Source organism: Cajanus cajan, chromosome 6 (assembly GCF_000230855.2).
Source record: "Cajanus cajan strain Asha chromosome 6, NIPB_CcT2T_4, whole genome shotgun sequence".
NCBI lineage: Eukaryota > Viridiplantae > Streptophyta > Magnoliopsida > Fabales > Fabaceae > Cajanus > Cajanus cajan.
Genome location: NC_138522.1, coordinates 39,768,139 through 39,890,034, shown reverse-complemented (window position 1 = coordinate 39,890,034; position 121,896 = coordinate 39,768,139). Strand labels below are relative to the sequence as shown.

At 32.3% G+C, this 121,896-nt stretch overlaps 10 protein-coding genes and 1 long non-coding RNA gene across 13 annotated transcripts in view; 5 read left to right on the top strand and 6 right to left on the bottom strand.

Annotated features, from left to right (window-relative positions):
- The first annotated feature begins 217 nt into the window (after window positions 1-217).
- LOC145958864 (uncharacterized) lies at window positions 218-8,898 on the top strand. The gene is made up of 3 exons (XR_014434410.1): window positions 218-1,565; window positions 2,063-2,194; window positions 7,988-8,898. It is a non-coding gene; the product is annotated as an uncharacterized LOC145958864 (long non-coding RNA).
- A 555-nt stretch (window positions 8,899-9,453) lies between these two features.
- Window positions 9,454-13,470, top strand: LOC109809597 (uncharacterized). Of its 3 annotated transcripts, XM_083077047.1 has the most exons (5): window positions 9,454-9,852; window positions 11,278-11,567; window positions 12,420-12,534; window positions 12,631-12,731; window positions 12,858-13,470. In XM_083077047.1, the coding sequence occupies exons 3-5, from the start codon at window positions 12,437-12,439 to the stop codon at window positions 13,367-13,369; spliced, it is 711 nt and encodes a 236-aa protein (XP_082933173.1). In that variant the 5' UTR covers window positions 9,454-9,852; window positions 11,278-11,567; window positions 12,420-12,436; the 3' UTR covers window positions 13,370-13,470. The 3 variants fall into 3 exon arrangements, with proteins under 3 accessions (XP_082933173.1, XP_020228532.1, XP_082933175.1); XM_020372943.3 differs by lacking the exon at window positions 11,278-11,567 and having other exon boundaries at window positions 9,455-9,852; XM_083077049.1 differs by lacking the exons at window positions 9,454-9,852; window positions 11,278-11,567 and adding an exon at window positions 11,597-11,711.
- A 246-nt stretch (window positions 13,471-13,716) lies between these two features.
- Window positions 13,717-14,762, top strand: LOC109809768 (uncharacterized). The gene has a single exon (XM_020373165.3). The coding sequence runs from the start codon at window positions 13,963-13,965 to the stop codon at window positions 14,653-14,655; it is 693 nt and encodes a 230-aa protein (XP_020228754.1). The 5' UTR covers window positions 13,717-13,962; the 3' UTR covers window positions 14,656-14,762.
- An 11,400-nt stretch (window positions 14,763-26,162) lies between these two features.
- LOC109808530 (NAC domain-containing protein 2) lies at window positions 26,163-27,767 on the top strand. Its single transcript, XM_020371567.3, has 3 exons — window positions 26,163-26,398; window positions 26,465-26,739; window positions 27,131-27,767. Exons 1-3 carry the CDS (start codon window positions 26,239-26,241, stop codon window positions 27,509-27,511), a joined length of 816 nt encoding a protein of 271 aa, XP_020227156.1. The 5' UTR covers window positions 26,163-26,238; the 3' UTR covers window positions 27,512-27,767.
- Window positions 27,768-38,301: 10,534 nt separating this feature from the next.
- Window positions 38,302-45,701, bottom strand: RFC3 (replication factor C subunit 3). The gene is made up of 9 exons (XM_020371658.3): window positions 45,348-45,701; window positions 44,817-45,033; window positions 43,840-43,919; window positions 43,591-43,750; window positions 42,223-42,304; window positions 40,274-40,403; window positions 40,125-40,188; window positions 39,973-40,041; window positions 38,302-38,708 (listed from the first exon to the last, which is right to left on the bottom strand). The coding sequence occupies exons 1-9, from the start codon at window positions 45,517-45,519 to the stop codon at window positions 38,609-38,611; spliced, it is 1,074 nt and encodes a 357-aa protein (XP_020227247.1). The 5' UTR covers window positions 45,520-45,701; the 3' UTR covers window positions 38,302-38,608.
- Window positions 45,702-45,959: 258 nt separating this feature from the next.
- On the bottom strand, window positions 45,960-48,542 carry LOC109809544 (aspartic proteinase Asp1). Its single transcript, XM_029273663.2, has 8 exons — window positions 48,350-48,542; window positions 48,142-48,259; window positions 47,832-48,031; window positions 47,431-47,670; window positions 47,091-47,229; window positions 46,798-46,992; window positions 46,644-46,716; window positions 45,960-46,544 (listed from the first exon to the last, which is right to left on the bottom strand). Exons 1-8 carry the CDS (start codon window positions 48,472-48,474, stop codon window positions 46,447-46,449), a joined length of 1,188 nt encoding a protein of 395 aa, XP_029129496.1. The 5' UTR covers window positions 48,475-48,542; the 3' UTR covers window positions 45,960-46,446.
- A 35,970-nt stretch (window positions 48,543-84,512) lies between these two features.
- On the bottom strand, window positions 84,513-90,046 carry LOC145958692 (uncharacterized). Its single transcript, XM_083076200.1, has 5 exons — window positions 89,823-90,046; window positions 88,279-89,562; window positions 88,008-88,195; window positions 87,691-87,914; window positions 84,513-87,571 (listed from the first exon to the last, which is right to left on the bottom strand). Exons 1-5 carry the CDS (start codon window positions 90,044-90,046, stop codon window positions 87,554-87,556), a joined length of 1,938 nt encoding a protein of 645 aa, XP_082932326.1. The 3' UTR covers window positions 84,513-87,553.
- On the bottom strand, window positions 88,947-93,340 carry LOC109807823 (aspartic proteinase Asp1). Its single transcript, XM_020370472.3, has 8 exons — window positions 92,433-93,340; window positions 92,221-92,338; window positions 91,872-92,098; window positions 91,406-91,645; window positions 91,177-91,315; window positions 90,869-91,060; window positions 90,712-90,784; window positions 88,947-90,611 (listed from the first exon to the last, which is right to left on the bottom strand). The coding sequence occupies exons 1-8, from the start codon at window positions 92,561-92,563 to the stop codon at window positions 90,526-90,528; spliced, it is 1,206 nt and encodes a 401-aa protein (XP_020226061.1). The 5' UTR covers window positions 92,564-93,340; the 3' UTR covers window positions 88,947-90,525.
- Window positions 93,341-103,423: 10,083 nt separating this feature from the next.
- On the bottom strand, window positions 103,424-106,741 carry LOC109807821 (aspartic proteinase Asp1). Its single transcript, XM_020370470.3, has 8 exons — window positions 106,410-106,741; window positions 105,558-105,675; window positions 105,207-105,433; window positions 104,593-104,829; window positions 104,364-104,502; window positions 104,065-104,259; window positions 103,885-103,957; window positions 103,424-103,778 (listed from the first exon to the last, which is right to left on the bottom strand). Exons 1-8 carry the CDS (start codon window positions 106,577-106,579, stop codon window positions 103,696-103,698), a joined length of 1,242 nt encoding a protein of 413 aa, XP_020226059.1. The 5' UTR covers window positions 106,580-106,741; the 3' UTR covers window positions 103,424-103,695.
- Window positions 106,742-114,367: 7,626 nt separating this feature from the next.
- On the top strand, window positions 114,368-116,647 carry LOC109808065 (uncharacterized). Its single transcript, XM_029273107.2, has 3 exons — window positions 114,368-114,643; window positions 114,962-115,392; window positions 116,135-116,647. The coding sequence occupies exons 1-3, from the start codon at window positions 114,455-114,457 to the stop codon at window positions 116,577-116,579; spliced, it is 1,065 nt and encodes a 354-aa protein (XP_029128940.2). The 5' UTR covers window positions 114,368-114,454; the 3' UTR covers window positions 116,580-116,647.
- A 187-nt stretch (window positions 116,648-116,834) lies between these two features.
- LOC109808064 (aldehyde dehydrogenase family 3 member H1) overlaps window positions 116,835-121,896 on the bottom strand; it is a 6,202-nt gene continuing 1,140 nt past the window's right edge. Inside the window, exons 2-10 of the mRNA XM_083077045.1 lie at window positions 119,915-119,983; window positions 119,709-119,805; window positions 119,380-119,586; window positions 119,008-119,123; window positions 118,825-118,929; window positions 118,575-118,747; window positions 118,387-118,477; window positions 117,730-117,879; window positions 116,835-117,289 (exon numbers count right to left, since the gene is read on the bottom strand). Coding sequence (XP_082933171.1) covers window positions 117,056-117,289; window positions 117,730-117,879; window positions 118,387-118,477; window positions 118,575-118,747; window positions 118,825-118,929; window positions 119,008-119,123; window positions 119,380-119,586; window positions 119,709-119,805; window positions 119,915-119,983 — 1,242 coding nt within the window. The 3' untranslated portion in view covers window positions 116,835-117,055. The remainder of the gene's footprint in view (window positions 117,290-117,729; window positions 117,880-118,386; window positions 118,478-118,574; window positions 118,748-118,824; window positions 118,930-119,007; window positions 119,124-119,379; window positions 119,587-119,708; window positions 119,806-119,914; window positions 119,984-121,896) is intronic.

Sequence of the window (121,896 nt, the reverse complement as noted above, 5' to 3'; positions counted from 1 at the left end):
ATGTTTTGTAGGTCGGTGGCATGTTGCTGCCACATCTGTTCGATCTGATCGATTAGTCTCCTCAACGCTGCTTCATTATCCATGGTGGTTGAGTGGTTTGTGTCGTCTGTTGTGCGTCTACTATGGCTTCTGGTGAAAACCATAAGCGTGGCCGATAAGAGCTATCTTGATCGGCCCCACAGTGGGCGCCAAATGTTCTTACCGGAAATCTGCTGTAGAGCTGATCCGCCAGGTAAGATCGGTGAGCCTCATTCACTGGTACGCTGGTGCTCCAAGATGGGGGTGGTACCTGCAAAAGAGACTCTGATGCTAAAGTTAGGGTTTGTATGAGTATATGTCTCGTATAAGTAATGCACGTACCTTGGTATGATTTTGGGTTGCCTTGGACCTTGGGCCTGAGATAAGATATAACATAATTAGCTAACGGATCTTGTCCGGGGCGAGATCCTCGGGAATCAGTTGTGATTCACTTAAATGCCGAGCTGACGGCACGCGGTGCACGTCCGAGGTCAGTTTGTGTTGTGGTGCCGAGCTTGGAGCTCGGCTTCGCAGTACGGATAGTACATATAAAAATATAGTTGTATTATTACCTAATTTAAATAAATTTTAACTCATATTTTTAACAATAATAGGACACTTGAAAATGCAAGATCGAGTAATATCTGTCATATTAACAACTTTCATGCAAAACAAGATATCTCCATTTTTGAGGTTGTGGTAATTTTTTTCATAACCTATAAAAATTTACATCAAATATTAAATCTCTCATATTGATACCTGACACTCTATTATTTGTTTATGCAGTTTTTTAAAGTTAAAGAAATTATGGATGATATATTTTATAATTAATTAAAATTTATTCTCGAAAGGTATGACATTATGCAATTTAATTATTAATTATTTAAAATGTTGTTTATTATTTATTGACATTTAATTTCGTTAATTTCGTTCATAATTTGCAGTGAAGCTAAAAATCGTCCTTAAGCGAAATCATTATTTGATCTTCCTATTAAAAAAAATTTATGATGGAAAAATTGCATGTGATTATTATATATATTATTTTAATCCATCATTGCAAATATAACTATGTAGAACATAAATTTTTCTTTTATATGAATTTGCCTTCTATTATGTTTTGATTATTATGCACTTCATCAATGAACAATGATTGAATTAATCAGATTATATTGTGTAAAATTATTTATACAATTATATGTCAAGAATGAATTTATTCAATTAATACGTTATTTTAAAGTTAGAGATAAAATTCATATAGAGGCACGAAGTGCCTCGGCCCCGCTAGTAGTTATAATAGTTATAGAGTATTATAGATAGTAAATGTGGTCATGCAGATATTTTGGGCCTTTAACAGTAGACACTTTTGGGCTGAGCCCAAGAGAAAACTTATACTAACACAATCCAACGGCTAGCTCAAGTTAAACATTTGTGATTAAAAAAGCGGTTACGGTCTATTTAAGTATTTATGATTAACCACCTTCCATTTCGCTCTTCTTTCCATTTTCCTTTCATCTTTTTCACCCAACACTTTGCTCCTCCAAACTCAGGTCAATTTCTAGGTTTCACTTCTTTATTTATTTTTTCATTTTAAAGTGTTTCGTTAACATGTTCAAACATTTAGCCCTTGCTATCCAATTTTTTAAAAATTAGTTTCACCTTCTCTCCTAAAAAAGCAAAGTAACGGCCTATTTCCATAAGTTTTAAGTACTTTTTTTTTTCTCTTTTGCCATTTGATTTTCACTACATGTATCACACTCTTTAAAGTTTCAAACTTGGTCATTCAATTTTTTCATTTTTACTAACATGGATTAATTAGGTTTATAATTGTTACTATGCATCCAACTACTTCCTTTTTTTTTATTTATGTTTTCTAGCTTACATTCTCTTCTATCTTTTTCTCTTTTCCTAAATTTCTTGGTAATGGTTGTGGTTATTAATATAAATTTTGATTCTAATTATTTATCAAGTGGTTCATTGTACCTTTTCTGGATTACTTTTTTTTTATTTTTATGATAAACACAAAAAGGACATGTTTATGTCGCAGAGAGCGTGGTGAAGTTGGCCTCTACGCTGAACAAGAGCATAGATCGAGCGTAACCAGATCGGATTTAGATTTGGAGGGGAAAGGTGTCGTTGTTGAGAATGGAGGCAACTTGGATCGCCATCTCATGTTTTGGTATGTCATGAGATTTTAGATTTTAGGTTTTAATGTTAATTTCTTAGGTCTATAACTGTTGTCACGCAAGTGTTTTTACTTTTTTTTTCTTCCAAATTGTTATAGATAATGTTTTTTTTTTACATTATAATAATATTTTTTTCAAATTCAAAAACTCTTTCAAATATAATAGTGGACACATGTCACAACATGGGGCTTGAATTTTGTTTTTAAATGTTCAAATCAAAAGTGGTTACCAATTGTCCAACTGCTACGGATATTATATCACTTTTCATCCCTGGATTCAAAGCCTCCTCTTGTCCTCCTATATTATGCCTTTCTTACTTTTATTTGTTCCTTCTCTTAATTACATTTTCAATTTTTATAACATTTTGTATCCTTATCCTTTAATTTATTTTCATGTTGGCATTATGGCCAAGTTTCTTTATGTAGGACACATTGTTGATGGTTCAAAATTGTTTGATGCATTCGTAATTTTGAAAGTTTTCATCTAAACTCTTACACATTTCTTTAATTTTATATTCTTTTATTTATTAATAGTTACTGTTTTAATTCAGCAAGTTTAGGAAAAAAAAATCATGGAGCATGAGTATGATGTATTTCTTTTTTATTATGTTTGAAGTATGAAGTATTTAAAAAGTTGAAATTCTTGGCTACTTCTCCTTTTCTTCTCATAATATTTCTTGCCTTTTATTGGTTCTATTTTTTTTTTTAATTATTAGATCTTTCTCTATGTGATCTATTTTAGCAAGTTTTTCCTCTCATTTTGGTCACAAAAATATGATAATTAATTAAGCAAATTATTGTGAGAGATAATGACAATTTTTTTTATCTTTCTAGCATTTGTTTCTTAAATCTTATACAAAGAGTCACTCAACTATTTTATGTTTTCTTAACAAATTTTTGTTGTTTCTTATTATTGATAAATATCTTCACCAAATACCAACTCTTTGACAGACTTTAACGGGATAAACAATTGTATCCTCATCTATACATTTCTTTAACCATATTTCACAATTCATTTTTTTTCCGTGTAAGATATGTTTATTTCTCTATAGTAATATAATTATAAACTATATATGACATTTTACTTTTAATATGAAATATTATCAATGAATTAGTATAATAATTAAGCTAATTTTTATTTAAATAAAATATATATAGACATAAAGTGTTTTGACCTTGCTAGTTTATATTAAAATAAATAATTATGACACATCTATACATATACATATACATATATAGATATGAAAAAGTATAACCGTTTTTGTCTCCAATTTTAATGAATTATTATAACCTAAAAAAAGTTTTTATACTTCATGAATAATCACTCACGACTATTCTTAATTTTTTAATTTGTAAAAAGTTAAGAGATATAGAATGTCTCTTTTCTCTACTAGTATATTTAATATAAAAATAATTAAATAAAACTATTTTATATAATTAATAATATTTTAAATATTTTTAAAGTATGAATATACTCGAGATGAAGGTTTAATATAAACAGTGCAGCATTGGAAACTTATGCAGAGGAGATAAATGGCATCGCATATTGTTTTCAATGTGACAGTAAATCTTGCTAGCTTGCAAAATGATTTGTGGTTGAAATAAGGCAGATAAAAAAAGAAAGGATCACAAGCTATAGAAAAAATACATAAAATCTCAAAAATCTTATTCCAATATAGAAGGTTCATATCTTGAGGGTTAAATACTTTTTTTTTTCTGACACTTTGAAATCTTTTGGGAACACTATCCAAGTAGTGACTATCTTTCAAATGTCTTTAGTCCATCTGAACTCTTTTTCACTCCAAGTCTAATGGTGTGTTTAGATGAGAAATTTTACAAATTCAAGAAATTTTAAATTTTTTGTATTTGAATTACTTTAATTTTAATTTATATCATTCTTAAAATATTTTGTTTGGATAAGTCAATTCAAATTTATCAAATTTTAAATTGTTAGGTTGGATATGATAATTTGATTCCACCATGATAAAATTGATTTTAAAAATATATTTATATGTTGAGATTTTTAAATTAAATTTTATAAAAATAAATATTAGCTAATTTTTAAATATTTAATAATTTTAAAAAATAATATTAGATAATATTTAATAATTTTAAAAATATTTTTGAATATTCAATAATTAAAAACATGAAGAGATAAGAGATAAGATAAAATATATAAGTGAAATAAGAAGAAAAAAATATGAAAAATTTCAAATTCTTACTATTTTGGAAGAATTTGAAATTCTACTATTTCAAGAAATTTCACAAATACTTGAATTTCAAATTCCTTATAAATTCCTCATCTAAACAAAGTATTTCACCTCAAAGAATTTAAAATTCTTCAAATAAATGAATTATTCCGTTTAAATTTTCCATCCAAATACATTATAAAGGATTTCGATGCCCTTTTTCTTCCACGGCCAGGAAGAGAAATAGGTAGAGAATCTAAAATTGATTTTCAATTTTTTCTCAAATAAAATTGTCTAAAAATATGTGCTTAATTTCAAGATTTGAATCTTAATTTTAGATATATAATAGATTATATTAAAAAAAAAATACTTTATTAACATTAACCACACTTCGTATCAATGTTATAATTATATTAATGAAATTAAAGTATTTTGTATCTCTATATATATTTTATTTAATAAAAACATTTAAAAGTTATTGATGTTTGTTAGATGAATTGTGTTGTGATTAGTTTCCAAACTTCAAGATTTTAAAAGTAATTATTTTTTAATATTAATTTTTATTATATAAAAATAAAATCATTAAATAATATGTATATCAAATCAAATTATCATTTTATATATGCTTTAAAGGTAAAATCGTCAATATATATATATATATATATATTTATATATATATATATATATTTATATTTATATTAATTAATATATGAAAAGAATATCATTTTTAATAACTGTCTTGATTTCTAGATTATTATATTCTTTTATTTTTAAAAAATTAAAATATAATAATTTTTTATTAAATTCAAAATCTTAAAATTAATAAATTAATCATAATAGTAGATAAATTATTATATTTTTATTATTATATTATTTTTAATGGAAAAGTAAAAGATATGTGACTCTTTAATTTATTTTCAAAACTAAAGTCAGCCCAACATAAACAACAATAATATTAAAAAAAATACACAACACGCAGAACCCTGGTCGCTGCACCGTCTTCCACGAGATCCCACCGCTGCAACACAACGCTGCCACGTGCCCACCCGGCGACGATGCAACGCCGGTGACGCTTAAGGCGGCCGCGGTAGCCGCTATTTTAGAAAATCCCATTGTTTTGGTTTGAGGTTGGTGTTCGTGCTCACTGATATGTTTCTGCACACTCCTTCCTCTATCTCTCCCTGTGTTTGTTTCCACATCTATTTCAGAATGTGCAACTGAAGGTCATGGAATTTTCTTGTATATATATATATATAGAGAATAGAGTGCATACATTTGGCGGGTACCCTTGTAACTGTCGTAACGGTTTAAACTTCCTAAATCTACTCTGAAAACTCTTCACTTTTTCCCTCAATATTCATCTCTTCTCATTCCTTTCCACACCCCAATAATACCACAATTTTTTACAATCAAAGCCTTAGGGGTGTATTGAATTAGGATTTTAAAGCACTTTTTTAGTTAAAAAAAATCCTGCGGATTTTAAAAGACTTTGCAGGATTTTCATGACTTTTAAGATTTTGCAGGATTCTACAAGACTTAAAATCAGGATTTTAATGTATTCTGCAAGACTTTTAAATCAGGATTTTAATGGATTCTGTGGAATTTTGTAGAATTTTCGTGGATTTTTGACATTTGATAAGATTTCAAAAAAAATTTCATACATTCAAATTTAAAAAGAGTCAAAGACAAAAATAATAAAAAATAATAATATCTAGATAAATAATAATAATAATAATTCTCCATAATATCTTATCCTCTTAAATAGCATTCACCCACATATATATTTATAGCTATACTATTCCTCCAAGCATTAGCGTCTTTTCGCTCTTGCTTCTGTGTTTGAATAATAGGTTCAAAAGTATGATCTTCATTAACTGGTAACGTTGAAGATGAAGGTTTATCCACCACTTCAATTAGAAATTCATCAGAACGACATTCTTTACGTAAAAAATTATGTAGTGTTGCACATACTAACACAAGTTCTACTTGTGTCTTAAATAAAAATGGAGGTGCTGACTTAAAAATTGTGAACCTTGATTTAAAAATACCAAATATTTTCTCGATCACATTCCTTAAAGATGCATGACGAAGATTGAACAATTTTTTCTCATTTTCAGGGTCATTACCCTGACCTGCAAAATATTGTAGATGATATCTTACACCTCGAAATGGAGCTAAAAATTGACGTCGATTAGGAAATCTACAATCCACCAAAAAAATATTTACTTAATTACATATGCAATATATATAATATTAGTATAATAATAATAATTATTATATATAATTATTATTATTATTTAAAGAATAAGCATTTAGATATATAGAATATATATATATATATATATATATATATTATTTTAGTTATATATTATATGATAATTTTTAACAATATTTATAAATGTAAATTATTCTAACAAATATTTTAACAATATTTCCTCTTTTAAAAAATAAGCCTAAACCCTAAAAAATTAGATACTGCAATATCTTATGTTAATTTTTTTTTAAAATATAAAAAGTCCCAATTTTACAATATAAAAATAAAAAGAAAAATTCATAGTAAAAAAAATAAAATAATTGTTGAGTCGTAAAAGAAGGGGGATAAGAGTAACAAACTTAAGCGAAGGAGAGAAATTGCAGTTTTTATGCTGAGAGGGTTCTTCCCCCAACTAAGATCCATTTTCATCTCATTCTACTCACAGAAACCCTAACAAATTCATCTTATATATTATATATTGTAGAGATTATGATATCAATTTTATCTTTCACCTTTTTTTTTTCTTGACGTGTGTTATAAAAAAATTATCACTTAAAAGTTAAAATTTCAAGCATTTTTTTTTTGTGTTATATAAAGGAACAAATTCAACTACATAGAATAAAATAAAATAAAGCAAGTCAATTAAAGAGAATGAACAGAAAAATAGAGCAAATCAATGACACTATCATTTACATATCGGAGTTTCACAAAATAGGGGAATGAGATGAGAACAATACTACAATATTATATATGAGCAATGAATAATAGTGCAGTATTATTACCAGAGAAAAAATGGAGAAGATAAGAGCATAGAAAAAAAAAAGATGAAAAACTCACTTGAAAATTCTTGAAAAGTCACTTCAAACAATCCTTCAAAATCCGATGGGTTTGGATGGGATTGTTTTATGAATTTGGTATTTATAGATAACACTAGAAAGTCCTTCAAAATCCCCTTCACACAACAATCCTTTAAAATCCTTATATTTTTGAATACCAATGGATTGTTTTTAAGTTGTAAAAAATCTCAAATGAATACCAATGGATTTTAATGGACTCTTTAAAAAATCTTGAAAATCCAGATTGAATACCACTGAATTGTTTTTAAGTGACATAAAATCTTGATTGAATACCAATGGATTTTTTTACTCCAAAAAAGTCTTTTAAAATCCTATGAAATCCTAAACCAATACACCCCCCTTAAACATTGTCAATGTAAGTGCATACCCTTTATTTATTTTTATGTTACCTCTACTGTGGAATTTATTTATAATTACAAAATAATAATTTTAATGTTTTAAATCATTGACGGGTACATTTAACGGTTTATACATTGGGTACTTTCAGTTAAATAATTTCAAAATTATAAAAATGCTCGGAGGAAGGAGAAGACGAGAAATCCCAAAACGCTCTGTTTGGAAGACAAAGAAGACGAGAGGTTAGCTATACTTGCATTTGCATCATCTCACCCTCACTTCAACTTCACCAACCCTCGCTTAGGCACCAAAAGATTTTCAGATAATTAGTTTGCTACATATCAATAGAATTACTAATCTTTTCAGCTATGTTTCCATGTTCCTCATTTACAAAGTTGGCCTCTAGAATAAACTTCCATAACCCAATTTCAAAATTCTGCTAAGAGGACTAACCAAAATATATGAGAATTTTATATTGTAAAGCTTCCTAGGATAATAACCAGAATAAATAAACTGTAGAATTGTGGGGTAGTTGCCCCATTAACTTTCCAACTTTTTTTTACCGGTATGCATATATCTTTCTATATTTTAATATTGCTTCAACTTGGTGTACCAAATAAATATTGCCCTCGATTTTTTTTATTTATTGTTTAAAGCATAGTATTTAAATATTATGAAAAGATAGTTCGTTAACTCTCGTTTACCCATAATAACTCAATTTTTATAAAATTTATTATCCATATTAAAGACAATTCATGTCTCTATTAAAAATAAAAATAAAAATAAAAATAAAAATTAATATAATAAAAGTATATTGATCTAATTAATATTATGATTAATTTATTAATTTCAAGTTTTTAAATTTGATTAAAAAATATTTTTTTAATTTTTTAAAATAAAAAAATATAATGGTCAAAAAAAGTGGAGACCTCTTTATAATATTATTATATATTAGTATATATTAGTATAGATGTAATACTATACTAATACTATACTAATCTATAAAGGGGATACATTTTTCAGTAACTACCTTGGTCTCCATTTTTTTGGACCATTATATTCTTTTATTTTAAAATTTTTTAAAAATATTTTTTAATTTATACTAATCTATACTAATATATAAAGGAGATACCTTTTTCAGTAACCATCTTGGTCTACATTTTTTTAGACTATTATACCCTTTTATTTTTAAAAAATTTTAAAAAAAATTTAATCAAATTTAAGAACTTGAAACCAATAGATTAATTATAATACCAATTAGATCAATATATTTTTATTATTTTATTTTTAATAAAGGCACGAAGTGCCTTAACTTCACTAAATCTTAAATTACTTTTTCTTTTTCCACCATTATTTATTTAGCTTTTCATTATTTCACTTTTCAAAATCACTTAAAACTACTCTTACAACTATAATTACAACTATTTAAAAATTATTCATATCTTTAACAAATTACTTTCATTTTATTTTTTACATAGTTAATGATTCACTTTTATTTTACATTTGAAATATAAACTGAGTGTTTTTTTTTCCGTTAGTTATTAAATAATAAAAATAAATAATAATAATCTATAATAATATTCAATGCTGCACTGCAAATTTTATTTTCTATTTAATTAAAACGCTCCAAAGATACAAACAGGGGATGCAGTGAGTCACAGTCAGAGACACAATTTCCATCCAACAACCTCTTCCCTAACGCCGTCATAACGTTTCGTCTTTCCTTCCGCCAACTCTGAAACGGACGCCAACTTCATATTGCGCCTTCTCTTCTTAAATTTCAGATTCAATTCTGTCTTTTCTTATTTGATTAGGGCTATTTTATTTTCATTATTATAGTTTTGAATTGTTCGATGATCTTAAGATAATGCTGAGGGTTCTTGATACTTCTATTACAAATCTCTGTCTCAGTTTAATTTTTTCTTGATACAGATTGTTGGACTTGCACCTCCTCGATTTCTTTCAATCCCTTGGGCTCAAGATAATGATAGTACAAGGAAGTTTTATAATTGTGAGGTTAGTATCTTTTCTGACTAAATTAAGATTTGACCCATAAACTTTGTTATAAAATTTTTGAAATGTTTCCCCTGTTTCAAAGCAGCAACTTATTGTACTTACTCATTTTTAAATCTTGAGTGTTACAAATCCTCTAAGGTAGGTTGGTGGTGCTGTTGAAACATAATATTTATTTGTATATATAATTATTTTATATTATATATTTTTTTATGTAAGTAATCTCATCCGAAATTCTCATAGGGGTTAGTAAATGAGACATGTACTATTCTTTACCTTAATTTAAACTTTATTAAAAAATAATAATTATATATATAAAAAAAAAAAAAAAGCAATAACAACGACCAGCATCCTATAACGAAACTGGGCGCACGAAGAAGACCCACTCCGCACTAACCAAACCCGCCGCCGCTGCTAAGCCTCGCCACCGTCACACAAACCCTCCGCTGCTCCGTTGGTGTTGGCGCAACCGCAAACACCTCCGCTGCTCCGCTCTTCGCTGTCCATTAGAACACGTCTTAGAAAGTTCTTATTTTGCTGATTTCCTTATAATATTTATATATTAGTATTTATATATTAGTATAGATCTCTTTATATATTAGTATATATTAGTATAGATGTAATACTATAAAATAAAAACTGTAACTTGTAATGCATATAAAAAGAAAACCCTCTAATTTGTTGCACATTTCACTTTCCCTCTCAATTTTTCTACTTTTCACAATTCTATCTTAATACTCCTCCATTTCTAATATTTTAAGAAAGTGTAAAAGAGGAACAAACTACTTCTTTCATCTTTATTCTTTCGATCTTCAGCAGTTTAGCTATATATTTAAAGTGATTTTATTATTATTTTTTTAGGTTAGTATATTTAAAGTTTTAATTTTTATATTATTTATTTTATTTTGATTGTCAAATAAAAAATGTGTTTTTATTTTTATTTATCCATTCTTTTGTATGTTTAGGAGAAATATTATATGTGAAGATTATTATATTAATTATAATTATATTGATTTCAGTCGATATTATTAATAATTGAATCAGTTGAAAGAATTTTTTTTGCTACAAATATTATCAAGAATCGAGTATGTGAAATTATGACAAATTAATGGTTAAATGATAGTTTAATTATTTATATATAAAAATATTTTTAATAGTGTTGAAAATAAAAAAGAATGATGTAAAACATAGTATTAAAAAAAATCATCCAATACTTTGAAAATATAAAAACTCATAAAGAAGAATTATGATCTATATTTATATTTATAAAAATGTTATATTATATTTGAAATGTTTTAAATTTATGTATATAAATATTGTTTTCATGATTACATAAAATTTCTGAATTCATCATTGTATTTATATCGAGTTCATCTATTCTATATTTTTTTTGATATTATTGTATCCTTGTTTTCATTTCGTGTGGAGGTATTATGTCTAAATCCGTGCTGCTGCATAGTGAAAGAAGGAAACGAAGACTCAATAGACACGTAAATCAATGGTGTCCGTGGCGATAAAATATTGGATTTCTTTGTAAATGAACTACTAAATGCACCCTTAAAGATTTGGGGTCAACTCGGAAGCCTGCTGAAACCAACCCATAAATAATGGATGGGTTTGGATTTTCTCCTTCCGTCCTTGTGCGGAATGGGCCAGGCCTTTTCACTCGGCAGTTTCTGTTTTCAAAAAATTGTAATATTACGCATAGCAGTTACGAGGTTAAGTTCTCTCTTATGTAAACATTGCTAAATTTTCCTTTTTGAATCAATGCTCGCCAATAGCACCCTTCTCTTTCACATTTTCCTTTCTTCTATCATTCTTTGCTTACTTAACTTATCTTTATCCTCTCCATTCGCATACAGGTATTTTTTGTATCCTCTTTAACATCAGTGTCCTCTTTTCTTTTTTTAAATCCAAGAGGAACAACATTAACTTCGTTTAGTTTCAAAGTTATAGTGGACCAAGTTAGAGTTAAAGTAGAAGCAGAAGTGCAAAAGTATGTAAAATTTACCACCAAAAATAACTGTGTCCACAATTTTCTTAACACCAATTGATTTGCATTCACCCATACAGCGTTGCAAGAAGGAAGGCACCAGAACAATTAACAAAACCCAGATGATTCTATGCACCATTCTCTTTTAATGTGATCTCTATGTTATACTTATAACTCCAAACACATGTAGGTGTTTCCACTTTTGGTATGAAATACAAAGGTATTGCAAGTTGTAACCGTGCAAATATATTGTGGCAAAGTTAGATGCTTTGGTTATAATTTCTTTAAGGAGTTAAACTTTTTCTCCATTTTTTTTGTGTTCTCAAAAGGCCAGGGATCCGAATGATCCTGTAGGTAATTTGACAAAATATGGGAAATACAAAATGATATAAAATGAAACAAAAGGAAGGAAGAATCCCTTAAAGTAGTATTCCATTTTTGTAGAATTTTCCTTAAGTTTTAGAAAGAAATAAGAATACTGAATGCATTGCATTGAAATATACATCTTCTCTTTCTCTTATTTCTCCAAAGTTAAAGGAAAGGGGTTAGTAATACTTGTTCCTTGATATCTCTACAGCTCTGTGATTCTTGAAAATGGGCAACGTCCTTGAATCGTTTGCTTCTGGCTTAGGAAATGCTGTTGGCAAACTATTCAATTCTCCAATTGAGTTTCTTTCTGGAAAGTCTTGCAGGTAAGAGCATGCAGGGTTATCAATACTCTCATTACCATTGATATATGTATTTCTCAACTTTCCACTTCATGCTTGATATATGAATGTCTGTTTCAGCTCAGCATGTGGACCGACATGGGATCTCATGTGCTACATAGAACATTTTTGTGTTGCCAATCTTCTCAAGCTAGCAATGGTATTTATGCTATTGTACATTGGTGAGTTCAACTCTTTTGGTAGATGGCAACATGGTCTTATTTAGTGCTTTACTTGAACATACTCAACTTAGTCATATTTAATTTGGCACATATGAAATGGGTTACGTATGTTTTGTTTCCTTGCAGTTCTGTTATTCTTATATCTGGTGCACAAATTGGGCATATGTGGATGTCTTTGCCGGTCTTCTTGCAAAATGATTTGGGCATGTTTCTCTTCTTGTTTCCATGTTTGGGAGTATTCTTGCACTTTCTTGTGTGTTAAGCTACACCAGTTGAGGAGAAGAAGAAGAAGATTCAAAAGGGGCATGAATCAAAAGTTCTACTTAAAAAGTGGAGAAGATTACACAGATGAAAGTCTTTCATACCATTATTTTCCAACATCTATAAGACCAAGCAGGTCAATTTCGCGTAGAAGAGACTATAAAGGCTCTCACTTAAAAAGGTCTTTGCAGCCTAGACAACATCTTGCTCGAGTTGAAATTAGTAGAGATCTTAGATATAAAAATAAAAGGAATCATATTAGTGGAGATTCCAATTCCACAAGCACAGTCCATGACATCAAGGTAATCCGTACATCTAAGTTTGCAAGAAAAGGTATAAATAAAAGGAAAAGAGTTCTTCCAAGGCATAGAAGGTAGAATATTTTAGTCCTGGGTATATACACAAACCACTTTGTATTAATTCATGTTTCTGATTTGTAAGATGAAAAAGAAAAACATATTTTTGTTTTCCTTCTCAAGTTCTTATTCTTTCATAACGGGGAAAAAGGCATGTAGTAGTAAAGAAAATGACTTTGACTGCTAGCTGCACATCCAAAACACTTCTTATTGAAGTTTTCTTTTATCTACAAAGCACTTTTATTTCTTTGATCTTGATTTCCGTATCAAGAAATTGACAAATACTAATAATGTAATACATACATGTTTTGCTAAAGGATAGCTTTTATTTCTTGAAGTGATAAAGGTTAATTAAGAAGTGATAATGTTAAAGGATAGCTTCTTCTGTGAAACAAGGTATATTGCAACTTAAGGAGAATGTTTTGCTATTGCTTTGCATAAAGGTTACCTTATCTAAAAAGAAAGTCCGAAGTTTATGATCGTTATAGGCAATGCCACAGTGGGATACCTTGGAATAGACAAGAATCTTGAATGTCAGGAATCCATGACAAAGGGTTACCAGGCCATTACTTTACATTGAAGTTTGTTCATCCCCCAAAGTAATCTAAAAAACTATGGTTCTATATTTCATCAGTTCAAATACCCCAATTGCATTGTTTTGTTCTCAATCCACCAACTTCATTGGAAAACTCCTTTGTCCTTCAATGGAAGGTGAGGAGGGGAAACAGCCTTCCCAAAAAAATCCTTACGTTGAACTCGAGGAGGTTGACTTTGATTATATTCTAGCACTGAGCATGCAAGAACATGAGAAAGAGTTCACAATGCTTACAACCATTGAAAGTGCAAGTGATGAATATGCAAGTGACTCCTCTTCTGATAATGATGATGATGATCCTAACTTTTTAGAGAGCCTAGAACTTCAGTATCTTGAAGGTGAAGGAACCAATGATGATGATGATGATGATGATGAAATGGAAATGGAAGAAGATGAGATTGATCCAGACGAATTATCCTATGAAGAGTTGATGGAGTTGGGAGAGTTTGTAGGAGAAGAAACAAGAGGGTTATCAGCAAATGAAATCTCTTTGTGCTTGCACCCGTACACTTGTCAATGTGTTGAAAGCAAAAATGGCGTCGATCGTTGTGTGATTTGTCAAGTTGAATATGAAGAAGGTGAACCATTGGTGGCACTTCAATGTGAACACCCTTATCATGCAGATTGCATAAGCAAGTGGCTCCAGATTAAGAAGGTTTGTCCAATTTGTAGCAATGAAGTTTCAACTCCCAACATGGTTTCGAACCCATAGGTATTTAATTTGGATTGTAAAATTAAATATGCACATACAAATTAATGTAATCTGGATTTGCATGAAACTGTAGTTGAAAAATAAACAAAGCTAGGAAGTTTTAATTAGATCATTGCAAAGAATATCACAAAATTGTATTCCTTTGTTACCAATTCCTCTGGCTTATAGCTTTCGTCCCTGGATAGAACTTCCTATAAAATTAATCTGGCAATTCTGGAAAGCATATTATTATAGCTTGGTAGAGTAGAAATGTTTTCAATTGTAAATCCATTTAAAGAGTTTCCCCTAAAATGAAACGAAAGTATTAGTGCATACATATATTGGAACTACTTATTTGCGATTTTTTCCCCCTAAATTTCCTCGACAAGGGTCATTATTTTTTATATAAATATTCAATTTGGTTAAAAAAATAATCATTCACCTCAATTTAGTCTTTTAAAAGAAATCATCATCAAATAATCCATCAATATCACTAATGTTAAACATTTTATTCCTTCATTGATTTGAAATTTGAATTAAGATTTCCAGAGACAAATTTTGGTTCATAATTTTGTCAAGAACTAAATTAGTATAATTTTTGTGCGGGGGGGAAGTAACTGAAGAATTAAAGTTCTCATATGAATAATCTTTAGAGACTATTTGGTAACTTTCGTTTTTCAAAGATTAAATTGGAGTATTTTTATTCAGAGACCAACAGATTAAGTGTTCACTCTTATTTTTTCTAACATAAATAACTCTTATTTTGTGTGGAGTTTCCATGTGATTCATTGCACCAATTCAGGATTTTTAAAAAATAAAATAAAGAAAAGCACCGATGCTCCTTTAAGTTCAATGAAATATGAATTCGTTGTTGACAAGTAGTAAAAATGACAACTCAAAGAGATCGTAATCTGTTATTTTTCTGGATCAAGCGATCTCAAAGATTTGAAGCAGTGTCTCAATCTACAGTCAGAGTACTATCATCACTAGAATCCAAAAAAAATTGTTAAAAAAATATTGGTTTTCCATTATTATGCAACATGCATGTTCGACGGAACATGTCATGAAGAAGGAAAAGGGTTCTCTCTGTTCTTTTGGCGTCTGTCGGGCTGCAACTAGCAAAAGGCCACATATCATCACACCATGTTATCCACTCAACAATAATCAGCTTCCAATGTGAAAATGAAAAGAGATAATAATAAGATAATATTGAAAATTCTAAGCACAAGAAAGAATGAAAGAAACAGACAAAAACATAAAATAAGGTTACCCCTCAAATAATATAGTTGAAAAATGAAAAAGAAATAATAACCGCTAAAGTCGCTTCAAAGGTTACCTTAATAGGCAAATTGTAATAAACAACCAACTAACAAAGTTATCCAAGCGTGGAATAAGTGCAAGTAGTAATTACTCTGTAACAAATTGTCAATTTCTAATCACAAACGACAAAAACATAGTATTTAATATGTTAACTAGAAAACTTAAGGCGTAAGCATTGAGCATGCATGTATCATAATAGACGACTGAAATTTATAGAATAATAATTAAAAATAACCCTGTCGCTGTTAGTAATTAAACAAAAGTTTAAATTTTAGTGTTTTTTTCTGAATTTGAATTGTTCACACCATACATAGTGAGTTATTTTTGTTCGTGTATTACATGTAGGTTGGATCTAACTCATGCGATAGTGACAAATAAAACGAGTGTGGAATGGAGTGAGAAATTGAGGCTTTTTGTGACGGCTAGCATAAAATTTAGTGTGTTGTGTTTATGAAGATAATAGTAGTGGCGGCAAATAAAAGTCCAAAATTTGCCGACCCTAGCTCTTTTTCAAGTGTCAAAAAGTTTCTCATTAAATATGGAAGAAAAAGAGAAAGAAAACGTGTACAATTCATGTAGACGATACCTGTTACTGTTTTACAACTGTATCACTCTCATCAGGCCCGACCTTAGTCCTATTTCACCGTGGGCTTTTGTTGAAGAACATAAAATGTTATTTCATTCAACATTCTAGCATAGCACACTTGATTCAACCTAAGTATGTTGCATTTTCTTGCTTCCAATATATAATGTTAAGTGTGTGTTTAAATGAAATCACTAATTTTGATTCTTCTAACATAAAATTACTTATTTTGATCCTTATAAACTGAGTTAATTTTCATTTTTCTAAAATTGAAAATTCTCTACTTTTTGGTTTCAAATATTTATGTTAAAATAGATGGATAAAATTTAATTTGAGAACCTAGACTCTTTTTTTTAAAGATATCACATGTTGATATTCTTTAATTGGTGAATGTTACTTGAGATGTTCACTTAATTTTCTAAACGATTAAAGAGTATTACATAATAGTAAGGAAAAAAAATAATGATTAACCTTTAAAGGAATGAAACTAATTCTTTTATAACAACTAAAAGAAAAATTTGTTCATAAGTATTAAATACAATTTAAAAATACAATATTAAACATGTAAACAACAAGAAAGTTGTAATTAATATTTTCTTTTAGACATGTAAAATTACTCCAAATGTGTGATAAGTTAATCACGTGTCATTGGTCTAAGTGATACATAGTCCAATTCTTTTATGTAAAATCTTGAATTCGTTTTTTATGTAAAAAAAAATGATTTAGAGAAATCATCCTCATTAAAATTGAGTTGACAAATTAAAAGTGACAAAATTTGATTCAACTTATATATATTGTTTAACAAATCTTTTTCAACGATTTTATAATTTTTAATAAATTTTAATTAATATATTTTAGATACGTTACTACATTTTTATGATTTAATAAGGATCTAATGGTGATGCGTGATGAATATAAAAGTTTTATATTATCACTTGTACTGTGGTGGTTTCTCATTGGCCGACCCGAGGCACATCGGCAAAATACTGAGCTCACTGGCCAAGATGTCTCTTGGATAAATGAGAAGTATTGTATATCGACAAGGCTCAAAATTATACGTATAGAGACCTAAATGTGGGGAGATTCGCTTGCTCACTCAGACAATCAATAAGATCTAACGATCCTGGGAACGGTAATAAATACCGGGAATTACGAGTCCATAAGAGGGTGTGATTTATGTATCATAAAGAGGGGTGTGCGATTCATGTCTGTAACGCCACACCATTATATATAGCAATGATTAGATCTAAGAGAAAGGTTACTCTCATCGAATGTTCTAGGTCAAGACTGCTGTCGAGTTCTTTTAGCTCGGGATCGCTAAGGATTCTTCGACGGAAGTCTCCAACACCGGAACATCACTCGATAAAAATTACTATTTATATAATTTTTAAAATAATTATTATATTTATCCACATCAATAACTTATAACAAATGATAATTATGATTAAATAATTTTATAAAATAATTTTATAATTTGAGAACAGAATCCTTTTCTCATTTAATAATGTTATATATAACGAAGCCAATTACAATGTTTATTTAAAAACTCTTAATCATCTATTTATTGTTAGTGTAAAGTTTTTTTACATCGACAACTAATTATATCTTTTAATTATGCTATATTGCTATAAATACATTTATTCTTAACAATGATATAACATAACTAAAAGATATAATTAGTTACTAGTATAAATTTTTTTTTACACCAACAGTATATAAGTGATTAACTCTTAAAATATTCTCCACTAATATGGAGGCGAAGGTGAAAAAGCATGCAAATGTAGTTGCTATAAAAGTAAAAGAGAAAAGTTTGGCTCAGCAAAAAGTAGAAGTGAATGCCTTCAACTCCGAGTCACCTACCTTGCTAATTCTCTTCTGCCATGCATTGTTTTTCAATGTTCTTCATACTGTCCTTGTCGTCACTTTGTTCATTTGCGTTGAAATCTTGTGATTGTGATCTCGACTCATTCCTCAGATATCACGTTTTTTTAATACTAAACTATAAGAGAGTTGAATATATTAAAACAATTCCAGTTATCATTTATTATAATACTCTGCAAAACATCATCTGCATATTTAAATTTCTCAATGTTTGTTGTTGAACTCATCATTGAAGTTTTTAATTTCATTTGGATGCATTCTGATTTTATCTTGTTATGAAATAATACGTTGTTAGTTGTGACATTATTAAATGAGATAATACACCCAAAAAAGAAAATTAGATAGATTTTTTTTTCTTTAATAAAATTGATTATTCTATATAAAATACAAATTATTATTTTAGGCAAAAATATATATTTTTATGGTAAAAAAGAAGTAGTAAATTGGAAAGGCAGAATGGTAGCGAGCAAGATCTAGTGACATGCAATTATTTCATGAAAGGAGAAAAATAACATCAAGGATTGAGTAGCAGTCGCATGAAAAAAGTGAAAGTGTTCGATCCGAGTTGTTATATCAACCAAAGAATCATTAATATAATATTCAATAATTGCTAAAAGAAAATAATAATGTCGATATACCAAAATTATTCCTTCACTGAAATGATAATGCACCGGAATTAATAGCTGCAACTACTTTTTATTTTAGGCCAAAATTATCAGATGATTGTAATATTTCCACGGGTATCTGAATCATCTCTCATCCTTATCCCAATGTCTCTTTGGATTTTCATTTATCCATTTAAATATATAAATTATATTTAGATAAATACTTTAAATTATAATATAACATTATTTTAAATGATAAAAATATAATTTATTTTAGGTAACCAGCTAGACTCTTGAATAAAAATTAGTTATCAACAAAATTTATAATATTTTGTACTATTAATATAATTATCAAAAAATTAAATACTTAAATATATTTGTAATCTCTTAGATTTAAAATTAAATTTTTTAATTTCCATGTTTCAAAAAAAAAATTATTTTAGTCTTTATACTTCAATTTTATCAGAGAATATGTTAAATATTCATTATTATCAAAATTACTGTTAATCACTATTATCTCAATGAAATAAGTAATGTTAGATAAATATATGAATATTTTTTCTACATTAATTTATGTTAATGTCCTTTGTCGATTTACAACTTACAAGTTGTAAAAAAACACTAATTCTGAGTACAAGAAGAAAAAAGAAATAGATGGCAAAAAGAAAAAAAGAGTGTGTGAATGAATGTTTTGCCTTTTGCATCAACATTCAAGATTGGTAACTGATTCAATGTGTTGTTAGTTTGACCCAAAACGTCATTGCAATGTCATCTGCTTCTCCAAATGATCATAAATTCCTTCACCAAAAAGATAATAACAAAAAATCACACATTTACTTTAAATCATATTGTGGATGTTATGTATGAGTCACATGTGTGAAAGGCATCATTTGGTCTTGGAATGTTTAAATATGACCGCTACCAAAGCAGTTTAATTCATCGGAATCCATAATACAGTAAAAAGGTGTGTGTTGTCCAGAACTACATTACCATCGAAATCCAATAACAATCATTGTTGGCCCAGAAATTCCTCTTTAAATTTAAAAGAAATTAAATTAATCAAACTTTTTCTTTCAGTAATTGAGATAAAGATTCATCTAATGCTTCTAATTTTAATTCCTGTATATATGTAATTGGTTTTTAACGCCCCTGGCCAAAAAGTATAACAAATAGTACTAGCTAATACGATATTAATGGCATCATCTAAAGAATGATGCCAAATCCTTTATTGTAGTGCGATATGTTTAACAAACACAACTAGTGCATAAGATTAGAGAAATGTTTCTTTCATAATTTCTTGGATTATTCGATAAATAAAAAAAAATTAATAAAAATGATTGTTTTTTTTTTTTGAAGCAGCAAAAGATATTTTCTTTATTTAATGGTACCAGAAGTACAATTCATATTACAAAAAATGTGACTTGGTTAACCGTAATATAGAAATATCATATTCCAGATTACTAGACAACCAAGATTTGTGTTGTACCCCTCAAGTCTAATAGAGTCCACCAGTACATGTACATATTTCAAATCCTCTTTTAGCCCCTTCATGTTTTCCGTAACTCTCAATGTCACACATAGGCCGTTGGATTTCCTCCCTTTTATCCATGACTTCCCCCATCCATTATACAACCACCTGGGTCTGCTTGCCATTGTGTATAGCTGTATGTGAATTGTTTGTTCAATGATAGCCACCTCCAAGTATCATTTTTTATATCCTGTATACATTTTTGGATTTGTAGTCTTCGGCCGTTAAATCTGATATTGTTCCGCATCATCCACACGTTGTAGACCACAGCACTCCACAACACTTTCCACCTATCTGAAATTTTTTTAGAAGATATTGAGATGGGCATTTGCTGAAAATGGTTTGAAGGATTTGCTGGTAGTACAGTTGCTAAGTCTATCCAGTTGTAGCACGTTTTCCAGACACAGTCAGTAATTCCGCATTCAAAAAACATGTGAGATGTAGATTCCTCTGCTCGTGAACATAGACTACATAGTCTCTCCGACTCTCCTAGTTCAATATTCCTGCTCTTAAGATTCATTGTTGTAGGCAATCCTTCCCTAAGTAGTCTCCAAATCATTATAGACACCCTTGGTGGTAGATTTAGCGACCATAGTTCTTTATATACTCCACCTTCTTCTCCACCATTCTTCCATGAACTGAGTTGATCATAAGTAGCCTTAACAGTATATTCCATGTTATTTCCTACCATCCAGATCCAATGGTCTTCACTATTTTTGTCCAACACAACTTCTTGTAATCGGCCCATCATTTCTTCCCACTGAATTTCGTCCCTTCCCAACCATCTTCTTCTCCACCTAAAGCTCCACTCCCAACCTCCCTCTAGCCAGTGTCCCATATTGTGGATAGTTGTTTGTTGTTGTCCTGAATTGATATATAATCTAGGATAGTCTTCAGCCAATGTTTGTTGACCTATCCACTTGTCTTCCCAAAATCTTGTCCTTTTCCCATTTTTCACTTTCCAATTCATACATTTATCAAACCATTGTTCACTACAGTCTCCACCACACACTCTCCTCAAGTCTCTCCACCACATTGAATAATCTTTTTTGTTATCCCCTTCTATCAATTTTACCCATCCTCCATATTTAGATTCTAAGACCCTCACCCACAGATTGCTCGTATCATGATACATGTTCCACCTCCATTTTGCTAACAACGAATCATTGAACAAGGATAAATCTTTTATTCCCAACCCACCCTGACTCTTTTTGCGGCAAATTTTATCCCAACTCACCCATGCAACTTTCCTTTGATCTTGCTCCTCCCCCCACAAGAATTTACGCTGAATACTTTCCACTTCTTTTTGTACTGTTCTTGGCATCTTGTAGAAGGAAAAGTAGAATAGAGGCAGTGAGGATAAGACTGAGTTAATGAGACAGACCCTACCAGCCATAGATAACAGTTTATTTTTCCACCTAGCCAGTCTTTTCTGCAATTTGTGTATTACATGCTTCCACATAACCTTCCTCCTAGGATTATCCCCAATAGGAAGTCCTAGATATGTAAATGGGATATCCAAAATCTTGCAATTGAGGATAGCAGCGAATCTGACCATGTTTGTGGATGAAGTTTCAATCGCTCCACATCTACTTTTAAAAAAATTTACCTTGAGTCCTGATACAAGTTCATAGCATCTAAGAATGCTTTTCACAGTAATCACGTTATTAAGTGTAGCTTCCCCAAAAAAGATTGTGTCGTCTGCAAATTGTAGGAGGCTAACATCCACCCTTTCTTTACCTACTTTGTAACCTTTGAACATTCCTTTTTGAGTTGCTTCTCTCATTAAACCAGCCAACCCCTCCGCTACAATTACAAACAGAAATGGAGCAAGTGGGAATTAGAAGTATTTAATATCATTAATTATACAAAGGGAATTAGAAGAATGTTACAAAAAAATTTAAATTATTCATATCATTAAAATAAACCGCAATTAAATCCGAAAAGAATAATTCTAAATATTTTTAACGTTTTTTTTATTACTTTATTTATTTATTATTATAAGAAGTAATGAATGATTTTATATTTTGAAAATTTAAAATATATTTACTTTTTCACTTAATATTTTCCTTATAAAGTTTTATTGAAAAAATTCGTAAAACTAAAACATTACTCATCTAAAAAAAAATTACAAGTTTTTCGCCCACAATGAAACGTTAAATTTGTCTATCATTATGGATAAATCTTCCTGAAAAGCATTTACATAAGTAACACATGACCCTGAGTTTGATTTATTTTACGTTCTCTGAGGAAAGAGTTTTAAATTCTTTAGCAACCCTAAAAGTTGGTTAATTTATGCTTTTAGTTACGTACTTTAAGAATTATATATTTTTATTTACTCCTTCTTTTTTAAAAATATTTTTATTTATTCTTTAGAAAATGTTTATTTTTTGTAACCCCTTTATCAGCCTTCCAGTTATTTTGTTAAGTGTTTACACAAATTTAAAAATATATATATAAAAAAAAAGATTAATAGAAAAATTATGTAAAAATGAAAAAAAAATGTAATAACATGTGAATTATCTCTATCAAGAAGTTACTCAAAAAAAAAAAGCAGTAGTCTTTTATTATTCTTTTTTCTGCTTCTGATTAATTATGAAAATATATTTACTTAAGCATCTCTAAAATTTGAATAAGTATTAATTTATTTTTAAACAAAGTTTTTTTTTTTTTTTTTTAAGAAATCAATTTAAACAAAGATGTTGAATATTTGATAGTAAAAATGAGTGAAATGTGATCCTGGAGTGTGGACCCTAGCAATGGCATGGGTTGAGCGAGGACGCAGACGCACCGAACACCGAAAGTGAATTAAGCGGCATCAGATGATCCACCACACACCACACACCACACACCACTCACCCTACTCTCATGCTTATCTCTCTCTCACTTTCCGCTTTCAACACTAAATTAAATTCTCTTTAAAATCACGCTAAATGTTTACATAAATGTGCTGCGTCCAATACTATCCATCCAAATAATAAACCCTTCCACTCGCCTACTTCCCAGGTAACTTCCTCTAACCCTCTCTAATCTAACCACACGTGTAATCAATTTTCTAAATTCAACCTTCAAACTTGTACCATATCCTTTTCTACCATTTAATGCTACATAAATTTATCCCTGTGAGAGCTGCAAATTAATAGTAACTGGAAACTACTAGGAAAATAGATATAATAGAATAGTACTCATCATAGGACTTTGATTCAAGTGTACTTCCTTTTTATAAAACCCTAATTAAACTAATTCATGCATAATTGTAACAACATTCCATAATTAATTGAGTAAATACTAGTATATGTATGTACCGTGAATTTTTGTGTGTCATCTAATTAGAGATTTGAGTTTTTTATTAGACATGATCATTTTGCCTTTGTAGATTTTATCGGTGTTTCTGTATTAGGATACATACTTTGTTTGTCCTTGTCGTAGCGGGTCTGGTCTTGGGTCTAGGTCTTCTCGTTCCTTTTCGAGCAGTCCGAAGTGAGGGGATGCCTGCAAAGATACTCTAACGTTCAAGTAAGTGTTCGACGTAATAAATGCGGTAGTTGAAAATTAGTTACATACCTCGTTGGAGTTCTATTTATAGTGATTCTTGTTGGGTCGTGATTAGGGATTTGACCCCGGGAAATTAGGGGACTAACCCGACATATTACGTAAATTAACTTTTCCTTAATTATCTTGGCATAAATCCATAACTTGATTGAGCACGCCGACGTGTTCGGATCAGGTAAGGGGTGATCGGTGTTCTCGGCGAGGTTGATTGGGTTGGTCAGGTCGGGTACTAGGGTATTCGGTCTAGTCGGCCACCTACGGTATACTCAGTTAAAGATATATTCTCAGGATGATGTGATGTTAATGAGATTAATGGTTATAGCAGTAGTGATTTAAGAAAGGTTTATCTTATTCATGACATATTTTATAAGAAGAAATATGTAATTACTTCATATATAACTGGAAAATTTTCATAAAATTACTTTATTTAATAATTTATATTATATATTAAATTTTAATAATTTAATTAATAAATTAAAAAAATTAATTTTTAATTTAAATTTATAAAATTTTAAAATTATATAATATTTGATTATATAAATTCAAATCAACTTTTAAAATATTTATCAATTTAAATTAATAAAATATAATATCAAATGATTTTTAAAATTTTAAAATTTATAAACTTATTAATATATTAAAAAATTTTAATTTAATAATTAAATTGTTAAAATTTAATATAAAATATAAATTATTAAGTAAAATAAATTTATTATATCTTTGTTTTAAAATAAGTAAATTTATCCTTATTTTATAAATTTTGACGTGATGCTTTTATTTCAACTTCATTAGGTATTGCTTGCTATATATACTAAACACATAAATTAAGTATGACTTTTACTTATCTTTGAATTGCTGTATGTTGAAAAATCTAATCAATCATATACATCATTGTAAGAATCTTGTTTTTCGCGTTTTTGCATGCTAAGAGCAACGTGGTACAAGATTTGACACTTAATTATGTGTTTTTGTAATGTTATGTTGATAGCAATTAATTAATATTAGTGGTGAGATTTTAGAGAAATATGCCCTTCGTCGTAAATTTGAATTTTATTATTTTCCTTATAATTACTACAAATTAAAAAAATATATATTCATCAAAGCATAGCCCGTCATTCATCAAAGTATGTTGATCCAATTTCTTGCATTAGCAGTCATTACAATAACCAATCTTCTCCATCTCTAATCCTAATTAACAACGACACAATCTCTTTACCGAAAACCTTTTACGAGAGTATGATTGAAAAATAATTTTAAAAAAGTGTAAAATTTTTTCAAAAGTCTTGAAATTAATTGAAGAACAGGAAGATAGAAGAGAAGCGAAAGATATAATTTAAATATGTATAAAGTATTATTATAAGTTAATATTACAGTATGTGAAAGGAATCCAAAAAGTTTTTACGACGAGGTAAAAGCAAAAACAAAAAAAAAGGATAAAAGAAGAAGAAGAATGTAGAGGAACAGGAGGCGCTAGAGATTACGCGGTGAAGTGGGGCCCATGTGGTAGAAGAAAAGGTGCAAAGCTACAAATCAGAAATCACGCGAGATGATGATCCAACGCAGGTGCACATTGGTAACCCACGTGTATGCTCCATCCACTGTTCAACTTCTGCAACAAAAGTCAAATCAACGCGCCGATTCCATGCGCTGTGGGCCCCAACCGACTCGCCCACACTTGCCTCCAAAACCAGTGTCGTAAGCAGTGACAAAATCACCTCGTGTGGGCTCGCCACACGCGCAATCCCAACTTCAAACCACGCCACGTGTCCGCTTACCTATCACCCATTTCCTTTTCTGCCACAAAATTAAAGGAATCATCATTTTTTTATAAATATTAATCGCCCATTTATCTCTCTAAATTCTACCTAACCCTCCATTATTATTAATTTAAACATTACACAAATAATGAAAAGAAATAAAAACAACGAAAGGGTTATTTTCTTTGGCTCCACGAGGCATGGGATGAGGTGAGAAATAAAGGGTATCGGGCATGTGTATTCTAGAAACTGGTGGGTAATAGTGCCACGTGTCGGTTGGTTGGCCTATAAATAAAGGTGTCTCCCTTATGTTCTAAGTTTCAAGCGCCGCCACCATAGTTGGTCTTAGTCTTGTAAATTGTGATTGATCTTAGAAAGATGGCATCAGAGCTTCAGCTTCCCCCTGGATTCAGATTCCATCCGACGGACGAGGAGCTGGTGAAGGACTATCTCTGCCGCAAATGCACGTCGCAGCCCATCGCCGTTCCCATCATCGCCGAAATCGACCTCTACAAATACGACCCTTGGGACCTACCAGGTATATATTATAATCTTCTTCAATCTTCATTTTCAGATCACTTTTATTTATGAATTTATTTTACAGGATTGGCTTCTTACGGAGAGAAGGAGTGGTACTTCTTCTCACCCCGGGACCGGAAGTACCCGAACGGTTCCAGGCCCAACCGGGCCGCTGGAACCGGGTACTGGAAGGCAACCGGGGCGGATAAGCCCATTGGTCAGCCCAAACCGGTTGGGATCAAGAAAGCCTTGGTGTTTTACGCAGGGAAAGCCCCGAAAGGAGACAAAACCAATTGGATCATGCACGAGTATCGTCTGGCCGATGTGGATCGCTCCGTTCGCCGAAAGAACAGTTTAAGGGTATACCATCCTTCACGCCTTTCTAGGATGGATGATAATGATATAATCAATAATTGTCATAATAATTCCATTTCCACGGTCCAGGGTTTTGTTTTGGTGGAAACCATGCAAAACGTATGGTTCAAATGTGTTTTATTTTATCATGTGATGTGATGATATTATGATAATGATAACAACACCGCCAAACCTTCCCTAGTTGAAGACTTGCTCGCATGTGCTGGTGGGCTTTTTTTTTTTTTTTTTTTGGGCCCATAACATCAAACAATAATTGATGTGTCTAGTCTGTCTACCCAATACCCATCGCAATTATCACTTTCTATTTACGGAAATTATTCCTTCTTATCTCTCTCACCTGCGTCCATTATAATAAATAAAAATTGTGATTTTGCAGTTGGATGATTGGGTGCTATGCCGAATTTACAACAAGAAGGGGACGATCGAAAAACAAGAAGCAAAGCGCGAGGCGGTTGGCGTTAGGCAGAAAATGGAATCGTCGGAGATGGAAGAGAAGAAGCCGGTGATTGTGAGCGGCGGAGGGCGTGTAGCGGCGATGACGGACTACATGTACTTCGACCCGTCGGATTCAGTCCCGAAGCTGCACACGGAGTCGAGCTGTTCGGAGCAGGTGGTGTCGCCGGAATTCGCGAGCGAGGTGCAGAGCGAGCCCAAGTGGGTGGAGTTTGATTATAATTACGTGGATGGGCTGGGGGCCCAATTCGAGAGCAGTAATAATGAAATGTCGGATATGTTCTGGTACTGGGCCAAGCCCTAGTGAGCCGATTGGCATTGCAGGGCAGCACGAGACTGAGGCAAGGTCCATGAGTGTGCCTGTGCGTTAGACAGTGTTAGATAGAAGATGAAGATGAAGATGTAGATTTATGTGTCCCGTGCTTCATGTGTACAGCTATTGTAGAATGTAGATAGCAATTAGCAAGCTACACCTTCTTCTTATGTCGTACTTCCCTCCCACCTTCTAATTAATATTTCCTCCATTATAAATTAACTAGCTCTATTTTTCTCTTTTTAAATTCACTATCGCCATATCCTACTCTCTCTATTCACTTTGGACTATCTAAAATATATAAACCATTTTATTCAAGGGATAACTAGCTAGAATCATCTTCACTTCGTCACCTTCTTAATTTTTATTTGTTTTCATATTCAACCTGAACCTCACCATTATATTACTCATATTTTTCACCATCATCGCCCCTTGAGAAAAATTATCCTTGTATTAATTTAAGATCCACTGCCCTCACCTAATACCTACTACCACAACTACACTCTTCACCTTTATTTAATTCGGATAAACAAATTTTAACATTTAACTTACAATTACCTTTTTTTTCCTTTTACACTCAATTACCTAGCTTTTACTTACTAAAACTTATAAGGGAATAATGTTAATTATCTATAGTATGTTGATTACTTATTTAATAAAATAAAAATAAAATAAAATAATTTAAATTTTTTGATTTATACAGTATATGGATAATTAATTTCACATTTTAACAGTTAATAAAAATTACGAGTCAGATTTATCTGTTATTAAATAATAAACAACTGGTAAATATCTAATATTTATTATATACACATATATAAATACACACAAATTATAAATTATTTATTAGGAGAATAACACAATTGATTAAATTTAAATTTAATTTTTCTCATATTTTATATCTTTTTATACGAATTTATTATTAACATAATGTAAATAATATATAATCTCACTAAAAAGTTTAGTGATTGTGGAATGTGATTTGTTCAAATCTAAATTTTCATAAAAAAAAAAAAAAAGTTATGACTTATTTATTGCGTTGACAAAATTTGATTTTTTTTTGAGTTTAGGAAATTAAAAATATTAAATTTCTTTAGTAAGATCTGAATTCTGAGGCATGATTATCAATTTCCGGTGATAGTTTTTTTTGTTTATTGACTTGATGTCGAAACCTGTCCCTTCCACCTTGTTACATCAGTGTTTAATAATTTAAAATTCGTTGTTCCGTACAAATTTATTTTAATATATTTTAATTTGGAAGCCTGAGGCGTGATGAATGATGACCATTAAGAACCAAGAGTATTCATCAAGTTGAATAATCATTAAATTAATTTCTTTGATTTTTAAATGTCAATTTTTAATTAAAAACAATATATTATTTCAGTAATTACTCTTGATTTTAGTTATACGTGAAAAAAAATAACCAATGAAATGCGATTTCAATTTTTAATTAGAGGATAATATTTATAATTTTTATATACGATAGAGTTTCACAATTAATTAATTCATTTTATTCAACAATCAATTTTAATATTTTTCACTCTCTTTATATAGAATCATAATTTATATCAAAAAAATATTTAAAATTTATACTCATGCGTGAGTTTTGATACGATAAAGAATTCATTCATTGCATTAAAGTTTAAAATGAAATTATGCAATAATTTTGATTTGAAAATTAGGGGTAAATAAAAATTTTATTCTTTTTTTTTTTATGTATCTATTATTTAAAAATGAATTAAAGCATGTATTAAGTAACAAGGTAGTAATAGATTAAAATATAAAGAAACAAAATTTTAAATAGCTTAAATATGTTTTTAGCCTCTTTAATTTAAGGTAAATTTTTTTAATCTCTTAAATTTAAAATTGATTTTGTTGGTCCAATAATTTCAAAAAAAAGAAAAAAAAATTAATCCTTATATTCAAAATTTTTAAAGCAATTTGTCAAATATTGTCGTATAAAATCTACTTATTTGCGCGTGGTTTTGATACGATAAAGAATTCATTCATTGCATTAAAGTTTAAAATGAAATTCTGCAATAATTTTGATTTGAAAATTAGGGGTAAATAATTTTTTTTTTATGTATCTATTATTTAAAAATGAATTAAAATATGTATTAAGTAACAAGGTAGTAGTAGATTAAAATATAAAGAAACAAAATTTTAAATAGCTTAAATATGTTTTTAGCCTCTTTGAATTTTTTTTAGTCTCCTAAATTTAAAATTAATTTTGTTGGTTCAATAATTTCAAAAAAAAATATTTTTTTTAGTCCTTATATTCAAAAATTTTAAAGTAATTTGTCAAATATTGTCGTATTTATATTAAACTTAACTAATGTTGCATATCTATCTTAATTTGTCATTCTTTATATATACTATTAGTGACTTGAAGAACTAAAATAAGATTTTTAAAAATTATAAGGACTAGAAAATTATTTTTAAATTTGAGGGATTAAAAATAAATTTATCATAAATTTAAAGGATTAAAAATATATTTAAATTATAAATTGTATAATACATGTGATAAAATAAAATGTCTTTAGGTCGATCCACAAATTAATGATTCTTAAATTTAAATCTCAAATAATCAAGTATGAAAACTCAAACGAAATTTTTTGTCATTTATAATGATCGTGTCTTTAATCACGATAAAATATAAACTGTCTTTAATATATGAATGATCATGATTTATTGTTTTCATATGTGACACTCTCTACCCCATACACCATAATATGTGAATAAATATAATTGAATAAAAAATTCTATAAAAATTTCAAATATTCAACATAGAGAGTATCACATTTTAATAAGACAAAATCAAATGAAATCTAATACATTAAAATAAAAATCGCTCTAAAACATAACTTAAAGAAAAAACAAATCCTATCTAAATCTCAATGTTACACCCTATCAAAGAATAAACTCAACTACTAGGACTACATCTCATTGCCAACATCCTCAACCTAATGATATAAATCACTGTAAAAACCATAATAACATCAAACAAAAAAGGAAGTGAGAAACATGGCTCATAGTGCAAGAATGCCACCAGATAGTCAAACACAAACAAGCATACAACAATACATAGCATACACAGATAAATGTCATCATCGCACTTGGTTCACTCATAACAAAATAAATAATAACAAATAACATTATAAAGCATTATGCAATGGACACAAATTACATATTATCATGCATGTGGTGCAAGTAAAAACATCACACATCACACTTGTGTATTGTCGCTAGCAGTACGCGTAGAATAGCCTAATAGTATATGTTGGGTCACACCTTCAACTCACTCTCACTAAGAGGACATACTATTAGAGTCTGCTCGAGATAGCTAAATTGTGTAAGATATATTCCATGTACACAAAAGAAGAGATTAAAACTTGCAAATCAAGCTAGTTCCAAGGACTACTTCCCAAGTTTTTACACAAGGGGACTTTTCTTGATAGTGTATTCCATTTCATACACTTAAAAATACTTTTATGCATATGATGCATGTCAACAAACTCTATGCATAGTAATTCTTATGACCTCATTAATTCACATATCACATATCTTATTGTGAGGACCCCTTTTTCTTTTCCTTCCCGACTCATTCCAGCTCTCATTTTTTTTCTCATTTTCCCTTTTACTCACTCTCACTCTCTCCTTCATCTTGCTACTGACTTTCTCTCCCTGTGGTGACCTCAAATTGAAGGTTCTAATCAAGCTTAGGCAAGAGTTAGTTGCGGATTTCCTCATTTCTCCGTTCGCTTTCAAGTTCTCTTTTTCTTCAATCTCCGTGGACCCGAAGCTCGGATTTTCTTCAGTCCGAGGTAAGGGAAGCTAGTTTTTCTTAGTAGATTTTGTGGGAAATGAGTTCTTCAACTCATGATGTGGTTGATCCCTTGAAGATTGATGGCTGTATGTGATGAAAATGGTTTTTTTTGGGTTTTGATGAAAAATTTGGGGTTTTTGGTGATTCTTGGTTGCATGTTGGAAACAAATTGGTTTTTATGTTGTTGGATGAGAATAGGGTGGTTTGGGTGGAATGCATGTGCTTGGATTTCTTGTTTTTGCAGGATGGTTATTCAACAATGGTGGGAGGGATTGGGTTTACTGTTGTAGGCGCTGAGCGCTTTGGGGGTAGAGAGCCCTTGGAACCAATCCGCTGAGCGGTTTTAAAGCGCTGAGCGCTTTGGGGGCAGAGAGCCCCCTGGAACCAATCCGCTGAGCGGTTTTAAACCGCTGAGCGCTTTGGGGGCAGAGAGCTAGAGGAGCACTTCTGGAGGCAAAGCGCTGAGCGCCTTGGTACTTTCAGAATTGGACGTTGCAGTCTTCATGAAAGTTGTAGCCTTGGATGTTAGCTTTCCAATGGCGCTGGAATGACTCAAAAATGAGTTTTAGAACTCTAGATATGGCTGTTTTAGTGAAGAAAGGTTGAGCTGTCAACTTTGTTTATAGCTGCTGCGGTTTTTATCATTTTTAACAAGGTAGATGAAGGAATTTGGACTTGGTGTCTTAATGAGAGTTGTAGGAAATTTGATTATATTTCATATGAGATAAGGATGAACATGGTAGGAGTAGTATAACTCCCGATGCGCTGTTTGTTGTGATGGTTGCCATTTCACATTTAGTGATTTGGTTAAGTTAAAAGTTGTTTTAGGTGCTTAGGTGTACTCTTGTTGTTTGGGTGAGTAATTGGACAAGATAGATGAGTTGTAAATAAGATGGTTGGGTCGTGTTAGGTTTATGTTGCTATAAGATGCTTAGATGTGCTGTAAGACGATAGGTTGTGCTGATTAATGTTGCCAATGCTGTGTGATGAAAAGTTGTGTTGTGCGGTATGTTGTTAATGATGTAACGCTGAGTTGTGCTATGTGATGCTAATGCTAAACTTTATTATTTGAGTCGAGCTGAATTATAGGCTGATCATTGTTGAATTTTGCTGTGATTGCTGAGCTGAGATGTAATTGATAAATAAGTTGTGCTGACTAGTTGTAAATGTTGAAAGATGATGTTAAGCTGTAATAGATGTGTCTTGCTATGCTGAGCTGGGCTGTTATTGATAATTTTAAATGCTGATTTATAATATGGCTATGCTCAAGAATGATGAGCTGAGTTATGAGTAGTAAGCTGTGTTGAGTACTACTTGGCTGTGCTGTATGCTGATTTTGCTGTGCTGTTTATTGCTGAGCTATATGCTGTGTTTAGCCACTATTGTGGTGCTGTTATAGCCGCTATGTCGGTGCTGTTAGCCACTATTGTGGTGCTGTAATAACCGCTAGCTGGTGCTGATGTGTGCCTATTTGAGAGGCCATTATAACCACTTGAGGTGGTGCTGTTGCTGCTGCTGAGCAGTGCTGATGTTGCCGCTAAGCGGTGCTGTTATAACCACTTGGGGTGGTGTTGTTGTTGCTGTTCTACAGCGTTGATGTAGCCACATCATGGTGCTGGTATTGATGCGTGATATAAGCTGTGCAGATAAGCTGATACTCATAATGATGAAATCTAATTACATTGCTATGTATCTATTTGTATGATGATTTTTAATTACACTAGCTTACCCTTTTGCTGTTTTCCATGGTGTTTGGACTGCGATGATCATACTGTGTATGGGAGCAGAACAGGAATAGGTGAGCGTCTAGTGGTGAGTCTCCGGCGGACCGTGGAGCTGTTTTGCTTATGGGGATATTTTGCTGGTAGCTACTTGGGATAGTAGCATTTGGTTGTAATTTTCTTTGGTACACTTTAACCCTAGTCAGACTAGAACTTTGTATATTTATATATTCTAGATCCTATATTTATATACTTGTTCTATCTGTCTGGAGTTTCTAGTGTGCGATGCCGTGTGTAGTGACTAGCCGGGTCGTTACACTTATCATATCACATTATCACATCATTTCATTGTCAACTAATATCATATCATATAATCATTAATTGTTCTCAATAAAACAATCAATGACATAAGGGATCACATCACTATACTCATACATAGCTCACAATCATATCAATAGCATATTCACATAATACAACTAATTATCAATATTAATGAGTACAATGATTACACGTGTTTGCAATTTAAACACAACAATTACACAACATTATCCAATACACCTCAAGATAAAATCATTATGAGATCGTCTAATTATATGTTAACACCTCGATCATAGTTATTAAGAGATCAATCTCACTAAGCATTTCAATTAATAGCTTAACTAGCCTAACAACCTTATCAATTTCACATGTTAAAATCCTTAGTCAGTGTTATCAATAAAACACCTCAAACCATTAATAATCAACTTATATCATAAATTATTAACAATTAATTTCTCTCATGATTTATCTTTCCTAGAGATTGATATAAATACCTAAAACCATTTATAAGGTCAAAAACTTAAATGGTAAATTATTCATCATCACCATTACACAAACTGCATTTCTATAACTTAATCTTCTAAGACATCAGGTGGTTCAAACCCCTTATCTAGAGTTATATATATAATATTAAGTTGATCTTAATTTTATTAGAAAGTTAAGACAATTATCTCTAACTTCTATGTTGATCTTGAGAGCTAATTATGCCATCTACTATTTTTAAAAAATACAAAATTGTAATGCTTTAGCTTAAATCTAATAACTTGACTTTCACTCACTAATTTGATCAATGGCAAAAATTCATATGAAAATCACAATTTGATTCTAACAGTATCACCCCCAATGCAAAGTTTATTGTGCCCGATGCAAAAAGGACAACACCCTCTCGAGAGTACTTATGCTCGACGTGACTAAAGCCACGATTGCTGCAAAAACTTGCAATAATGACATCAAATGGCGTCCAACGCAACCCATTTGACACTTGACATGATATCAATTCGTGAAAGACTTGTAGGATGTGAAAAAATTGCACATTACGAATCCCAAACTTAAACTCCAATCCAATTGGTAAAAATCATAACTAAAGCTTAATATTACTCTATTATATCATCAATTACTCAAATCCAATATCAATTTCATATTCTAATTATATACCTCCATTAACTACTCACACAATAACCATCTAGGGTTTCCACGGGAATTGACAAGCAATCCAAACTTCATAATTACATGTTCAATTACAAAATTGGAGACATATACAACTACACAACATCAAATAGAACAATAAGGAATCATATAGAAGACCAAAAACACATAATGCAATCAATTGAAAAAAACCCCTTTTATACAATACAAGTAATAGTGAAGGAATTGGGAGTCAATCTCACTGCTTAACATGCATTTTACGCCTAAAGCGAGACTACTCACTTTCCCTTACTTTAATGAGCAAAAGAAGATAGTCTTACAACTCGAGGGTAGTTTCCTTCGTTCTCCAATATGTGAAAAGAATGTGTAAAAAGAATTTAATTAGAAACTTCTCCTTTTAAAAACCTAACCCCTGTCTAACTCTATAGTTAAAAATCCTAAACCATAGTTACAATTTTTTCCCCATAATTTATTCAATTAAAATATCTCATCATATAACCTTGGATTATATGAATATCTATATCAAATAATTGAAACAAATATTAGAACAACTCCATTAATTATAATAATTAACAAATATAATATATATATAATAAATATATTTCTCCTAACAAAAATTATAAATAAATAAAATATATATAAAAAATAAATCTTATAATAAAAATACATATATTTTTTCTAAATATTTATTATAACAAAATATTATAAAAATACATATTTTACTAATAAATATTATACAAAAATAAATTTTACAAATATTTATTATTTAATTAAAATATTCATAATTATTAAAAATTTCTAAAATATTTTTTAATAATTTTAAAAAACTTAGGTGTTACATCATACAGTAATAAATTTAATATAGATTTGGTTCAACCTCAATTCTTTAAGTGGAAGACATTTTGTTTTGATTGGACTAGCTGAGAATTCAAATGGGTTACTAAGCCCATTGTTTTCAATTCTGTGAAAATATGGAATTTATTGTCTCCACTCTTCACATACAAACAATGGACCAAACACTCAGTACTGTTTATGATCGTGGGTGGGGAGGGAATTATAAATTAACAATGTAATTTTGACCATATGATGATGATGATGATGTTGTGGTTCATTTAGAGAAGAAAATAGTTTAACCAATTCAATTTTTAAACAGCGAATAAAATTAAGTTTTAAATAAAAGAAATTAACAATGTCCACAGAACTTAGAGACTCAATTTACACGCGAAATAAACTAATCTTTCATAATGTTTGGCGAACTAAGGTCTGAACATGTCAAAAAAAGGTGTGTATTTTATATTGAATGTTCGATTGTGACTTGAATAAAAATCATCTTAAAAAGATGTGTGCAAAAAACAATACAAAAAAAATAAAATAAATGAATAAATAATTTTTTTTTCTTATTGAGTTGATTTATTTCGCTGTCACATGGGTTCTATTCTGCATATTTTTAGAATTTACATAACTCATTATATTATAATGCAGTAAGAGTGCACTAGTTGTACTTTCTTTTTATTATATTAGATTGGGTAGAATTGTTATTGGCAGGTCGACTTTTTTATAATCTTAATTGTTGTATTTTCTTGTAATAGGTTAAAGTATCTCTTGTACATTTTTTAATTAATTTTTTTTACTTATAAAAAAAAATCGTACGTAATCTAAACTAGGAGTAATAATACAATAAAAACTATCTTTTAATTCATATATGTATTATCGTATTGTTGAAATATGTATACCTTACAAAAGAACTATCACAATCACTCGGGATGTGTAATAACAAAAAAAAAAAAACTACGGATGTGTAAGTATTTGACTAAATTAAACTTTAAAATATTGTGACTGACAAGTGACCAGCTACTGGTATCATATTAAAAAATCAAACTTCATTTTCTTATAACATACTACGAAAGTTTTAATTTTGAAAGTACCCTTAGCGTGCGTATTTGAATCAAATTATAGTAAGTTTTAATTTCGCCCCTATAGTTTGACATGTAAAACTAATATTGAGCTTTCACTTAATAATTTAAACTTTTAAAATAGTTCTTAACGTACTCTCAGTTATTGTTTAGTAATTGATAGGTATGCAGTTTTATGTAAAAAAAGAAAAAGAAAAAAAAAGAAAGAAGAATACAGTTATATTAAATATTTAGAAGAAGTGTTTTATAAATGATCTCAATTAAAGATACACGTGATTTATAAAATAAAAAAGTTATTGTTTATCTATATTTTTTTATCCATATATAATTATTTATTCAAATTGATTAACGATTAATCGCATGGTTTCTTCCCCCAAGTGGCATTGCGTTCCATTTGTTGGCAGATAGCTTTGCTCTTTCCACCCTTTATGTTTAGATTCATAGTTTTAATTCTTATCCACCAAAAACAATATTTGACTATTTAAGACACTTTGCAGTAGTTAATTTTCTAAGTAAACAAAAAACGTAAAAACACGTGGAAATTGACCAATCCTAATCCATTAAACAACTTGAAGATAAGTGATGGAAAAGCAACAATCTTGCGTAGATACCTATTCAGCCGAATCAAATGGATAAACGATAACTAATTTATCTGAGACGGATTAGTAATAGCAAAAGTAATAAAAAATAATTTGGTTACAAGAAAAATTAATTAAGTTGAAATGGACTATAGAAGTAAAATATACATATTGATTGGCTTTTTTTGGTGGCAACATATTGAGTAGCTTATTAGATATTAAGATTGTTTTACGCAATATAATAAAGCAATAATTCTTTACAATATAGAAAAATCGTTATCTCTGTTCTAAAACCAAATCAATATTACCTACACATTTTGTGTGTTGAAAAAATAAAAAAAATTTAAGTTAGCACTTTATCATATGTTTATAATACATTACATGTCACTATAAATTAGAAATTTATTTAACATGAATTTGTAAATAAAATGTATCCGGAAAAGTAACTAATAAAGTAGTACTTTGTAATCACATTATATTTTAATATAGATATAGAAAGTAAGATGTGATATGAGATAATGATTTCAATCTATTTATAAAAACAATAAAACAGTATAGAAAAAATTTACCACACAAATGTTGTCCCCCTCTTGCCTACCCTACCCCCAGAGCCACCTTAAACATACCATATTAATTACCATTTGTGTTCCCTCCATGTTTAAACTTTTTAAGACAGAATAACATAATATTAAAAATCAAATGCCTAAATAAAAAATCATAAAAAAAAATAGATGTCTCAAATAAAAATAAACTAAATTTCAGCACAAGGCAGTATACCTGTACAATGTTACACTTGATGTCCAATTAAGTCTGTAGCCTTTAATTTACTAGAGTAAGATTGTATTATGTAATGTGGAATAACATATATAAAACTTGAACAGTGTACTACCGGTTACATTCATTATAATTCCTTCCAATCCGTAAAGAATACCAAAAATCTTAAAAACTAAATCATCTTCGGACTGTTTTAAAGAACCTAACTATTTTTTACGGATTAATAGAATTTAGGACTTTTATTATTAAATCGTTAGTTGTATTCGGCTTACAATTGTTAAACCATGCTTCGGGTTACTAAGCGCTTGCTATTGCTGGCACTGGAAACAGGTTGAAATATAATAAAACTTCACCAAAGACAAGCAAAGATAATGAGATGTACTCTACTAAGTGGCTTTTATGGTACTTTTAAGCCATAACGATGACAATCTCTAGTTTCTCAGAACTGGATGAAATCTTGGCCATTGTTGATTTTGAAAATTTAATAATCTTAATCTAGAAAAGATTAAAAAAAATTGCGTGAACGGCTAATTGATCTTAACTTTCAAACCTTACATTGTCATCTAAAATAGCAGTAAATATGAAGTAAATTTTTTTTAAAAAATGTCCTACTTCAGAATTTTGTGAAGGTATTTGAAAGTTTAAAACTCATCTTAAGTTAAAAAGGGGGACATACGACAGTTACTTTACTTTCTTTACACAAATTGAGATCCTCTCAATCCCATTCTCAATAGTGACATCGCCAGGGAAATGAAACAGGTTAAGCCTAATAGAATGTGAAAGCAATTTCATCCAACAAATTCGGAAGTAGGTTAAGTAGCAGCTGCAACCAGTGCAGATCTAGCACGTGTAAAAGAAGCAATAACCGATCCAAGCTGAAGCTTATCGTTGCACCCAAAACTTAATCTGTACCTGGAAAAGATGAAATTTCATTCCCATTATCATAAGAGCCAATAAATTTCCGATAACACCAGAGAGAAGATAAGATACAGTTTTTTTCCCCCTTAAACCCATATTTGATTATTAAAGTTTCATATCATACTTCACGATTTACACTTTTTATGGCAAGGTCATGCAATGATGTCATCTCTAATATATAATGCTTAATCAGATAAACAAAGTTACAGGGTGCACTTAGCCATAGCCATATTTCTGGTTATCACGACCACTAAAAAGAGAAAAAAAATTGCAATGGTAGATAAAGAGAAAAGAGGGACAAGGACAAAAAGGAGACATAACTATATTCTAAGCATTAATTATCATCCAATGAGATTGTCTTAGAAAAAATGTATTAATAGGGCAACTCTTTCCATAAATTACTAGAGCTCCATAATATATAGATCAACTGACACCTAACTTGCCGAGCAGCATGAAAATAACAGCATTGTGGATTAATTATAAACCTGAGAAAAGTAAAATTTTAGATATAAAACTAAATGAATGTAGCATGCGACTAAAGCATCATTATGCATTGGGTACAAATACCAGAAGCTCTTCTTATTTTCTGCAATTTCAAGATGTGTAATGTATATAAAAGAAATGTTAGTAACATACTCTCTAACACACTTTTTTCTATTGCCTAAAACTTTTAGAAATCACAAAATTTGGTATCTCACTTATTTAATGAGTCACACTCATGATTTAACTTTCCAATAAATTTTAACTAATAGCAAAGTGTTAAAAGGAATGTTTTACTAAGTGTGTTGTTAACTCCTCATATATATATATATATATATAAGGTGTCAACAGAACTGCTTGTGTTATGTGCACTATTAAAAGAGTCTGATAACCAACTGCTCAAGATATGGGGAAGTAGAGATAGAGAATTATTTAGCCAAATTATTTTTCTCCTCTATCATTAAATGTGCTTGTTCAGAACCACATACAGAATTAGAGTTGAAAACAAGTTAGACTTCACCTGAATAAGCCATTGTTTTTTAAAATGCCAGCCTTAGACCGACTTGTTACCTATATACGTTTTTTAAAGTTCAGCCTAGCCTTTTTGTTAAGCATAAAAGCTTGACATGGTATAAAATCCCATGTAAAGGCCTTTCAAATAGTTGTACTTGTGTTTTTTTTACAATGTCTAGAGAAATGTTTGATGTAACTAACTCATTTGGTCATCAGGCAAGGCAGAAGGAGAATAGCATGTAAATAGTAGGGCAGAAACACATACTCTATGTCTGCTAAATCATTCATCAACTGTACTCGAACAGCTGAAGGCATCTTAATCTTAAAAACAAACCTGTATAAACAATAAAATAAAAATAAGATTAAAAAAAAAAAAGCTGCCAATAAGTTACAGTCAGTATGATGCATAAGACTCACATTGTTACTTCCCTGACAATATCAATTACGGCCAACCCTTTCCTTGTCTTCATTTCATTTATTCCTATTAGAAAATAATGCCAAATAAAAATCATAAATTGCTTATAAATATTAAACACAACTGTAAAGGATAATGAGCCACTCAATACTTTGAAAGCTATCTGCAAATTGTTCATTTAGAAGCCAGTAAGATATTTGCTCGATGTCTTTGGGCAATGGGTTTCCAGTGCACAGGTAAACAGCTTCTTCTGTTATCTGCTCAGAAGCCATATGTGTTGACTGCACAAATATTAAAGCAACAAAATGTCATTTGCAATCCATGGACACAAAAGAAACAAAACAATTCAGGATATAATAATTCATAACACTTTTCCCATGGTTAAAAATTGCAAATTGGTAGTTGTCCTTGACACTTGGATACAAAATGAGTGAAAGAAAATCATCGGAGCCAAAATCAAAGTTTAAGAATGCTAATCAGCATTTGGATCCAAAAAGAAAATTGGAAGATTATTAATGAAAGATGTTTCCTTATACACATTCAGTCTAGTTCCCTCTCATATTCTACTTCACCTTCCTTTTTATATACAGTACAAGTTTAAGAAAAGGCAAGAGTTTTACAAGCATTCCTAAATATCACATACAAAGAAACTGCATACTATATTAGCATCCCTATATAAGATGGATAAAGGCCATAAAATCTTGTATAAGCCGCGCTTCACCCAAAAAGAAGTTAGCATTTTGGTAATTTTTGTTGACACTGGTAGAAACACAAATTTACATGGTACACATACACAAATCACCAGTACATCACATGTACATTGGAAAATTATCAACTAACTGGATCATTTAATCAATAATTTACATGGCACACAAATATGCCAAGAATGTCTAACAAAAGCTATCAAGAACATGCAAACAACTATCCCTAAATTTACATGGCACAAATTCTCAAGGGGTTGACAAAAAGAAAAAAAGAGACTTACATTAGGTTTTTATTAATTTGGAAGAACCAAGACAAGTACGATGGGGTAAGTATTAATGTGAGAACTCCTAGAGGCAAGACAAACTTCTCTATAAGGATAAATATGCGACCAAAGCTCAATCTTGAGAATTTAATCTAGTCTTGGATGTGCTTACCAAGAACATGCAAAAAACTATCCCTAAATGCATGTTTTTGGCAAATGATATAGTTTTATTGAGGGATCCAGGGGTGGGGTTAGCTCTAAACTTTAGCTTTGGTGAAAGGCTTAGGAATCAAATGTTTTTTTCTTGAATAATAGCAAGGCAGAATATATACATGCAATTTAAGCAAGAAACAAGGAAATTGAGGTAAAAATCATCATACCACAAATTTCTATGTTTAAGTACTTGGGATCAATATTACAAAATGATAGGAAAATTAATGAAGACTCCTCAAACATGATACAAGTTAGTTGGTTAAAATGAAAAAAAAAAAAAATCCAGGGTTTTTTGAGACTGTAAAATACCTACTAAGCTCAAAGAGAAGTTTTATCTTGCAACTGTATGACCAGTTATAACCAATGATAGTGAATGTTGGACTTTAAAGAGAGAACACAGGAGAAAAATAGGAGTAACAAAAATGAGGATGTTAACATAGATGTGTTTGGCAACATGAAAAAAGGACAAGATAGTGAAGATACAAAATAATTACATATAAGGAGATATTGATGTGGCACTTTATCAAGACGACAAAAAATATGGTTAAGATGACTTGAACATGTGCAAAGAATGTCACAAGGCTCCAGTGACGAGAGTAGATAGCATGGTTTCTAACCCTATGAAAAGGGATAGAAGGAGACCAAAAACAATGAAATTTTTGTATTAAAAATGATCTCATGTGAATAATATCCTTGAAAGAAAAAAAATTGACAGTGTCCAATGGTGTCATATAGTCTAGTAATGACCTTGCCTAATGGAATAAGGCCATGTTTCTATTATAATGTACATTGCTAGCCATTAGAGTTGAAAATTTTCGAGCAAGAATCCACAATACAGAAGTTATTCAAGACATAAAAAGTAAAAGGACTAGATTAGCTAGATTTGTATATAAGAAAGCTGAAGGCTATCAGCAAACTACCTGAAGAATATTCAAAGCCTTTCTCATGTCACCATTGCTCAATCGAACAAGAGCTGCTAAGCCACTCTCTTGAACATCAAGCCTAATCAAATTATAAAATGCTGATTACCATGTTGCATATTAAGTCAAAAATTGAATGAAAACATTATAAATGTTTATAACAAATTAAAAATATAGCGGAGTGATTATCCAATAAAAAGGGCACAAATTTGAGATGCATTAGAGGAAGTAGATTAGCATGTACAACCAATATAATATATGTTGCACAGGAATTAGCACCTTTCAATATTATAATTCCATTTCCACATCCAAATACAGTATCATATTCAAATGGTGAGTTTAACATGCATAGTTTAATGGTTTCCATATGAAACCCTATCTACAGGACTCCTCAATACTTCAAAATCTAAAGTGAACCATAGTATGTGCTAAAAAATTTGATCAAATTAATTAACTAAAAATAATTGATATGATTCAAGGATTTGGAACACTTCCACAAGTAGTTACAGAGAAATGCAGTCACAACTCAGGTCTTACTATTTTTAAAACTGTGGGATCTGCATGAGTGGTCCATATCTCTTTAACTATAGAAACGATTCAATTATCAATAATAACTAGAGTATATAATATCCCTTTCATGGAGTATTTCATTATACATATAGAAATGAATGTAAGCATCAAAATTTTTATTTGCACATACGACCAACATTTCTTAATCTTTTTCTTAATATGAAATGAAAGTTCAAGCTAAATCGCTCTAACTATGTTTAGCATTTGATGCTATAATTTTCTGTTTTGAATATTTAGATCTTTTGCATAAAAAAAAATTGGGGAAAAAAAGTGCAACCCTCAGTGAAGAAACTCTTTCAAATTGGGTAATCACTACAATCAAATAAGGACACATCATAATAACCTTCTACAATGAACTGAATGCAAATGGGTGTATTCGCTAAAGTTCTGGAGTCAGGAAAAAGACAGGAAGTACATTTTCTCCCCTCCCAGCCCCTTTTCCTTTGAATGAACTGATACCCAAAAGAAGCTGAATATTACTTTGCACATGAAATCTTTTTTACACACATTGTATTAGAAAAGGTCAACTGTCAGAAAAAGCCCAATCACCAGCTTGCAGCAGATAAATATTGACAACTCTTAAAAACTTAAAATATTAACAGAATATTTTAAAGCATTTGAGATAAGCAATGAAAGCTTCATTTCCTTCATTATCATTATATGGCACTCAATATCCACAAATGAAAAACTAAGAGAATAGATTAAAACAGAAATTCTCATAAAAAATTTCCAGATAATGTGAGAAAGTAACATGGCAAGATATCATCTAGATTGAAGTACCACATGCAGACTACATACCCTTCAGCCTTAATAACATGTTTCAGTCTTTCAGTGACATGGACAGCGTCAAGAGGGGCAAACCGGAACCGAGTGCATCTAGATTGAAGTGCAGGAATAATCTTGTTCACATGATTACAGATAAGTGCAAACCTAGTGCTTTTTGTATATTTCTCAATCACTGCATCAAAAGAAGATGAAGGGTAATATCACTCAAGAAACTGGATTGATGCAGCATACACAAGTTAGAATATAAAAATTAGTGCATACCTCTACGTAATGCAAATTGGGCTTCCTTCGTCATGGCATCCGCTTCATCTAACAATACCAATTTTACAGAGGACTTAACACTGGACATAGAGTTTTAGTAAGTCAGTTATGGAAAAACTTGCAGTTCCAGTACACTTCCAGAAAAAAAAAAAACCCAAAGGAAATGTTCAACTATGGTTACACTTTCATCCATATAACTTTCAAATCAAATGCACATAGGCACATGCAAGCAAAATAAATTAAGGAAAAAAAGAAAACAAAAAAGAGAAAAGAAAAGAATATAACAACAAAATAACCAAGGCCTTTAAAAATCAGAACCATCAAGACTGACAATTAAATTGAACAAAAAGGAATTACAAAAAAGTCCTCTTATCACCTATATAATGTTTTATGTGTTAATATCTGCATCAAAATTATCTTTAAAAAATGTGTCCAATTTTGTAATGCCTTAATTCACTAAATTACTCCAATTTAGGTTCACCTTGCAGAATAGAGAATAATAATCGGAAGAAAGGGGGGAGGGGGGGGGGGGGCAACAATTTATCCCTTAGACTACAATATTCTGAGAAATAAATTTGCAGGACAAAGTTATAGGACCAGAAAAACAAAGAAGATCACTAGAATCTCTGAATTGACCAATGGGCTGGTATAGGAACTTAGAAAACACTAATAAGTGCAGAACCCTGAAAAGGAGCAACACTGAACATGAAACATTGGGAGCATACTCAACACAAACTTCTGAAGCTTTCAAATTCAATAGTGGTGAATTATATTGATGGCTACTATAGCTAAGGTAAATCACCCATAAAAACAAAGTAACTCAGAATTCAGAATATGAATTTGACAACCATGTTAAATTAGATAAACCAATGACACAAACTGCAAAGAACTATTGAGCGCAGTCATAAAACAGTAAACACAACTGAACTGAACAGTAAGAAATTATAAGCAGAGGAACAAAAGGTAGAGAAGACAACCCAAATGACAAGCTCTGAGTGCTAGCGAACTCTTGAATCTGTTGTCGCACGACATCAATTCCTCTATCATCTGACGCATTGAGCTCCAAAATCATATTGTGGAACTGTGAACCATACAGTTTGCGCGCCACAGCGAGAATCGTTGATGTTTTGCCAGTTCCAGGAGGGCCATACAGTAGAAGATGCGGCAACCTGTTCTCGGTAGTCAGCCTATCAACTACACAGCAATTTAACAAACAAAGAACGATTAGCAATCTAAGAAACGCCAACAATTACTCAAACTGCAAAAAATATACAAGAGCAAGTCCAATTTTAACTAAACCAAATAAAAAATGAAACACAAAAATAGAAAATAAAACGCATCGTTTCCTCGCTAACCAGGTTGAACAATCCAACTACTACAACATACCTAAAACCCTACGATTAGAATAGATGAGGCAATTATCTTAAAATGAAAGAAAGAAAAGTAAGCTACATGGAGAAGTGTTTCTAAAGGAGAAGCTCAATCATAAACCCTAGCGAGAGTCTTACTTGTATCGACAATGTCACGGTGGGCGGCGACGTCGTCGAGGGACTGAGGGCGGTATTTCTCGACCCAGGGAATGGCCTTGGCGGCGGCGGCGGGGGGAGGGTTGGCGGCGACGACGACACTTTTGCCCTTGTCGTCGCTGTCGATGTCCATGGGATAGGTCATCTCCGCCATTCTTAGGTCACAATGCTAAAACAAAAACTCTCTCTCTTCGTCGTGTATCTCTCAGAGCGCTATTGAGAACTGAAATTTGCATTCAACGCTCACAACTCACAGCAGAGGCTAGTGGCGCCAAACACCTATTCTAGTCGATTCAGACCCGGTACAGTTCGCAATGTTCCGGTTCATACTTTTACTTTTGAAAAAAAAAAAAAAAACTTAGCCCGTTATTAAACTCTTTAAAATAAAAATTATTGATATCAACATGATGTTATCGAAAGATATTGGTTTTGTTATTGATGGTAAATACTCCAGACGAACTAAAAAAAATATATTAATTCGAAAAAATCAACTTTTTTTTGAATAATTTTTTATATACAACGGTCGAGTTTTATAATATGCACGAGATTTTAATTATAAATATAAATATATGTTAATGTCACAAATAAAGCTATAAATGATAAATTTAATTTAAATTACATTATATTAGAATTTAAAAATCAACTCAATCAAATTAAAAATATTTTTTTATTTTGATTTATTTAATTATTTTTTCAGCTATTTATTTCACTATTTATAATAGATTCGATCATTTATGAATATCCTTAGACATAGTATTGTGCAAATACATGCATCTCTTTCTCAATGTAATGTAGAGCATCACCCTTTTCAGCATATATTTACTTTACATTGGGTATATTGTATTGTAGCTTATGAGAAATAAAATTATAGTTTGGCCAAAAGGAAAAAGGAAAAAGGAAAAAAAAAATTATATACTATTCCATTCCAACCATTTAGCACCGTAATATTTCTTGCCTAACTAGTAAAAACTTAATGACAATCTATAACATCAAAAGTTGCAAGGCTAAGATAAAGAGAAAATTCATCAGATTTATTTATGATTTGAGAGGTTTATTTGGATACATATTAGTAACCCACAATTCACGTCTCGAAACATGATTCACCACAATTTGCAGAGGTCCATCCAATCTGCTGGTTCTCGTTGTCATAAATCACTATCTTATCTTGTAAAGAGATGGCTGTTAAGAACAAGAGAAAATACATTACCATTAAATAAAAAAGAGAAACAAAAACAAGATTTTCTTACGAGTGTTTTATTGGTATCCAAAATTGCTCACCTCCAATTAAGTTAGCATTTTCTAGTCCTATTTCAGTGCCATTTAGAATCCCCAAGCAAACATTGCCATGAGTCTGGAGAAGGGCATGTTAGACAATAGACACATAATTTCATTAGAGAGAGAGAAGTGGTTCATAATCTTAAAAGGTACTTACAGTGACAATTAAATAAGCTTGTGGTGGTAGTTGCAGCAGTGAATTCTTGGATTTTGTGAAGCTCAGTGCTAGGGCCTTAAAATTGCTAGTGACATCATGTAGAGATTTGAAAGGCTTTGGACCCTTCCAACAAATTGGCAGAGATGGATCCTTAGTTGCTCTACTCAATTGCTTCCCCTTTATATCATTAGTTACCTAAATCACAAATCGAGGATTTCCAATTCAAGATTGCATGTGATTATGGTAGGCCAAACAATACAATAACAAGGTTCCTTGGATTCCATGTATCTCACCAGTTGAACGAAAGCTCCATAAGCTTGGGAATTGAAGTATGTGTAGGAAGCTCCACTATCAAATATAAGTTCAAGACCCTTCACAGAAGTAGGCTTTCCATTGAACAACAGGTCTGCTGGACCTGTTTTGTAGTGCTTTCTGAAACAAAGACTTGTATGTAAGTTCTCATGAGTATATCAACATCTCGTAAGGAAACTTAAGAAATTGAATATAATTCAACTTTATAAAATTAATTTATAAAATATGAATCGTTGTTCACTTATATTAATTATTTTAATAATATCATTAGTGGTCCCAAGATTTCCAATAGAAACAAATAGCATCTATTTTATGACTTACACCGAGGAAGAGGAACTCTGCAATATTGGGGTCCAAACTATACCAGATTGGGGAATGAGCATACCACCAAAGAATAAAAAGCCTCCTCCTCTCCCGCTTAAGCAGTGTCCCACCACATTGCGAATTAGACCAAGAGAATTAAGCTGTGACAGAATGCTTATTCTGCCATTTCCAAGGCCAAGAACCCCTGCTGTGGAAGGTGGGGGACTATGACCAGGATGCTTCTGATCATATCCACACCTAGCATGCAACAAACAATGGAAATCTTGATTATGTATGAAAAGCTATCATATCATATATATATATATATATATATATATATATATATATATATATATTTCCGCATCAGTAACATGAAGCACTGATAAATAAATAGATGAGAGAAAATACTTAAGACTCACCCGAAAACCAGCATAGGGTGTGCTAAAGATGTAGAGCTGACTTTAAAGAGAATATTATCTTGAACTAACACACCATGAGATGATCCTTGGTCTGCATACTGAACCTCATACTCACATTGCCCATTTGGGCCATCACAGGCGCACAAAGGATTCCCACATTTCGCTAGGTTGTCGTGGGGTTTATACTGTCGATCACGAGGCTAAGAAACACCAATTAAGGAAATGAATTCATCGTAAGAAGAGTGGTTAGTAATACAATAAGTAAAAGTAGTTGAGAATGAATGTTGTCATGTTGTGAAGTGAAACTTACTATGGTGCAACCTGAACATGGTGCATCACACTCTACCCAAGTGAGATCACTACCCGTGTCAATGTCAAGATCAAAAGACTTGGGAGGATTGCCAATGGAGAGCTTCACCGTGTAATACCTGCACCCAAATTTCCATGATACGAGAGTCGTAGAAGTAGAAGAAGTTTGTTGGAGAAGCGAGAGGAAACATAAACATAAGAAGACATACCCAAGTGGATATACATTTCCTTGAATCTGGAAAACAAAGTAGAAAGGAGCAGAGGAAGAGGTTGGGAAAATGGCAGAGAGGAGCAGAAAGAAGAAAAGCATGGTCGATGTGCTCTTCACATCCATCTTTGGAAGGTAACTGAAATGAGATGGAGAAGGAAATATTTTGGACACTAAAGAGAGACGAACAAGCATCCATTTTATAGAGATACAGGGAGAGAAAAGTAGTAGTAAAAGCATATGCGGTGGATGATAAAGAGCTTAAAACCCGTCAATCTTATTACCTTTTATATGGTCGATCATAAAGAGCTTAAAACCCGTCATTCTTATTACCTTTTATAAGGTGGATATGATAAAGAGGTTAAAACCTCTCATTCTTATTATTTTTTCCACGTCATTTCTTGCCCACTATCATTTGTATACATATATATATATCTTTTTTTATTAAAAAATAATATATTTTAAAAAATAAATATAAATTTAAATTATCGTATAAAATATAAATTTAGAGAAAATATTTATTTATTTGATATTATCAAAAACAATTTAAAAAGTTTAGTTATAATATATATATATATATATATATATATATATATTAATCTTACATATATAATATAATATATTGAAAAAAATCAATTTTTAATAAAATAAAATTTGTAAAATACATGTTTATCTTTTATATTTTTTATTTCTTATATACATTAATTAAAAAATTAAAATAAAAAATATTGAAGGATTTATGTTTTATTTAGAATTTTTAATATAAAATATATTTTAAAATAAGTTATCATTTAAAAATTTATATTAAATATTAAAAATATGTTTATATCATAAATCAATTAAACTTGATTTTTATAAAACTTAACATATTTATTTTTATATTTTTATTAGTGTTAAATTATTATAAAGTAGGTCTTTAAGATTATATTTCTACCCAAGTATTTAAAAAAATGTCTATGATAGATAAATAAGTCATATTTAGGATAAAGTTTTTTTTATAAAAAAAAATTAGGTTCAAACTTACTAAATTATAATGTAATCTAGTTTGACCTAATATATTTTCATCTTCAATTTTAATCATAGATATAAAAATTTGTAAAAAATAATTATGATATATTTATATTTTTAAAAGTTATATGTAATGTAACGACCCGCCAGGTTTCACACTGTCTATAGTGTTCAGATACAAGTATAAAATAAAATCTCACTACAAAACAATTATATATATAATGAGAATATACAACTAAAAAGTCCCATAATATATATAACTAGAAGTAGGAAATAATACCCTATACAACAACTAGGTAGTCAAATGCTATCAATCAACTAAATACAACGTCAGCCCTCCTCCTGAGTCCCAACCAAAAAGAAGCTCACCTAGTGCAGCAGAGCACCTAATCCTGATCTGCTCACATACTAAGGTATGGTCATCGCAGTCCCAACCACAAATGAAAACATACTAAGGTAAGCTCATAACAATAATCATAAAAAAAAATAGCATCAACATATAATAAACAACAATAGAATTCTACTTTCAACTTGCAACTTAAAGCAACACAACACCTACAACAATAGATATACAACATCATCTAATAGCAACAACATTTTCAACACATCGTACTTTACTTAAATTGACCGCTTGTAATTGGTATAGCTCGGCCTGACCCCTATACCGTGGCCGCTTCATACACGTGTGCCTCGACCTTGCCCACACATGGGACCAACCAAGTTCTATAGGAGAACAATACACCATCCACTCCAACTAACAACTTTCTAATGAGGGTTTTTAAACAAATTGGGCTCTTAGAGCACCATAACTATCTCAATCTACACAATGGGATGAGCAACTTTGAAAACTTCTCCTCTAGTCCTAGTGATCAACAACACATCACAACACAATCACATAGTATTTATCCTAATAGTTCAACTATCAACTCATTCATACAACATTATATACAACTTGAATGCAACAACCCATGCAACATCAACTAATGCATCGTCACGCGTATACAACTAGGAGATCTCCAACAACTGAGGTTAAGCAGTTTAGGTGGCATAAACCCTACCGAATCCAACGTTTGACCTATCTCAACCAGGTCAGGTATAGGACATCGTTAGGAACTTAGAAGAGAACTAGGTATAGACAACAATAGGCGATTACTCAGGTGTGACACTTACACTCGGAGGTCCAGTACTATTGTCAAGGCAAAAGGGTTTGGGTATGGGCCTACCACGGCCTTGGCTTGCATAACCAATCCACATATAGAGTTAGCCCACCCATTGCCCCCCAAGTACCACGCACCCTCTAGTACCTAGTTAAAGACTACATCTCTAACTAGATACCTTACTCAAATTGGTCATTCAACCATGACATGGATCGACTACTACCATGTCGCCCACACAGTACTAAGGGATTCAACTTTAAAACTTTCAACTTATCACCTTAGTACTATGTATCTCAACATGGGACATATATCTTCACCATATGTCCCCAACTTTTCAAATTTACAACAATAGGCAGGCAGCTTTATACAATTTCACAATAATAGACATCTTTATACAACTTCACAACAATAGGCATCTTTATACAATTTTACAACTAGGCATCTTTATACAACTTGACAACAATAGACATCTTTATGCAACTTAACAACAATAAGCATCTTTATATCAACTTGACAACAATAGGCACCTTTATACAACTTGACAACAATAGGCATCTTTATATCAACTTGACAACAATAGGCATCTTTATACAACTTAATAACAATAGGCATCTTTATAGCAACTTGAGCAACCGTAGTTATCACAATATCGACTTTACGACTTCACAACTATAGACACCCTTCATTCAACTTGACAACAATAGTTATTTTGATACTTTAAATCAACTTAATGCAACTTAACAACTTTAAACAACTTCGCAACAATAATCATCTACTTCAACTTATACATCTCGAATTGTTAATAATTCAACGATAGACAACATGTAAATAACTTAGTTTCATCAAACACACAACATATAAACAACTTAAGCCAACAACTACTCAACTCATCTTCATCAGGCAACTTAGCAACTTAACCACATTATAAACAACTTCTAAAACACAAGAACATACATGCAACCACTAATTTAAATCAATCATCTCTTTTTCTTTCAAACAACAAAAACCCAACTTTTTAACTCAATCCGCACCCAACAACTCAACCATTTCAAGGAAAACAATGCATGAAGCTTCCCTAACCTGAAGATTGGCTCAGAATAGCCAAGAACTGAGAAAAAGCGGAATTTCCTTCCGAAGCTCAACCTGGGAACTTCAATCTTCCAAAAGCAAGCTTCCTAGCCTAGAGTCATTCTCTCCAAAACTTCTTTCTAAAACCTCTCTCTAAGTTCCCTTTTTCTCTTCTTCTCAACTGCATGCATGACATATTTATAGAAGCCAGGAGTGGCCAGAATAACTCGTTTGAAATCCAGAATGGCCCGTTCTGGACTCATACTTCATGTGAAAAATTTACATCTAGAACGACCCGTTCTCAAACCAAAACGGCTCGTTTCGGGGTTGCATTTAACTCACAACGACCCTGTTTGGAACGACCCGTTCTGGGCTTCTAAATCACCCTTATTTTAGTAGTTTGGAACGACCCGTTCCAATTTTGGAACGCCTCGTTCCAGTCTATTAACTATGTTACAATACCTCCCAACAAACAGGAATTTTTGTCCCTAAAAATAGGCTTACCTGAAAAGAGAAATGGATATCGTTCCTTGAACTAACTCTCCACCTCCCAGGTCGCCTCACCAGTAGCTGTATCCCAATGAACTTTCACCAAGTTGATGGATATTCCCCTGAGCTCCTTCAACTTGTGATCAACTACAGCTACTGATCTCTTCTCATAGGTCAAGTTCTCTCTAACTTGCACCTCATCCATCTCTACCACATGACTTGGATCATAAACCTACTTTTCCAACTAGAAAACATGAACACATGTTCCATCTCAGAAAACTCCAAAGGCCTCTGCCTTCTATCAACTTATGATTTCTACCTACTATAGGCAAACCTCATCCTCTCTTGAATCAATTTCACCTCCTCAATAATTTGTAAAACTAACTCTAGCCCTCGTGACCACCGACTCACCATCTTTGACACCAACACAGAGGATTCCCACATTTCCTACCATGCAATGCTTCAAATCCTCATACTAGCATGAAAGCTATTATTGTATGTGAACTCCACCAGTAGTAGGACATCCTCTAAAACTGTCTCCTTCACTCAGAATCTTAAGGTAGGCAAATTCTGCCCTTAAACCTCAAATCCCATCTTCACCCATCTCAAAGCCAAATGCTTCCTCTATATCCAACAAACTAAGAACCTTCATCAATTATGGGTCTTGCAACTGCTTCAACCCAACTTGCTTCAAGATCTCACTAGCTATGGTAGTCATTCTACATCTAATGTGATCTCGAGCTAACTCCACACACAGATTCAAACCTCTAAATTTATCCACCAGCTCCAACTCCTTCACCCTCAACATAGAGACATGGATGGATTCCCTACTCAAGGTGTCCGCCACAACATTGGCCTTCCCCGGGTGTTACATCAATTGAAAATCATAATCCTTAGAAATTCCATCCATCGCCTCTGTCTCATGTTCAGTTCCTTATGATCAAACAAGTACTTTAAGCTCTTGTGATTATTGAAGACGCTGAACCTAACACCATATAAATAATGTTCTCATACCTTCAAGGCAAAAATAACAACTACTAACTCCAAGTCATGAGTGGGATAATTCCTCTCATGATTTTTTTTCAACTGCCTTAAAACATATGCCACTACTCTCTTGTTTTGCATCAACACACACCCCGATCCCTGGTGAAAAGCATCACAATATACCTCAAAAGGCTCACTAGAATCGGGCAACACCAATACAGGAGTAGTAGTCAACCTCTTTTTCAACTCCTTGAAACTCTGCTCACAGGACTCTATCCATATGAAAGGCTGATCCTTCCTAGTCAACTAGGTCAACGACATCACTATCTTGGAGAATCCCTCAATGAATCTCCTATAGTAGCCCATAAAGCTCCTAATATTTGTGATAGTCCTTGGGCGTTCCCTCTGTAACACCGACTCCACTTTAGCCAGATCAACTGCAATCCCTTCTGCTGAAATAACATGACCCAAGAACTTCACTTCTTCCAACCAGAATTCTTATTTTGATAACTTGGCATACAATTGTTTCTCCTTCAAAATTTCCAACACCAACCTCAAGTGCTCTCTATGTTCCTCTGGATTTTTGGAATAAATAAGGATGTCATCAATAAATACCACCACGAATTTATCCAAAAATGACCGAAAGATTCTGTTCATGTAATCCATGAACACTGTTGAGGCATTGGTCATCCCAAACGGCATCACAACATATTCATAGTGACCATACCTAGTACTGAATGCAGTCTTAGGTATGTCACTCTCCTTCACCCTTATTTGGTGATATCTTGACCTTAAGTTAATCTTGGAGAACACCGATGCTCCTTTAAGCTGATCCATCAAGTCATCTATCCTAGGAAGCGGATATCTGTTCTTGATAGTCAATTTATTCAACTGTCTATAATCTACACACAACCAGCTACCTCCATCTTTCGTTTTTACCAACAACACAAGAGTATACCATGGAGATACACTCGACCTCAAACTCCACTCCAACACTAGCTAAGGACTTAGAGGAGACTCACCCAACCTAGTGGCCTACCTGAGCACCACTCTCACCCAAATCCAGTGGTATATCTAAGCACCACTCTCAAGAGACTCTATGTGAGCTCTTCCAGTTCAAAAATATTTTCCCTCTCCTCAAGTCCTAGGCTAGACACATGCCATAAGGCATCACATGTAGTAATGTATCATACATCATACATGGTCAATCCACCATCATGATCAAATCTTCAACTTTCAACACATGCCTAAGCATCATTTCAACTATCATAAATAAACATGTTCACGTCCAGCACAGCCTGAGCGCGTCCGACCTAATCCCAACTCGAGAGTCCTAAAACTCATTCACGTTCGGCGCGTTCAGCTCGTGCCTGGCATTCTTGGAACAAAAACTCATAAGAGTCTCCACGCCCGGAGCACCCACCTTGTGCCTGGCGTGCTCCAAACCTGAAAATCAGGAAAACCAACCACATGCAAACAAAGAAAAACATTGCATAGGCTCTCTACAACTCAAAAATGAACAATTTCTCCAATCCAACCATGGATTCTCAAAATTCATGTATCGATTGAGTTTCTAAACTCACATGCAACCTAACAACAAACATCCTAGGTTCCCTCACCACTTCAATTTCACCAATAATCTACTCGTTTTCCACATTCACAATAATAAACGACATACAACACTCTGCTCCATCCTTCAAAAAAACTTTAACTTAGCTAGCTCACACCAACAACTCATCCTGTAACTGAGGAAATACCAACTCCCTATTGGCACAATCTATAAGAATGTGATTGACAGACAATCAATCCATCCCTAAGATCATGTCGATATCGACTAAAGGCAATTATATCAAATTTACCTTATACTTTCTATCACCCATCTCCAATGGACAACCAACACACAACTCAACAACTTATCAACACAACACAAAGAACTATACAACAGAAGCCTAATGAGATCACCCCCACAGAGTGTCCACTAGGCTCGACCGACTCTGATACCATAAAAGTGTAACGACCCACCAGGTCTCACACTGTCTATAGTGTTCAGATACAAGTATAAAATAAAATCTCACTACTAAACAATTATATATATAATGAGAATACACAACTAAAAAGTCCCATAATATATATAACTGAAAGTAGAGAATAATACCCTATACAAAAACTAGGTAGTCAAATGCTATCAATCAACTAAATACAACGTCTACCCTCCTCCTGAGTCTCAACCAAAAAGAAGCTCACCCAGTCTAGCAGAGAACCTAATCTTGATCTGCTCACATACCAAGGTATGGTCATTGCAGTCCTAACCACAAGAGAAAACATGCTAGGGTAAGCTCATAACAATAATCATATAAAAATAGCATCAACATATAATAAACAACAATAGAATTGTACTTTCAACTTGCAACTTAAAGCAACACAACACCTACAATAATAGATATACAACATCATCTAATAGAAACAACATTTTCAACACATCGTACTTTACTTAAATTGGCCACTTGTAATCGGTATAGCTCGGCATGACCCCTATACCGTAGTTGCTTCATACACGTGTGCCTCGACCTTACCCACACACGGGACCAACCAAGTCCTAGAGGAGAACAACATATCATCCACTCTAAGGGACAACTTTTCAAGGAGGGTTTTTAAACAAATTGGGCTCTCAGAGCACCATAACTATCTCAATCCACACAATGGGATGAGCAACTTTGAAAACTTCTCCTCTAGTCCTAGTGATCAACAACTCATCACAACACAATCACATAGTATTTATCACAATAGCTCAACTATCAACTCATTCATACAACATTATATACAACTTGAATGCAACAACCCATGCAACATCAACTAATGCGTCGTCACGCATATACAACTAGGAGATCTCCAACAATTGAGGTTGAGCAGTCTAGGTGGCATAAACCCTACCGAATCCAATGTTTGACTTATCTCAACCAGGTCAGGTATAGGACATCGTTAGGAACTCAGAAGAGAACCAAGTATAGACAACAATAGGCGATTACTCAGGTGTGTCACTTAGACTCGGAGGTTCAGTACTACTTTCAAGGCAGAAGGGTTTGGATATGGGCCTACCATGACCTTGGCTTTCATAACCAATCCACATATAGCGTTAGCCCACCCACTGCCCTCCAAGTACCATACACCCTCCAATACCTAGTCAAAGACTACATCTCTAACTAGATACCTTACTCAAATTGGTTATTCAACCATGACATGGATCGACTACTTCCATGTCGCCCACACAGTAATAAGGGATTCAACTTTAAAATAACTTTTAACTTATCATCTTAGTACTATGTATCTCAACATAGGACATATATATTTACCATATGTCCCCAACTTTTCAACTTTACAACAATAGGCAACTTTATACAACTTCACAACAATAGGCATCTTTATACAACTTCACAACATTAGGCATCTTTATACAATTTTACAATAGCCATCTTTATACAACTTGACAACAATAGACATCTTTATACAACTTGACAACAATAGGCATCTTTATATCGATGATGGAGGAGGCCCATGGGCTAAAGGCCCAACTACTAGAGCAATGGCCAGAATGATGCATGAAGAGTGGGCCCAAGCCCAAGAAAGGCCCATCACTTTATTTTGTTGGGCTTTAGCTCAAGCCCATTAGATTAGGGTTAGTATAGGGTTGGGCCTTGGTGCCTTGTATTTTCTTTTGGGCCTTGTATTTTCGGCCTTTTGTAGTGTAGGAATTACATGTAGAGGTCATTTGGAATTTAGGGTTAATTAAGGTTGCATGTGTATTTTCATTAGCATGTAATTAAAAGCACATTTGGTGTGCATTTCGACCATGTGCAACACATGCACATGGTGTGATCCGAAATGCAACTCAAATGGCCTCCTAATTACATGCCAAATGAGAGCACATGGAGGGGGTGGCCGGTTGGCACCAAAATTTGAATTTTAGAATTCAAATTTTGGCGCCTAGAGTTAAGTTAACCATACCATGGTTTTACTTAACTCTAGGTGAACCCAACTTAAACCCTTAACCTAATTTCACCTATAAATCTTCCTATGGCCGAGTCTTATAGCACTTTTGGATTTATGAATGAGATTTCTCACATTGAACTCTCTTCCTCCGAAAGTCACTCATAACTTACCTCTACCCTCCTTGAGCTCCTCTCTTTGTAGAGCTAGGTTATCCCTTTCTTCTTCCGGACTTGGCTTGGTCAAGCTTAGGTAACATTGTTGCTTCTTGGAGCTTCCTTCCTTGCCACATTTCCAAGGAACCGAGAAGGATTTGAATGTGTTCATTGAGGATTCACCAAGTGGAACCTCATCAAGTGGTATCAAGAGCTTCGGTCTTCAAGAGATAAGTTTATCTTCTTGAATTTTGATCCGTGGTTCAACTTGTTCTTGTGTTCATCTTATGTTCATATTGTTCATCTTGAGTTTTTGTCACTATTGAGTTGATTCCTTCCTAGATCTAATTTTGCCTTGAAAATTTGATGGATCTAGTTTCTTGTGCTTGAATGGTTCATATATGCGTCTTTGATTATATGCTCCATGAATCATGCTCCAATTCTTTGTGCTTATTAGGAAAATTCTGCCTATGATCTTTTTATTTTCTTTGAGTCATATTTGAAATTTTATTCGGTCCATGTGTATTTGAGTCATTTTTATTTTGAATCAATGTTTAGTAGTCATGTGTAGTTCTTATTATGTTCATATTTCCTAGTTATGTTGAGTAATCCATTTGAAATTTGTTTTGAGTGAATTTTGAATCATTTTCTGGATTTGGCCGAGATCTATTTTTCTTTGGTATAAGCTCATCATTTTGGTTTTGTTTGAGTTCATAAACTACTACTAGATCATTAGTAGTTTTCTTAGAAATTTTTAGGTTTCTAAAATCTTGAAATGTCTTACACACAAATTTTAAATCCGTGAGGTTTGATCTTGTTTCATTGGTGTGTGCTGGAAAATTGTGTTTGAATTGCAATTTGAATTTTAAAATTGGAGCCAAAACCGTGCATGTGCTACATAAAACAACCAAGCATCAAAAGCATGTCACATGTTCATTACATTTTAACCTAATTTGAGTGGCATTTGAATTTCAATTTGAATCCGGTTTTGGAGCTTCAATTAAGGTGTGACCGAGACTTGTGTGACTTTTTGATTAAAAGAAAAAAAAGGCAACTCCTAGGATTATAAAAAAAAAAATATATATATGCAAAAGAAATTTGATTAAAAAAAAAAAGTGCTAAACCTAAATTTGAAAGGAAAAAGCCAATTAAGGAGTTGAATCTACATTGTTGTCTTCTCGGTTTGGATGTGAAATTGCACCTTAAAATTTTCAGCTCACATTCTTCTTGAGTGTTTTGGTTTTATAAATCAATTCTAGAACCTTTTTCTTAGGGTTATTCTTCCTTGACCTAGCCTAATCTTGTCTATTGTCATCCATATTATCTTCTCCTACTCTAATCTTGTTTTCTTTAACTCTTAAATACCTTTGCTGTTTGTATTCATTATGGAACTCAAATGTGACCTATGCTTGACCTAGCCTATCTCCTTAGAAGCTAGTTCTACAAGGGTCATCAAAAGAGGACTAAGAAAAGGAGGAGGAAAGGAAAAAGGGAGACTCTCGGATTTGGCTATCAAAATTCAAAAGATCAAACACCATTTTTTCCTTACTAATTTGAATTTTGTTGCAAAATTTGGTCACTAATTCCTCACTAATTTTTGGTGGCTGTTTTAATTTCTCTTAAAAAGCCAGTTGTTTCATTGTTGTTTAGCTTTGTAATTACCTTGTATTTGGCCATTTCAAGGAGTGTCTTGGAAGTGTCTTTGGTACACAACCATCTCTCCTTAGTTAGTCAATTTTCGTTAGTACTTGGTGGGAGTGGTCCTTGATTGATCTTTGGTATCTCTCAAGCTCTCACCCTAGGACACGTTTAGGTAGTTTAATTTGTTGCTTAATACTTGTTTTACTTGCTTTCATACGTCTAGTTTATCATAGTTCACAAAAACATCAAAAAAAATTTTCATTGAAAAGAATTTGGTAGAGATTAACTACAAAGGGGATTAGTAATTTTTACTTGAAGAGGCTTGGTTTTTAAGTGGCTCCTAGTAGCTCACCTCCCTCCAAAGTTCAATTTGTATACATAATCCTCTAAGTACTTAGTCTTAACCTTGCATAAAAACAATTGCTTTTCAAAGTTCATTCATAAAAAATAATCTTTCACCTATAATGGAAGAATTTTCTACTCCTCATAGTGATACTAATTCAAGTGACAACAAAAGTTTTACTAAATTGTCACGTGAATTAAGATCACTAAAACTATGGAAAGAGCAAGAATTACAACAAAAACTTGACAAAGAAGCTCAATTTGCTCTAATGGAGGAGGAAATTCGTTTATTAAAGGAGAAAGATAAAAGAAAACATCACCATGGTCAACATAGTTCCTACGCTCATAGTTCCACACTAGGAGAGTCAATACATAACAGCCTAGCTTTAGGAGATCATTATCAACCACCTCCTAGGAGAATCCATAGGAACTCCAAGACAAGGGAATCTAGGGTAGATCTCCCTTATTTTCATGGAAAAGATGATGTGGAGGGTTACCTAGACTGGGAAATGAAAGTGGAACAAATCTTCACTTGCCACCAAGTAAGTGAAGAAAGAAAAGTTTCCCTAGCCACTTTGAGTTTTCAAGGTCATGCCATGTATTGGTGGACCTCTCTTGTGAGAGATAGGCGTCTCCATAATGAACCTCCAATTCAATATTGGAATGAATTAAGGAGTGCCTTGAGGAGGAGGCATATACCCTCTTACTACACTAGGGAGCTTATCAACAAGCTCCAAAGACTCCATCAAAAAAATATGACTGTGGAAGAATATAGACAAACGATGGAGTTGTACATCATGAGGGCTGGCATTAGAGAAGAGGAAAATATTACCATTGCTTAGGTTTTTGAGTGGATTATCCTATGAAATAAGAGATAAGGTTGAGCTTCTCCCTTATAGGGATTTGGATGATTTGGTTCAACTTTGCATAAAAGTTGAACAACAAAATTTACGAAAAGGTTTTAAAGTAAGCTCATACTCATCTTCTTTTTCTAAGGATAACTACAAGAGGGAGGGTAAGAAAAATGATTTTGACAAGAAAAATACTTCTTCCTCCAAAAATCTAGATAAAGGTAAAGAAAAAGATAAAAAAACAAACACCTCATACACTAGCACCAAGTCTAGTGACATAAAATGCTTTAAGTGTCTTGGGAGAGGCCACATTGCTTCTCAATGCCCTAACAAAAAAGTGATGATTTTAAGGGGCCAAGACATTTATAGTAGCCAAGATGAAGCTACTGTTTCTTCATCTTCAAGTGAGGATGAAGAAGAAGCAAGTGAAGGAGAATCATGTGAGGTCACTTATCCTTATAATGGAGAACTTCTTATGATGAGAAGGGTCCTCAATAACCAACCTAGTGATACACAATCCCAAAGAGAGAACATCTTTCATACAAGATGTAATATTTCAAACAAAGCTTGTTCTCTCATAGTGGATAGTGGATCTTGGTGCAATTGTTGTAGCACTAGGATGGTTGAAAAGTTGGGTTTGACTACCACTTCCCACCCAAAACCTTATCAACTTCATTGGCTTAATGATGATGGGGATATGGTGGTCAACCAACAAGTGGAAGTAGAGTTTTCTATAGGGAACTATCAAGATAAAGTTAAATGTGATGTAGTTCCTATGGAGGCTTGTCATATTTTATTGGGTAGGCCATGGCAATTTGATAAACAAACTCATCATGATGGCCTAACTAATAAAATAACTTTCACTCATAAGGGTAAAAAGTTTGTGCTTCATCCTTTGTCACCTTCACAAGTGATAGAAAATCAAGTACAAATGAAGGCCAAACGTGAGCAAGAAAAAGGAAAATAAAAAAAGGTTGAAAAAAAAACTTCTAAAAATTGATGAAAAAGAGGATTCTAGAGAGATTAATGTTCCCTCTCTAGAGATAGTTCAAGAAGAGAGTTTTCAACCAAAACCTTTACACAAAACTTCTCTCTTTATTGAACCATCTTCTCATATCCTCATGTGTAGAGGAACATTAACTTGCACTGCCACATCTTCTTTGGAAACTTCTCTACCTCTTGTGATTAAAAATCTTTTAAAAGAATTTGATGATATATTTCCAAAGGAAGGCCCAATTGGACTTCCTCCTTTTCGGGGAATAGAACATCAAATAGATCTTGTGCCTGGGGCTAGTCTTCCGAATAGACCAGCCTATAGGACTAATCCACAAGAAACCAAGGAGATAGAAAAGCAAGTACAAGAATTGTTGGAGAAGGGCTGGATTCAAAAGAGTTTAAGTCCTTGTGTTGTACCTGTCATCTTGGTGCCAAAAAAAGATAGAAAATGGAGGATGTGTTGTGACTGTAGAGCCATCAACAACATCACCATAAAATATCGGCACCCAATTCCTAGGCTTGATGACATGCTTGACGAATTGCATGGGTCATCCATATTTTCCAATGTAGATCTTAAGAGTGGATATCACCAAATTCGAATCAAAGAAGGTGATGAGTGGAAAACCGCTTTTAAGACTAAGTTTGGATTATATGAATGGTTAGTAATGCCATTTGGGCTTACTAATGCACCTAGCACTTTCATGAGGTTGATGAATCATGCCCTTAGGGATTGCATTGGTAGGTTTGTAGTTGTTTATTTCGATGATATCTTAATCTATAGCAAATGTCTAAGTGATCATGTGGATCACCTAAGGCAAGTCTTTTTTGTCCTTAGAGACAATCACTTGTTTGCCAATGTGGACAAGTGCACTTTTTGTGTAGATAATGTTATTTTTATAGGGTTTGTGGTAAGCAAAAATGGGGTTCATGTCGACCCCGAGAAAATCAAAGCCATCCAAGAATGGCCTATTCCTACTAATGTAAGTGAAGTTAGGAGCTTCCATGGTTTGGCAAGCTTTTATAGGAGATTTGTTCCTAACTTCTCTATATTAGCTTCACCTCTCAATGAGTTGGTGAAGAAGGATGTGGTCTTTGAATGGAAGGAAAAACATAACTTAGCTTTTCAAGATCTAAAGCATAAACTTAATCAAGCACCTGTTCTAGCTTTGCCTGATTTTTCTAAAACCTTTGAGCTAGAATGTGATGCTTCAGGACTTGGCATAGGAGCTGTGTTGTTACAAGGTGGCCACCCTATAGCTTATTTCAGTGAAAAACTTCATGGGGCTGCCTTGAACTACCCTACCTATGACAAGGAGTTATATGCTTTAGTTCGTGCCCTTCAAACTTGGGAACATTATCTTGTGACCAAGGAATTTGTCATACATAGTGATCATGAATCACTTAAATATTTGAAGGGTCAACATAAATTAAATAAGAGGCATGCAAAATGGGTTGAGTATTTAGAACAATTTCCTTATGTTATCAAATATAAAAAGGGCTCTACAAATGTAGTAGCTGATGCTTTGTCAAGAAGACATGTTTTATTGAACACCCTAGGTTCTCAAATACTAGGGTTTGATGACATCAAGGAGTTGTATGAGAAAGACCTTGATTTTGCTAACTTTTATTCTTTATGTATTCAAAAACCTTACCACGGTTACTATATTTCTAAGGGGTTTCTTTTTAAAGAAAACAAACTTTGTATACCCCAAGGATCTATTAGAAAACTTTTGGTTAGGGAGATCCATGAGGGTGGGCTCATGGGGCATTTTGGAATTGAGAAAACTCTTTCACTTTTGAGAGAGAAATTCTTTTGGCCTCATATGAAACGAGATGTCCAAAGGTTTCGTAGTAGTTGCATTGCTTGTTTACAAGCAAAGTCTACCACAAAACCTCATGGGCTCTACACCCCCTTGCCCATATCCTCTTCTCCTTGGGTAGACATTTCCATGGATTTTATCCTTGGATTGCCTAGAACCCAAAGAGGAAAGGATTCCATCTTTGTGGTTGTGGACCGTTTTAGCAAAATGGCACACTTTATTCCCTGCCACAAAGTGGATGATGCAAGTAACATTGCTAAATTATTCTTTCAAGAAATTGTGAGACTACATAGGTTACCTAAAACTATAGTCTCAGATAGAGATGTTAAGTTCCTAAGCCATTTTTGGAAAACTCTTTGGGCCAGGTTAGGAACTAAACTACTATTTTCTACCACATGTCATCCCCAAACTGATGGGCAAACTGAGGTAGTAAATAGGTCTCTAGGGACTATGTTGAGGGCAATCCTCAAAGGCAATAAGAAGTCATGGGATGACTATCTTCCTCATGTGGAGTTTGCCTACAATAGGGTGGTTCACAAGACCACTAACATGTCTCCATTTGAGATTGTTTATGGCTTTAATCCTCTTACTCCATTGGATTTATTACCTCTTCCCGATGTTGTTTCCTTTATTCATAAAGAAGGCACATATAGGGCTGAGTTTGTCAAGAAATTACATGAGAGGGTTCGAGATCATATTCAATCCCAAACAGAAAAATACCAAAAATACAATAATAAGGGTAGGAAGGAAGTTATCTTCAAGGAAGGTGACTGGGTTTGGCTACACCTTCGGAAGGATAGGTTTCCTTCCAAAAGAAAGTCAAAGCTTAGTCCTAGAGGAGATGGACCCTTCCAAATCCTTAGGAAAATCAATAACAATGCCTATGTTCTAGATCTCCCTTCTGAGTTTGGTGTTAGTTCTAGTTTCAATGTTTCTAATCTCTCTTTGTTTACAGGACTAGCTACACAAGAGGAGGACACTTTGGATTTGAGGACAAATCCTCTTCAAGAGGGAGGGGATGATGGAGGAGGCCCATGGGCTAAGGGCCCAACTACTAGAGCAATGGCCAGAAGGATGCATGAAGAGTGGGCCCAAGCCCAAGAAAGGCCCATCACTTTATTTTGTTGGGCTTTAGCTCAAGCCCATTAGATTAGGGTTAATATAGGGTTGGGCCTTGGTGCCTTGTATTTTCTTTTGGGCCTTGTATTTTCGGCCTTTTGTAGTGTAGGAATTACATGTAGAGGTCATTTGGAATTTAGGGTTAATTAAGGTTGCATGTGTATTTTCATTAGCATGTAATTAAAAGCACATTTGGTGTGCATTTCGACCATGTGCAACACATGCACATGGTGTGATCCGAAATGCAACTCAAATGGCCTCCTAATTACATGCCAAATGAGAGCACATGGAGGGGGTGGCCGGTTGGCACCAAAATTTGAATTTTAGAATTCAAATTTTGGCGCCTAGAGTTAAGTTAACCATACCATGGTTTTACTTAACTCTAGGTGAACCCAACTTAAACCCTTAACCTAATTTCACCTATAAATCTTCCTATGGCCGAGTCTTATAGCACTTTTGGATTTATGAATGAGATTTCTCACATTGAACTCTCTTCCTCCGAAAGTCACTCATAACCTACCTCTACCCTCCTTGAGCTCCTCTCTTTGTAGAGCTAGGTTATCCCTTTCTTCTTCCGGACTTGGCTTGGTCAAGCTTAGGTAACATTGATGCTTCTTGGAGCTTCCTTCCTTGCCACATTTCCAAAGAACCGAGAAGGATTTGAATGTGTTCATTGAGGATTCACCAAGTGGAACCTCATCAATCAACTTGACAACAATAGGCATCTTTATACAACTTGACAACAATAGGCATCTTTATATCAACTTGAATAAATAACTTGAGCAACCATAGTTATCACAATATCAACTTTACGACTTCACAACCATAGACACCCTTCATTCAACTTGACAACAATAGTCATCTTGATACTTTAAATCAACTTAATGCAACTTAACAACTTTAAACAACTTTAAACAACTTCGCAACAATAATTTACTTCAACTTATACATCTCGAATTATTAATAATTCAACGATAGACAACATGTAAATAACTTAGTTTCATCAAACACACAACATATAAACAACTTAAGCCAACAACTACTCAACTCATCTTCATCAGACAACTTAGCAACTTAACCACATTATAAACAACTTCTAAAACACAAGAACATACATGCAACCACTAATTTAAATCAATCATCTCTTTTTCTTTCAAACAACAAAACCCAACTTTTTAACTCAATCCGCACCCAACAACTCAATCATTTCAAGGAAAATAATGCATGAAGCTTTCCTAACCTGAAGATTGGCTCAGAATAGCCAAGAACTGAGAAGAAGCGGAATTTCCTTCTGAAGCTCAACCCGGGAACTTCAATCTTCCAAAAGCAAGCTTCCTAGCCTAGAGTCCTTCTCTCCAAAGCTTCTCTCTAAAACCTCTCTCTAAGTTCCCTTTTTCTCTTCTTCTCAACTGCATGCATGGCATATTTATAGATGTTAGGAGTGGCCAGAACGACCCGTTTCAAATCCAGAATGGCCCGTTCTGGACTCATACTTCATGTGAAAAATTCACATCCAGAACAGTCCGTTCTCAAACCAAAATGGCCTGTTCCGGGCTTACATTTAACTCACAACGACCCTGTTTGGAACGACTTATTCTCGACTAAGATTTTTAGGTCTATTTAGTAGTTTGGAACAGCCAGTTCCGGTTTGGGAATGACCCGTTCTAGAACTTTTAGGTTACTAAATCACCATTGTTTTAGTAATTTGGAACGACTCATTCTAATTTTGGAACGTCCTGTTCCAGTCTATTAACTACGTTACATGTAAAATTTTTAATATAAATAAATGTTACCCCACTATCTAAAGTTTCTAGTTCTGTTACTACGGTAACCTCCAAAATTTTGACTGAAATTTTTTTCAAATTAATTATGATTCACATTTATAATTTTTTTTTAATTAAAAAAAAAAGCTTTTTAAATAGTTGGAGGATGATTCGGAATGAATTTTTGAAAGATATATCATTTTTCTTCAAGAAAACCCCGTCTATACGATAGCCACGTGGACACTAAAGAGAGACGAACAAGCATCCATTTTATACGATAGCCACGTTACTATTCCATTATCTCGAGTAAATGGGGTTTCCAACTTTTCCTTTATTTCGAGATACCCGCGTTTATATATTCACGATGTAATTTTATTTCAAAATTCTTGTAATGGATAATTTTCAATTTTTTTTTGGAAATAGATAAATCGTGTTTTCTAAACACGAAATTTAAATTTGAAATCATGTTTCAAAATATGACTTCTCTATTTATAATATTTAAATAGTTTTAAATTTAAAAATAAAAATTATGTTTAATAACACAAATTTTAAAATAATTATTAAACACGAAATTCTTTTAAAAAGAAATGAAGTCGTGTTTGCAAATAGACTCCCTTCCCATTTTTAATGTTTAATGTATTTTTAAAAATTAAAATGAATTTTAAAAAAATATTCATACTATTTAAAAAAAAATAAAAATACATATTATATATATAATTGTATTAAATATCAAGAATATTAATTTTAATGTTATAAAATTAAATCAAATGATATAAAATTAAATTTACTATTATATATAAATATTTAGATTTTACTAATAATAATTATAGAAAATATATTTTAATTTTTAAAAAATTATGCATTTTAGAAAATTTATTAATGGAGTAAACAATTATATATAGTAATAAATTTAAATATTTATATATAATACTAAATTTAATTTAGTTTTATAACATTCAAGCTATTCTTCTTGATATTTAATATAAATTTATATACTTTTTAAAAAAAATTATTAAATTTTTTTTCTTCATTATTTTTTTAAAGCTAATTTTTTTCTTCGCTATTAATTTTTTTCTACCGTTTAATTTTTTTTAAATTCAAATAAATTTTATAAAATTACTATTAGTAAAATCTAAATATTTTTTGTATAATAATAAATTTAATAATAAAAAATTATTAATAATAAGTACTATTTTATAAATATTCATCTTTTAAATCATGACTTTTATTTATTTAATTTAATTTTTTTTTTAAATTGAAGTCGTGTTTGATAAAATGATTTTTTTTTAAAAATGGAGTCGTGATTACAAACACGACTCCCCTCCCTTTTTTTCATTTTCTTTTTAATTTTTAAAATAATTTTAAAAAATAAAATCAATTTTTTAATATTTTTTTACTTCACTATTAATAAATTTATTAAAATATATAATTTTTAAAAATTAAAAAAATTCTAATACTATTAATAAAATATAAATATTTATATATAATAGTAATTTAATTTTATAATATTAAAACTTATATTCTTGATATTTAATATAATTATATATTTTTTAAAAATACTACAACATTCTTTACAAAATTTACTTTAATTTTTTTTAAAAAAAGATTAGGCATTATATAAAAAAAAAAAAAAAATAGGAGAAAAATCGTGTTTGAAGACACGACTCATTTTTTTATTTATTAAAAGTTTGTGTTTAATAACATGATTTCATTTTAAAATAAAATAAGTAAAAAATAAACAAAAGTCGTGATTTGGAGAAACGACTATTTCCAACATTTGTGTTTTGAAACATGATTTTTAACCAATTTAAGAAACACGAGTTATCCATTTTTAAAATTTTTAAAAAACTTATAAAAATTAATTTTTGGAATAAAATTACATCATCGGTGTAAAACAGCTGTCGGATAACTTATTTAAAAAGAACTTTTAAATAAAAAAATTAATAAAAAATTAAATTAATTTATATATAAGTCAATTTTAATTTTTATATATTAAATAATAACAAATTTATTATACAATTTTTTTTGGAAATTCTTTTGTTATGAGAGAGTTTGTAAGAATATTCTTAAATTCTTATCTATTTTTTATTTACCATAACTATTTATAAATTAAATTTTAATATTTTTAAAATAAATTATCAATAATAAAAAATAATCTTGTATTATAATATAAATTATTTATTATAAATTTAAAATATAATTTATATATTTAAAAATATCCATTTATATATGTACTATCCGTACCGCTATGTCGAGCTCGAGCTCGGCATCTCAGCACGGAGTGACCTCGGACACACGCTAGGCCACGTCAGCCCGACATCCAAATAGGTCATAAACCGATCTCAGGCCCAAGGCCCAACGAAACCCTAATTCATACAAAGGTACGTGCATTACTTATATGAGACTCATACACCCACAAACACTAACTTTATTATCGAAGTCTTTTTTGCAGGTACCACCCCCGCCTTGGAACAACAAACATATCCAGTGAAGGAGGCTCACCGATCTTACCCAGCAGATCGTCCCCTATGACCAATCTCCGGTAAGAACATTTGGCGCCCACCGTGGGACCGATCAAGACAACTCTTATCGGCCACGCTTATGGTTTTCACCCGAAGCCAAAGTAGACGAGCAACAGACGACGTAGATCACACGACAAGCATGGACAACGAAGCAACATTGAGAAGACTGATTGAACAGGTCGAGCAGATGCGGCAACAACACACCGTCGATCTGCAAAACATTCGTTCCAAGCACGAAACTGACCTAGCGGCGCTGCGTATCGCGAATGAGGCTGACCTAGCGGCGTTGGGCACCGAGAACGAGCGTATTCGCGCCCAGCTTCCTCAGCGCCCTTCTGATCAGCCCCCTCAACCGAGTAGTCAACACGAAGAGGAGGGGCACTCGGTCTCTCAACCCCCAACCGCGCCTAGGGCACCGACTCCCCGACCTGCCACACATCAGTCTGACGCACCGACGAACAGATCGGCCCATGAAGTCAGCAATGCTCCTGCCCAGGCCCTTGGAAATCGGGCGAGCATTCGTCGCCACCACTTTGTGGACGACATCATGGAGACGCCTCTGCCCTTTGGCTAGAAGCCCCTCCACATCGACTGCTACGACGACACAACGGATCCAGACGAGCACATCGACTTATACGTCACACAGGTAAACCTATACACTAACGACAATGCTGTTCTGTGTAGGGTTTTTTCGACCTCGCTCAAGGGAGCCGCCCTCAATTGGTACACCCAATTACCGGCTGAGTCGATTGACAATTTCGACACTCTAGTCAGACGATTTACGGCACAGTATGCTACGAGCTGGCCTCATCACATTACGTCAGCTGCTCTGGCCAGTCTCAGACAGAGCGATCACGAACCACTACGGACGTTCATGGAGCGCTTTGCCAGCATCTCGGTTAAGATTCAAAATTTGAATCCCGAGGTCGCCTTACACACCATGCTCATGGCACTCAAGCTAGGACCGTTTGTCGACAGCCTGTGTCGACAACCCCCCATTGACATGGACGAACTCCGTGCCCGAGCTGCAGGCTACATCTAGATGGAAGAGCACTCTGCTTTTCGTGACGAGGTTCGCGGCAAGTCGCAGGCAAAGTCAGACCCAAGTCACAAGGATAAAATAAAGGTTACCAATGACAGTCAGTTCAAGAAGGCTGCTAGGGCGAATAAAGGGGGGAGGTACGACTTCTACACTCCCCTGAATGCGCCCCGAGTACACATCCTGGAAGAAGCCAAGGTTCGAACCTTGGTTTGATTCGTTTTACTTTAAGCCGAGGTCGAGTTCAAACCTTGGTACGATTCATTTTACTTTAAGCCGAGGTCGAGTTCGAACCTTGGTACGGTTCATTTTACTTGAAGCCGAGGTCGAGTTCGAACCTTGGTATGATTCATTCTAAGTTAGGCCGAGGTCGAGTGCGAATGTCGGTACGAATTGTCTAACACCAAAGTCGAATCTGAACCGTAGTGTGAATTATTCTGTCTCAGGTTGAGGTCGAGTTTGAACCTCGGCATAAATTACTCTATCCTACCCGAGATCAAGTTCGAACCTTAGGGCAAACCACTTTAAGCTAAACCACGTCTAAGCGTGTTCTCGAACCACAAATACGGGCGAAATCTAAGCCTAACACATAAGCACAAAAATCAGAGGTCAAATAGAACCATCAAAAGCGCAAGAACAAAATCTCAAAAAATTATATATACACGGCAATGTTTGTAAGTTCAACGCATGAATCCAAAGGGAAAAAGAAATAAGCAGAACAAAATGAACTAAGCTATTACAAAGATGGCCTAGGCGGAGGCATTATCACTTGAGCTGTCCTGGAGGTCGTCTTCTTTCACCAGCCTCCCAAAGCGCACCTCTTTCTCCACATGCATAACGGAGAGGTCGACCCCAGGGGCAAGCAGCCTCGCTTGACAAGCTGCCTTGAGGAATCCCTTCTTATGCTCGAACAGAACAGCTCGCTCAGTTTCGACGAGCTTCTTCTCCAGCCCTGTCTTAGCATCGGCAATCTTGTCGAGCTCCGCCTTCAGTGTCGCGACCTCCTCTTCCTTTCCACTAAGAAGCACCTCGTCGCAAAGACGCTTCTCGGTAGCTTGCCCCAGTTCGGCCTTCAGCGCTGAAACTTCATCTTCAAGATTGCGAGCTCGATTACGGGAGAAAGAGGAGAGCTCCTGCAACTCGCCAACCTGAGCGGCATGGACTTCGTTGGACCTCAGGGCGATCTCTAGGGACTTCTGGACCCTTGCGAGGTCTTTCCTCGCAGCTCCAAGCTCGCCGTTATTTTGCCTCTTGGCCTTGACGAGCACAGCTCCCAAGGCTTTGTTTTCCTCCTCCAGCGGCTGGACTCAGCCCTTCATTTTCTAAAGGTCTCCCTGCTGCCTGGCCCACCTGTGCTTCCAGTGGTCCACAATAGCTATTGTCCTCTACAGGAGAACCTCAACAATATCCAGGCCTTCCACTGGCCCGACCTTCTCGATCATAGCCTGATCAGTCGAGCTCAGCGAACCCTTGGGAAAGAAGGTCTCCGCGGTCACCCCCGCACTCCACAAGGAGTCTATATCTGCCGAGGCGCTCACATGGTCCAACCGCGACAGAGGGCGTTCCTTCCCAAAGCGATGAGCGAGGTACAAGCTCCGAGGGGGCCCCTTCAACGGACCAGACGGCGGCGCCAAGGCTGCAAGAGTAGGCGTTGGGACCTCGGAGCTCAAACCCTTCCCGCGAACCTCGGCGAAAGTAGAAGCAGGCGCCGCCTGCGCAGCAACGGGGGTGTTCACCCCTGGCACCCCCAAGCTCGGTACCACCTGGACCTCGGCAGCTTCCTCCGCCTACAAAAGGCAAAAAATTTCCTCCTTAGTCACAAAACACGTAAATAGGTGGTATAGAAATAAAGTCATAAGAAAAAGTACAAACCTCGGCGGCATGAGCAACCTCCTTGGTAGCCACTTGGGAAACCCCTTCAAGTGGAGGACTCGCAGTGAGGTCGACCGCGTCGGCGTCGGCAGCCTTTGAGGTCACCTCCTCAGTATCTCGAGGAGCAGAGGTCCCCCTGACCTCTTTCTCTCCCCTCTTTCTTTTCCTGCGGGCCTCCAGGTGGGCAACCTCCTCCTCTTGAGGCTCAGGGACCTCAATCTCGGCAACGTTGTAACGAGACTTCAGCTCATGCCACTTGCTTTTGCCCATTATGCCTGCAAATACAAAAGTCAGATACATTAGTAAAAGAAAATTTTACGAACCCTAACAACTAAAAAGACGAGATACTCACTCTCCAGGCCCCTCTCCTTGTACAACGAGTTAGCAAGCGACAAAACGAGCTTGCAATCCAAGGGACGAGGGAGTGCCTCTAGGTCGGCAATGGCAGCAACTTCCGAGGCCGTCAGTTGAAGGTTGGCCGACCCGTTAAACCTGGCTGGGGCTTGTCGCCTGTAAAGAGGGAACCTTGGCAGCCCGTTGAAGTAAAACACCCTATCTCCCAGTGGGTCGACCTCCATGAGCCAAACTCGGAAAAACTCTTGTTTGAAATTTTTGTAAGACTGGGAGTAGAGAGAAAATAATCCCCCAGTCTTACTACCGCTCAAAGAAGCCCAACCATAGGGGGGTACACCCAGTTTCAGTTGGTAAAAATGAAGAAAAACAGGGAGAGACACCTCTATCTCTAGGGCCGAACACAGGACCTGGAAAGCCCTCAAAAAACCCCAACTATTGGGGTGCAACTGGCAAGGAGCCGAGTTGACAAAATTTTAAAAATCACACTCAAATTGGGTAAAGGGAAGGCATACGCCCAAATCCCTGAAGAAACACTGGTACATGTAAAAAAAGGGAGGGTCAGAGGTACCCCCCATATATACACGCTCATCGGGCTGACAGGGTTCAAGCCGGATAAGCTTAGAAATAGAAGATTCATAGATCCTATGCGATTTCCACATTGCATTAATCTCCATGAACGACTTGAAGACGCTCTGGAATTCCCCGACGTCACCCCTGACCCAATCGTAGCCAGGGATGACGGGGAAGGGTTCCTTAGGTTGGTTCCCCCCCTTTTTCTTTTCGGCGGCGGCCGTCTCGGTGGCCACCACCTTGTCGCGCACCTTGCCTTTGCCCCTGGCCGGTGCGGAAGGAGCGACATCATTGTTACCAGCCATAAAGAAGATGAAAACATTTAGGAAGAAGGAGAAGATTGAGAAATCGAAGTACCTGGTACTCCTTTGACAAACGAAAGAACAAGAACGAAGGATGAGAACTCGGTTGCTGGAGAAGGCGATGGAGGAGAACGGAGACAAGGAAAACGAAGACAGAGAATGAGCAGAGAAAAATGAAAAGGCGTCGAGAGCAAGACAAAGGGAAAAGAGTAAAGTGAAAGGGGAGAGGGCGCGAGAGAGAGAAAAGGAATTTCCAAAATTCAAACGGCCATGACACGTGTCAACCAGGAGACAACAACATTGACGATACATTAAATGAAGCCCATTATGACGAGCACTACCATCATTATGTAACTGTCATTCCCATTAACGCGCCGCCCACGCGTTTCGAAACGCGAAGCGACAGTTGTGACACATGGCAGCACAACGGAGAAGCGTACGCGAAGGGTCACGACCCCCTACCGAGCTCGACATTAACTCCTTGACCCACGGTCTTCGGAGCTCGGGGGGTTAGTGTACTATCCGTACCGCTATGCCGAGCTCAAGCTCGGCATCTTAGCGCGAAGTGACCTCGGACACGTGCTAGGCCATGTCAGCCCGACATCCAAATAGGTCATAAACCGATCTCAGGCCCAAGGCCCAATGAAACTCTAATTCACACAAAGGTACGTGCATTACTTATACGAGTCATACACCCACAAACACTAACTTTAGCATCAGAGTCTCTTTTGCAGGTACCACCCCCGCCTTGGAACAGCAAACGTACTCAGTGAAGGAGGCTCACCGATCTTACCCAGCAGATCGTCCCCAACGACCGATCTCCGGTAAGAACAATATAAATTTTAAATATACTTTTATTTATCTAAAAATAATATTTATTTGTATATATAATACATAATAAATTTTGGTTATCAACTCTTATATATTAAACATAAATGATTATCTTATACAAAAATATTTTTAGTTAATTTTCTTTTATAAGAGAGTTGTTAAAGATTTTTTTAAATTTTTTATATAATTTTATTTATTATAATTATTTATTTATTAAATTTTAATATCAATCTCTATATATTAAACACAAATAATTATCTTATATAAGAGCATTTTTAAAATAAATTATCTATAAAAAAATTAATCTTATATTACAATATAAATTATTCATCATAAATCTAAAATATAATTTATATTTTTATATTTATATAAATTTTTAATATAATTTATATATTCAAACATGTTATTTATTTATAAATATTTTTTTTATATAAATTTTAGTTATATATTGTATAATAAAAATTTAGTCTATGTAATGTATAAACTAAAATATTAGTTTGTAAAAATTCTTCTTATAAATTTTTTAAAATTAATATTTTATTTATGTTTAAGTTAATTTTAACTTACATTTTTTTTTCTTAAAAACATTTATAAAAAAGTTTATTCAAATGTGCACAAGATAATAAGTTTTTATAATTATAATACATTTATCACATATATATATATATATATATATATATATATATATATATATAATTTAGCCAAATTACATCAAGTAGAGTCCAATTCCTATCACATATTAACATTAATGTAATTTTAATTAAATAAATTTACACAACAATAATTGTTTTTTTTTTAAAGATAGGAAAAATTACAAAGATGGTCGCAGTGAAGATTGAACCTAAGTTCTCATACTTCTAACTATTCAAACCTCTCCCTACCCAACTACTAGGCTAATCCTAGTAGTTACAATAATTACTTTGATAATATGTAACTTCAACTAATTTAATAAAAATTACTATATAGATATAAGTAAATGAGAGGGTCCTAACTCCTGGTTTACTATGGTTAAATAAAATTTTAAACCACTTATGTAAAAAAAAAAAAAAAAAAAAACATGATATATATTTTTTAAGGATGTTATCTAGAAAGATTGGTGAGGAAGATCCACTTAAAATCCAACCTCCTAAACAGAACAAGGCTTCTTGGAAAGACTAATAGTCTCTTCAGATAGAACTCCCTTACGTCATGATTTTTCATGTTGACCACACGATTATTTATTTAATTACGGTCATATACTTTAAAATAATTACCTAACTTTTATTTTTTATATGTATATTTTTACTTTGTTTTTAAATTTTAAATAAATAATAATAATATTTATTGCATGGGTGCTTTATAAAATATTAAAAATTGGATATAAATATTTTTAAAAACTCTTTTTATTGATAAAAATGTTTTTTTGGTAATTGAAGTAAATTAAAATAAAAAATAAGTATTTTATAATTTTTAAAACTATAAACCATCAAATTAATAAAATATTGTGTATCAATTATTGCTTTTTTATATATAATTATAATATATTTTATAAAAATTAAGTTTGGTCCCAGAATCCTCTAAAACTTTTGTATTCATTTTGAATTCAGGAATTATATTTCTAGCCTTCTTTGCATTAAATTATGGACGGTTCTCACAGAAGTCTGGACAATTTATGTTTTGTCTTCATAATTTAAATTAAAGAGAGAGAGAAATGAGTGTGGTGGTAAGTTTTGTTAATAAATATTTGAACTTTATTTAGTACAATTACTAATTGAAGAATGTAGCAATTGAATAGAGGGTAAATTTTTATATGCTTATGTTTTATGTGTCCAAGTAAGCTCATTGAACCTTTATTTCTTAACGAGAAAACAAGTAGACCAGATGAAATATGAAAGAGAAAATGACAAGAAATAAAATATAATTTTAAATTATTTTTTTAAAAGATATCAGAAGAACCATACCATTTTAATAAGTAAATTTTATTATTGTAATTAATTTTAGATGCTTATGTTTTATGTGTGTGCAAGTCAGCACATTGACCCTTTATTTTATTTATTTTTTGGAAATATCACGTTATTTTTTTTAATGATATTTGGACCCTTTATTTGACAAGGAGAAACCAAATAGAGTAGATAAAATATGAAACAAAAAATAACAAGAATAAGATATAATTCTAAATTATTTAGTTTGAGAGATGTAATACTATATGTTTTTTTTTAAGTATTGTTGATTTTATTAGAATTTATATTGTGTTGAATTTGTGAGACCCGCTCCCCTCCTTCTTCCCCTCCAACTCAACATTCTTATTCTTTTCTCACTTTCTCCTTCCCACTCTCTTTGCCTTAGTCTCAGAATTCTCAAACTCTTGGTGATTGTAGGTGTTGAGTAGAGGCTAGCTGAGTACGCCAAGTGGTTCCTCCTTTCTCCGTTTCTCTCCTTCTTCCTTTCCTCTTCACCAGAGCTTGGATTCTTCTTCTCCGAGGTAAGGGAAGTTAGATTTCGTGCAGATTGTTTGGAAAGTAGTTTAGAAACTCAAATGTTGCTTGATTTATGGAGATTGATGGTCGAATTTGAAGAGTTGTGCATTTTCGGGGTTTCGGGAAAATTGGGGAAAATGGGGATTTTTATATGTTTGATGGTTGCATGTTGAAAAAGAGATGGTTTTTGAGTTGTATGCTGTAAATGTGGTTCATTTGATGAATTGCATGTGTTTGAGCTAGCTGATTTTGCAAGTTTTGGGTGAAATTTTTGAAGTTGTGAGGATTGTTGTTTGATATTACGCCGGGCGTAGTTCTTGGCGCCGGGCGTGTGTCCATCAGAGAGCTCCATTGTTCAAGCACACCGAGCGCAAGGTTGGTTGCGTCAGGCGAGCTTGGGAATGGAAGTCCCTGGATGTCTCACGCTGGGCATGGGGAGAACCATGCTGGGCGTGATATCAGATAGGGACTCAAGGAGTTGAGTTACTGGCATGGCGTCGAACGTGATTAGATCTCGCCGGGCATCGAGATTCCATGGGGGTCTCTGCCTGGTAGGGATGGCAACGGGGCGGGTCGGGTACGGGTTTCATGATACCCGTCCCCGTCCTCGCGAGTTAAATCCATCCCCGTCCCCGTCCCCATACCCGTCGAGTATAGATTTTCATCCCCATCCCCGTCCCCATCGGGTATCGGGTATACCCGTACCCGTTCTCGTCAATTTTTTTATTTTTTATTTTTTGTAAAAAAAATTTATTTTTAAATTATTTTTTTATTATATTATAATTATAATTAGGTTATTTATTTATTTCATATTTTAATAAATAATCACACATAAAAAAATATTAATTTTTTTTAATATAATTAAATTAAAAGTGAGTATTAAATTAAAAATAAGAACGAGGACGGATACAGGTACGGGTACGGGTAGGGTGCGGGTAAGTACATACTCGTACCCGTACCCGTACCCAATTTAATATATCAGGTTTTACCCGTACCCGTACTCGGTCAAATCAGGTATTCCCCATCAAAGTCGGGACGGGTTCGGGTATTACTCGCGGGTACGGGTATATTTGTCATCCCTACTGCCTGGGGTGGCGCTGAGCGCAGAATGAGCGTGCTGGGCGTGAGACCTGGATGAGGTCTTTGCCTTACTTGCGCCGAGCGCAAGTTTGGTACGTCGGGCTTGGGAGACTCCTGGGAGTCTCTGCCTTCTATAGCACCGGGCGGAATTGGAATTGCACCGGGCGTGTAAGAGCTTTAGAGCTCTCTGGTTGGGTTCAAGCAGGGTGCAAATCCTATTGCGCTGGGCGTGGAGGTGTCTTTCTCTATAACTATGAAAATGCTAATTAATGATGATTAAGTTGAGTTGTGTTGTATGATGTTTATGCTGATTAATGATGTCAAGATGGGTTGTGTTGTATGTTGAATATGTTGTTTAAGATAGCTGAGCTGAGCTGTGTTGTTAAATGATGAACTGTCGATCACTAGGACTAGAGGGGATGTTTTCGAAGTTGCTCATCCTATTGTGTGGATTGAGGAAGCTGTGGTGCTCTTAGGGCCCAATTTGTTGAAAACCCTCCTTGGAAAGTTGTCCCTTGGAGTGGTCATTGTGCTGTTCTCCTCTAGTACTTAGTTGGTCTCGTGTGTGGGCAAGGTCGAGGCACACATGTACAAAGCGACCACGGTATAGGGGACAGGTCAAGCTATATCGATTACAAGTGACCAATCGAGTAAAGTACGAAGTCGGGAACTTAGTTCCTAACTGAGTATCGGAAGGTTGTGGTATTTGGAGGATAGTCGGTAGGCTAATTCCATAGGTGGCTTAGTTAAGCTAGCTAATGTCGTGGTAGGCCTAAAACCTAGTTTTTATATCCTGACATAGTACTATACTTCCTTGTTTAAGTGGCAAAGTCTGAGAAATCGTGAAGTTGTGGATTGATATCCAAATTTGCTGTTTACCTAGCAAACCCAAAAAGGTTATTTGCTATCGGTTCGGTAAGACCTAGCCACTCAAACTGCTCACCCATGTTGTAGGAGATATTTGAGTTGAAATGCGTGATGACGCATAAGTTGTTTGATGTTGATTTTGCTTATTGATATGAGCTATATGTGTGCAGTGTGTTGTGTAGCTGAGATGTAGCTGTATGCTGTTATGTGCTGTATGTTAAATATGTTGAGACTGATGATGTGTTGTTAAGTTGAAAGCTGTTTATAATTTAATTATATGCTGATTCTTTTCACTAGCTTACCCTTGCCTGTTTCCATGTGGATTGGACTGCAATGATCATACTGTGTATGGGAGCAGAGTAGGGATAGGCTGGAGTGTAGTAGTAGGACTACAGTTGGCAGCAAGAGCTGATTTTTTTGTTTATGGCTACTTGGTGTAGCTATTTTGTAGTTTTGTATATTGACTTGTTGAGCCCCATGCTAGAATTATGTATATATATAATTACTTTTTTATATTCATACTTTATTCTGTATGGTGACGCTTTGTTGTGCGATGACTAGGCGGGTCGTTACAGAATTGTTATTAAGTTGTTGATAAACTTTAGAACTGGGTAATTTCCTATGAGTTTTTAGGCGTTCAAATAGTTTTTTAAACGGAGGTCTAGTTTGACTTTGAAGGAATGTATATAAAGGTTTCCTATGAGTTTCATAAGCTTATTTATCAGAAAACTTTAAAAAGAAGTTAGAGGGAGAGACTCTGGATTATGAAACTATTCCTTCTCTCTCTTAGAATCCTAAAAGTATAAAGAGTTGTGGTTGATTTGCTGAGTGGGAATTCATCTTGAAAGGTTTTTCGTCAAAGTGTGATCCTGGTGTATGATGTTCTTGGAGTTTTGACCTTCTTCTTCTTCTTCCTTCTTCCTTGGTAAAGGAAGCTAAAATTCATTCTTCTGTGTTGCTCTATGATGCATGTGTTGTTTGAAATTGTTGAATATTGTGACTATGTGGATGATTGAGATGGAATTGCATGTAATGGAGTTTTGTTGTTCTTGAACATGTGGAAGTGAATTTGGTGAATTTGATTTTGCGGTGGTTGCATGTTGTTTATGAGGCTAGATCTGATTTATATAAATGTATATGCATGTTATCTTGTGTGTCATGGATTTTAGGTGATGTTGAGCCAAATTTGTGAGTTTGTAAGTGCGAAACTTATCATCGCACTAGATTCACCTTCATGATGTTGAGCATGATTTCAATTAGAGGTGTTATGTCTAGTTCATGTCGGACGTAGGATCGATGGCGCAAAGAGTGAGGAGAAAGAATTTCCTTGAGTTGCAATGACACTAGGCGTGAGGTGAAATAATTGAGTCTACCTAGATTAATGTTGGATGCCAAATGAGTGACATTGGACTTGAGGAGAGAGAAACATCTTTTGCATGGATTATGGCCAAGTGTGGGATTTTGTCATCTTAAGCGTGAGGATCCAAGAGTCTCTACCTAATCCTCACTGGTAGGGATGGTAATAGGGCGATGTGGGTACAAGTTTCACTATCTTTGGCTCTGTCCCCATTCTCGCAACCTATACTTATCCATGTTTCCATACTCGTATGTCTCGTCGAATATCGAGTGTACTCGTACTCGCTTTATACCATCCAAAAATTAATTAAATGTTTTTTTTGTAAGAAAATTAAAAAAAAAAAAAAGAATTTCAACATATAATAGTAGTTACAAAATTACATTAGTTAAGTTTCATTTGACATAAATTTAAAATAGAGTAAGAATTATATAAATGTTAAGTAATTTTTTTTAAAATAAATTAAGTTTCTAAAAATTTAAAGTAGGTAAGAATATACTCATCCCCCTCTTTGTACATGGTTTAATAAATTATATATTATTCGTATCCGATCAAAATGGATATTCTCCGTCAAAGTCAGAATGAACTTGAGTATTACCCATAAGTATGGGTTTACTTGTCATCCCTACACATTGAACATGAGTTGTATGACGTTGGATATGGGCAAGGCAGAGGGTTCGCTACTTCAATGGCACCAGGTGTAGAGTGGATAACGTCGGGTGTAGGTTGCCTTAATTCAACTTGTTTTATGATGAAATTTGTGAACATGTATAGGATAGTTAGATCTATTACAAGTTGTATGATGATTGAGTTATGTTATATGTTGTATATTGATGTATGATGTTGATTGATATAGGATAATCTAGGATAAGACTAGAGGAAAAATTGTTTTTAAAGTTGCATGTCCCATAGTGAGGATATTGTGTTGTGGACTTGTGGTGCTCTAAGAACCTAGTTTGTTGGAAAACCCTTTTTAAGAAGTTGATCCTTGAAGTAGATAGTTAAGTTTCTTCTAAGACCTTAGTTAATGTGGTATGTGGGTCAAGACGTCATGACATACAGTCTATAAGCAACCACAGTTGCTCCATATGTAGGTAAGGTCAAGACACACGTGTATAAAGTGATCAAATTAGAGTAAAGTACAAAGTCATGGGTTAAAACCACTAATTGAGTATTAGAAGCGCGTAGTATTTGAAGGATAGTTAGAGATTAATCTCGTAGGTAACTTAATTATGCTAACTAATGTTGTGGTAGTAATTTAACATCCAAGTTATTTTGCCATCCGAGCAATCATGTTGTTAGGGATTAGTATCCCAATTGGTTGTTGATCTACCTAGATTGAAAAGATTGGATTGTTAGTTCTGTAAGGTCAAGCTACTTAAATTGCTCACTTGTGTTATATGAGATCTCTTAGTTGAAATGTGTGATGATACATATAATTACTGTGTTGTGCATATGATGTGTTGACTAAGTTGTGTGATTCATATTTTATGTAGAATTGTGAGGAATTATATTTGAGATGTATTGTTGTGTCGCTCGAGTTGAAAAAATTGATGCCATATTGTGTTGATAAGTTGATGTTTCGTTGAATTAAGTTGAGTTGTTTATGTTAATAGTATAATTACTTTTACTTCTATAGTGATTGTGTTGATTCTTTGAATACCAACTTATCCTTGTAGGTTTTCATGTAATTTGATTGCAATGATCATACTTGGTATAAGAATAAAATAAACATAAGTTATTGTTGGAGCTTGCTATGAGACCATGTTAGGCGATGATGGTGTGGATCTTTTGAGCTTCTCTAGTGTGATTACTTATTAGCAGTCTTACTTGATGATCAACTAGGATTTCTTTCATACTTTAGTATTAGATTATTGTATATATATTTATACACTACATAGTAGTGGATAAACTTGTAATTATACATATTATCATTTGTATATCCATGTATTATTAGTATGTTAATCCTAGTTGATTGTAATTTTATATTCTTCCACGATTAGTAGTTGTGCCATAAGTGTAGTGACCTAACAAGTTTTTACAAGAGAAATTAAAAAAAAAACCCTAACATTTTAATAAGTAAATTTTATTATTGTAATCAATTATTATCAAAGATGTAAAAAAATATCCATATCTTTTATTTAAAGTAAATAGATATCAAATTATTTAGATAAATTTTTATTTTGTTTTTCTGGAATAAGTTATTTTATAGAGAAAAAAAATCAAAGATGTATATGATCATACTACAAGAAAATGACGATTTTGCGACAGTTATATGACCTACATTGCGACGGTTCACCAACCGTCGCAGAAATGTCCGTCACGAGAGAATTTTGCAACGGTTACTAAAACCGTTGCACAAACCGTCGCAAAATTGGAATTGCGACCCTTACAACACTCGTCGCACCAACTGCCTCTAAATCAGTTGCTAAATATTTATTTTTTATTTTATTAAATTTTTTAGACGTCTCAAATTCGGTTGTTATTCTTCTCAAGGATTCTATTTTACAATACTTCACTTTTTAGCATGTTTTATCCTTACTTACACAGTTTCTGGAAAACTTCCCAGAAGGTCACCCATCCCTATATTACTCTAAGTCAAGTACACTTAACTGTGGAGTTCTTATGAGATAAGCTACAGAAAAACATATACATGTTGTCAGTATAAGTAGTACAAATTAATTCATTTAAGTCATTCTCAACTATACAATGTCATACTTATACTATCTTTGGATCTCTCTCATTCCGATGTGTCCGAATCGTTATAAATATATAATAATTATATTACTAATAATAATTATATTATATTTAATTAATCTTTATTTATATATATACTTACTTTTATGATTAACAATCTACTTATTTCTATTTAAAATTAATATTATGATATAATTTAAATTATTTATTATAAATTTAAAAGTTTAAATAATAATTTATATATTTTAAAATGAGAAAGGTTATAATAACACTGGTGTAACTTTTACTAAGTATTACATCGCTTAATAATCTTATATTAAATGTGAATTTTATAAATCCAACCGATGGATTGAAAGTTCATATTACTTTATATGTTTATATCAAATTTTGTTAAAATTGAACAACTTGAAGGTAATCAAAGTGTTCATATTTTAGTATATTTTGAAATATATATATTACGTCATTTTTTTTACAAGAATGAAGTATCAAATCATCTTGAATTAATATAAAATTTTGTATATATGATCTAAGAGTAAAAAACTTTCAATCTAACGATTGAATTTATAAAATTCACATTTAATATAAAGTTATTGAGCGGTATAAGTAAAAGTTACATTGGTGTTATTATAACCTTTCTCTTTTAAAATATTATTTTTATAAATTAAATTTTAACATTTTAAATAAATTATTAATTAACTTAATTTATTTATTCATCTTAAATCTAAGATATAAAATTCAAAAAATGTATTTATCCTTGTTTTATTTTCTAATCAATTTTTTATATATTAATTATTAGTAAAATTTAATAACTTTTAATTTAATAATTGGATTGATAAAATTTAACTTATACCATGAGTTATTGAGCGGATAACTTTATTAAGAGTTACTTTGTGAATCATTTGATTTCTCCTCCTCTCTCTCATATATATATATATATATATATATATATATATATATATATATATATATATATATAATTTTTTTGATGATAATTGTGTATTTTATGTTAAACAAAATATATATAAAATTGTTAATAAAATATAAGTTTATTAAGATAATATAATACTTCCAAAAGAAAAATATTACTTTTGGTCTAATCTACTATTAAATGTATTTTTAGTCCTAAATTTTATCAAATTTTACCGTAATTTTTGAACAAAATAACATTTAGTTTGTACCAAAAATAACTTTTAAATTCTAATTAAATAGGGGTTATATATATATATGTGTGTGTGTGTATTATATTCAAACCTAGAAGTAATTTTTAAGTTATTATTTGTGAAAAGATAATTAATTTATCAAATATATCATATTTAATTAACTATTAAAATAATAAATTTCATAAATTATTTATTATTTTTTCAATATTCTCGATTTAATCCACAATTAAGATGTATTATTAATTTCACTAAAACATAAAAAAATATAACATATATATATATATATTATATTTTTTAATTTTTAGCTTCTTAGGATTAACATAAAAAAAATTATTCTAAAATAATTTAAAAGATAGAGAAATAAAATTAATATAGTATATTAAAATATTTTTTCTTTTTTAACATTTCTAAATGTAATTACATGTTATTATTATTTTACTTTTTATTTTTTATTGAAAGTAAAATTATATAATTTTGAAGTGTGCATGACTTTGTGTGAATTTTTATTTCAATTTTTATATTGTAAATTGCGACGGTTAGGAGGAACCGTCGCAATGTTGGAAAATTTTACGACGATTTTGGGACAAACCGTCGCAATTTTGAAAAAAATTGTGATAGTTAATAGAAACCGTCGTATGAAGGGTCGCAATATCAAAGCGACGACGATTTCAGGATAACCATTGTAATTTGTCCTTCACATCATTTTCTAGGAGGTCAACAAAAACTCCTCTAAACTTAAATTTCATCACACAGGCATGAACATGACGGTGCAATTCATTCTCATACTTCTTACGTCTTAGAGAGCATTTTAGGGATCTCACTGAAAAAATCTTGCTAAAGACAATGAGTTTGTTTGTTTAAAATTAAAAAGGCATTTTTTAATGAAATAGATAGAATTTATTTCTTAAAAAAACAGATTACGATTTTTTAAAACAAAAAGATAAAAAAAAATTAGAATATATATATATATATATATATATATGTATATATATATATATATATATAGGGAGCATATCAAGTGAGAGGAATTTATTATGAGAGGGTGAAAGGGTTAAAATATAACCCTTAGATTAATTTTCTCACACTTGATTAAATCCTAAATTTTCTCTCACTTGATTAATCTAAGGGTTATATTTTAACTTTCTCACCTTCTCATAATAAATTCTTCTCACTTGATATGCTCCATATATATATATATATATATATATATATATATATATATATATATATATATATATTATTTTTAAAAAAAAAACATATCCAATTTAATAACTACTCTATTAATTTAAAAAGAGATATGACCTTCTTATTAAATAACTCGCTACAAAAACCCATAGGAAGCATTTTGATACAAACAAAAAATGTTCATAACATTGAACTCACATCTATTCAATATACATGCATAGTTGACCTATAATTTGAATATCTTATTTGCTTGAAGTAGCATATAAATATAATTGTATTAAAAATATACCCATATTATTTGATATATAATAACTTTTTTATTACATTTACTGTCCAATTTGATACGTGTATAAAGATCATTGTGACTCGTGCGAGTGCACAGGTTAATGTGTTAGTTTAAAAATAAAGACACCTAATTTAGTTATAAAAAAAAACTATTATTATAATTTTATACAAACATTAGGTATAAAAATACATGATCCATTATTGTTACAAATAAAATTATATGTATTGAGTTTAATTTAAATCAGATTATATTAGAATTTAAATTTAAATTTAAATTTAAAACACAAATCAATCAAACTAAAAAATATTTTTATTTTTCATATGTACAATTTTGTTTTCTCAGCTCATTTTTTTACAATTTATGTTAGATTCGACAAGTTTATGAATATCCTAAGACATACTTTTGTGTATATTCATTCATCTCTTTCTAAATGATGTGAAGCATCACCTTTTTAGCCGATATTTTACGTCAGAATTATAGTTTGGACAAAAAGAAAAAGAAAATTTTAGTAAACTTTAACCCATGGTAGTTGAATCGAGATACAAATAATGCATCGGAAGGCTTATTTTTGAATCGTGAATCGAATCGTATCGTGAATCGTAAGATTCATGATCAATAAAAACATAACGTATATATATGCATACAAGACATATAAAAATGAAGTCATACATAAATATATAGTAATTAGTAACATATAAACTTCAATACAAACAAAGATACAATTATACAAATAAAAACAGTCTCAAAGCCAAAAGAAATGACTGCACAGTTCAACAACATAGCCTCCAAAAAAAACCATTGTTATTGCTAAATATATGCATATACCAGGGACTGTTTGCTACTCTAATTCAGCAATATAGCTACCCAAAAAAAATATTAGTGTTGTTGCAGCATAAACTCAGCAACAAGTGGTGCTACTGCCACACAAATTCTGCCACACAAATTCAGTCATATAGCCTCAAAAAATCTATACAAAATGCCCCTATCCAAGATCATTCATCATCCCCAACCCCAAGATCTACATCACTCAAGTCATCTTCATCTTCTAATATCAAAAGTTCTTCTTCTTCATTATCTTTAATTTCATCCTCATCTTCTATTATTGATTTTCCCTTACCAATCTTGGCATTCAAGTTTCTTGGACCTATGTAATCAAAAGAAATAAGAAAATAATAAGGTCTAGTTCTAATTCTAACTTCCAAGTTCTAAACTAACTTTTAAATATAAATAATTACCTCTCTTTCTTTTCTTCTTTGGAGCTCCCTTATCAACACCAAAGCACTCATGTACATCCATCCATGAGGCATCAATAGGCAAGCAAGGATTCTCCTTTTCGGTGATCCATTCATCATCGGATTCAATATCTGACAAATATATGGGATCATAGTTATCTCCATTCTCTTCTGTAACGACCCGGCTGGCCACTACTCCCACAACCATAACACACCGAAAACGCTAGACAGAATAGAAAAAGTATATAAATATAGAGTTTAGAATATAAGTATATACAAATGTCCCGAGTCTGACTAGAGTTAGGGTGTACAATACAAGGTTTACATCAAAAGCCACTATGCCAAGTGACTAAAACAAACAAAACACCAGAAGGAGTCAGCTCCACTAACCAGCTACAGATGCACCACCTATCCCTGCTCTGCTCCCATACATAGTATGATCATTGCAGTCCAACCACATGGAAACAACAAAAAGGGTAAGCTAGCATACAAAGAACAACATATAAGGAAATTTTAAGCGATAACAACAATTACAATCATCCACAATTCACCAATAAACATCCTGTCGGTTTTACAACACGAATCATCAATACACACACAATGCGTCGTCACACATATCACCTCGGAGATCTCCTACCACAACTCAGCCTTTCGGCCTACACACCTCAGCCTTTCGGCCTACAATACCTCAGCCTTTCGGCCTACAACACCTCAGCCTTGTGGCCTACATCATCCAATATCATCACACATTTCATCATAACTGTACAACTCAACATATCGACTTTCAACAACGCACAACTAATACAACTCAACATATCAACTTTCAATTAAAATACAACTAATGCAACTCAACATCAACAACAATATTATTTACTCGTCATCACACCATATTCATCCATTCTAATTCAACTCGGTACATAATGAATTATCATCTATGCGCCCGGCGCACTCAAAGTTGCGCCCAGCGTAGTTCAACAAAAAGGGCACCAGGGGCCACAGCGCCCGACGCAAGTATGCCCGCGCCCGGCGGAACTCAAATAGAGAGCCCAACGCTCTTACGCGCTTGGCGCAATAAATAATTGCTCCCAGCGCAGGCCAGACAGAGACTCCAAGGAGTCTCTCGCGCCCAGCGTGCCCAACTCACGCCTAGCATGGGAGAGGCAGAGACCTCCCTTGGTCTCGCCCCCAGCGCAATTCTAAATTGCGCTCGGCGTCTCCCCTGGCAAAGACTCCAAGGAGCCCTTCGCGCCCAGCGCAGCCAAAATCGCGCTCAGCGCCAACCAGCGTGCCCAACTCACGCCTAGCGTGGGACAGGCAGAGACCTCCCTTGGTCTCGCGCCCAACACAATTCTAAATTGCGCTCGGCGTCTCCCCTGGCAGAGACTCCAAGGAGCCCTCCGCGCCCAGCGCAGCCAAAATCGCGCTCAGCGCCAAGCCAGAAACTCAAAACCAAGTTGCAACTGACATCGCGCCCAGCGCAATTCAATCCTCGCCCGGCGTGGGCCATCCAAAGGCGAATATTTTCAAGCACGCCCGACGCACACATCTTTGCGCCCGGCAGCTTGCCTAAATACTGCCCTCAGGTGGCCACGCACTCGGCGCGAAGAACTACGCCCAACGCGAATTCAACAGCAACTCAGACTTTTGAAAATCTCATCAAAAACCTGCAAAATAACCAGAAAACTCTACATGCAATCGGTTCAACTTATCACATTTTCATCCAATAGTCCAAAAATACCACCTTTACACACATGCAACAACAAAATAAGTAGATCCCCAAATTTTTCTCCAAGCTCCGAAAAACCCCAAAATTTCATTTCTCAGCCACCTCTACTCAGAACCAGCAATCATTCAACAGAAAAACCGATTATACACACTCATTCCTAGCTAAACGAAGTAAAATCACTAGCTTCCCTTACCTCGGGCAAAATTTTGCGTTTCCGGGAAGAGAAGCGGAGAAGAAGGAATGAAGAAGAGAGAGCTTGAGGAAGAAGAGGGCTCCACACGAATCAGCTAGCCCCTCAAAACTTAGTCAGCACCTACACACCAGAGAATCCAGAGAAAATTTGAGACCAACAGCCAGCAAAGAGAAGAGAGAAAATGAGAGTGATGGTTCTTGAGTTTTTGGAAAAGGAATAGAAAAGAGAGAGGGTCTCACATCTTCTCTACTATTTTGCCTCATCTCAAGTTGAAGATTATATTTGACATATACAAGTGCATTTAATCTTTGTTGCTCCAATCGATTTCTTCTCTTAGTATGCACTTGGTCAAATGTACTCCAATTTCTGTCACATCCCGTGGCACTACATGTAAGACTCAAAATTCTCATGGCCACCTTTTGTAACTCTTTACCTCTTCCACCGTAACTCTCCCACCAAAGAGCTACAAAAAAATGTATTTATTTTACAAATGTAGTTATTAATTATTATGTATTATGTTTATGATATTAATAAAGAGTAAAAATTAAACGGATACCCGGTTGTTTCTTATCTCTAGTAGCTATTGCCATGTCCATTCCAAAGATCTCCTTAGCTCCCTTAAACTTTTCAAGTTGTTGATCTGTTATAACTCTTGTCCTTATATCCGGAACCATTCTTTGAAAGGTTTCATATAAACCAATTAACACTTCACTATCCGGATTGAAGTTCTTGTCATAATGATACCTAACCAAATAAGAAATAACTTAGCTACTAGGCACAAAGAAAATAGTAGTTCTTAAAATGATAATTATTTTTAAATAATTTACCTAGGATTGAGATAATAGGCAGCTGCATGAAGAGGCCTATGAAGCTGCAGATTCCACCTAGTGTCAATAATCTTCCACACTTTTTTATACCTTGACTCTTGCATTTGAAAGTTTTGAGCAATTTTCTCTTTAGCCCTATCCATTGCTTCATAAATGTATGGTGAGGCTGGCTTTGAATCACCATCTACAAGCCTTAACACTTTCACAAGTGGAATCACGCACTTTAGACAATATGTAATTGATCTCCAAAATCTATCATCACTCAACACTAGGTTCATGACTTGCTTAGCCTCACTTTTACTAGCATGTGGACTAGTAGCCCATTCCTCCGATGCAAACATTGATCTAAGAACATTCTTTTGTTGTTTAATGCAATTTAGTGTAAGATAAGAAGTTGCAAATCTTGTCACAGCTGGTCTTGCTAATTCCCCTCCATTGGAATATTGTCTATACAAATTAAGGACCCATGTATGCCTATATATGTAGGTAGTAATCTTCTTTGCATTAGCAATGGTATTATAGAATACCGGAAGCTCTCCAATGTCCTCAAGGATTAGATCAAGGCAATGGGTTGCACATGGGGACCAAAATAGTTTGGTTCTCTTCTCCATTAACATTTGTCCAGCAGCCACAAGATTAGAAGCCCCATCCATCACAACTTTGACTACATGCTCCTCCCCAATTTCTTCAACAATGTTGTCTAACAATTCAAACATTTTTTTCCCATCCTTTATCACATCACTAGTATCAATAGATTTCAAAAAAACAGTCCCACTTGGACTGTTAACAAGAAAATTAGTGAGTGATCTTCCTTTCCCATCCATCCAACCATCACACATCAAGGTGCATCCCCATTTCTCCCAATCACTTCTATATTTCTCTAAGCTTTTTTGGATGTTGTCAACAACTTTCTTCAAAAAAGAAACCCTCACCTCATAATAAGTTGGTGGCTTCAAACCTCTCCCATATTCTCCAACAACCTTCAACATTTGATTAAAAAGAGGACTCCTTACCAAATTAAATGGTAATGCATTACCATAAATGCATTTACAAATTTCTTGAATCACAAATTCCCTATCTTTACAAACTTCATTCATTGTCTTTTGTTGGAAAATTTTAGATGTTCCCTCTTTTCCTTTTACTGTCCCATTCTCTATATTCAAGCAATCCTCTTTCTTTTTATCTTTAGTTTCCAAGAGCTTGACAAATATTTCCTTCACATCATCCGGAACACTTGTGCAAGCAATCAAATTTTCCTTTGTTCCAGCAAGATGATGTTTCATCCTTGAAATACCACCCCAACAAACATGAGAACAAAACTTACATTTTACTTTGAGTCTATTTGGAGGGATACTATCACAATAGTTCCAAGTGATATCGGGCTCTCTTTTTGAATGACCCATTTTTTAATGGCCTACCAAGTACCAATAAATAGAAACTTAGACAGCAGCAAGAGAGGGAAGTTGTAGAGGGAATAACAAAGAAAAAAAGAGAGAACAAGTGAAGGAATGAACCACAAACAGCAACAAGAAGGAAGCCCTTACCTTGGACCACGAACAACAACCCAAGCAGCAACAAGAAGGAAGCCCTTACTTTGGACCACGAACAGCAACCCAAGCAGCAACAAGAAGGAAGCCCTTACCTTGGACCACGAACAACAACCCAAACAAATGAAGCAGAGAAGTTGAACCACGCAAATGGACCACAAAAAGTGAAACCCACTAAGTGGGTCATGTACAGGGAGTATAAGCGGGAGTTTCTGTCTCATTTCATTTTTTTTTTAAAAATCATTTTTTTAGGGTTTTTAGAACCGGGTCATGCATGACCCGACCCGGTTTCGGGGGTGACCCACAATGTCCAGAATCGTGCGATTTCTCCTTAGAATCGCGATTTTCCGATTCCGAACACGATACAAACAATTCGCATACGATTCGTAATCAAAAACGAGTCAACATGCGATTCGAATCGCGGAGACTCTGAATCGTATCGTATCGTACGATACAAATCGCAAATCGTGCGATTCTTACTACCATGCTTTAACCGACAATTATGTATAGATGATGTTATACCATGTATACGGTATTGTTATATATCCTATCCCAACCATTTTGCAACCTAACAATCCTTGCATAACAACTCAATGACAATCTTTTACATGGTAAGTTGCAAGTTTGCTAAGATTTCCCTATTATTGTCACTTTCAATTAAAGAAAAAACTACATTAGATTTATTCATGATTTGTGAGGTCTATCGTCTATCACAATTTGCAGAGGCCCATCCAATCTGCTGTCTCTCGTTGTCATAAATCACTATCTTATCTTGTAAAGAGATATCTGTTAAGAGCAAAAGAAAATGCATTACCATCAAATTAAAAAAGAGAAACAAAAAAAAGATTTTCTTATGAATGTTTTATTGGTGTCTGAAATAACTCACCTCCAATTATGTTAGTACTTTCCAGTCCTATTTCAGTGCCATCTAGAATCCCCAAGCAGACATTGCGATGAGTCTGCAAAAGGGCATCATGTTAGACAATACGCATAATTTCATTCAAGAGAGAAAGAAGTAGCTCATAGTCTTAAAAGGTGCTCACAGTGACAATTAGATAAGCTTGTGGTGGTAGTTGCAGCAGTGAATTCGATTTTGTGAAGCTGAGTGTTAGGGGCTTAAAATTGTTAATGACATCCTGTGGAGATTCGAAAGGTTTTGAACCCTTCCAACAAATTGGCAGTGATGGATCCTCAGTTGCTCTTCTCAATGGCTTCCCCCTTATATCATTAGTTACCTGAATCATAGATCAAGGATTTCCAATTGAAGATGGCATGTAATTATGATAGGCCAAAGCCAAATAATACAATAACAAGGCTCCATATCCTTGGATTCCATATATCTCATTCTCACCAGTTGAACAAGAGCTCTATAAACCTGGGAATTGAAGTATGTGTAGGATGTTCCACTATCAAATATAAGTTCAAGACCCTTCACAGAAGTAGGTCTTCCATTGAAAAACAGGTCTGCTGGACCTGTTTTGTAGTGTTGTCTAAAACATAATAAACTATGTGTAAGTTCTCATAAGTAGCAACATCTCATAAATCATAAGGAAACATATAACATCTATTTCAACACTTACACCGAGGAAGAGGAACTTTGCAATATGGGTGTCCAAACAACTCCTGATCGGGGAACGAGGTTATCTCCAAAGAATAAAAAGCCTCCTCCTCTTCCACTTAAGCAGTGTCCCACCACGTTGCGAATTAGACCAAGAGAGTTAAGTTGTGACAGAATGCTTGACCTGCCATTTCCAAGGCCAAGAACCCCTGCTGTGGAAGGTGGGGGACTATGACCAGGATGCGTTTGATCATATCCACACCTAGCATGCAACAACAAAGGAAATCTTCATTATTTTTGAAAAACTATCATATATACTTCATAGTATGCAGCAGTATTGTTTCTTTCCAATGAGAATTGTTGTTTCATGGGATAATACTTATGGTATTGCTTATCAAAAAAAAAAAAAAAGTGTGGTGTATATGCTTTATAATGAATGAATAGTAAAACCAAGCAATGTCAAATAGATGGAGAGAAAACACACTCACCCGAAGGCCAACACAGGATTTGCTAAAGATCCGGTAGTGAGTCTTAGGGGAATATTATCTCGGACTAACACACCCAAAGATGATCCTTGGTCTGCATACTCAACCTCGTAGTCACATTGCACATTTGGATCAACATGGGGATGGCCTGGTGGTGCCTGGACTCCACCACACAAGGGATCCCCACATTTCACAAAGTTGCCATGGGGTTTATACTGTTGATTAATTGGCTAAAAAAACGATTAAGGAAATGAAGATCATCAATTTTCATCGTAAGATGCGTGGTTGCTAGCAATATAATAAGTAAAAGTAGCTGAGAATGAATGTTTTCATGTTGTGAAGTGAAACTTACTATGGTGCAACCTGAACATGGTGCATTACACTGTACCCAAGTGAGATCACTACCGGTGTCAATGTCAAGATCAAAAACCATAGGAGGATTGCCAATGGAGAGCTTCACCGTGTAGTACCTTAGGATAATAATAATAATAAATAATGATATGACTTGTGTAAGAAGTGTGTTGAAGAAGTCAGAGGATACAAGAAATAACATAACATACATACCCAAGAGGATACACATTTCCTTGAATCGGACAAGTAATAGAGGAAGTTGCAGAAGAGATTGAAAAAATGGCAGAAAGGAGCAGAAAGAGCAAAAGCGTGTTCAATGGAATTCCCCTGCTTTTCACATCCATCTTCGGAACAAGGTTTTGGTATCTTAAAATCAGAATTGATAAAGGCACTTGAAGTTGAAGCAGGGCTCTCACTGAAGCGTGTTTGCATGCTCATGTACGCAGACACTAACATTCATTTTATAGGGAATGAAGAGAAAACACGCACATTGGATTGGAAATTTGGAATCTCTCACTTCATTACTATGACTTATCAAGTTTACCATAAAAAAATTGTCTGTGTTCTTTTTGTTTAAAATAAATTTTTAAATAAGCCTCATTAATATTTGTGAGTGAGTAATAATTACTACAAATAAGAATATTATAAAATTGTAAGTAATAATGTATTTTCTTAAATACTTTTTAAAAGATTCTTTATTATTAGATAAAGTTAGATATTAAATAAAAAAAAGGTAAGATATACATTAACTTGAGATTATCATAAAATATAAATATGCATATAAAGTAAATCATGAAACAATTTAATAACAATATACATTTTAAATTATTATTAAATCATATCTTTTTATGGTAACTTTGTTGTCTTTAATAAAACTATGGGAAAGTAGTCAAAATATTATTTTTATTTGATTGATCTTGTAAAAAGTTTTACACGTTATGAAATTGTTGAAAACCTTAATCGTTAATTTTTAAACAATAATCATAGTTATATTTCATCTTTTAAATTATTTTAAATGAGTTAATTAGATATTCTAACTTTTTCATGAGCGGTGGTTAGTTTTGTTGACTAATATATGAAACTTATTAAGTATAAGTATTAATTAAAGAATGTAACAATTGAATAGAGGATAAAATTTATTAATATTATTATTATTATCATTATTATATATATATTATTATCATTATTATATATATATATATATATATAAAGTTAGGGTTTTTTTTTAAGATATAAAAGATTATAAAGATGATCGCAATGAGAATTGAACTTAAGTCTCAATGTTTCTAACTATCCTAATCTCTTCCCATCCAACTACTAGGATATAAAGCTAGGTTTGAACATATTAAAAGGGTTATGTTATTTTGTATAAAATAAAAATATAAAAATTACATTAAAAATATTGTTAATAATAAAATATTAAACAAAATAACTTTAATTGACTGTAATATTTGATGTATTTCATTTTTTCAATCATAATTTTGATATAAAAAACTTGACACTTAAAAAAAAATATACAACAAAATGAAAAATATATAAATATAATACTTATTTTATACATTAAAAAGAGTTATAGGTATCCAATAGATATGATATATTATTCTCTAGCATAGAACTTTGACTTTTTTTTAATATATATTTTTTTATTATTCAAATAATCCACTCATTTTTATTTATCTAAGTAACCCATTTCCTGATTTCTCACTTAAACCCCTCACTCCCCCTTCTTTTTTAGCAGTGAGAAATTAGTTATTGGGTAACTGATTTTTCAATTAGACCTTTTTTTAGTTTTCAATTTTTTTAAAATTTTAAAATTATTTTAATTTAATTTATAATTCAGAATTTGAATATTATTTTTAATATTTAAATTTTATATTTTTGAAAATTTATATATTTAATATTATAATTACACTTAAATTTTGAAAATTATATTTAATATTAAAATTTTATTTTAAAATATAGATAATTTAATAATTAATTTGTTATATTTTAAATATGTATAATTTATTTAATATATTTATTTTGCATTAATAATTATAGATAATTAAATTTGTTATAAAAAATTGTTATATGTTTTATTACATATTAAATTTGGTATTAAAAATATAAAAAAAAAATGTTGGTATGAAAAGACAAATTAAAATTATAGAATATGATATTGATGAAAGATACACAATAAAAACAATCGAAATTGAGATATAGGTGGTGAAAAATCATCCATTTAAGCTTCTTAATTTGAACTCCCTTGATGGTAAGGATATTTTTTCTTAGAGTGACCCACATTCCTATATAGAGAACATCTTTTTGGTTGTTCTGGTTCAACCATATTCATTTCAGTGTGTATTTGGGATGACTTCGGAGGACCTTTTTTATTTTTGATCTTTTCTGAATTTGGTATTATTTGCAGTTTGTTACACTTTAGCCAATAAGATTCGTTTGATAGTTTACCAAATACACTCATTATACACATTGGAAATATATTTTAATGTGTATACCAGATCTATATAAGATATGTAATGGTGGTGAACACACTTACATGCAACAAGAACATGGGAGCATGACATGTGTAACTTATGGAATTTGCCATAGTCACACCACTTCTCATCGATCTAGTCTAATTGTAAAAGTTCTAGTCAGACATCCTTCCCTTTGGTTAATGGTTTCTTGCACCAAAAAATGTATATTATGACGTTTAAACTTAAGGACATGATGACTATTTGCCTTGGATTCTGCATCTCTCATGGCCCTATTTTTTTTTTATTTCAGTGTAAACTTGGTCAGCTTTGAGTTTAGCATCGACTTTCTTCCCTCTCTATATGAATAATGAATTACATTTCTTATAAGTTGACATAATAATTGCAGATATTGGCAAAGTTTTAATTTTCCTGAGAATGGAATTTATAGCCTCTGCTAAGTTAGTAGTCATGTGTCGTTGACTATCGTCCCATGCAAGAGTCCATTGTTCTCTAGTAATAGTGTTGAGTCAATCTATTACACCTTCAATTTCTAGTTCGATTCTCAATATATTAAAGTAGTATATTGAACCAAGGCTCAATCATCCCATAAGTTGCAAAGTTTGAAGAGCAATAAATCATCAATTTATTATTATTGAAATATAGTAAAAAAAATACAAATAAATATTTAATTGATCATAAAAAATATATAAAAAAAAACTACATACCTATGTTAATATCAATTTTTTTTCTTTCTGCATTCCTGAAATGTCTCATGAAGTTTTGGGCAATGTGGCGAATGCAAAACTCATGCACTTAATTGTCCGATGTCCACTGCCTTGTTTAGAGTAGGCATTTTTTATGGACTCATGCTTGCTAGAGATTAAGCAAAGGCCATCTTGAGGGCAAACATGTCTTTTTAGGTAATGTAGAAAGAAATACCATGCATTTGTTGTTTCACCCTCAACAATGGAAAAAGCAATTGGAACTATTTTGTTGTTGCCATCTTATACCACGACCATGAGGAGAGTTCCTTTGTATTTTTCATACAAGAATGTGTCATCAACTTGAACAACAAGCTTGTAGTATTTGAACCCATCAATACAAGGTTTAAATGTCCAAAATACTCAATGGAATTAAACATATTCAAAAATCATTTTACCTTGTTGGTTGTATAATGGCCTTGTCTGCTTCTCAACAACAAATTCATTAAGAAATATTTTTGTGGCATTAAGCAACTTGGGTAAATCATGGTATGATTGTTCCCAATTGCCATGTAAATCTTCAATTTTTGTTTGATTTGTCATCCATGCTTTCTAATATAAGATTGTGTAGCCTTTATCACTTTTGATATGTGCTATTATTGTTAGAATTGAAATTGATAGATCACTCTCCAGTCTCCACCAATGGAAGAATAATTTTGCTAATATATACATTGTTAAGGTTGACATGATCTTGTGAGATAATTGGGGTTGAACAAGAATGTTCATTTGATAGCCTGTGAACCTACCATTTTTGGCTTATGTTAATGAAATTCATTCTGCACCTCCAGTCACATTCATTGTTAACACATCGTGCAACAATTAATGTTGGAGATGATTTCTCGATCTTGTAGTACAGACCTTTTTTGACATGGTATGCATTTAAAACATGTTTGACTTCCTCCTTTCCTTTGTGTCAAAAGTCATGCCCTAAAAGAGGGTTTCAAGAGTGTATTGGATGTCAACATGGTCAAGTGCATGTCTATACTTAGGGTCGGTGAAATCTATTTGTAGATCAACATTGTGAATGTGTGCTAGAAAATTGAATATGACTAAAGATGTGCCTATGTACTGAGGTTGTTGTTTAACAAGATCTTTTTCATCTGGTTCATCCTCTTGTTAGAGTCTTGCATCATCTTCGTCCTCACTAAAAGGACCGACTTCTTTTTCTAGAACTCCAATCTCAAGTAGGCTAGCATCAACTTTTTTCTTCTAGAACTCCAGACTCAAACAGGCTGCGAGTGCCTTGTTCTTTTTTTGAGACTCCAAATGCAAAGAGGTTGGTAAAGGATCCATGTGGTAAATGCTCGTTGAGGTATGGTGAGTCATGGTTGGTTTGAAAAGGGATAGAAAGTAGATGGGTGAAAGAACTTATGTGTGGATTAAAATGGTGTTCTATTGATTGTTGGGAATAATATAAGGAAGGTTGGTTTTGAAAGGAAGGTGGAGGACTATTATTTATTTGTGTGACATTCGCATACAGTTCACCAAAAGTAAGAAATTTATGGCTATGAATCAGTTGAATCATGCCATGCATGTCTTCATCGTCTGTAAGTTTGATAGCTCGATAATGAAGCATTTCTCTGTACCACTTTAATACATCGAACAAGTATATGCCACTTTAATACATCGAACAAGTATATTCTAGCAAAATTTTAATCAATGTACAATTTTTTTAGATGGATAGGAAGAAGGCTAAGATTTACAGGCACACCCCATAAAGATTTACTTGGCTATAGATTAAGATATGACAACATAAATCATAACAAGGCAATACAATATCAACTTGTCTCAAACATACTTTCTTCAATTAATTTTTAGCCTAAACCTTTTTCCTTTTTTAGTTTGAGTGGATGTCATATAGGGGATTTGAGTCCACATTGCCAAGACGTGCTTATAAGAATTCCAAAATATGGACTTCTTGCACTATTTTAACTTCATTTGTAGTTGTAGTTTAGCATCAAAGTGACAGAGTCTAATTGCAATTTGGCTTGTGGCAACCGATTCCCAATGAAGCACATAATCTTGACAAAATACACGAAATAGACATGAGAGGACATGGTGACACCAATTGGGCTGAACAACATGCAGATTGGATTTCCATATGGAAAGATAGACACAAAGATGTTCTTTTTGGCCAATCACTTCAAAGGTCTCTCCAACACATTGCTGAGTATTTATAATGGTTTTGTACATATTCTAAATTATTATTTTTTAGCCAATATTCTACATCTGGCGCATCCACTTCAAATACATAACTCCCAACAACTATAGGATTTCAACAACATTATCCAACACCATCACATACGCCAATGGTTGGAGACAACAACCCACCTTATAATGTGGAATAATATCCCCAGCCTTATTCAATGAATCCACCAATTCATATGCAGCATGAACATTTCATGTACACCCTACCATCAACAAGAGGTTCCACGGAAGACTTCATGAGCAATCTATTTGGCATCGACATACACACACCTTAAAGCGCATATGATTACATGTAAAGTATGAATTTTTCTTCATTTTCTTCCGTTCATCTTGAGGTTGGTGGAAGTGCTTTGTCGAATCCTACTACGGATAATGCTCAAATAAAACATGATCGGGTTAAACCAAAATAGCCACGCATTGGTCGTCGAAACCCAACAAGAAACTGACAACTTCCAAGGTGTGGAACTGGTGGGCATAGACATCATTAACCTAGATTGTTGTCATGTGATTTGATGGACTATGATTGTGTTATTCTTCTTAATTAACTCACTTTGTGGCCTATTATTATGCCTCTACTAAGCTAATTTTTTTCTTGACACTACTATTTTTTACAGATTTCATGTTAATGAATCCAACGGTACAACTTTCAAGTCTTAAAGATATTCATAACACATTTTAAAAGTCACTCAACAATAAAAAAATTAGACTTTCATATCAATATTTTTTTATTTATAATACAACATTTAATATATAATACATAATTTTATATAAATATTTCACATTAAATAACTTAAATGTTTAATATCAACTAATTTATTGTGATAAAAATAATTACAAAATTAAAAATATTGGTATTTTTAAACTATAATCGCACCGACAAATTATATCAATTAACTTACTTCGTGGCCTTTTATTATGTCTCTACTAAGTTAATTTTTTTATTTGCACAACTATTTCTCGTGGTTTTTATGTTAATGAATCCAACAGTACAACTTTCAGGTCCCAAAAATACTCCCAACACCTTTTAAAAGTCATCCTAAAATTGAAAAAATTACACTTTCATACTAATATTCACTGATTTATAATACAAAATTTAATATATAATATAAATATTTCTTTTTATATAACTTAAAAGTTTTATATAAATTTATTAAATTTAATTTAAATTATTTTTAATTCTTTTTTCATTTCTTATTAATTATCTATAATTATTATAGCAAAATAAAAATAAATAAATTTTACATACTTAAAAATATAACAAATGATTTATTAAATTAAAATATTATATTTTCTATATTTTTAACAAATTTAAAAATAAAAAATATACTATTATTTAAATTTTTCTGAATTTTAAATTAAATTAAACTATTTTTAAAAATAATTCTTTTTCTTTTTAAAAAAATATTTTTTTAAATTATCTATATTTTTAACATAAAATATAAATATTAAAAATAATTTTTTAAATTTAAATATAATGATATTATTAAATATATAAAATTTAAAATATAAAATTTAAATATTGAAAATAATATTCAAATTCTGAATTTTAAATTAAATTAAATTAAATTTTAAAATTTTTAAAATTTTTAAGAAAGAAAAAAAACAATTAAAAAATCAATTACCTAATAACTAATTTCTCACTAAACTAAAAAAGGGAAGAAGGGGGGAGGGCAAGTGAGAAACCGGCTAGTACAACCGATTTCTCACTTGGACTGGAAAAATGGGTTAATTAGATAAATAAAAAAGGATGGGTTATTTGAATAATAAAAATATATATTAAAATAAAAAAGTCTAGAACTTCTATTATGATTGTTGACATGGTTCTGGTGGAGGGTGATTTCATTGCTTTATCGTGGATTTATGACAAAGGATGAATATAGTGAGTCAAACTAAACAAGAAAATAAGGGGAACAATTAATTAAACGATCTAAAAAAAAAACTTATGTGGGTGAACCTTACTTATAAGGAGCATGCTCGAGAAAACAAAATTTTTTTTTTTAGAGAAAAAAAAAATACAATGCGTAACTTGATATTAATTTTAGAGAGAAGTGAAATTCGATGAAGTAAGGACGATAGTTGATAGACAACAAACTCAAGTAGCTAAACATTTACTTCAATTAAGAAAACAATAGAGGACTTTGCAAAAACTGGGGGGTGGTGTCTGGTCAACTTTTGAAAAAATGTTAGACAAAAGAAAAAAAAAGTTTTTTTTTTGTTCTTTTAAAAATTACTTGATGGAGCATGGGCGTTGATTATAAAGTTTTAAGTTTGTTTTTACCTTTTATGTTAGGTGTTCACATGAACTTGTTTTATAAGTTATAACCTAATAAGATTACATTAAAACTTTGTCTTTTATATATAATATTAAATAAATAAGCCACATTAAGAGATAGTGAACAATAAATTAACTTCAATAAATAAATACAAAATCTTTAAATAACAAGCTTGAATTGAAAAACTATTAACACTGCACTCTCTTACATATTACTATTTTTAACATATTTGTTTTTAATTATTAGATAATGTTTATTTAAAATTTCCTAAGAATGTATTAAAAAATTTGAGATTCGCGTGAATTGCCCTAGATGCTAAAGAATGTATTAAGGTGTATTTTTATTGAGTTAATCATCCATATATTATTAGTGTAAAGTTTTTTATACCGACAACTAATCATATTTTTTAAATTATTTTATTTATTTTTATTTCATTAAATGAGCAACTAACATGACACTATTAAAAAATATGATTGATTGTCAATGTAAAAAAACTTTACACTAGTAGTGTATAAATGATTAACTCATTTTTCTTATATGAACATTTTCTGGTTATACAAATATATTTGAGAAGTGAATATTATTTTCACAAGAATTTGCCAGCTAAAATTTTATACATTGTAAAATTTTATAAGTTCCACTGAGATTTAATTTATATGGTAATTACCTTATTTATATAAAATAATAAATATATTTCCTAATTTAATAATGTAACTAAAAAGTAATTCAGTAATCTTTTAATTTAAAACCTTTTTGTTATCTTAATTATTTTATTTATCTATTTTGTCAAGTCAATATTAGAATTGGTCTAGTAATAGAAATTAGGATAATAAAAAATATTAAAATATAAAAGTGAATCCCTCGAATGAACCTAATAATAGAAGTTAGAATAATATATATATATATATATATATATATATATATATATATATATATATATGAGGAGAGATTCGTTTATTCTAGGGATAAGTCTATCTAAACTTACTCCATTCAATAATTTATGTTCTACATCAAATTTTAATTATTCAACCGTTCAATTTAAAGTTTTTAATACATAAATTAAATTTGTAAATTTTTAAAAAATTTAAAAATTATTTGATACTTCGTTTCATTAATTCGAATTAATGTATAAAATAATTTTATGATTATTCATCAATTTGAATTAAGAAAACGAAGTATCAAATGATTTTAAAATTTTTAAAAAATTTGCAGATTTAATCTATGAATTAAAAACTTTAAATTGAACGGTTAGATCGTTGAAATTTGATGTAGAACATGAGTTATTGAACAAAGTAAATTTAGGTAGACTTACTTATGGAATAAACGGATTCTTCCTCTATCTATTTATCTATCTATCTATCTATCTATCTATCTATCTATCTATCTATCTATCTATCTATCTATCTATCTATCTATCTATCTATTTATATATATATATATATATATTTTAAGCATAATTACTAACGAGTGAATGCTCACCAATTAATTAAAATATAAAAGTGATATCTTTATAAATTTGAATTTGAAACTTGGAAGGTTGAAAGCGAGCAAAAGCGAATTTGGAAATTTCCTGGTAAAGCAAATAATGGTTGCATTTGGACTTTGGAATGTAGAAAGAACTATTAATATTGGGTTGCAAATGCGTCAATGCATATAGGTCTGCCTCTTTCCAATTTAATTCCTTATTTTCAATATTTGCTTCAAAGGGTCATTTTATTCAAATGATGGATTGAAAATCAATGTGTTTGGTTCCTAATCTAAAGAAATGCTGGATAGATTGTCATTGTTTATACTCTATATAGTACATAAAAACTTAACGCGGCCTTCAATTAATTTTAGGAAAGTGACTAATTTAATTGAAGAAATAGACACCTTCTTAATTAAAGAGATTGTTCCGATTTAAAAAGTTTTTTCAAATAGGAAAGTATATAATTATATTAAATATTTAGAGTATGTTTTTAAAGAGAGTTTTTAATGAATTGTTCGATAATTAAAATATTATTTTAGTATACCACATGTTATTATGAGTTGCTTAAAATTAAAAAAAAATATTAATTATGTAAGTTTTACTCATTTTTAAGAGTTGATTAACATTATGAAATATTGCAGAGGTAAGATATATTTGAGTTAAGTAATATTTGGACGGTATAATGAAATGATAATTAATAAGGTAGGAGCTATGAATTCAATTATCATTTTTGTATTTTAATAATTTTTTAATTTTATTTCCACGTGATGATTAATAAGGTAGGAGGTATGCAACTCTTTAGTCATGGGTGTGACAAAAGAATTGCACCCAAATTTATTAAGAAAAATTGTGAGAAAAAAACCTTTTAAAAAAGAAATGGCCTTAGAAACCAAATTTAAAATTCAGAAGTTAATTATGTGTAAAAAAAGATATTAACATTCAACAAAATTTATTATAAAAACAGTTATCTTTATTTAGTTTTGCAAATTATTTATAACGTGATAGCAATTTTTTTTATCTTATCTATGAGATTGTTTATTTTTTATGAAGATTCAAAATTTATTATTATTATGAAAGAAAATGAATTAATATTATTTTCTGTTTATTTAGTTTGACGGGAGTGGTATCTAACTCATACATATCTATAGTTCTTTTTGTAACAAATATTTGTGTGTTAATATCTTTTAATTAAAATTTTCCTCTATTAAATTTATGACTTAACTACCACATCACTGTCTTGAAATGTAAAATTGACAAATATCTTAATTTTGATTAACACTTTTTTTTTTGCAACAACTTAATTTTAATTTAACATTTTTATTTCAAAGAAGAATTTAAATATATCTATTTGTCGTAACTTGTACCTCCAAATTCAATTATTAAAATTTGTTTTATAACAGTATTAAGCATTTTATTAAACATTCTTTTATTATATCTATTATTTTATATTATTAATTTGTATTTTTAGTACTTAGAAAAGCTTTAAGCATTTGCATTTGAATAGGTGTGTGCGTTATAACAATCTGAGTGAAAATGATAGTAAAAAAAACCTTGCGAGTGTGTGGAGTCTTGTGCTGAAGAGTGGGTAAGTGAGAGTGTGTAATGGGTGATGTGTGTGCTTTTAGTGAGTGTGTGAATAGGAGGTACCTATGTGTATGTGCGTGTTGCAATTGTTGTGTGAGATTTGTGCATGATAGATGAGGTGTGAGAGTATGTGTTGGCTGAATGCTAAATGATCCTTGGAACAAAAGGGTGAGTGCTTATGGCCTTAATGAATTCATTGAGGGCCAAAGTTTAGTGCCATGTTTTGTGGGAGGGTGAGAGTGATGCAGTGGATGTAGAATGTATGAGGTGCTGTCAGAATGGAAGGATGAGTGTTTGAACTAGTTCATCCTAAGAGTGTGTGAGCATTAGACAAATTTATTAACTTCGTCGATTTTATTCTAGTTATAATCTTTGAATTCTTATTATTTGTGATTTGAAAATCGTATATCGTAGTTTATGAATAAGCGTAATTAAACTTTGGACAAAAAAATAGTGAAATCAAAAGTATAGTAAACTGCTAAATATAAAAGTATAAACGAATGATGTTGTACCATATGTATGGGATTATTAGATTATACATGCTACCCCAACCATTTTGCATCCTAACATTCCTCGCCTAATGGCTCATTGACATTGAAAATTTACAACATCATAAGATGCAGAGCACCGATCTGCTAAGATTTTTCTTGTGAGAAAGCCGTAATAGCAGTCTCAACTCTCAACTATACAAAAAAATCACGATTGATTTATGACTTGGAAGGTCAATTACACTTGGCATGTGGCAGGGGCCCATCCAATCTGATGTTTCTCGTTGTCATAAATTACTATCTTATCTTGTAAAGAGATGTCTGTTAAGAGCAAAAGAAAATGTATTACAATCAAACTATCAAATTAAAAAAGGGGAAAGTAAAACAAGGTCTCCTTATATTTTTATTGGTATCTGATATTGCTCACCTCCAATTATGTTAATATTTCCCAGTCCTATTTCAGTGCCGTCTAGAATCCCCAAGCAGACATTGCCATATTTCTAGAAAAGGGAAGCATGTTAGATAATAGAGTAGGCACATGATATTCTTTTGTTCCTTTCATTAAAGAGAAAGAGAGAAGTAGCTCATAGTCTTAAAAGGTGCTCACAGTGACAATTAGATAAGCTTGTGGTGGTAGTTGCAGCAGCGAATTCTTTGATTTTGTGAAGCTCAATGCCAGGGGCTTAAAATTGCTACTGACATCATGTAGAGATTTGAAAGGCTTTGGACCCTTCCAACAAACTGGTAGTGTTTGATCCTCAGTTGCTCTGCTTAATGGTTTCCCCTTTATATCATTAGTTACCTGAATCACATATCAAGGATTGGATTACTAATTGAAGATGGTAGGTGATTATCACAGGCCATACAATACAACAATAACAAGGCTCCTTAGATTCCATATCTCACCAGTTGAACAAGAGCTCTATGAGCTTGTGAATTGAAGTATGTGTACGAGCTTCCACTATCAAAGGTAAGTTCAAGACCCTTGATAGGAGTAGGCTTTCCATTGAAAAACAAGTCTGCTGGACCTGTTTTATAGTGTTTTCTGAAACATAATAGACCATGTGTAAGTTCTCATAAGTAGCAACATCTCATAAGTCATAAGGAAACATATAACATCTATTTCAACACTTACACCGAGGAAGAGGAACTTTGCAATATGGGTGTCCAAACAACTCCAGATTGAGGAATGAATTTATCTCCAAAGAATAAAAACCCTCCTCCTCTCCCACTTAAGCAGTGTCCTACCACATTGCGAATTAGGCCAAGAGAGTTAAGCTGGAACAGAATGCTTGTCTTGCCATTTCCAAGGCCAAGAACCCCTGCTGTGGAAGGTGGGGGACTGTGACCAGAATGCAAATCATATCCACACCTATCATGCAACAGACAAAGGATCTTGATTATTTAGGAATTGTAGTTTTAAACAAAACACAAAATTAAATGTTTGCTGGGAAAATTTAAGTCCTGTTGCTGTCATAAAAACAGAATTAAATAAATTTAGTCTCTCCGGATTATATTCACTTTCAATCTCTAAAAAAAACAAGTTGTTTCCTTTTGGCTTTTAAAAATGCTGTATTTATAACAACCACCATATCAGACACATTTTCATAAATGAGGAATTAAAATAAAACACTAAATTTTAAGTAATTAAAAACAAACATTGCTTAATTGAGTTAAAAATATATTTAAGTCTTTTTAAGTAAACCAACCACCGTTAAATAGATGAAGAGAAAAGATCAAAAGACTCACCCGAAGGACAACATAGGGCGAGCTAAAGATCCATTAGAGAGTTTAAGTGGAATATTATCTCGGACTAACACACCAAGAGATGATCCTTGATCTGCATACTCAACCTCAAAGTCACATTGCCCATTTGGATCAGCACAGGGATGGCTAGGTGCTGACTGGATTGCACCACACAAGGGATCCCCACATTTCACAAGGTTGCCACGGGGTTTATACTGGCTATTTCGAGGCTAAAACAACACCAATTAAGGAAAGAAGATCGTCAATATTCATCATAAGACGAGTTGTTGTTAGTAATATAATAAGTAAAAGTAGTTGAGAATGAATGTTGTCATCTTGTGAAGTGAAACTTACTATGGTGCAACCTGAACACGGTGCATCACACTGTACCCAAGTGAAATCACTACCCGTGTCAATGTCAAGATCATAAAGCTTAGGGGGATTTCCAATGGGGAAGCTCACCGTGTAATACCTGCATCCACAGAAAGGATGAGCCTTTATAATCTGAAATTGACATGAAGGTTGAATTCATCCCTTTGAAAACCAACCATCATGTTGCTATTACTTTTTGTTATAAAGCCACTATGAACAAAGAATGGTCAAAGGAAAAAAAAATCACAAAAAGAGGGCGGGGTGGGGTGGGGCCTGTCAAACTACTTTTTTGTATGATTCTTCTTTCTCTGAAAAAAATATTCAGAAATTCACTGGTAGGAACACTCGATGCATATGATATCATATCACATAAATTCGATAAGAACGAGGATGACTCTGAAACTTGCTAGTTCCTACAAATATAGAAGGACTAGTCAGAGTAAAATGGTTGAGCAGAGTATTCAAAGGCCTAAAAGGGGAGACAGAATCAATGAATCAGCATCCAAATTAGAAAAAAAAAAAAAAAAACCCTTTTTTTTTAGTTTATTCAATGTAGGGATACAAAGAGGACGTTACAAACAATTAGCACAGCTCAACTTATACAACCAACCCACATGATCGACCTAGTTTACATGAAGTTCTGGGTTCAACTTTCAATGCCGTTTGTAGAAAAATAAAATCTTGACACAGCCACAAGTACAAAAGTATAAAAATAAAAAATAAAAAATAAAAACCAAGCTAAGCCTAGAAAACGTTGAAAGTCAAGGAGAATAATAAAGACTGAAATGAGTTGTAGAAGAAGCTTGTTAAAGAAGGAAACATAAGATAACATACCCAAGTGGATATACATTTCCTTGAATCCGGAAAGCAACAGAGGATGGGGGTATTGGCTTCTTGGAGTTGAGAACGTGATCGGTTTTGGAGAAAGAGGTTGAGAAAATTGCAGAAAGGAGCAGAAAGAGCAAAAACATGGTAAATGGAATTCCTCTGCTTTTCATATCCATCTTCAGAAGAAGAAATTGGTATCGCAGAATCAGAATTGAGAATTGTGAGGGAAAGGGGGATGAAATTTGGCAACTTGAAAGCGTGTTTGGGCTCTCATGGACAGAGACCAACGTTGGTTTATAGGGAGAGAAGACAAAGCACGCGCACACCGGAGTCTCTCACGTCATTACTATGACCAAGGTTGCCATAAATTTTTGTTCCTATGTCTTTTCGTTTAAAATTAAATATTAAATGGGTAAGGTTGTTAAAATTTGTGAGTAATTATAAAAAGTAAAAAACGAATCTTTTAAGTAGCTAAATCTTATAAAATTTTTAGCTGTGGACTTTGAAATACTGCTTACACCATGTTTATAGAAGAAAAAAAAATCTAATAAAATATTGTTAACGACGCATTTTGTTGAGTATTTTTTTTAACACGTTTTTCTTAATTAAAAAATAAAAATAAGATTTACAATACTTTGCATGAAAATCTAACATTTTTCATAGTTAAGTGGTTGAATCAATTGATATAATATGACGGGAATGGAGTCTTACAAATAAACCTTGAACTTGAACTTGAATCAATCTAACTACTCCCAGTTTTTTTTTAGAGTTTAAGTAAATTTAATCCAACTTATTCAATCTTATTTATACAACCAGTTTTTATTTTTAAATAAGTGAACTTAATTTGCTGATGTGACATTTTAAAAAATTATTCTTTGTATTTTTATAACTAAATTATATATTATTATTAAATTAAAAATTATAAATGAAAAAAATACTCAAGAGAGTATGTAGCACTCTACGTTTTATTAATTATTATATTTTATCAGTAATTGTGAGTTGTGTCTCTAGGTATTTTATTTTGAGAAATTCCGATAATTAAAGAATTTTCGTGAGTTAAGGTGATTATGAGGGTTTCTTTAAGTAGAGATTCAGCTTGACCTTGAAGAGCAAAAAATATATAAGGTTTATTTTAAGGATTGAATTTTATAAGTTTAGTTCTTAAAAGTCTAAGAGAGACAAGGTAGGTAGAGAGAAGCGCTTTAGAGTCTTTGAGTTATTTTTATCTTTGAACCTTATCTTGAAATGGTGACTCTTTCTCTAGGATTTTAATTAGTTATGTTTGTTGATTCAAGTCAATTAAACCGTGAATCATATTTGTTGAGTTGTGCAGAGTTTCATAGAAAAGCTTGGAGCTTGTTCTTCTTTCTCTTTCTCATTTCTTCTCGACTTTTAGGTAAGGAAAGAAAAAATTGAAATTATTGTTGAGTGTTGAGTTGTCTTGCATGAATGATTTGTTACTATGTTGGTGGGATTGCATGAAATTGATGCTTGATTGTGGAGTTTGGGTGTTCTTGGTTTTCAAGAGGAGAACTCAGTGAATTTCGAATAATATTGGTTGCATGTTGATTTTGAATTTGGATTTAAGTTAATTGAGATGTATGTTATTTTTTTCATCATTTGCTATCATGTTGGTTGAATTCAAATTATATGATGAGGTTGTTAAGATTTAGTGCTTTGAATCATGTTTGAGGTGAACTTGTTGGTTTTGATCAAATTGATGATTGCATGTTGAATTTCTTATGGCATATGAGTTGTTGGGTGATGTGTAGACAAGTTTTTGTGCAATGCATACTTGATTTCTTGGTTTTCAGGCAAAGGGAGGACCGATTATTGAGTTTGTTATGTTTAAAACTCATCATCATGTTAGATGCGCCTTCAAGGAGTTGAGCATGGTTCCTCGTCTTACTCACGTCGAACACATGATTAATGACGCTGGATGTGAGGAGAAAGAATTATCTCAGATTGAAATTGTAACATCCCACTTCTTCCAAATAGATTAATAAAAGATTTTCTAATTAATTAATTAGGGAATAAAATATTTTGAGTGGTTTGATAACATGATATTTAGTAATTATCTTTTTAAATTCAAATATGTGAAGTTAATTGTTTGGGTTTTTTACTGGTGGGCTACAGATGCAGGTGAGAGTTAAGGTTTTGTTTAAATACATTAGTATAGCTAGGTCTGTCTCACATGCAATCAGACCGTACTTTACGATCTGAAGAGGGAGACAAACTAGATGCAGTTCGAGAGTAACTCAATGATCAAAATCTTGAAGTTATCGTTGATCAAGATAAAAGGGGGAGTGAGAATATTGCTCTAGGATGTAGGATAATTGTTGGGTAGTAAGATTGACCCTCAATCCATAGGTTATGTAGATATTTATGTGGGTGACGGATTAAACCTAAACCTAGTGTAATTTGTTATGAAATTAGATGTTCCTGAATATGTTATAAGCGAGTAATGATGTGTTAATTATAAGACCTGTGTGTGATCATGAATCTATGAGGTTTTTTGGGTTCTTGGGAGAACCTAAGGATGTATCTAAACCTGTAAGTATGAGTGAATTCGAAATAATTGTAAATTACATAACTATTTAATGGATTAAAATTGTAGAAATCATAGGAGACACATAATTGAAAAATCACGAATTATGCAGAAAAATTGTTTACAAACACCACGTCAGGTGACAGCTTGGGCTTGTCAGGCATGGGTAACACCAAATGTTTACAGCCTCAACCACATTGGGCGTGGAAGCCCGAAATACTTATGGCATTATTGACACCAAGCGTGAGTGAAATCATGTTGGGTGTGAAGGCTCCAAAAGTTCTCTGGATGCATCTCGTCAAGCATGGGGAGGATCATGCTAAGCATGATTCCTTCCAGGGCTCATGGCCTTGTACGTTCCGGGCGCAAGGCATATCTCTCCAGGCGCACCCTATGTTTGAACTTAGTTCTTATGTGTGTATGTATGAGGGATTTGTTTACTTAAGTGATTATGATAAGTGAAAGTGATGAGTAATGAATTGTGAAGTGATAATGTGATTAGTGACAAGATGTGATGTGCTATAAAGTATAAGTGATAAGTGATTAAGTGTGATAAATGCATTAAGTCTTGAATGTCATGCATCATGTGCATTTGTATTTTGTGATGAGTCTAATGCAAAACACACCACTAGGAAAGGTCCCCTTGTGTAAAAGTTTAGGAATTAGTTCTTGGGAGTAGCTTGGTTTGGGAAGTCCTAGTCTCACCCATTGTGTGCATGAGACGTATCTTGCGCGACTTAGTTATCTTGACAAGACCTTATCAATATATCATCCTGGTGAGAGTATTGTGATGGCTTGACCCATCATGTACTCTTAAACTACTCAGCCTTCGAGTAGAAAAAAGTGTTTTTACTAATATCACAAGCATATAGTTTAGAAGAGTCTAATTTATGTATGATCATAACAATTTGTTTGTGTTTGAGTTGTATTCTAATTGATGTCATGAAGGAATGAGATATGAACTTAGTTGAAATTAATGGATATTGATGAGAAACTTAATAGTTGGTTTTACATAATGTTTGTGTGTGGTTGTTTGCCCTTATTCTACACTGATGGTCGGACTGAGATATATATGTTCTCACTCCCTTATTTTCCTTGTGGATGGATGTTTCATATTTGGTTGAGGGAGACTTTCTTTTTAGAAGAGTCTAATTGATTGAAAGGATAACTCTAATATATATGATATCGGAAATCTTAAATTATATTTCATATTTTATGTTTTAAAAATTATAGATTACTTCCCGAAAAACATTTTTCTTAAGTTTGTAGTAATTAGGCGTTGATTTAATTTTATTTTGAATTTCGAATGTGATATTCGTTATTTATATTTGAAAGTACAATTTTTTTTATTATAATCCTTAATTATATTTATTTTATCATGCATATGAGACGGAGGATGTCTCATAAATTTAAGAGAATTAAATTATATTGATGTCATATTTTTATACAAAATGTTATTTTACTGTTTTTTATGATCCTCGAAAGAAAGAATTTTCCTATCTATAATTGTATTATCTAACTGCTATAGACTTAAAAATAAAATTATCTGGTAAAAAATAAGTATATCTCTAACGATTCATATTATTTATTGGCAAAATAATTTTTGGGTTTGAAAATTCAACGTGGAAAGAGAGGAGAGAAGGAGGAGGTTTCGTGGGTGGTGCTGTACTGGTGCAGGAAATCATCGCGTTTGGTATAAAATAAAACGCGGATTGGTCTCTCTCTCTTGAACGCTTCTACAGTGAAGAATGTATGTGAGGGCTTCACTACTGAGGAAGTAAAGATGTTGAAAATAATAATATTTTATTATATAATTTATTTTAAACTTAAATATTTTTTTAATCTTTATAAAATATAATATTTTATTTTTATTTTTATATCTATTATTTTTATTTATTTATTTGTATCCTTATGTTGTTATATTAGCAGTTGAATCTAACGAAAGAAAAATTAAAAAACTGAAGAAACTAAAATAAAAAAGTGAGAAAACTATAGAAGTTAAAAATAATAATAATAATAAGAAAAATAAGTAAAATTTAGTAAGATCAAAATAAAAACAATAAAAAAACTGAGAGGAATACTTTAAAAATAATAACTAAAATTAAAAAGATTAAAAATAAATTATCCTGGATTAAAGTCGAATTTATAAAATTTAAATATTTATATATTATAAATGCAATAATTAATATATATATATATATATATATATATATATATATAAGGGAGTTATAATTACATCGGTGTAATTTTTACTAAGTATTACACTGCTCAATAATTTCATATTAATTGTGAATTTTGTAAATCCAACCGTTATATTAAAAGTTCATATCACTTTATACATATACATCAAATTTTGTTAAAATTGAACAACAACTTGAAGGTAATCAAAGTGTTTATATTTTAGTGTATTTTGAAATAAATATATTATATCAATTTTGTTTTATAAAAATGAAGTATCAAATCATCTTGAATTAATATAAAATTATATATATATATATGATCTAAGAGATATGAACTTTCAATCTAACAGTTAGATTTATAAAATTCACATTTAATATAAAGTTATTGAGCAGTGTAATACTTAATAAAAGTTACACCGATATTATTATAACATTCCCTATATATATATATATAAGGGAGGTTATATATATATATATATATATATATATATATATATATATATAAAAGAAATGCAACAATGACTTGAAAAATAAAAAGTTTATAAAAATCATATCTACAATTTTGTAAAAAAATATATAATGGCACAATACCTTTTTATAAATGTACGAAAAAATTAATATAACAAATAAGTAAAAAAAATTAAACATAAAAAAGTAAATATAAAAAAATGAATCATAATATGTGAATGTGAAATAATATAAATAATGAAAACAATTATAATAATATATATTTTTATTTTCTATTTTTTTATTATAAATAATTTAGATTAGGATAAAATATAATTTTATGTAAAGTCAGAGTTAATTATTAATCTTTTTAAGAATTTTCAGGAGGATTAATAGAATATAAAGAAAGTCCATTCAATCTCAAATAAACTAATTGATTTAATCAATCATGTCATTTATGTGAAACATCTTTACTTAATATAAGTGTAAATTAAAATTCAAACTTATAAATTTAACTTAAATAGAGCCCTTTAAAATAAAATTATTTTTATTTTAATCATCTTAATTTTAATTATTTTCATTTTACTTCTCTTAATTTTAGTTCTATTTTTTTTTTGTTTTCATATTAGTCTCTTTTTATTTGGTCCACGCAATATTCTCATTTTTTTTATTTTGATCTCTATAAATTTTTTTTTTGTTGATTTTTTTCCATTAGATTTAACGGTTAATTTAAGGGTAAGAACAAAAAAAAAAAATTACAGAGAAAAAAGACTATAATCAAAATCCCGCAATTTTGCACCCACTAAAAAGTTATTTAAATTTTTGAGATTTTTTCTGGTAGCGATTGTCTGAGAATTCGCTTTTAGTTAGCTGTTTAAATCTTTAATTTATAAACGAACCAAAAAAAAAAAATCTTTAATTTATAAAATTATAAAATTTTGTTTTATATGAATATTGGGGTTTGCAATTACCAAGAATACTCCTTTAGCTTTTTCTTTTTTTTTCCCTCTTTACCGTGGCTCTGAAAAACGTGGTCACACTAATGAAGAAGACTACGATGACATCGTTGGGGCCAACCACAACCGCCAGCAGTGGCTCTACCTCTGCTGGATTTGGTACAGATCAATTTTTGGGAACCTTAATAAATTCTCAATGCTCGTGGTTGCCAGGAAACCCCGCATTAAACCCATGTCAAATTCTCACTCCCCCATTTCAACATATATATAAAAATTAATCACCTATACATTGTGAATGTAATAAAGTCTTTATAATGATAGTGTATAGGTGATTAACTTTATATATTATACCCCTTTCATTTCGATATGCTCATCCTCTTTTCTTAGCAAGAGCCCCTTAACTACACTACAACACTCAAGTTTACACATTTTTTTAATTAAGGGAGGAATATGCAAATTCAATCCACAACATCTTAACCATTCAATTTTTTTATTATATATTAAATGGTTAAAACTCGTTTTCTACATATTTACTACTTAACTTCACACTTTAATTTCCTACTTCATATGTATAACACGCCTAATATAGTGTTTCATGTTTAAATTTCTCCTCTTACTTTTTTAAACATTATATATATAGAGAGGGAACATATCAAGTGAGAGAGAATTTATTATGAGAGATGAGAGGGTTAAAATATAACTCTTAGATTAATTTCCTCTCACTTGATTAATCTTCAAATTTTCTCTCACTTGATTAATCTAAGAGTTATATTTTAACTCTCTCATCTCTCATAATAAATTCTTTCGCACTTGATATGCTCCCATATATATATATAAACATAAAACATTAGATAGGGAAGATATTCTCAAAATCATTAAACAAGGAGTTAATAACATGTTGAGAATTCTTAGATCAAGTACTATTATCCCCTTAATGATTAATCAAAATTTAATAGTGTCTAATTTAACTTAGAATTTTTATTTGTTAAATCGAGAATCACTTGAAATCTACTAGAAGAATTTCACCTTTAACACTAGTTAACCTCTTTGAGTATGCATGTCCATTAAAGTAAAATTTCAATGACCACAGCAGTTGTTAATTTTTTTAATATAACTCAATATTTACTTTTATGAGAGGATAATTAAGCTAGGGTATATTAGACCCTTTTAAAAGAAAAAAGATTTAAGGAATAAAAGTGAGAATCAACAAAAGTTTAAGAGATAAAACTAAGAAAAAATATTTGTTCAAGAACTAAAAACAAAATTCAAGATAATGGTAGTGGTTAGAAGTGATGATTTAACAATGATAATTGTGATGATTCAATGATGATAGTAATAATGATGATAATGATAACAATGATAATAATGATGACAGCGATTTTATGGAAATATGATAATGTTAATAATAAAGACAATTTTGATAATGACAATACATGATAACTTTATTTATAATATTTTAATCTAAATTATTTATTTTAATTTAAAAATTAAGATTAAACATTCTCATTCTTACATAAAAATAACATTCTCATATTATACTCTCTATATATATATCAATTTTATAATTAATTATAAACTAAATAGTGTGAACCTCAATTATATTTTTGGTAGGTTTTGTAAAGTATTGACGACGTTCAAGTTTAATAACTGGTTGTCTTGAGTTTATTGTTAATCAACTTTAACAATTATAACATTATATTTAAAATTAATTATATTTTTCAAATCTAACTTTAACAAATAAGTAAGACGGTACAATAATGTATAAAAAAATTGACTGAAAATAATAAAGAAGTTCACAAAAGATAAGTCACTCCGTTTAATTTCCTAATAACAGATGGTGCTAATAAAAGGCTCAGTTATAAAAACGCCCGAAATTTGGTTCGCCATTCATTCACCTGGTGACATTGTTACTGTTGCATTATGATCTTATCTTCTTGCATCCTTCTTTTTTCTCTCTCATGGTTTACATTACCTGTGATTGGCACAAACTCCATTCGTGACCATTGCAAACCATACAAATCAATTATCAAACGATGGTCTGTACTTAACAAGAAATCATCATCATCCTCTAGTGGAGATAACCTACAACGCCGCAACCAAACACGACAGGTATATAGAATCTAGAATCACTCTCTCATGTACCCCTCATTCTTCATGTAAAAAGTTTCTAATTAGGTTCATCAAAAGTCAAAACAGTTACATGTTATAACTACTAGGCTGTTATAATATATGATCATTAAGTTAAGTACATCGGGATTCCAGGCTCATTTGTTAACAAAAATATGGTTATAAATTAATTCTGAGAATGGCATTTTCCATATTTGAAATTTCTTTGAATGCATGCATGAATGCACGTACAATGACGTACGTAGGATGATAATAATGAGAAAGTCTAACGAAAATATTCACTTTGTATTTCCTCACCAGGAACCTATTCAAGATAAAAAAATCACGAAAGGAATTCACTGCTTTGGATTAAATGGAGATGATGATGATCGACCCGTGAGTTCAAGAGGATGTTGTTTATGCAGGCATAGAAACTTAGATAGTTCGTGTTTTCATTCCTTAATTTCTGCGTCTAGAAATGCATGCAGAAAGACTAATCACGCCTCAAGCAAGAGCTGCGATTTTAGGCCTACCCCTTCTTCATGGAACAGCAGCAGAAGTTTCACAATGCCTCCTCATCTGAACTCAAGGAATGCCAGCCGCAGGAGCAGCAATCCAATCATGTATTCTAATTCATCTGGGATGGTAAAACCCCCACCAATTGAGAAAAAGATTGAATGCACTCTGGAAGATTTGTGCTATGGATGCAAGAAAAAGATCATGATCACAAGGGATGTCCTCACAGATACAGGGTTCGTATTCATGCATTAGTATTCCTTGTTCCTTTCTTCTTTCTGATTTACACACTTCAATATATTTTGTCAATATATATGCCAATATATACGTGTGGAGAGAGTCCTGCTAATATACACTATCGTTGCTTTTTGAAAGTATGATAGCTGGATACACTTTGAGAATATATCAACAAATCTAAAGTTGTAATTTCAAATATACGTATACTAAGAATAAAGAAATGTTAGTCATTAGATCTGCTTTTGTCGTATAATCTTTGTCTAAAGATAGTATAAACGTCATTATGAATCTATCCTATCAGAATTATACTTCATCACACAACATTGTGAAACAATGATGGTATATAACAATTTGTTTGTATATTGATACATACCATCTTATTTCATGTTGTTAGTGCCATGAATCACTGATAGATTAGAATTTAGAAGTAATATTTGACAGACTATAAGAGGTGGAGGCTGGAGCAAGTCTAATGAGTAATAACTAAAATTATATGATAGCATATCAAGTGAGAGTGTGTGAGAAGAACCAATATCATAACCATCTAATTCAAATGGATGATTGAGATTAAAAATAATTAAAATAATTTTGACCAAAATTAACTCCTCACACCTTTCAGGCTCACACTTAGTATGTCTCCTATGTATTTGCGTGTGTGTGAAGATTTTCCAAGCTCAGGATTTCAGCGACTATTTATTTGGCAAAAGCTTAATGAATATGCTTGATATTTGTTCTTTACAGGGGAATAGTTCAAGAGGAAGAATTGGTGACGATAAATGTACAACCTGGATGGAAGAAAGGAACAAAGATTACATTTGAAGGAAAAGGGAATGAGAGACCAGGTGCCTACAGAGAAGATATAATATGTATCATCTCAGAGAAAAGACACGAGTTATTTAGAAGAGAAGGGGATGATTTGGAATTGAGTGTAGAAATTTCCTTAGTAAAGGCACTCACAGGCTGTACAATATTAGTCCCACTGTTGGGTGGAGAGCACATGACTTTGACACTTGACAATATCATACACCCTGGCTATGAGAAGATCATTTTTGGCCAAGGTATGCCAATCTCCAGTGAACCAGGGATGAGAGGAAACTTGAAAATTACGTTTCTAGTTGAGTTTCCAACACAACTCTCATACAATCAAAGATCAGAGGTTGTTCGTATTTTACAGGATTCTTCATGATCAAAGCCTTTGTAACCTTTCTTTTATTCTTTCTTTTGTTTATCGATCGAATAGATTAAATTTCTCAATCTTTAGAGCACCATAAATCCCAAAAAAGCAAAACAATTCATGTTAGGTGTGAGCACCTCTTATAAAAAGTGGTATTTTGTTCTTACCAGAATAGCTGATCAAACTTTAATTGTTTTAGATGAAAATAAATCTTATCAGAATAACCTTATCCCTCCGCGAAGCCGAAGGGCATGTTATATGTACATGTGTACACAATATCACAACTTATTCGCATTACAAAAACGAGACATATTAACAAAATCATGAAGAGAATTAACAATAGTTAATTTGCTTTTTCAAGGGCAAGCCTCGCTTATTGGATTTCCTTAAAAACAAAATCAATAGAAAAACTAAACAGCATGCCAAAATACAAATAAGGCAGAACTAAAGATACATCAACACCAGCTAGATTTGAAAAAAAATTAAACTTAGGACCATCTGAAAAGAGCACGAAGTATGCCAAGGATACTACCACCAATAAGAGCCCTCATCAATCTCAGTTTTGTATCCGTGTACGGTGGGTACCTTATTGATCCATCACCAGCAAAACTGCGATAAAGAACAGCTTTTTTGTGTGTAAAAGCATCAAAGGAGAACTTCCCGTGGTACGCTCCCATCCCACTCTCCCCAACTCCCCCGAATGGCAAAGTATGAACCACAAGCTGCACCAGGAAAAGGAAAACACACATGAAAAATGTTCAGATATTTAATTGATTCAAACCATAAATACAGAACATTGAATAACAAGACTATATCCATGTCAATAGATGGGGGAAAAGTTTTAAAAATAAATCATAATCTATGATCGAACATGCTATTTGAAGAAATTCATAAAATTCAATATGAATCAACAGAAGCAGAGACATGATTGCACACACACATACACGTGCACCACGCACATGAAATAAAAACAATTGAAGTTGCATTTCAAAGGTTTTCTATCCATTCAAGTTTAAAGTATCCTTAGAATTTGCATAAAAAAAATGATTTCATACTGAAATTTTGAAGCTGATTAGGAACTTCGATGTTGTTCAGTGATACTAAGAATCACACATAAAGACACATGAAATTCATGGAAAAACTTCAAAGAAACGAATTGTACATGTAAGGCAGTGTCATTGACAAGCAAACCCCCGGCAGAAACATTCATTACGAACTGTTCCTTGAACTTCTTGTCGGTTGTAAATATATATGCAGCAAGGGGCTTTGTTCCTGAATTTATGACATCTATACTTTCTTCCAGTTTATTGACCTGTTCCAAGCAAGAATTGAAATTTATAGTGTTGGGATACAAACAAGTCTCACATCGATAAAATAAGAGAAGAAATAATAATTTATAAAACACACATATATTCCAATGATTGAGAGACCTTTTGACAATGATCAAAAGCAAAAAGATAATATTTCATTGCTTTAAAATTAAAAGAAGCAAATAAAGTCTATTGCTGAGAATTTTCAAATTACAAACACCTGTTTCCACGTTAGTTTAACATTTAGCTTAAAAGTTTAGTAAATGTCCACAAAAGACTAGCTACTAATATATAAACAATTGAAGTTTTCCCTGAGATATCTTATTTCTGATTTTCTAAGTTAGTGGTTACTTTATGAGTTGAGAATCGACTTTTGACTCTTATTCCAACTGAAGAAGCGCATATCAATGTTATGTGCTCATTATTGTAAAAGCAATGAAAGAATGCAATACAAATGAAATTTAAAGAGAAAATTTCATACACAGTTCTTTATGTGGCTTTATTCATACCGTGATGATAGGAAGCAATGGACCAAATATCTCCTCGCCCATTATCAGAGAATCTCGCGGAACATCCAGTAAAACAGTGGGAGCAATCCTTCTGCAAATTTTAGGAGAATAAAAAAGCCAGTGTCAAGATCTATTGCATATCTTTAATAAAATAATTTCAAATTTAAAAACAGATTAAGGGAGCTTACAATTTCTTTTCATCCTTTTCACCTCCATAAACAATCTTGCCAGAAACCTTATCATCATCCAAGAGCTTTGACAAGCGAGCAAAGTGGTTGGAACTCACAATTCGGGACAAATCTTCTGATTCCAACGGGTTCTTTCCATAAAAATTCTCCAATTCAGTCTTTAGGGCATCCACCTGAAAATAGAAGGCATCAAATAATAAATAAAGACATAGGTTCAGAATTGTAATTACACGTAGGGAAATTTTCATACCAATTTGGGAGCGTAGTCTTTTGTTGTTATCACATAATCTGGAGAAATGCAAGCTTGTCCATTGTTCAACCCCCACTTGCCAGAAATTATTCGTCTAGTGGCTACCTGTAAGTACAAATTAACTTAAGAATGAGTAACAATAAGTACTTGGAGAAAAAAATGCTTAGGCAAAGCAAAATATACCTGTAAATCGATATTTGAATCAACAACAACAGGAGATTTTCCTCCAAGCTCCAGTACAACTGGTGTAAGGTGTTTTGCAGCAGCAGTCATCACTATTTCTCCCACTCTTCCATTACCTAACAATCCAGTATATGAATAACTTAAATGAAGTTATTACTTATTAGAGATAGCTTTGGCATCATTGACGTGGTTTTGATCTTGGATTTGAATATCGAATGTACAAACAAACATGCACTTAATTCTCTTGCTTTTGTGTTCAAAATATGCATTTATTTAATTCCCTTAAGAGGGGTTTCAAATTTGCACGTGTATAATAAGCATGAAAGCATGCCGATTGTAAAGAAAACTAGAATATTTAAAAGGAAGAAAAACCTGTATAGAAAATCTTATCCCACTTTTGCTGCAACAGTGCAGTTGTTTCATCAACTGCCCCCTCGACAACTCTTATAAATGAGTTATCCATATACTTCTCAATCAATTTTGCTAGTAGTGATGATGAGGCCGGAGCAATTTCTGATGGTTTTAAAATCACAGCATTACCAGCTGCTATAGCTCCAACAACTGGATCGAGGGACAACACTGGAAACCCAGGTAGTTATTAATTTATTGTAGGTTTTAAAAGAAAAAGAAGAGGAAAGAAATCGCTGAAAAAAGCCAGCTCAAAAATATATAAAACTCAAGGTCAAGCAATATTAACATACAAATTGGATAGTTCCATGGAGAGATGACTAACACAACACCCAACGGTTCAGGCACTATTTCAGCTGAAGAAGGAAAAGTTCTGATTGAAGTTTTGACCTGAAATAGGAAACGATCGAACATCACATGACGAACAAAATAAATTATAAAAGTAATATTATTGGTCAATAATTTCCTTTTTAGCAGAAGAAATTCATATTAAATGTACCTTTTCTGGTGCCATCCAATGTTTCAATTCCTTCAGTATGACTTCACACGAGTTTTTAAACATGCCAATCTACAAGACAAACTATACTAGTTAAGAGTAGAAAGAAAAATATGATTTTCAACGCAGCAGTGTATTCATTACACAACCTGTCGATAATATAAGAAAACTAGTTTTTTGTTCCATATTTTCAGCTTTATGTCCTTGTCACCAAAGCTCCAAATTCCAAAATATGTTTAGTTGCAATATTATATTACAAGTCTGAAGTGTTTATGTACTGCACTTTCAGCTTCTTGGCAAAAATAGATTTATTGTGTTTTCCGATTCGTTTAATATCAGAAGTGTATGTTAGTGACATAAGTTGCAATAATTATCAATAACAGCCAAGTAATTTCACATTAGACACAATTAGTTACATGAATAAAACAATGTCATATAATTTATTGTTTTACCTACCTATTTTGTACTTTGTTGCGACTTTTACGTACATAATAATATCAATTTTGGATTAAAAAAAAAGGAGGATTAATTGTATTAGGTACTCATTGACGACGTTGTATTAATGATCCGATCAGTGATTTTAAGTTCCAAACGTTTAAATTAAAAAAAATATATATATTCAAATGGTATATTTTACTTTTTTTTTTTGTAGTGACTTGTGTTTTAACACATTTTCATTATTAGCTAATTATTTAAGGTGTATAAAACATATTTAATTCCTTTAAAACACAAAAGATTTAGTGGGGAATTCATTTTCGAATACAAAAATTCATCGAGTCAATAATAATTATAATATTACGAGTGATATTAATATTTAGGCCCGTAGAGGAAGAGATACTCAGGGCAAGAAAGACAATCAAACATAATTAAACCTATTCATGGGATGTACCCAAACCATAAGCCGAGAACCGAGATTATAAACAACTAGGGTAAGATGTATTATGATTTATGGAAAAAAAAAAAAAAAAAAAAAAACTGCAATAAGACATCATGTGCTACTGTCCTAGAATTTAAGAAACAGCTTTCTTCTTATTTATTTATTTATGAATTGCATATACACTCTATACCTCTCTATGAATTATCTGTTGGTCAACTATATATAAGCTGTATTAGTTAGTTGTGAAACTGACACTTATTGTTTCCCCAATAACCAAAAACACTCATCCTTAACGTGAAGGTAACAAGATCACAGCAGATGCAGAAAATTGTCTTTCAAACTTCCTAAATAAACTAACTAGTACACTCTGAGTTTAATATATTTGTTCGTGTGTATGGTTTAACATGGTTTGGATAAATAATTATTTTTTCAACACTCGGTAAGAACTTTATAGAAAGAAAGGGGGAAAAAAACAATTCAGAGTAACAAATAAAAACATGTACTAGTAAATAAAGCGATTGCCATATCATTTGCATGGTATAAACATGTATAAAAATTAGTAATATATTTATAATGTATATGTCATTTTTTTTTTCTCATAACTTAATGCACCTAAATAAGGTATAGCAAAGAAAGTTAATTGGGATTAGTCTCTTGCCAGAGATATACACATGCAAGAACAAAAAAATAATAAATGAGCAACTTTATACAATAGTCTATATATTGCGATTATTAACATTCATTAAACCATCTTTATCATTTATGTTTCATCATAGCATAAACTATTTTAATGACAAAGAAACTAATTTTAAAGACTGTCATAATTTTTAAATAAAAGATTTGGGTCCAATCTATTTATTTATCAAGATTTTCTTTCGAGGATCGATTTTTTTTTTTTGTTACAAGAGCTAAACAAAAGAAAACAAACAAAAAAACTACAGAAAACTAAACTCTAGCAAATATTATATTGTTTTTTTTTACAGAAAATATTGGTTTAATGACACTTTAATGTTTTAGGATATTTATAGTATGGTAAGTGTATTTGAATAACTAATTAAACTATAATTGAATGAATTTATGATGGATAAAATTATTACAACTTTTCATA

Excerpts from the sequence above, each read along its gene's own strand:
- LOC109809597 (XM_083077047.1), top strand. The coding sequence starts at position 12,437 with ATGGGCAACGTCCTTGAATCGTTTGCTTCTGGCTTAGGAAATGCTGTT. Across the intron at positions 12,535-12,630 it reads CTTTCTGGAAAGTCTTGCAG|CTCAGCATGTGGACCGACAT; the intron begins GTAAGAGCATGC and ends TGTCTGTTTCAG. Across the intron at positions 12,732-12,857 it reads ATTTATGCTATTGTACATTG|TTCTGTTATTCTTATATCTG; the intron begins GTGAGTTCAACT and ends GTTTCCTTGCAG.
- LOC109809768 (XM_020373165.3), top strand. The coding sequence starts at position 13,963 with ATGGTTCTATATTTCATCAGTTCAAATACCCCAATTGCATTGTTTTGT.
- LOC109808530 (XM_020371567.3), top strand. The coding sequence starts at position 26,239 with ATGGCATCAGAGCTTCAGCTTCCCCCTGGATTCAGATTCCATCCGACG. Across the intron at positions 26,399-26,464 it reads CGACCCTTGGGACCTACCAG|GATTGGCTTCTTACGGAGAG; the intron begins GTATATATTATA and ends TTTATTTTACAG. Across the intron at positions 26,740-27,130 it reads GCCGAAAGAACAGTTTAAGG|TTGGATGATTGGGTGCTATG; the intron begins GTATACCATCCT and ends GTGATTTTGCAG.
- RFC3 (XM_020371658.3), bottom strand. The coding sequence starts at position 45,519 with ATGGCGGAGATGACCTATCCCATGGACATCGACAGCGACGACAAGGGC. Across the intron at positions 43,920-44,816 it reads ACTCAGAGCTTGTCATTTGG|TGTTAAGTCCTCTGTAAAAT; the intron begins GTTGTCTTCTCT and ends CTCTATGTCCAG. Across the intron at positions 40,189-40,273 it reads ATTTGCAGATAGCTTTCAAA|GAATAAATGAAATGAAGACA; the intron begins GTATTGAGTGGC and ends ATTTTCTAATAG.
- LOC109809544 (XM_029273663.2), bottom strand. The coding sequence starts at position 48,474 with ATGGATGTGAAGAGCACATCGACCATGCTTTTCTTCTTTCTGCTCCTC. Across the intron at positions 46,993-47,090 it reads ATGGAGCTTTCGTTCAACTG|GTAACTAATGATATAAAGGG; the intron begins GTGAGATACATG and ends TTTGTGATTTAG. Across the intron at positions 46,717-46,797 it reads AAGCTTATTTAATTGTCACT|ACTCATGGCAATGTTTGCTT; the intron begins GTAAGTACCTTT and ends GCCCTTCTCCAG.
- LOC145958692 (XM_083076200.1), bottom strand. The coding sequence starts at position 90,046 with ATGAGACAGAAACTCCCGCTTATACTCCCTGTACATGACCCACTTAGT. Across the intron at positions 89,563-89,822 it reads GTTGTTGTTCGTGGTCCAAG|GATGAAACATCATCTTGCTG; the intron begins GTAAGGGCTTCC and ends TGGTATTTCAAG. Across the intron at positions 88,196-88,278 it reads GCCTATTATCTCAATCCTAG|GTATCATTATGACAAGAACT; the intron begins GTAAATTATTTA and ends TTATTTGGTTAG.
- LOC109807823 (XM_020370472.3), bottom strand. The coding sequence starts at position 92,563 with ATGGATGTGAAAAGCAGGGGAATTCCATTGAACACGCTTTTGCTCTTT. Across the intron at positions 92,099-92,220 it reads CATGTTCAGGTTGCACCATA|CCAATTAATCAACAGTATAA; the intron begins GTAAGTTTCACT and ends TCGTTTTTTTAG. Across the intron at positions 91,646-91,871 it reads AATCCTGTGTTGGCCTTCGG|GTGTGGATATGATCAAACGC; the intron begins GTGAGTGTGTTT and ends GTTGCATGCTAG.
- LOC109807821 (XM_020370470.3), bottom strand. The coding sequence starts at position 106,579 with ATGGATATGAAAAGCAGAGGAATTCCATTTACCATGTTTTTGCTCTTT. Across the intron at positions 104,830-105,206 it reads CGCCCTATGTTGTCCTTCGG|GTGTGGATATGATTTGCATT; the intron begins GTGAGTCTTTTG and ends GTTGCATGATAG. Across the intron at positions 104,503-104,592 it reads CAAAGTTCCTCTTCCTCGGT|AAAACACTATAAAACAGGTC; the intron begins GTAAGTGTTGAA and ends ATTATGTTTCAG.
- LOC109808065 (XM_029273107.2), top strand. The coding sequence starts at position 114,455 with ATGATCTTATCTTCTTGCATCCTTCTTTTTTCTCTCTCATGGTTTACA. Across the intron at positions 114,644-114,961 it reads GCCGCAACCAAACACGACAG|GAACCTATTCAAGATAAAAA; the intron begins GTATATAGAATC and ends TTTCCTCACCAG. Across the intron at positions 115,393-116,134 it reads GATGTCCTCACAGATACAGG|GGGAATAGTTCAAGAGGAAG; the intron begins GTTCGTATTCAT and ends TGTTCTTTACAG.